Genomic DNA, 143,852 nt, shown 5'->3' with positions numbered 1-143,852 from the left:
TTTTAAAACGCTTGGCTGCAAGTTATCTGGATCTGCGGATTTAAAAATGTCCAATTTAGTAGCTTCTTATTAACATCCTCCAGAGATGCAAGTGGAATGGAAAATATGTTTTCACTATATGATGAGACTGCATCATCTGTTTTTCCCCCAGATACAGAACAGAAATGTTTATTGAATCGCTGCCTTTTCTGAGTTATTACTGATAATGCTATCCTTCTTGTAATGGACCAACACTATTGTTGTGTATTTGGTTGTCATGGTTTTGTTGCTATGGCAACTGAGTTAGGTTATTATGGGTTAGCTCAACCGGTTTCAACCGGCTGAGGGGCTCTCTGTATATATGTAAATAAAATGGAGGTTTTGGTTAGCTGCCTGCTCTCTGGCCTCAAGTGATTGCTTCCTACACCGGCTGCCCCAAGGATATAACAACTATTGTCAGGATTCTTTTTGTCCTAATATAGTTAAACAACTCTTACTTATTGTTCTTCACTCTGCTGGCAATAGAGTTTTCCTTGTGTCTCTAGGCTTCCCTTATAAATTTCCTACAGTTTTTAACTTCTGATTTAGATGCATTACTATCAGCTTCCCATTTGTTTAAACACACACTTTTTTTTTAAACAGATGCCTTCACTCCCCTTCTAAATCAGGTTTTTGTTTTTTTAAAAAAGCATGACCTTCTTCCTCTATTGTGGGTGTGATGGGATCCCCAAGGTGCAACCTAGGATTGTGAGACATTGTGTCCCCTTATCTCTCCAGCCTGGGCTGTCTCTCACAATGCTTTTCTAGTGACAAGCAGCGAACCCCTCCAGGTGTTGTGATCACTCAGCACAACAGCATGTGGAGCCCCATACCCAGCTAGATTGCATGAATGCTCCCAGAGCCACTCATTAATCTAGGGTGACCAGACAGCAAATGTGAAAAATCGGGACAGGGGGTGGGGGGTAATAGGAGCCTATGTAAGAAAAGACCCCAAAATCGGGACTGTCCCTATAAAATCGGGACATCTGGTCACCCTACATGAATCACACATAGAAAAACACCAGCCAAGTCTTGCCAGCTCCCAGCCTTGTATCCTAGGGAATATACTATCTTGCTCTGCTCAAGACCCTTTCTTGGGCAATGCAGGTTTATTAATTGTCTCACCACTTCATCCATGGAAAGTGAGCATACACCAGCCTTTGTGTCCTGAGCTGATTTACCAAACACTTCTGTCAAACTCACTGGTAAAGATAAACAGTAAAACAAGTTTATTGATTACAAAAGATAGTTACCAATCACTCAATCTCTGACTTTATGCCTAAGAAAACAAAATAAGTGCACAATCTAAATCCTAAACCTGTAAATCCTAAACCTAGGCAGTATTTAGATTAAGCAGTTCTCTCACTCCACTGGATGTTACAGTTCATAATACACAGATTTCACCCTTGAAACCTGGGCTAGTTGGCCTCTTCTGAGCATCCTTGCTGCTTGCAGTGTAGGTGGGGGGAGGAGAAAAGGCAGAGCTTGGGCCACTATGTTCTGTTTTATACCCTTAGTCCATGTACTTGGAGAACATAAATGCCTGGTAGGCACTGCTGAGTCACCAGGCAAGTTTGAGCAATTCCCCAGTGTGGCCTTGTGCAAGTGAGTCACTGAATTGTAGCTCCCTTGCTGGACAATGGCTGTTGATGGTTGTTCAACGCCTACCCAGGCATTTGTTAGCTCCCTTGTCCTTGTCTCTGGGGATCTAATATCTGGGCAAATCCCCAACTCACAGCATATTTTAATGACCACCCTACAACACAATCTCATAACTTTACATACACTAATGATATACATATTTAGATAGAGCAGTACCTTTCAGCAAATCATAACCTTTCCCCTGATACCTCATATGACATGCTTTATGTGCACTATCATAATTATATATAAATGATGAATATGGGGGTATAGCAAGGCAACAACTCACCAGCATGATGCCTCCTGCTGGTCATCCTGGGAATTAGCTCTCCAGCATATGGAGCACCCTCTGCAGGCCAGTGTCTCACCTGCTACTGGCCCTGTGTCCCTCCCAGACCCCAGTGCCCTTTACCTCAGGGTTCTGCCCCAGCAGTACACCCACACTCTGGGTCTCCCCTCCTAGGGGAACCCCCCAATCCTCTAAACCCACCTTGCCTCAGTGGCTACTGCCAGTCATCATCTAGCCCCCACTCACTGGGGCAGACTGCAGTCTGTAAAGGCCACTTATCATTGGCAAGGGAGTCAGACCAAGTGCCTCTTCCTAAGCCCAGGCTGCACCTCTGGAACCCCTGTACCAGCTTTGGCCTTTAGCCAGGCCTGCAGCCTAGGGATTTGCCAGGCTGGAGCTCCCCAGTTCCTCTTGCCTTTCCCCAGCACTGCTCTACTCCCAGTACCCTAGGCTCCCAGGCAGCCAGGTCCTTCCCTCTCCTGAGCAAGAAAGAGACTCCTGCAGCCTGGCCCTAGAGCTTTCTTATAAGGGTTAGCTGGGCCCTGACTGACCTGGCTACACCTGTGGTGAGCTACTCACTCAGTTGCTCTCACTCTCCAAACCTGCTTTTAACCCTTGTTTTCCAGGAGTTGAGCAGCTGCCCCACTACAGGGGGTTACAGGCCCGCCCACTTCCTGGAACCCAATAGGTAAAGGGGGTTACAGGCCCGCCCACTTCCCGGAACCCAGTAGGTAGGGGTTTACAGGGCACTCCCCTGAGGTAGAGAATGTGACAGTGGATTTGTGGCTTTTGGGGCAACTAGTAAGGTGTTTTTACCACAATTATCATTCACATGTTTCTGATTGAATTCTTCCCCACTGCTGATTTGGCTCATAATTGTTTTCAACTTTGAGAAATTGGCCCTATTAAAGCACCAGGTATAGATATTACTGCTCTGGACTTTATTCTGCTTGCACATTATAAATGTGATCAAGTGACAATCACTTGTACCTAAGGCACAATTAATTTTTCGTTCTGTCATCAGCTCCTCTGTATTTGTTAGGACAAGTGCTAATATAGAATTCCCCTGTGTTGGCTGCAACACTATTTGAGTTAGGAAATTGTTAACTATAGTGTTTAGAAATCCCAAGGATGTTTTAGCACTGGCAGCATGGCACCTCCAGCACCTGTCGCTCAAACTGAAGTCCCCATGAACACATATTTTTTCCTACACATTATAGATAAGTGCATAGGAGGCAGTCATCCTGTTCCCTAGTTCCACACTATTTTTCCCCGTGTGTGCTCCAGCCCCGGAGCACCCATGGAGTCAGGACCTATGGTTCTTTCAATTCTTCTGAGTATTGAATCCTCAGTAAGGACTGTCTGTCTTACTAGAATGGTTGGAGAACTCTTTGTGGGTAAGCTTGATTTTTTTACTAGTTGGGCAAAGCTGCCATCCACACAGGTGTCCCTTGGACCCATTGGATCTTGAGAGGTATCTTCCATAGTTTCCACATTGAAGACCTGGTATCATTTGGAAACTTCTAGTTGTATGGAATTCCTCCTCATGGTTATAGGCTGCCCATCTTCATCTGTCTTCAACCATGTAGAATGCTGTCCTGCCTGTAGTGGTTATGAACTGCCAGGCCTCCTGTCTGACTTTCTCTCACACCGATTCCTGTCTGGCCAGCTCCTTTCTTTCTTGAACCTGGGATACTGATATTTCCTGAACCTGGCTGGCTAGAAGCTCCTCAGCATCTCTCTGATTCTCAGTAGCATCTTAACTTGTCCCTGCAATCCAAGAATCTTCTCCTCCAGCACGACCACCAACATGCACTTCCTGCACAGGAAATCCCTTCTGGCTAAAGGCAGGAAAGAGAACATGACCCATCCATCGCAGGTCACCACCCTGTTCCATCGCTGGCCATCTTGATATCACACGTTGAACTGAGCCTCTCACACTCCCTTTCCAAACTTCCCCTGAAACTTCCTGGTTAGCTGCCACTGTCAGCAGCTCAGCTAACAGATCAACAGGCAGGTTCTCAGCAGCAGGGAGTGCTTTCACAGCAGGGAGAGCTGCTCCAGGAGCAAAGCAACTGCAGAAACAAAGAGAATTCAAACCACAGAGAAAAGCTTGCATAAAAGGGATTCCTAGAATTAGGGCTGGGAAGCAGAGGTGGGTGGCCTGCAGTGTCTATGAAAGGGTTAATATCTGATGAGAGAGCTCTGAATCCTGGCTTTGCAGTAAAACCTTAGGGACTTTATCTACACTGGAGTGGGAAGATGTGATTTCCAGCTTGAGGTGACATATGTAACCTGAGGTAGCTTTGATCAAGCTAGCACACTAAAAACAGTGGTGTAGCCATGGTGCTGGGAATGGTGGGAGGGGCTAGCCACCCAAGTACATAGTCAGATGGGATCATTCTCAGGTGGCTAGACCCTTTCCTCAATCAGAGACAATGCAGGGACATCTGCCTGAGCTGGAGACGACACCTCCAGCTCTAGTGTAGACATACCCACCAACACATGGCTGATTCTGGTGGGGCGGATGAGTCCAATCTTGCAAGGTGCTCAGGCCCGAATCCTCAAAGCCTTTTAGGCACCTACTTTTGATGGGAGTCAGGTGCCTAAATACCTTTGGAGGATCTGGGCCTCAATGCGCCACGCTTCAGCTCTCAGCCAGCACTCAGCGTCATGCAGATTCGGGCCCCATCCCTCCAAGTGCTGGCCTGTAAATGGTCAAATTATCCACTACAGAGAAATCATCTGGTGAGTTCAGCCCTGGTTTTCTGTTTGTGAATCATCTGGAACTCAGTCCCAATTTCTGCAGCTATATTTGTATCTTGTAATTCATCAAATTCTGCTGATTGACAAAGTTTGGCTAGTGGGTTACTTGCCGGTTGTTATTCGTAATGCATGATTGGCCAGCCAAATCACATGATATTGTTTCTATTTACTGATTGGATGGCCTGGTGGTATAATCTACACAGTGAATAATGAAGAGCGCATATACTCTTGGCTGCGCACAATACTCTGTGCACAGGCAAATATGAATTGGACCAAGAACAGTAATGTGAACAAAATCCTATTTGAATGTATGTTTGGAACCAAAATTGGGCACGAACGCAAGAGTTCAAATGAGGAAGCACTGGGAGGTGTTTTGCTCCTTAATCTGAGTCCACTTGGTAGTATTACCAAACCTAGCATGACTATATCCTGCTCACAGCACAAAGATGCAAGCTGAACTCTCAATATTGTGATTAGGTTACATGCTGGGAGTGCTGATGGTTACGCATCATGGGGTTTAATATCTTTTTACCATAATTTCACTCAAACAAATTTACAGGTGCAAATAAAAGAAGGGCAACAAAGAAAAACCATTATTAAATACCCAAAAAGGAAAATATCTGAACATTATGTATAGAGATAAGGTACAGCACATCTTGCTATTTCCATAATCTCCTTTCTGAGACGTGGACTGCCTTCTCCTACGTGTACTGGTTTTCATTCTCTGCACTAAAAGTATCTTCCGTACAATCCCCGTTCTCAGGGAGGGCAAGTCAGTATAAGAATTTAAACAGATGAAGTGATCTCCTAGCATTAGCGATAGATCATAGCCTGATAGTATGTTAATTAACAAAGATATTGCTCCCAGTTCCAACAGCCTTCTCTGAAAGGCACTCGGCTTAATTCATCTTACGGCCAGGTACCATTTGGAAGCCACTCAGGTAGAGGGACCTTTAACTTTTATCATCACATTAATGAAGAAGGAATGAAAATGGGTCTGACTAGCTAGGTGCCTAAGATTTTATACCACTCACCTCTTACTGGTATCCGAGCACCACATTTGGGTATCTATCTGAGCACCTCCTCCCAGTTCTGTCTTAGCACCAGGCATACATACGGGGTGACCAGATCTCAGTCCCAACAGAATTGATACACTGAATTGCACGCAATTTACTCTGTCTGTCTGAGTGCGTGCCTTTCAGAGGAAACCTAAAAACCTGACGGCCTGTCTGCTTTCCATGACAATTTAATATCCCCAAAAGCTCTTAGTACAAGGCGAACTTTGCTCTGCCCCAATTTTTCCTCCCTGTTCTGCAGTCTCATGAGGTGGCTGGGACCGCCAGCGACACCAGCCTGGAGCAGTTCGTCACTGGACCCTGACTCAAAAGGCAGGGGGGACTCCAGGGACCAGACACAATTTATCCACAGTCTGTAATGCACTTTGGGATGCTATGGGCTGCAGGCTGGAATTCTGCACTTGGCTAATGAGAGGTGCAGTACAGGAAGTCACAGCTGGGGGAGAGGATGCTAAAATGGATTATAGCCAACTTTGTGCCTCTGGGATGCCGGGCTGTCTCAGGGGCCAGTGCAGCTCCCAGTTGCTCTAATTGCTAGTAGGGTCCCATGGGCAGCCTATGGGCTGTTGCCAGCTCAAAGCAGTCCAGTTTCCCCCTTGTGTGCTGGGGGATCTCCCCTTGTGCCTTCTACCTACTGTCCCCCAGCCCCAGCCCTGAGTCAGGGCTTGCAAGGGGAACTTTGAGTGCATGCATCGGAGGAATTCCAGCCTCCGTGCACTGCTGCAGTGGTGCAGGTTCCTTCTCTAGTGCATTATTGTTATTCTTTATCGATTTTTTTTGGTTCTGTCTCCAGTCCTAGCGATGCCTGGGTGGGAAGGGCCTTGGGAGTCAGTAGCTTCACTCACTAACAAGTGCCCACCCCAGGAAGAGCCTCTGTCTCTGTAACAGACCAAGGGGTGCATTTCAGAGTAGTCTTCTGCTGTTCTGAGACCGGTCATATGCTATAACCAATAATATGGGCTCTTCCATCCAGCTTCTCTTCAAGGGTTGTGTTGTGGTCTTCAGAACGAGGAGATTGCCTGGAGCACCACCTGTATGGCTCCATCATGTGAGCAGGCAAAGAAAACACACTAGACAGCATATCTCTGGTGCTGGGTGAAGCATATGAGAACACGTCTCATGAGGTCTTCCTTGGGAAATGACTGCAAATCAGCTTGGAAAGGAGCATGGTCACGTACAGGAGATAGTGTAGACTGAACTGGGCTTGGGAGCTGTCTCTCTGCTTTGATCAAAGAGGCAATTCTCCTCTCCCGAGGCCATGCGGACAAAAAGGCCGATGAATAACAGCAATGATAAACAGCTATGTCTGAGGTGTGGGGGGGCGGTACAGAGATTGCTTTTAGGTCTGGCATTGTCATTAAGGATTCGTACATTCTAAGGCCAGAAGGAACCACTGTGATCATCCAGTCTGACCTCCTGGATTGCACAGGCCAGAGACTGCCCTCCAATAATCCATGGAGCAGATCTCTTAGAAACACATCCAGTCTTGATTGAAAAATAGTGAATGATGGAGAATCCACCGTGACCCTTGGTAAATTGTTCCTGTTAAAAATGTACGTGTTATTTCCAGTCTGAATTTGTCTAGCTTCAACTTCCAGCCATGGGATTGTGTTAGACCTTCCTCTGCTAGACTGAAGAACCCGTTATTAAATATTTGTTCCCAATGTAGGTACTTAGAGCCTGGGATCAAGTCCCTTCTAAACCTTCTCTTTGTTAAAATAAATGGATCGAGCTCCTTGAGTCTATCACGCGGGGGGTGGGGGGGGGAAAGGGGGGAGATAAACAGAATGGTAATTTCAGTTGCAGCTGACACTAAGGGCCCAGCTAAGTAGCCCTATTGCTCTCTGGAATTCTGGGGAACAGAAGCAGCTGAGCAGAGGGGCTCCAAGGCACTCTGCCTACATAGGGCCAATGACAACATAGTCCCCTGGGGGCACAGCATGCTTTATGTCTCCTCCCAGATGTGAATAGGAGAGAACCGGGGGGATGAGAAGAACCTGCCTGCAGCACCACTGGCTAGACCCCTATGTGACCATGGAGCCAAGCCAACAGCTCAAGGGTTTATTAGATATGTATGGGCCTGTCACTCACACGGCTGCCCAGCAGTCAGGAGAGGAGCATCCATGGAGCATGCAGAACATTGCCCCAAACAGGAAGGCATGGAAAGTATCAGCAAAGACAGGCTGGACATTCAAAGGGATGTGGAGGTGTTAGAAACAGGGTCAGCAAAAAAGAACCGAGAGTCAGCCAGGAGAAATGCACATGGATACATCTCAGGGAAAAGCACTCAGAAAGGAAAGGGTGCAGGTGGGGGTATAACCCGAGCCCAGGAGTACTTAGGGGGAAGGGGTAATATGAGACACAGGTCCCCAGGGCTCGGAAGGGATAATCTGAGATGCAACTGAGGAGCAATAATCCACAGTGCAGTTACTCAGTGGTGTGGGACAATGCACAGGGAAGTAGGAATAGAGAACTGGGTAGAAATGAATAAACTGGGCACAAATCTTCTTCCAACCCCCTATCCCCACCCCAGAAAGATCCTTGTGGAAGCAGGGCGCTCTCTCATTTCCCTACACACAAGGGCTAAGCACTGGTCTATACAGTTTTTGTAGCACTATCTCAGTTTAGGAACCAGCCTAGTTCAAGCAATGCAGCCCCCGTGTGGACAAGCTATATGGTGTAACAGAGCCCCTAGAGCTACAGCATATTCCCCTAAACATAGGGTCTAATGCACATGTCAAGGCTGAATCCCCACTCTGGCACTTCGAATGCAGAAAGTGGGGGCCCACAAAGATTTTAAAAATTAATACTTGCCACTCCAGGCTTGTATTAAACTCTCAAGGTTACAGTTTCTCTATGACCTTGGCTTGGTAAATGTTTCCACCACCCAAATGCAAAAAACCTCCTTGGACCCAGGAAGGAACACTTGGGAATTCCTCCCTGTGGGGTACCCTCAAAGGCCTTTCACCCCCGCACTCCCACCCCCTGGGGAAGAGATGAGAAAGAAAACAAAGGAAATTACCTGTTGCTACCAGCTAATCAAACATGCAGAAACCTTTTAGGACACCAAAAATCCAATCCTGTTCTTAAAAAAGATACATTTTATTAAAAACAAATAGGAAGAAAATACATCTGGAATTTAGGCTTTTGCTAGATTTTAAAAGAGCAATTCCAAAAATTAAGCATCCAAAATAGCTTTCTTGGGGGTTCAGTTTAAAGGTTACAAGCAAACAAAAGCATCTGGGGTTAGCACAGAGGAATCCACAAGCCTTAAAAAATAAACAGAAATGAACCTAATCACGTCTTCCTAAACATTCCTAATTTACTTACACATTTGGGGGGTTTCAAATAAGTAATTCTAGATACAATCTGATGATTTCTCCTACCTGGCTTAAAGTTGTTTATAGCATAGTCTTAGCCCTGACTTTGCTCTGTTCCCCCCCTCTCTGGAGAATAGGGTGACCAGATGTTCCAATTTTATAGGGACAGTCCCGATATTTGGGGCTTTTTTAATATGGGCTCCTATTAGCCCCCACCCCCTGTCCCGATTTTTCACACTTGCTATCTGGTCACCCTACCGAAGAACAACCACAGACACAAAGGGAAAGCTTCCTTCCCAATTTTAAAAATTTCTAGCCTTCCCACTGGCTCTTTTGGTCAGGTGCCCCTTTTCTTTACCTGGGGGAATTTTTTAACCCTTTGCAGGTAAAGCAAACAGAGAACAGCTACCAAGAGGGATTTTACAGCTAACTGGCTGGCTGGCTGTCCATCAAAGGGAGCTACCCACCCCCCTTCATTTATCACAGCACATTAGACATGTGGGCTTGGCTGAGCCTTCCAAGCACAGCCCTGCATTGGGGCAGGCTGGCTCCAAGGAGCACAACACCAGCTCTCTCCCACCCCTGGCCAGCTCAGAGCCAGGGACACAGGGACCCCTCACTCCTAGGGTCACTGAGGGTGCTATTCTCACTCAGATCTCATGCCGGAGTGGAGGCACTGGCCATGGGAAGTGTCCTTGCTCCTCCCTCATTCTGTGCATCCACCCTGGGCTGGGAACCTGGTGGCTGAGGAAGAGGAATGTTAAACATGGGCCTGGAAACAGCTGCAATGTGGATGCTGGGAAATGCACAAGGATGGGGCTGTCGGAGTGATACAGTCTGACAGGGTATGGATGTTCCTGGGAGTGAAAAGACAGTAGGGGGGCAGGGAAGGGGGGACAGCAGCCAAGGAGGGATGACGAAGGATGAAGATGCTTGGGTGTAAACTAGACTTAGAACCTCAGTGGGTGTGACACCTATTTATGCCAGCTAAGAATCTGGCCCTATATGGGCTGGAGAATATGGTCACTATTGTGGAATACAGACTGCTCCCCAGTAAACCATTTTAAGGGAGATCACCCAGACAGCTCACTTGTGGGCCTTTGGGCCTTGCTCGGGGTGTCCCCAGGCCCTGCCGTCTCTGAATTCCTTCCCTGCAGTTAAACAAAAATCAAGTCTCTTGTGCCAGGGGAAAGGAAGTTTTTGGATCCCCACCCCCGTGGCTGAAATGAGGCCTAACAATCTCTGGTGCGCCAGTGCTACTGCTGGGCCCTATGGCTGCGCATTGTGATGTGGGGAGTGTTATTTGGTGTACTGCACATCTGAGCTCCTTTGTTCAGGGAGGCTGCAGCGTGCCGCTCTTACAATGGGTAATTAAGTAACTGTCAACATGGAAATTGTCTCTCCCTGAAGAAATATATGTAAGCAGAGTCAGGATGAGCTCTACCCTGACATCCGGTGGTGAATTATGGCGAGTGTGGAAAAGAACTTAGGGGGCTGATCTTGTTTGCATAGGCACACCCACTCCACCTAGCATGAGCCCATGGCAGCCCAAAATGGTCACTTTGACAGCTGTGTGATCCCCAATTTCTCGGTTATTGGGGTAGGAGGAATAAAGTGTTACCCTGATTATGTGAATGAAGGACTATGAGACTGTTTTAAGACAGAGGGTCTCACCATCAACTAAGTAGCACTTGCTAGACAAGGGACATGGGTTCCAAAACCCAGTGAATTGAGAGAGGTTGGGGATAGGTGTGTATACCTGATGGCATGGGCCCCCTTTTTGAGGGCTTAGCATGCTAGTTGTATCCCTTTCTCCCTCCCTGTTGAATAGTAGAGCTAATTTTGGTTTGATTAAGAATCTAACTGGAGACTGCTGAGCTGAATTCACTTTAGATCAGTGGTGCACCAGCCCTGGGGCTCCCCTACTACAAGCTGAAATCACTAAGAACTGAGATCACTAAGTGCTGTGTTAACTAGTGGGTGAGCCTGAAGATATATTGTTAAGTGGCTGGCAGAGCAGTTTGCAGGACAGTTGGAGCGGTGAGCACAGTGAAGTGGAGCTGAGCAGTTTGCGGGGACAGCTGAAGTGGTTCATGGGATGGCTGGTGGAATGGAGCAGTTTGTGGGACGGTTGGAGCGGCCCACGGAACAGTGAGTGGAGCAGAGCAGAGTGGAGCAGTTTGCGGGGATGGCTGGAGGAGAGGAGCGGAGTGGATGGTGGAGCAGAGCCATTCGTGGTGAAGGCTGCAGCAGACCTCCACGGAGAGGTGGGGCAGTCAGTCTCAGCCCACATAAGGTGCCCCTTAACACCCTATGTGCCCCCCCACATTCCACCCAGGCTGGGGGGGTTTTAAAACTCTGCAGGTGAACGTTTGGGCTCTGGGGCGGCACTGACCAGGGACAGAGACTTTGTGGTTTTTGGACTTTGGGGTGATTTGGACTTAAGACCCTGAGGGGAAAAGGACATTGCCAAACTTACTTGGAGGTGGGTCTTTTGCTCATGGTTTATGTTATGAATCTTGTTTGTGGTGTTTCCCCAATGTAATGCTGCATTGTTTCACTTCTTTATTAAAAGGATTTTGCTACACTCGGACTCTATGCTTGTGAGAGGGGAAGTATTGCCTCCTAGAGGCGCCAGGGGAGTGGTGGTATGTAATTGTCCCAGGTCACTGGCTGGGGGCTTGAGCCGGTTTTGCATTGCGCTATTGAAACGGAACCCCTGGATACTGAACCCGGCCCTTGTTGCTGCCAACTCAGAGGGGCAGAAGGGTTACATATACAAATAAAATAATTTGCAGCTAACACCACAGAGTGATTAAATGCCTGAATGGCAAAGGGACAGGAGGGAAGAGAAGGCTGCAAACACACCAGGGCAGAGACAGCCAGGAGCTCCCACACAACTGAGCTTCTTTTACAGCTGCACACTCTGCTTTCAGGACAGGAAGGAGCACAGCCGCTGCCCCTGGAAAGCCCTGGACTGTAATGACCGCTAGCTCCCTTGGCTCAGTGATGCACCCCCATGCTGGGCAACAGTGCGCACCCCACCTCTAGCTGCCTCCTGCTTGGCTATGAGCTGTCTAATGTGCAATGGTGCTTGGTCTGCTCCCAACTCCGGTCTCTCCTGCCCCCTCCCCCCAGCTGAATGACAGACAGTTTCTCCCTACAGTGACTCTTAACGGAGAATGTTTTCTGGCACTTCCTAACCAGGTACCTCTCTAGGACAGCCTACCCACCAGTATTTCAGCTAGGAACAGGCCTGAGTTGAGGGAGATGGGGTTTTTTAGAGTCTCTCCAAGTGCATCACTCCCCGTCCTGCTCCCAGCTGGCAGTCCTCTTGCAAACGCAGTGACTAAAACTGTGCCAAGGTTCAGGGGAAAGAGTCTAACCTAGGGGTGGCCAACCTGTGGCTCTGGAGCCACATGTGGCTCTTCAGAAGTTAATATGTGGTTCCTTGCATAGTCACTGACTCCGGGGCTGGAGCTACAGGCGCCAACTTCCCAATGTGCCAGGGGGGTGCTCACTGCTCAATCCCTGGCTCTTCCACAGGCCACTGGCCCTGCCGCCACTCCACCCCTTTCCACCCCCTCCCCTGAGCCTGCTATGCTCTCGCTCCTCCCCCCTCTCCCTCAGGGCCTCCTGCACACTACGAGGCAGGTGCAGGGAGGGAGGGGGAGGTACTGATCGGTGGGGCTGCCCCTGTGTGGGAGGTGCTAGAATCAGGCTCAGGTTGGCCACTCCTGGTCTAACCTGAGCCCAGTCTCACTGCCCATCCCTAGTGTGGCATTTGGGTGCTGGTGGGTTTGGTTTCCCAGGTTCACTTTGGCCTAGAGATGTGAATATGCCAAGGAAACTGGTCTCCAAATACTACAGTGATGGGAGCATGAGAAATTGGTCAACAGCCAGCCAGCCAGACAAGATGATAGCTCTGTAGACAGACCGAATGGTGTCTCCTCACTTGGGCTAATCCAGCACAATCACCTCCTGCAAACAGGTACCAGAACAGTGGCTGTTCCATGAACCACACCAATTAGGTGTGTGCTCCAATAAAGCTAGGCGACAGGGACTGAATTGTTTAACTGCCAATCTGGAAATGGAAAGACAATTCAATATGCATGAATTATTTTTATAAAGGCAGCTTTACTCGCTTCTCCCCTATTCCAGAACAGACTTGCAGTCCTTCTCTGATTCAGTCTCAGAATGAATTTGACAATATATTTTATTCATTTGAATAATGTTATATTTTATGGGCCCACAAAGTCCAAGCCATGTTTAATTTTCTGTCAGCCTTCACAGTTCCAGCAGGAAGGAGGCTGCTGGAGCAGAGGTGTTGAATGCAATTGGGATCAACACTTTTCTGCTCAGAACTGACTGACGAACATTACGTGAATTTGGACAGGTTGATCCCTAAAGGCTCGAGGTGTTCAGACTGCTTTGGCCACATGAGCGGAGCACTAGTTGCTCTCACAGTTTAAGACCAAGAGACAACCCAGAGAAACTAATATTTCAAGGGACATAGAGAGACAAGGTTGGGGACAGGATATCTTTTATTGGACCAACTTCTGTGGGTGAGAAAGACAAGCTTTCAAGCCACCCAGAGCTCTTCTTCAGGGCTGGGAAAGGAACTCCCAGCAAAATGCAAGGTGGAAGTGATGTCACTTCCAGGACCATCTGTGCTGCGGGTGGGTAGGAGAGGCTGGGGGAGTCGTGCCTCCCCAAAGAGCCATGCATGACCCTGCCCACACTCCACTGCCCCAGGGCCCCGTTTCGGTGGTGCCGCTGGGCTCCGGGGGGCTGAGGCCATGCCGCCTGCCTTCCTGGGGCTGGGGAGGCTGCAGTGGCACTATATGCTCTCCCTCCCGGTGCTCTGGGGCTGGGGAGGCTGCAGCAGCGGTGCCGCGCACTCAGGGGCGTGCGCGCTCCCTTGGTTGGAAAGGGTGGGGCTGGAGGTAGCCTACCCCAGCCAGCGGTGCACGTGCTGCCCATGCAGTGCTGGCCAATTGCGTTGGCCCACGGGGCTTCCAAAGCACCAGGCCTGGAGTGGTCACTCCAATTCGGCATCTCCTAGGGGCGGTTCTGAGCACAGTGGTTCTCAACCCATGGCCTGCATGCAGCCCAATTAGCTCCCAGCTGAGGCGTAGCTGAGTGCTAAAAAAAATTCCAAATTTGCCATGCCCATCTTCCCTCCACGGGTGTCTGAAAGGCTCCTGTAGGAACCTTCCTGTTCTCTGCAGCCCTCAGCCTCTGCAGAAGTATCTAATCTGTCTACAAACCCACCCATCTTCCTTCCCACCCTCTCGCCTCACATCCACCCGTCTAACACCCAGATGCCTGAATGAGTCACATGACCTTTTTCCCTTTCCTCACCTGGGAAGGAGAGTTGCTGTGTCACAGGTGGGGCTGAGACCCGTCTCCCTTTTCCTCCCTCTCTGTTAGGTCAATTAGTCTGCTATGGTGCAAGAGGAAGCGGGACAGCAGACTGTGACCTAGGCACTCCTGTATTCACACTCCACACTCTGCTGCCTTGTGAGCTATCATATGGAAGCTAATACCAGGCTGGTTAGTAATAGCATTCTAACATGCAGGTGTTAACGCTTTACGTGAAGTTCTGAATTCCCCCTGTATGATGTTACTAGAACAGGAGTAGGCAACCTATGGCACGTGTGCTGAAGGCGGCACTCGAGCTGATTTTCAGTGGCACTCACGCTGCCCAGATCCTGGCCACCGGTCTGGGGGACTCTGCATTTTAATTTAATTTTAAATGAAGATTCTTAAACATTTTTAAAACCTTATTTACTTTACATACAACAATAGTTTAGTTGTATATTATAGACATAGAAAGAGACCTTCTAAAAACGTTAAAATGTATTACCGGCACGCGAAACCTTAAATTAGAGTGAATAAAAGAAGACTCGGCACACCACTTCTGAAAGGTTGCTGACCCCTGTACTAGAACATGTTGAAGACCCAACAACTTAGCCTAGATAAAGGTAATAAACAGGTCTGGCCTAGATGAAGGAATATGGGTTACCTCAATTTACATATTAGCAGTAAACAAAGCCATGAAGCTGAACCAGCAGGGGTTATTCTGGGAATATATGGGACAGACAGAGACTCCATCTTTATCCATCATCTTAAGGGACAAAGGAACCAAGGAATTTGATCTTTGTGATGAGTCCAAGCCAGGCCAGCCAGTAAAAGGCTGGAAAGGAGATGTAGCAGAGACAAGCCATGCTGAACAAAGACCATAGCTTGCTAGATTATGTTTTCGATTGTTAGATGGATGTTTTCACTTGCACTTGCTTGTAACCATCTCTGTCTTTATCCTTTCTTCCTGGTGTCACTTAATCCCTGCTCTTTTGTTAATAAGCTTGTTTCACTTTCATTAGAAATCAACAGTGCTGAGTAAGGTCAGTGAAGCATGGGCTTCTAGCAAGCTGGCAGCCTGGGTGTTGGCTTGTCTCTGCAGAGGCTGTGAACCTGACACTTTCTCTAGGACAGAGGGGTCAGTGAGAGGGACTGATCCCTGCAGGAGGATGATCTGGGGGCTAGAAGGGCGCTAAGGTCAGCCTGCCAGGCATAACCAGGTTGGGCAAAACCATGGTGAGGCTTGTGGGCTGCTGGCATCAGAGCTCTGACCCAAAACTTCACAACCACTAGGGCTGCAAGGCAGATGCTGACTGAACCCCTTCCTGGCCTGGGTGAATCCCCAAACGTCACACAGAGCACCCAAAAGCAGAAGCTGGTGCAGCTACAATTGGGTGAGTCCTTTACTGAATGCTCTGCAGCAGTGACTGTCCTGCCAGCCTGGCAGTGCAGGGAAAACCTCTCTCCAGCAGACTAGACACTTGGCCAGCTGTCTGCATTCCCTACCTGTCCCAGGGCTGGAAGTCCGGAGCACATCTGCCCTTTCTCAGGACTTCATCTCCCTGCTGCAGTGGGGAAAGCACAGTCAAGCCCCCTGTCTGGCTTTGAAACTGCCTTCGACACTCCATGGATTTCCTGCCACAAGAGGGATATGAGGTGAGCAGGCACCGGAGCTGTGCAGAAATTAAACTCATTAGTCAGATACCCTTAATGAAGCACCTGGGAAAATTGCTGTTAGCTGCAGATAGCTGCAGCAAAGAGGCAGCTCCTGGGGGACTGAGAGGATAAACGCAGGATCAGGAAAGTATATTAGGAGCAATCCCAGGAATCCTACTAGCATCCCCCAGGCCGAAGTGATGGGTCCTCCCCTCCCCAGCACATGGGAGACCCCCATGAGAGGGGAACAAGACAGACACAGAGCAGGGCTGCGCTGCCAGAAAACCATGGCACTGGCAGGCAAGTCGAGAGGAAGCTGCCTGTTTATGGTAGCAGCGCTGCCTGTGAAGGGGTGGCAGCTGAGGAGTGGAGCCAGCTGGCCTGGCACGGTGGGCGTATGGTCCCGCACCAGGAACAAATTCAGCCCCATCTCTGGTGCTTCCCTTTCTCCGGCCAGGCATTAGAATGTGAATAGCTGATGAAGGGGAAGGGGGACGCACAAAGACTGTGCTCAGAAAAGCAGCACCTATTCTAACACCGCACTTAGTCTGGCCAGGGCACGTACACAGTGCAGATCAGACTCCCCAGTGAGGGTCCAGCAGCCCCACTCAACACAGGGCGCAGATTGCCAGTTGGCTGGCAACAGCTTCAAGTGACTGAAGACTAATGAGCAGGAAGGTATTTCAACATGTATCTCACTGGATACGTGTCTGTTGGCTACAGCTAGCACATGTGGGGCACAGTCATGGGGTTGGAGGAGGCCCAAAAGATAATCCCAGTTGGCATGGGAATCACAAGAGTTACCAGTGGGACAGATCTGCGGCACCACCCCATCCATCTTCTGCCAGATGGACTAACACATGGGCTTCCGGGGGGGTTCCAGCATAGTTCTCAACATGCCCCTAGGCCTTACTTCAAAAGACGTGTCTCACTGAGGCTAAAGATGGAGAGAACAACATGGCAATGTTGACTTGCTTCATTTCATGAACACTCAGAGGCCCTTCTCCTCACTCACAATACTTTCCACCCAAATGCAATTGTTCCAGCACACCCATTTCTGGGCTAAGCTGTTCAAACACAGATTGCGACTTAACATTCTGAATAATAACAGGGATGCCAATTCTCAGTTTTATCAAAGGTCGCATGATATTTGGTGTTTTTCCTATAACCCCAGCTCCTGGAGTCATGTGAGCATGGGAGAAGCTCAGCTTGCATTTGAAAATGTGACCTGAATTAGAGCTCCTGGAACAATGGGGATGAGGAGGCCATGGCCGACAGGGGCGGCTCTAGGCACCAGCAAAACAAGCTGGTGCCTAGGGCGGCAAAATGTAGGGGGCGTCCCCTGCTGCCGGGGAGGGCGGGAGGCTGGGCTGGCGGACCTGCCGCAGTCATGCCTGCGGCAGGTCCACCGGAACCCGGGACGAGCGGACCAGCCGCAGGCATGACTGCGGAGGGGGCGCTCGTCCCGCAGCTCGGCTGGACCTCCCGCAGGCATGCCTGCGGCAGGTCAACCGGAGCCGCGGGACCACGGCACCCGCCGCAGTCATGCCTGCGGCAGGTCCGCTCGTCCCAGGCTCCGGTTGACCTGCCGCAGTCATGCCTGCGGGAGCTTAACCGGAGCCGCGGGAAGAGGGGACCCGCCGCAGGACCGGGGAAGGGCGGCGCAGCGCACCGCGCTGCTTGGGGCAGCCTGATTTCTAGAGCCGCCCCTGATGGCCGATCACTTTTTACTGGCCAGAAGGGTGTGCAACTTGGGGGAGGGGGCAGAGAGGAGCGAGCAAGGGTGGGGTCTTGGGGGAAAGAGGCAGGGCGGAGCCTTGGAGAGAAGGGGCAGTGTGGGGGTGGTACCATGGTTCAGGCACCGATAGCCTCCCCCCTCCCACCTCCCCCACTTTTAGGCAGCTTCCACCACTCCTTAGTCCTGACCTGAATGTGACATAACAGCTAAGAAAAAGGAAGACAAATGCAAAGACAATCCAAACATATCCTTTTCTTTAAAATCTCTTGATTTTGGAAAGCTTGGAGGGGTAATACTGCAGAAAGGCAGGTGTATTCCCTCGCTCCTCCACCCATTATCCTTGTGCTCAAAGGCAGCTGCATTGTTATTGCTTAAACATTCCCAAAACTGAGCAACGAAAAAGCCCAGAAAATGATGACCACCGTGTCAGAAATTTACACACAACTGAAAACAGGGCATGAAAATGGAAACCGTAGCAAAGCTAGCTATGTGGGGAGCTGGGATCTGCCCATGTAATGAGCTCAAGGGTGAACAGCTGAGATTGGAGAGGGGCCAGGCAGATCCAGCAGAGCAAGGTAGTGGGGAAAAGCCAAGGCAGCAGGACATGAGAGTGATGATGGCTTTCCCTATGCACCCCTCCCACCAATCCTGGGGCAGGACCCCCCCCGACCCTCATTCATCTGCAAAGGGGGGGGGTGGTGAAAAAGTAACATTTCCAGATTTACTAGTTGTTGTGTCAGCCCATTCTCTGTCCCTCAGCATTCACCTGAGACACCCAAAGAGAAACACATCCATGATTGCAGCCACACAAGCCATCCGAGGAGGAGACAGTGATGAAGTGCGAAAGGGGAGGAGCTAAGGCAGAGCAGCTCTCCCACCCTGAGAGAGAGAGAGCGAGAGCAGCTGCAGTATCTCAAGAGAGAATGAGCCACATGTTTATGCAACAGACAATATGTTTGCAGTAGAGAATGTTCCCAAGAGGCAGTTTCTAAATGAAGCGTGTATATATATATAAAGTGGGAGCAGCTACTTTACCAGATACTCATCCCACCGCTGCCCCTACTGACAGGCAGATGCCTTACAAACTTAAGGTGCAGAATAGTAAAAAGCAAAGTCCTTGTATCCGTTTCTCTTGTAGCTACACACTGTTCATTGCAGGTGCAGGCACAAATGACCTTATGTCCTAGCGAGCTGTCCCTCTATTTTCCACCAGCAAAGGTAAGAGAGGCCATGTTAGATTCACTGTTTTCCTGATACAGCTTGACTCTGGACAACGTGTTTCATGCCAATTGTGGGCTTTATCAGGGAAGGGATGGGTCGGGAGTGACGTCACACCAGCAGCTGTGGCCAGAGGCCTTCTGCTTCTATAGGAGAGAGGCAAGCACTGACTGTAAGGAGCACATGGGGAAGGGGCTCCTACAGCTGCCTTCTGGGGATGCGGCATGCGCTCCCCATCAGTGCTTTCCTATCACGCAAAGGAGCAAGAGATGATGTATTAATTTTGATGGAACAAGTGGCCTCAGAGGTGTTACGATGACTATGTCACTGTCCATCATTAACATAGTTAGGAGAAAGGCATGGCATTTTGGAGTATAGAGACCTTGGGCTGCTTAACACAGGGGCAGACAAACAGCCATTAAAAATCCTTTTCACCTCCTATTAGGGATAAAGAAAAATAAAAAATAGTTAGAGTATTTGAAGTGTAAAGTATAAATAAGGCTTCCATTTAACAATATTCTTTGGTTCCTTTAGCCAGAGAGAGGGTTTTTAGATGGACAAACCTCCTGTCTGCATCACAGCCAGCCAGAGGTACTAGCCAGAGCCAGAGTTCATAGTCATGAGACAGGAACCAAGAAGCAGCTGGGTCAGGACACCAGGAAGTCAGGGGCAGGAGACAAAGTGGAGATCAGATCCATGTATTGGGAACCAGAGTCAGGTCAGGCCAGGATGCCAGGGGCTCAGAGGCAGGAGACAAGCTGGAGGTCAGGACCTACAAGTCAGATGCCAGGAAATCAAGCCAGGCAGTGCAAGACACATAGTCCAGAGCAAGAGACTTCTAGTTATTCAGACAGCTTCTTGCTCCTGCTTCTGGCTTAAGTGGTGTCAGTGGGCCAATCAGCTACATGAGACTCTGCCAGTTGGACCTCAGGGGTAGACCTTCACAGTGGGGGCTGGGCTTCATGGGTCCCAGGTAAACTAGCCCTAGCTTGCTGGCAGGTGGAGGGTTGGAGCATGGCTGCTCCCATGAATTTTAAGGGACCAGGTTTGAGACCTGTAGGGCATGGCAATTTGCCAGCTCTTTCAATTGGAAATGAGAAAAAGTTTGAGATGGGCTGGAGCTGTTGTTGTGGCTGTTGTTAAAGTCCGACTCCTAGAAGACCAAACAAGACAAACACACATAAAACAGGAGAGGAAAGAGCAGCAAAGAGAGAAAATGCAGCTTCTGTCTCTGGTGTTGATTGCAACCTCACTGCTGGAGAAACACAGGCCTCAGCTGCTCTGAGACCTGGCAAAGTCTCACATCTTGGGTTGTGTTTGGGATCTAGCCAAAGCTGGTGGAGGTGATGATGTCATCTGGGGCCCTGTGATGGGATAGACTAGGTCCAGGGGCCCCCTGTTGGAGGCCTTATGGCCCTGCCACACCCTGCCCCAGAAAAGGGCAGTAGAGAGGTCCTCCAAGCTGCCTAGAGCGGCAGTATGGGAAGCAGCCAATCAGGGCACAGCAGGCTAGTATAAAAAGAGCTGCAGGGCAAGTGAACTCAGGTCTTTGCTGCATCTGGAGGACTGTGGATGGTGCTCCTGGCTGGCTGAGGAAGCTACAGGATCCTGGACAGAGCAGTCCTGGGACTTGGCCAGGACAAGGCCCCAAGATAAGAATGAACTTGGGCCACAGGGAAGTGGCTCAAGGAATTGTAGCAGTGATGCAGTTTATTTAAAGGGACATGGCAGATGGCTGCTATCTATAGGGTCCCTGCCTGGGCTAGGACCTGGAGTAGAGGGAGGGCCCAGGTTCCCCTCCTCCCCCAGTCACTAGGAAAGAGGCTTGAACTTTGATACACCCCAGAAGGGGAACTGAACTCTTTTAGTGGCCCAGCTGAAGAGTTGGGGCCAGAAAAGACTCAGAAAGGTGAAAGGTCTCCAGGGAGGGAGCCTTGGGGATGTGGCTCCATATGAGGGCCAGGACTGCTTGAAGAGCAGGGACAATTTGAAAGAGTCCAGAAGGGGCTGAGAGACAGTTCAAACCAGGGTACTGTGATAGGCCCTGCTGGACTGATTAAGGATTGACCCAAAAATATGGCTGCAGATTGAAGGACCTTATAGCGGGTGCTGAGATAGGCCCCCTGTTGGACATATATCCCAGAAGGAGTTTAGATCTTTATCTCACATACAGACTGTGTGACTCGGCCGGGGGCCTGAGTCACCAAAAATCCATCACAAACACAGAGAGAGAGAGAGCAGGTGCATAGACTGAGACAAGGGGTGCTCCTGAGAGGCTCTCTTTGGCCTGGTCTGCTCAGGATGTCTCTCAGCATGAGGATGACAAAGGCCCACCTGTGTCATAGGGGATGCTTGGGTCCCAGGAGACCATGAGATAGCAGCCTTGATGGTGAAGCTTGTTTTTTCAGCCTGACTGTCCCCCCAAAACCTTTTTTAAGGATCCTGAAAGGGAATGATGGGCAGAATAGCTCCCCTCCTTATTTGGTTCACCAGTTGGGCCTAATTTCCGGCACACCTATTTTGGTCCATTGATTTCTGATTCCGCACTTCTCTTGTTTACCAGGCATGATCTTAAACACAGTCCTTGGGTTATCTCAGTAGCCATTTTGTGTGGACTAATTCAGCCTTTCTAACTCCCTTTTGCATCTTTTTCCAGCACCATTTATTGTTCTCAGTTATTCCCTCACCCATCTTGTCTCTTTAATACCCTGGGACGGACATGGCATATTGGTTATTGTGACATTTTTATGACCTTCCACTCACTTCTCACAGCTGAGCCCACAATTGGGGTAGATTTGTGGATCCAATTATCACAACATGTTTCCTGTGCCCTCTCCTGCTGCCTGCACATCCACACCTGAGCACAGAATCTGGCCCTGTAACTCAAAGCACTTCACAGAGGCAAATAATGCAGTTTCCTAGACACGTTCACTTCACTGCGAAAAGTTCACATTCTACATCAGGCTTTTCTAAATGGTCCAATTTTGAGAAGACGCTTATGAATGGCACTCAAAGCCACAGACTGATTTTTAAACTTGTTTTCACTGAAATCAGAAATAAAAAGTCCGTTGTAAGTGTTAGCCCTTGTGGCTGCAGAGACAAGCTGGCAAGGGAACCAAGTGCAGTCTGAAGGCCCCAACACTGCCAAAATGGACATTAAAAGAACCCAAGATTTATGATTTTTAAGCCAATCTCATGATTTTTAAAGCCTGGGGTTGGCGGTTGAGCATCCTCCTGTGTGCAGGAACCCAGTTCTGCATTTGTGCTTTTGTGGAAAGAGAAACTGATCATTCAGAGTGCGAAATGAATGAGGCACAAAGGAATAAACAGTATCACTGGTGAAGAGGAAATTAGATTTTAGAATCTTCCTTCTCTTAATCTCAGTTGTTAGTAGTAACTCAGGGATCTGAAAATAAATTAGATTTTAATTGGTGAGTATTCCACTAGCAGAGACATGGGGCAGGAATAATCAATCTCCTTGTGAGAAGGGTATCTGGTCTCGGTGATTATCTTCCCAGCAAGGTGCTGTTATAATCCAGCCTGTGTTTCTGGGCATTTATATACCAGAGCTTGTGAGTTGGAGCTTGACATGGTAGCTTTGCATCTGATGGAGTACCACATCTCACCATCTCTGTGCCAGGCACCAATTTAACAGAGAGGGGAAAAGTCAGTGCACAGACAGAGCCAGGAATGTTGCAGTCAAACTTTGATTTATGTTTATTTTCAACAAATCTGGATTCAAATAAAAATCCCAGGCAGAGGAAACAATCTTGTTAATTGCACTGGGTATTCTCCTGTCTGGTGTCCTGAGCTTAGGAGAGATTTGAGCTTGGTACACAGCCTGCCTGCTAGGCTTACATCCCTTGCTGTTTAAGTCAGTAAATTTGCAGGTTTAGGAGCCAGGCTAATTAAGGCAAAGGTAAAAGAGAAAAGAAATCGGCCAAAAAGGAATAGTAACAAGACAGCATTCCAAAGCAGCTACCTTGCAGTAGGGCCTGTCATGCTCTGTGCATTTGAGTGACCTGGGGGAGGGGGAAGTAAAATATTTTATTGGACCAATGAATGCCAAGAGAGTGCAATTCTTCCTCCATGTGTACTGTCCTCTCCCACCAAGTGTGTCCTGAAAGTAGAGGTCTCTACATTTCTAGACATAATTGTACTACAGTGCTGCCTATTGTAACATCCCTTTTGTCACATTTATCTCAGGTAACAAAATTAAACATGAATCGCACAGCCTATTCACATACTTACCAGTTGGTTACACCCCTATAAATTCTAGATCATTGTCGCAGACTGGCTGGCCCTTCAGATGACAGGAGACCCCTTTGCACTTGGCTCTTTTATGGGGGTCGTGTTTTGAGGGTCTGTTCCAATATCTGTCCGTTTTTTGTTGGCTTGTGTTCCTGCCGTGTCCTGCTGATCAAGTCCCAGCAGAGGGGGTATTTCACTGTCTTCCTGATCCATCGTTTTGTCTTGTGTTCACAATGGGTGAAAGTTGTGACATTCTATACCTTGGAGTGCCCTGTAACCCACAGATTCCATATATATATATATATATATATATATATATATATATATATATGAATGATATTTCACACAAAGCATGCCATGTGAGTTATTGGGAAAGGTTATGATCTGCTGAAAATAATTTTTCTATCTAAATATGTATATCATTAATGCATATGAAGTTATGAGAATGTGTTTTATGGTTATCACTAAAATATGCTGTGGATTTGGGACACAGGAGACACACCTGGGTATTGCTTCACCTTGGGACTCAGCAATGCCCACCAGACATTCCTGGACTTTGTGTTCTCCAAGCATGTGGACTAAGAGTATAAAACAGAACACTGTGGCCACATGCTTGGCCTTTCTGCTTCATCCACCTGTGCTGCAAGCAACAAGGACACTCAGAAGACTGAAGATTCCAACAGAGGAGACTGGCCCAGGGTTAAGGGACAAACCAGTATATTAAGGACTGCAATGCCCAGTGGGGTGAGAAACAGCTTAATCTAGATGTTGCCCAGTCTAAGGCCTGGTCTACACTAGGACTTTAATTCGAATTTAGCAGTGTTAATTCGAATTAACCGTGCACCCATCCACACCACGAAGCTATTTAATTCGACATAGAGGGCTCTTTAGTTTGACTTCTGTACTCCTCCCCGACGAGGGGAGTAGTGCTAAATTCGACATGGCTATGTCGAATTAGGCTAGGTGTGGATGCAAATTGACCTTAGTAGCTCCGGGAGCTATCCCACAGTGCACCACTCTGTTGACGCTCTGGACAGCACTCCGAGCTTGGATGCTCTGACCAGCCACACAGGAAATGCCCCGGGAAAATTTGAATTCCTTTTCCTGTCTGGCCAGTTTGAATCTCATTTCCTGTGTGGACGTCGTGGCGAGCTCAGCAGCACTGGCAACGATGCAGAGCTCTCCAGCAGAGGAGTCCAGGGAATCTCAGAGTAGAAAGAGGGCCCCAGCATGGACTGACCAGGAAGTCTTGGATCTCATTGCTGTGTGGGGTGATGAGTCTGTGCTTTCGGAGCTGCGCTCCAACAAACGGAATGCAAAGACCTACAAGAAGGTCTCCAAAGCCATGGCACTCAGAGGATACAGCCGGGATACAACGCAGTGCCGCGTGAAAGTCAAGGAGCTGAGACAAGGCTACCAAAAAATCAAAGCGGCAAACGGACGCTCCGAAGCCCAGCCCCAGACATGCCGCTTCTACGAGGCACTGCATGCCATTCTTGGTGGGTCTGCCACCACTGCCCCACCAGTGTCCGTGGACTCTGAGGATGGGATAGTGTCGACGGCCAGTTCCTCGGCGATGTTCGCAGATGGGGAAGATGAGGAAGGAGCTGGGGGGGGGGCAGTCGACAGCACTTACAACGCTGATTTTCCAGACAGCCAGGATCTCTTCATCACCCTCACTGAGATCCCCTACCAACCCTCCCCAGCCGTTACCCCAGACCCTGAATCAGGGGAAGGATCAGTCTGTAAGTGCTTTAAACATGTTAACATTTATTTTTAATGGAGCAGGAATAGTTACTAGTTGAAAAGAAGGTCAATATATATGGGGATAGAACAGAAATCCTCTTGGGAGATCTCCGAGAAGCTCTCCTGGAGGTAATCGAAAAGCCTCTGCATGAGGTTCCTGGGGAGAGCTGCCTTATTTGGTGCTCCGAAGTAGAACACTTTTCCACGCCAGGCTTTCATCTGGTACTCCGGGACCATTGCCTCAACGAGCATGGCAGCATAGGCCCCTGGTTTGTGCTCGCTTTCACGCAGCATGCGCTCTCTATCTCTTTCTGTGACCCTCCTCAGGGTGATCTCGCTCGGAGACTCCTGCATTTAATTAGAGTAATTTGTTTACTATTAGTATTGGGAGTGCTTCACTGTTCCTTTGCATAACAAGAAGCGTCACTTTACAGCCACGTGGTGGAGGCTGCAGAGTGGCAGCATACAGGGATCTTTCCCAGGGAACAGACGCGAGGGGGTGGAACAGGGGCAGAGTTTATGCTTTCAGGATTTCCTGCAGCAAGAGGACAGTGGTATACATTCACTTTTAAGCAACCAAAAGTCTTTGGCTTACCATGCCTGGCTGCTCCACGGATTCTGCTGTCCTGCCCTGCTTGTCTGATCTGCAGTGCAATCCCGCAGGCAATGAAAGCGAATTCCGAAAATTCGAACTTTCCCTGCGTGAGTGCGCATGAGATAGGTGCTGTGCATTGTCTTGTTCACAGAGACTGACTAGACTATGTTTCTTCTTTGCAAAAATGTATCTTTGTAAGGAATTCACTCCCTTTTTCCCATCACACAGCTGCAATTGTATCCCGACCTGCTCCAGCATGCCCCTCACAGAGGCTGGCGCAGATTAGGCGGCGCAAGAAAAAGACACGGGACGAGATGTTTGCTGGACTTATGGGCTGCTCCCGAGCCGAGGCGGCCCAGCAGAGCCAGTGGAGGGAGAACCTGTCTCAGCAGCAGCGCTCACAGAGTGAATGGGAGGACAGATGGCGTCTGGAGGACCAGCAGGCGACTCAAACGCTGCTTGGGCTAATGAGGGAGCAAACGGACACACTCAGGCGCCTTGTGGATGTTCTGCAGGACCGCAGGCAGGAGGACAGAGCCCCCCTGCACTGTATCTGCAACCGCCCTCCCCCGCCACAAAGTCCAATACCCCCAGATCCTTCTCAGCCGTGCTACCACCTCGCCCATTATTTATTAGTTATTCCTCATTCTGTAGCTGTGCTTTTTTTTACCTTGCTCAGTGTAGGGCTTTACAGTTGTCTTTCTTGAATTTCATCTTGATGAGACTAATCTCTGTCTCTGGTGGGGTGTTTGCATGATGGTGGGGTGGGGTGGGGTGGTATTAAACAGCAGCAGGAATGTTGAGCTGTCAATTAATAGCTACAGGCAGAAGCAATGTGGGGGGCATGAAGGGTCATGTCCCACTCCCCCCAGGATTTGCTGCTTGGCTTGCACTGAGCATGCTCAGAAACACTGCTGAAGCCGACTGCCCTCCCTCTGCCCCTCCGCTGCCGGCAGGCACAGATCATCTCTGGCCATAGGAGGGAGGTTTAATGTCTCATATCAGTGGTTCTTGCTTCTGTTCCTTCTCGGGCTCCTAGAGGTATGCATGGGCTCCACCTCCATGTGTAACAGTTTAAAGCTGCTTCCTACTTTGAATTTCAACAGTGGGAATAGATTGCACTGGGCCTGGTTCTGCTCTCCTTCCCCTGGGTAAATCAGGAATGCCACATTGCTGTAAAACCCAGTGAGAGGGCAGACAGGCCCCTTGTAGTTACTTACTAAGTATTGACTCTGTGACAACCCCCTTTCCTACATACATGTGTCCTGCCCAGTCCATATGGGCACAGCAGCTGGTGCCTGACCATGCCTTGGCTTCACCTCCTCAGCTCTCACTGCTTACACATGGGGCTGTGATTACCAGAGCACCAAGCAAATGTCAGATACAACCAGATGCCGTGAGTGGTACTTCACAAGGATCTTCTTATTCAGAGCAGGTTGCTCAATATTGAAAGACAGTCTTGGCTTGCATTTTCTCCTCTACTTTCAGTACAGAGATAGCTATTGATACTATTGCATGTGTGGTGGCCTGAACGCTGCTCTTGGGCTTCAGCAGCGATTTGTGCAACCCCATTGGTGCCTTTGCCATTTCTAACCTGGTTAAGGAAGTATCTGGATAGAGGGACTACGGGACCCTGGGTTAGACAAGAGATATGAAAAGTCCCTCTTCCCAAGCTGCACTTAGATGTGCAATGTGCCATTTTCAACTGTACCCCTCTTGCCAGGGACAATCTACTGAGAGTGCCCAGTACAGATGTGACACATGGCTAGAAAGCCAACTGCTGCAGAGGAGCATGTGGATCGGACACAGACTTCTCTTAGTCTGATGATAGAGAATCTCCAGGTTATAGTCAGGAGCAGAGGACTGAAGAGTATAATTGAAGGGCCGGATCAGATGATAAACAGTCACATAAAAAAGAATCTGGCACATCAGAAAAAGGCAGTCTAATAAACAGGGATAAGTTTTTAAAGTGCTTGTACACAAATGCCAGAAGTCTAAATAATAAGATGGGTGAACTAGAGTGCCTTGTGATAAAGGAGGATATTGATATAATAGGCATCACAGAAACCTGGTGGACTGAGAGCAATCAATGGGACACAATCATTCCGGGGTACAAAATATATCAGAAGGACAGAACAGGTCGTGCAGGGGGAGGAGTGGCACTATATGTGAAAGAAAGTGTAGATTCAAATGAAGTAAAAATGTTAAGCGAATCCACATGTTCCATAGAATCTCTATGGATAGAAATTTCATGCTCTAGTAAAAATATAACACTAGGGATCTATTATCGACCACCTGACCAGGACAGTAATAGTGATGATGAAATGCTAAGGGAAATTAGAGAGGCTATCAAAATTAAGAACCCAATAATAGTGGGGGATTTCAATTATCCCCATATTGACTGGGAACATTTCACTTCAGGACGAAATGCAGAGATAAAATTTCTCGATACTTTAAATGACTGCTTCATGGAGCAGATGGTACGGGAACCCACAAGGGGAGAGGCAACTCTAGATTTAATCCTGAGTGGAGCGCAGGAGCTGGTCCAAGAGGTAACTATAGCAGGACCGCTTGGAAATAGTGACCATAATACAATAGCATTCAACATCCCTGTGGTGGGAAGAACACCTCAACAGCCCAACACTGTGGCATTTAATTTCAAAAGGGGGAACTATACAAAAATGAGGGGGTTAGTTAAACAAAAGTTAAAAGGTACAGTGACTAAAGTGAAATCCCTGCAAGCTGCATGGGCCCTTTTTAAAGACACCATAATAGAGGCCCAACTTCAATGTATACCCCAAATTAAGAAACACAGTAAAAGAACTAAAAAAGAGCTACCGTGGCTTAACAACCATGTAAAAGAAGCAGTGAGAGATAAAAAGACTTCCTTTAAAAAGTGGAAGTCAAATCCTAGTGAGGCAAATAGAAAGGAGCACAAACACTGCCAACTTAAGTGCAAGAGTAATAAGAAAAGCCAAAGAGGAGTTTGAAGAACGGCTAGCCAAAAACTCCAAAGGTAATAACAAAAAGGTTTTTAAGTACATCAGAAGCAGGAAGCCTGCTAAACAACCAGTGGGGCCCATTGACGATTGAAATACAAAAGGAGCGCTTAAAAACGATAAAGTCATTGCGGAGAAACTAAATGGATTCTTTGCTTCAGTCTTCACGGCTGAGGATGTTAGGGAGATTCCCAAACCTGAGCTGGCTTTTGTAGGTGACAAATCTGAGGAACTGTCACAGATTGAAGTGTCACTAGAGGAGGTTTTGGAATTAATTGATAAACTCAACATTAACAAGTCACCGGGACCAGATGGCATTCACCCAAGAGTTCTGAAAGAACTCAAATGTGAAGTTGCGGAACTATTAACTAAGGTTTGCAACCTGTCCTTTAAATCGGCATCGGTACCCAATGACTGGAAATTAGCTAATGTAACGCCAATATTTAAAAAGGGCTCTAGAAGTGATCCTGGCAATTACAAACTGGTAAGTCTAACGTCGGTACCGGGCAAATTAGTCGAAACAATAGTTAAGAATAAAATTGTCAGACACATAGAAAAACATAAACTGTTGAGCAATAGTCAACATGGTTTCTGTAAAAGGAAATCGTGTCTTACTAATCTATTAGAGGTCTTTGAAGGGGTCAACAAACATGTGGACAAGGGGGATCCGGTGGACATAGTGTACTTAGATTTCCAGAAAGCCTTTGACAAGGTCCCTCACCAAAGGCTCTTACGTAAATTAAGCTGTCATGGGATAAAAGGGAAGGTCCTTTCTTGGATTGAGAACTGGTTAAAAGACAGGGAACAAAGGGTAGGAATTAATGGTAAATTCTCAGAATGGAGAGGGGTAACTAGTGGTGTTCCCCAAGGGTCAGTCCTAGGACCAATCCTATTCGATTTATTCATAAATGATCTGGAGAAAGGGGTAAACAGTGAGGTGGCAAAGTTTGCAGATGATACTAAACTGCTCAAGATAGTTAAGACCAAAGCAGATTGTGAAGAACTTCAAAAAGATCTCACAAAACTAAGTGATTGGGCAACAAAATGGCAAATGAAATTTAATGTGGATAAATGTAAAGTAATGCAAATTGGAAAAAATAACCCCAACTATACATACAACATGATGGGGGCTAATTTAGCAACAACGAGTCAGGAAAAAGATCTTGGAGTCATCGTGGATAGTTCTCTAAAGATGTCCACAGAGTGTGCAGAGGCGGTCAAAAAAGCAAACAGGATGTTAGGAATCGTTAAAAAGGGGATAGAAAATCAGACTGATTTTATTGCCCTTATATAAATCCATGGTACGCCCACATCTCGAATACTGTGTACAGATGTGGTCTCCTCACCTCAAAAAAGATATTCTAGCACTAGAAAAGGTTCAGATAAGAGCAACTAAAATGATTAGGGATTTAGAGAGGGTCCCATACGAGGAAAGATTAAAGAGGCTAGGACTCTTCAGCTTGGAAAAGAGAAGACTAAGGGGGGAGATGATAGAGGTATATAAAATCATGAGTGATGTTGAGAAAGTGGATAAGGAAAAGTTATTTACTTATTCCCATAATACAAGAACCAGGGGTCACCAAATGAAATTAATAGGCAGCAGGTTTAAAACAAATAAAAGGAAGTTCTTCTTCATGCAGCGCACAGTCAACTTGTGGAACTCCTTACCTGAGGAGGTTGTGAAGGCTAGGACTACAACAATGTTTAAAAGGGAACTGGATAAATTCATGGTGGCTAAGTCCATAAATGGCTATTAGCTAGGATGGGTAAGAATGGTGTCCTAGCCTCTGTTCGTCAGAGGATGGAGATGGATGGCAGGAGAGAGATCACTTGATCATTGCCTGTTAGGTTCACTCCCTCTGGGGCACCTGGCATTGGCCACTGTCGGTAGACAGATACTGGGCTAGATGGACCTTTGGTCTGACCCGGTATGGCCGTTCTTATGTTCTTAAAGGGTTAAACATCCTGCAGAATAAATAACCCTCAAAAGACATGTGGGAAGATAATGTTTGTGGTTTTGTGTATTTACATATGTATGAGTAGGGTCCACAATATAATCAACAGTCCTGGTCTATGCTGTATTCTGATAATTAAAAGAACATCCTAGCATTTAAATGAATTGTAAACATTGGATATCTCGGTATTTATCTCTTTAAAATGTACTGTGAATGGTGGAGGAACAAGCCTTATATTAATTTGTATAGCTAGGTACCGGTGGTGTCATCCTTCAAAGTCAACCTAATTACCTTTTGTTCCCTGAGGAAATCCCAACTTGTCAAAGAGGACATGAAATTGTATAAAAGATCCTTGGGTCCTGATTCTGTCATCTCAGATCTGCTTAGACTTCATCAGGGGAAGTTTGAGTCACAAGACTAAGGTCCCAGTTATGCTGGTACGCCCTGAATATGAGATTTGGACATTGGACTATAACCTATGAACTTGTTCTGAAAAAACTCTTTGCAACTACGAATCTCATGACCTCTGCTATGAATCTGCACCTCAATGAATTGAACTCATGTCTCTATGTCTTTTATTTTTTTAATACATTTTAGTTTAGTTAAAAAAACTTGACTGTAGTGTGTATTTGGGTAAGATCTGAAACATTAATTAATGTGGGAGGTAATATGTCTGATCCTTTGGGATTGATAAAACCTTTTCTCTTATATGAGATTTACAGAAATTTTCATCATATTTGACATGGGTACCTGGATGGAGGCTTGAGGCTGGATCACTTTAAGGGAACTATATATTGTTTGGACTTCTGAGTAACCAGTAAGGTAATAAAGAAGCTGTTTTTATGCTGTCTTGGTAAATCTAAGTATTGGAATATCCACCATCTTTATGGGGATTATCTGCCCCATTCTTTTCACTTCACCCTAATTGAGTGACCACAACTGGCCCGCACTGGGACCCAGGTCACAACAGAATTCACAAATTCCAAGGCCAGAAGGGACCATTGAGATCATCTGACCTCCTGTACAGCACAGACCAGAGAACTTCTCCCAAAATTCCTAGAGCAGAGCTTTTGGAAAAACAACCAGTCTTGATTTAAAAATTCAGTGATGGAGAATCTACCACAACACTTGGTAAATTGTTCCAATGATTAATTATTTTCATGATTAAAAATGTGCACCTTATTTCCAGTCTGAATTTGTCTAGCTTCAACTTCCAGCCATTGGATCATGTTATACCTTCCTCTGCTAGATTGAAGAGCCTGTTATTAAATATTTGTTCCCCATGTAGATACTTATAGCCTGTAATCAAGTCATCTCTTCAGCTACACCTTCTAAATAGATTGAGCTCTTGGAGTTTCTCTAGGAGGCAGGTTTTCTGATCCTTCAATCATTCTTCTTCTCTGACTCCTCTCCAGTTTATCAACATCCTTCTTGGATGTTCAAATGCTTCTAACTTTAATAATCAGACACCCTCTGTGCCGGAATGTACCCCTGTAGTCACACCCTACAACTGTTGTAGTAATCTTTGTACAACATATGCCTTGTATGGTATCATTTGAAAGCTAATAACTTGCTGGTCAATAATATCATGGTAAAATGTATGTAACAACATTGTAAGTTGGGTTAGTCAAAAGGCACACTGCGGGCCAAATCCAAACCACCAGATGCTTTTGGACAGGCCCCAAAATCTTTTTTACTTATTGTATTTTTATTACTTTCTGTGACATCTGGACCTTGACTACACCTTGACTAAGAAATTTAGACCTTGACAAAAAACAGACTACTCTTATTATAATTGTAATTATGAACATAAGCTTGAAGTATGTTTACCAGACAAGGCAGGGGAGTAGGTAAACCTGTTTTTCAAAGACAATGGACAAGTTTACTCCCCAGCCAGGTGTCATCCAAGCTGATGGGCCATCACCTATCAAGTGACCATTCTTTGGCAAGAACCAGGAGCAGGAACAAACAAATCTGCATCTCTGGGCTTGGCTACACTTGCAAGTTAGCATGCATTAAAACAGCCCCAGGCGCTCTAACTCACGACCTGTCCACACTGGGAAGGCACTTAGAGCGCCTGGACTCTGCAGCTGGAATACTCCTGGTAATCCACCTCCACGAGAAGCATAATGCTTGCTGTGCCTTGGCTGAAATGCCGCAGCATCGGTGTGAATGAGGTGTTGCATTAATGCGCTTTGATCGGCCTCCAGAAATGTCCCATAATCCCCTTAAGTCAAGTGGCCACTCTTGTCATTGTTTTGGAATCGGCTATAGGAATGCGGCTATGCCCTTTCAAAGCTCTGTTTCTGACAGCCAGCATGCTTATCTGCTCTGGGACAAAGCAAGCCATTAGTGTGGAATGTTGCTTGCTGTGAGTGTGTGAGAGAGGCGGAGGGGAGGGGGGACTGAACTTACAGGACAGCATGCTGACACACTCTCAGCACCCCGAAAACCAACTCTCTTTCCCCCCACATACACACAACACACTCCACCCAACCCCCTGCAATTTGAAAAGCACGTTGCAGCCACTTGAACACTGGGTTAGCTACCACAATGCAGTGCTCTTTGTGGTGTTGCAAGAGCTGCTAATGGGGCCTTGCCAGTGCACTTCCAGCTGAGTGTGTAAACACTCAGCAGCATTTTCCCTGCTGCAGTCTCCGAAGGCTGGTTAACTCCCAGTGCTCTACATCTGCAAGTGTAGCCATGCCCTTAGCAAACAACTTAGCAAACCTCCCCCCATCCCACCCCCTTGCTCTGAGCTGGAAAGAACTTTATGTAGGGGTCATTCTCAGCAAGATGCATTTCAAAGGGTGAGTGAACTATAAAAGTAAGGGGCAAAGCACCCTAAATTCTCTCTCCATCTCTCTTGAACCTAAGAAGACAAAAGAATCCAGCTCTTTGACTTTGGAAGGGATCCTAACCTGAAGCCTGGTCAGTAATGCTGTTGGGAGCATGTGTTAAGAATTTTACCTTGAACCAAGCCTAGGTTAAGTTTAGTACTAGGAAGTGTTTGATCTTTATTTTTTTCTTGTAATCATTTCTGACTTGAATGCCTTAATACTTGTATTCATTGAAAATCACTCTCTTTGTAGTTAAACTTTTCTTTTGTTCTTGGATCATAATTAACCTAGTGTTGTGAACTCTGGGGGAAACTCCATTTAAGGTGACAAATTGTTGTATATTGTTCCCATATAGGGACAAATGACCATTGTTATCTGAACCGTCCAGGAGAGGGCTGGACAGTGCAGTACAGAACACACATTTTTTTGGGGAGGAAATCTGGGAGTGTGTTGGGGTCATCCTGCAGGTGGAAGCCAGAGAGTGGCTGGTGTTTGCTGACAGGCTGCTGGGGTGTGAGCTGCTGGACCAGGGCTGTGGCTATACAGACACTCAGGGTGTGACGTGCATGCTGTTAGGCTGTTTGTGAGGAGCCCAGGTTGGGAGCCACAACAGTGAAGCATTGGGAGGCACCCAAAGCTGCAGGGCAGGTGTGACACAGCTCCCCACTGGTCTGGGTTGCACCCTAAAATGTCATCCCCAAAGCAATCAGAGGCACTAGTCCTTAATGAGTACTCCATCCAAGCCAAATTTCAAGTTGCATGGTTCAGCCATGTTTGACATAGCCCTATTCAAAATGTCTAGAAAGTTTTAACATGGGAAAAGTATATTTGTTGCCTAAATTAAAAAATAGCCTAATGGACTTTGCTCAGACTTGCTAAACTAATTCACCCCAGGCAGAGACTGAGCCTACAAAATATTCAATGCAAATAGTGAATGTTTTAGAGTTAACATCGGGGGAAGCTGGGTGGAGGGTTGGAACGGAAAATGCTTTGCAACCTGAACAGCAGAAAAAGCAGAGTATCAAACTGGTCAGAGGTGTTAGCAATTTCAGGCTTTTTTTTTTTAAATGCCTTGACTCCAAAGTCTTAAAATGAAAAATGTCAAGCTATTGGTTTACAGTGCAAAGTGGAGCTTTTGGGAAATGTGGAGCAGGAAGAATGGAAAGTGTTATTTTGCATGCACGTTATCTTTGTTTCAACCCAGATCTCCCAAGCCTTTCAGTGTCTGACTTTGTCCACATGTGTGGCAGGTACATTGACCTGCTCTGTCATGTCAATAGTCCATGTCACGGGGTTCTTAAGAGCTCAGTGACCCAAGAGAATGCAATAGTTCACTCCAAGTCCCATGGACATTGTGCATCTACAGATGGGGCAGGCATGCTGGGAAACAGGGGCGGCTCTACCTTTTTGGCCGCCCCAAGCAGTCAGGCGCGGGAGGCGCCCAGGAGCCCCGGGAGCAGCGGACCTCCCACGGGCTTGACTGGTGAGGGTCCGCTAGTCGCGCGGCTCAGCTAGACCTCCCGCAGCTGCGGGCGGTTCGCTGGTCCGGCGGCTGCAGTTGAGCTGCCGCAGGCGTGCCTGCGGGAGGTCCAGCCGAGCTGCGGGACCAGCGAACCGTCCGCAGTCATGCCTGCGGGAGGTCCACTGGAGCCGCGGGATGAGCGCCCCCTCCGCAGTCATGCCTGCGGCAGGTCCGGTCGTCCCGGGGCTCCAGTGGACCTCCCGCAGGCATGACTGCGGCAGGTCCACCGGTCCAGCCTGCCACCCCCCCCCCCGGGAAAGGGCCGCCCCACGTGCGTGCTTGCCACGCTGGGGTCTGGAGCCGGCCCTGCTGGGAAAGAGATTGAATACACATGGGTGGAATGGCAGGGGCTGCCAATAGGGCTGGGCAGGAAATGGTTTTCCCGTTTTGTGAGAGTGTCTGAGATTTGACATTTTTTCCTACACTACACCGCCCTGCCCTCCACTGCACGATCCTGCCCCACTCTGCCCCAGTGCCTCGCATCCCTGTCCCACACTGCTCCATACCAGACCACTCTGCTCATAGCCTCATTTAGGGCATGGTGGTTTCTTCACAACTTCACCAATGTATCTATTCCTCCTAGATTTTGGAAAACTCTATTTTTTTTTCTTCCCTACTAAACCTGGGGCCTGACGCTAGCTGACCCCAGGGCTGGCTCCAGACCCCAGCGTGCAAAGCGCGCACTTGGGGCAGCATTTTGCTAGCAGGGCGGCAGGCGGGTCCGGCGGACCTTCCGCCGTCATGCCTGCGGGAGGTGCACCTGAGCCGCGGGACCAGCGAACCCTCCGCAGCTGCGGGAGATCCACTGGACCAGGGAACCGTGCGCAGTAATGCCTGCGGGAGGGCCGCTGGTCCCGTGGCTCCGGTGCACCTCCCGCAGGCATGACTGCTTGGGGCGGCCAAATTCCTAGAGCCGCCCCTGGCTGACCCAAACGCTTTACCTCATCCCCTCTACAAGGGATCAGTCACTCCCTGCACCCCATAGCCAGGGCATTAACTCAAAAGTGAAATTTCCTCTGACTGAAAAAAACAAAACGAATGCTCTTCTTGCAATAATTACCCCAACCATTGCTCAGCTCAGCAGGCAGGCTCCTGCTAACAGCACAGCAAACTCCTTGGGCATGGAGCTCTCAGTGACAGACAGGGAAGGGCCAGAAATAGCAACCAGGAAGGGGAGCTTGCCTTTGTTTTGCTTTGCACATGGAGTTCCCACCAGCCGGATGCCTCTGCAGCTTGGCAGCCTCTTCCTGGAGCAGTGCAACAGTCTTACGGTTTTTGCTGGAGCAGGGCAGGATGAAATCAAAACAATACGCAAAACTTCTCCATAGAAAGACGCCCCAGTGCCAGCAGGAGCTGGCAAGCCTCCCACTTGATATGCTGCATGCTGTTTGTTAGGGCATGTGCTGGAATCTCCTGGTGGAGGAAGCAGGTATTTGGGAAGCAGGAAAAGTCCTAAAAATAGATGGCGGTGCTGGGCTGGAGGGAGCAGCTTGCTTAGGAGCGATGGAGGGACACATTGCTAGAGCTGTGCAACAAGTACATGTGGGCATAGAGGTGACAAAGAAGAGCCCCAGCACCCAGCCAACATGTCCTGATGCTAGGTGACTTGGTGGCAGCCATGAACTGCACAGGACTCCAGCAGGACACGACCGCCTATCCAAACTAGTGTGCAACGCAGGAATCACATTCTCCTCCAGCTGTAGCTGTCGAATATGAATAATGGATCAGGGGCAGAGCTCCGTCTGGTGAGTTAGAAGAAGACACCTCTGCACAGCCAGAGGCTACATTGCACCTGGCTAAGAACAAAACCTCCAGTGCCCTCCTCTCTAAGGTGGAGGCGAGTGGGGTATGTGCAGCTGACAAGTCCCAGCCCCCAGTGCTCCACTTCGATCCCAGTAGCCAGCTGCCCCATCTGTCCACACGGCTTTTGCCTGCTCATACTAGGGCTGAATCTGGCCCTGGGTGTGAAAACGTGTAAGGAAAAACCTGCAAGCCAGCTAGTCTGTTGGAGGAGCTCTTAAATGGTATCTCCCAGCCTACTGCCTTGGGGTGCCTTGATGATGGTGTGGTATAACCCCCTCCCCACACAGAACCACCACCACCCCCCGTTTGTACACTGGGCTGGGAAAAAGCTTCCCTTGTTCTATTTAATATATGCTCCACAAGAAATGACGCTCCCAATCCATGCTGTAGGTCCCAGTTCGGCTTCCATTCAGTCAGGGGGCATAGTTACAAAATAACTCTACCGGAGCCCTGTGCATTTTAGACAATTCTCTGCTTCCAGTGGATAAACAAAGGCCAGGGTCTGCTCCCAGGGCTTTCCTTAAGGCTCTCACCTCTGTAGTGTCCGTGCAGCTCACAAGTATTCCTGAACTTGTCACCCCTAGTATCCCAGCAGGCAGGGAGATATTCCTGTCCCCTTATTACCGAGAGGCTCTGTGGACGGGTGCTGGTGCCCCTCAGCCATCTCCAGTTGTGCACCCCAAAGTCAAATCACATGCAGCGAACTTCTGCAAACTTACCTACGGTCACACAGTGAGTCTGCTGCAGAGCTGCGACAGCGCCCCCTCGCCAGAGTCCCTGTGCAGCGGCTTTGCCACAAGCCCAACCAGAAGCAGCACGGTGGGGTTGAAGGAACATTTTTAATGAAGGACGAAACGGCAAAGAAGACAGCCCCTCCCTAGCGCATGGCTTGGGGACATCAGACGTGTGGGGGGGCACCTCACATGTGCAACCCCGTGCATTCCCTGCTGAATGTGTCCCCCACAATCACTCAGAGGCCACTTGCTGTTGCACTGAGTGGGCCTGTCTCCTCTGCTATCAGCAAGGCAGAGGCAATTCCCCACCAATCCCTCATGCTGCCTCTGTGGCACTGTCCCTGTGGGGAGGGGGCAAAGGGAGGATATGCCTTGCGGAGCTTGCAGCACACATCGGTCCTGGAAGGGGTTCTCCTAGAGAGGCAATGGCTCTGATGGAGCTGCTCTCAAAGAGCTGGGAGGGGAGGGACCCAGGACCCAGCACGGGGGCATCAAGGTGGAGGTGGATGGTCCTTCCCTGGGATCTGTACAGTGCTGAGGCTAGACGGGCTGCCTGTTGCACAAGGGAGGGAGTGGGTGATCCGTCTCCCGAAACACCAGTCTGCCGATGGCCTGCTGTGATCACAAACACATTGTGTGCCAAGAACTCACCTGATGCTAATAATACAGCAAAAGGCCCAGTGAAGATCAAAGCCCCTGCCTGTCTCCATAGCCCGGCCACCCAGCACACATGGCATGGGGCATAGGCTGCCTACACCTTCCATTCCCCATCTGTCAAATGGGTGTAAGGGAAGGGGAGAACGGCCAAGGGTGAGTGCGCACAATGGCTGATGTTGTAGAGCTGCCTCCATCTTGCTCAGTCAGCGTGAGGTTGTAGCAGCATGGGGTTACAGGGAGCTGGCAACAACCTCCTAAGCAGGATGGGGAGGAGGGATAGCTCAATGATTTGCACATTGGCCTGTTAAACCCATGGTTGTGAGCTCAATCCTTGAGGGGGCCATTTAGGGATCTGGGGAAAAAATCTGTCTGGGGATTGGCCCTGCTTTGAGCAGGAGGTTGGACTAGAAGACTTCCTGAGGTCCTTCCAACCTTGATGTTCTATGTTTCTATAATACCAGCCCTGCATGACTGTTACCAGGACCATTAGAGCTGGGCAGATAATGGATCTTTTGGTTCACTGGCCAAAAAAACAAATGGTTTCAGGTAGACCTGAAAACTAAATTGTTTGGAATCTTCAACAAATTGAAAACAAAATTAGTTGGGATTTACCTAAACTTTTTGTTTCACCTGTAACAGAAGGTTCAGTCTCCATTTTCACCATTTCAAAAGATTTTTTTTATTTTAAATAAAATTAAGAGAAATTTCAAACTAAAATGTTATTTTTAACACCCCAAAAAATCCAGACATTTAATTTCAAAATTGTCAAATCAAAGCATTTAAACTTTTTCAGCATATTTTTCTGGCAAACAAGTCAGTGAGACATTTCAGTGTTGCTGAATCTGCATTTTTCACTGAAAAGAAAAGTGTTGGACAAACCATTGTGCAGTTCGCTAGCTGGCATACTTTCTGACTTGCCCAGCCTCAGGGATTCTATCTGACCAGCTCTTGGAACAGCCTGGCAGCAGCACAGTAATTAGGATGATGTGGAGAAGGCTTCAGAAGTGACTGCTCCATCTAATTGGCAGCAATTTCCATAGCAATTAGCTATTAAACCTAATGGTGGCCTAATAAGTGTTGCTTGTTAAATAGCAAACCCCTGCGCAGGGTGCCTTAGTGGATCCACCGCAGCAGAATGAGCAGAGGATCAGAGTAAACAGGTTCCCAAAATTAGGGGGGACTCACTGTTCGTGGCCCGAATCTTCAGTCCATCCTCCCCTGAGGATGGGCACACACAGTGTTGCTATCTTTTGAACAGATTTATGTTCATGACTGCAGTTACTTCCAAGCAGAACCCTGTCCTCTAACAACCAGAGCTACCTGTCCCAAATCCCTTCCCCACTCAGTTTGGAATGAGTCTGACACAGGCTTACTCTGTGACCTCAGGCAAATCACCTCTCTGTGCCTCAGTTTCTCCATTGGTAATTGGGTGTTAGGGCTGTGAGATCCCAGCAGGGAGGTGCATAGTACTTCTGGACTGTTTTCTGACAGGCTTCAACTGAAAAGATGAAATGTCCCAACAGAGGCAGAAATATTAACTGAGAATCATTGGGAGTTAACTCACTGCACTGGAATCCATACAGATGAGCTGGTCTAGCAAACCCTGACCAGGAATTTGTCAGCTGTTCCTTGATGTTCCAAATTAAAGTCACACCCTTCTTCTTTCTCCTTCAATATTTATGTTTTGGTAGCAGCTAGGAGCCCCATCCTGGACAGACCTCACTGTGCGATCTCTAATGTGCCACACCCCACTGTTCTCCAAACTGGCCCCACTCCTACTTTCTGTCCCCCAGGGCAGGTGCAATCATTTAGGCGACCTAGGTGGTCGCCTACGGTGCTGGGATCTAGGGGGAGGCATTTTTTTCGGCAGCGACCAGGGCAGCTGGATCTTCAGCTGCCCCAGTCGCAGCCGGCATTTAGGCAGAGGGAGCTGGGGTAGGGGAGCGTGGGGAGGGCCGCCTACAGCAAGTAAGGGGAGGGGGGCGGCACGCAGGGGCATTCCCCACCCCAGCTCACCCCTGCCCCGCCTCCTCCCCGAGCATGCCGTGGCTGCTTCACTTCTCCCGCCTCCCAGGCTTGCGGCGCCTACGCTGATTGGTGCCTGTAAGCTGTTGGTCGGGGCTCAACTCTCCGGCTGGCGGGAGGGGAGCCACACCGACTCGCTTCTTTTCTTCTGCTGGTCTTTTAAGAGTCACAGGGAACAACGTTAGACCGCCAGGCACCCTGGTACAGGGGCTGGCCAACAGCAGTTCAAATAGGCCCAGGCCCTCTGGAGCAGGGGCTGGGCAACGGTAGCACAGATAAGCCCTGTCCCCCTGGAGCAGGGCAGGGCAACAGCCGGTCGAGTAAGCCCTGGCCCTCTGGAGCAGGGCGGGGCAACAGCAGTTCAAATAGGCCCAGGCCCTCTGGAGCAGGGACTGGGCAACGGTAGCACAGATAAGCCCTGTCCCCCTGGAGCAGGGCAGGGCAACAGCCGGTTGAGTAAGCCCTGGCCCTCTGGAGCAGGGCAGGGCAACAGCAGTCCAGATAAGCCCTGGCCCTCTGGAGCAGGGCAGGGCAACAGCAGTTCAGATAAGCCCTGGCCCTCTGGCGCAGAGCAGGGCAACAACAGTTCAGATAAGCCCTGGCCCTCTGGCGCAGAGCAGGGCAACAACAGTTCAGATAAGCCCTGGCCCTCTGGCGCAGAGCAGGGCAACAACAGTTCAGATAAGCCCTGGCCCTCTGGGGCAGAGCAGGGGCTTGGGTAACAGCAATCAGTCCCAACAAACCCAGGCCCTCTGGAACAGGGGCTTGGGTAACAGCAATCAGTCCCAACAAACCCAGGCCCTCTGGAACAGGGGCTTGGGTAACAGCAATCAGTCCCAATTAGAAGGTTCACAGGTTCAGACCCTCGGGCAGGGGCTGAACACAAGGCACCCAGTCAGTTAGTGGAAGCCCAGGCCCTCAGTCAGGGCGGGGCAACAGCAGTTCAAGTCTATGAGCCCAAGCCCTAGCTCAGGGCGGGCAGCAACACACAGAGGGCTCAGACCCTTATACAGGGCTGAGCAGTAGTTCAGTTTATAAGCCCAGGCCCTAGCTCAGGGCGGGCAACAACACACAGAGGGCTCAGACCCTTAGGCAGGGCTGAGCAGCAGTTCAGGTAAGCCTAAGCCTGAGCGCTGGGGAGAGGGGGAGACTGCCACCCGTGAGTGGGGTGGCAGGGGGGACACAGGCCCACCCACTCCACTGTGTCCCAGCCCGGGGCCCTATTAGCGGCTAGCACGGCCGCTGGTCAGTGGGGTCCTGACCGAAACACACCGACATGGGCACCTCGGTGCCTATAGCCTGACAGGGGTCGGCTATCCCCGGGCTACAGTCCATCTCCCCCTCCGTGGGTACCTGCTCCTCGGTCGCCGGGAGGTCGGGCCAGTCCATCTGCATGGGCTCCTCGGGACCAGGGCTTGGGGGCAGGTCCGGCAACTCCTGCTGGAAGTCCGGTCCGGCGGCCTCTGATGGCTCCTCCGGGTAACAGCAGGGCAGAAGCGGCGGCGGCGGCTCCTCCTCGTACCGGGAGGGAGGAAGTCCTGGCGGCTGCTCCGGGTCCCGATCCCGGGGAAGTTCTGCAGGTTCTTCTTCGTACCGGGCACGGGGCAGTGGGGGCCAGTCCGGATCGCCGCCTCGGGTCCTGGAGGGTTCCCAGTCGGGAGCTCCCACCGGCACGTCTGCTCGCGGCGGTGGCTGGCTCCTGACTGAGCTCTGGCGTTCTCCTTTTCTACTTCCTGTCCCGCCCCTTGACTTCCGGGGGGCGGGGACAGGAAGTGGTGGCTCAGCCCAGCTGGGCTTCTGGGAGGGGGCGCCCTCTGCTGGGCAGGAGGGGAGCCACACCGACTCGCTACACCCCCCCCCCTTAAGTCTGGCGCCCGGCGGTCGGGGCCAGGCTCTTCCATTCCCCCAATACGGGACATGAAGTCCGCGTTAGTATGGTCCTTGCCAGCTCGATGCAAGATAGTAAAAGCATACGGCTGCAGGGCCAAGTACCACCGCATGATGCGGGCATTCTTGTCCTTCATCCGCGTCAGCCAGGTGAGGGGGGCATGGTCCGTAACCAGGATGAAGGGCGCCCCCAAAAGGTAGAACCGGAGGGCTTCGCAGGCCCATTTTATGGCCAGCGCCTCCTTCTCTACCACCGCATAGTTTCTCTCACGGGGGAACAGCTTGCGGCTCAGGTACAGTACGGGGTGGTCCTGCCCATCTATTTCCTGGGACAGGACGGCCCCCAGACCTACCTCGGAGGCGTCGGTCTGCAGGACGAATCCTCTATTGAAGTCCGGGCTGTATAGTACGGGTTCTCGGCAGAGGCATCCCTGGAGGCGCCGGAAAGCTGTCTCGCACTCCTGGGTCCATCTTACCTGCCGAGGGCTGTCCTTCGTAAGTAGGCCGGTGAGGGGTGCCGCTATGGAGGCGAACTGTGGGATAAACCTTCTGTAATATCCAACCAGGCCTAGGAACTGCCGGACATGTCGTTTGGTGGTTGGGGTCGGGCAGTCCATTAGGGCTTGGACTTTTCCCACCAGGGGTTTTACTTGCCCCCTGCCAACGGTGTAACCTAGGTAGGTAGTCTCTTGCCATGCGATTCGGCACTTCTTGGGGTTAGCCGTCAACCCTGCCTGCCTTAGGGACCTCAGGACGGCCGCGACCCAGAGCAGATGGTCTTCCCACCGACGACTATAGATGACTACGTCATCCAGGTACGCGGCAGCATAGTCGTGGTGGGTTTGGAGTAGGCGGTCCATCAGCCTCTGGAAGGTCGCGGGGGCCCCATGAAGACCGAAGGGCATCCTGGTAAACTGATACAGCCCCGTTGGGGTGGCAAAAGCGGTCTTCTCCTTCGAGGTCTCCTCCAGGGGGATCTGCCAGTACCCCTTGCTGAGGTCCAAGGTGGTGATAAACCGGGCCTCTCCCAACCGGTCCAACAGCTCGTCCACTCGGGGCATCGGGTACGCGTCAAAGCGCGAGACGGCGTTTACCCGCCGGAAATCGATGCAGAACCGGCGGGTGCCGTCAGGCTTGGGCACCAGGACCACGGGGCTACGCCATTCACTTCGGGAGGGCTCGATAACGCCTAGGGCCAGCATCGCTTGTACCTCTTCTTCAACGGCCTCCCGCATTCTGTAGGGCAGCGGCTGAGTTGTTTCCCGGATCACCTTTCCGGGCTCCGTCTGAATGGAGTGGCAGACCAGTGAGGTGTACCCCGGGACGGCGGTGAAAGTCTTCCGGAAGGCCCTCAGGAGACAATTCGCTTGCTTGCGCTGGTCTTCGGAGAGCGACTCCCCAAGCATGGGGGCCGGGGGGTCCTCTGCCTGGGGTACTTGGGGGCCCAGTTCCGGCTCGGGCGGGTATGGGTTGATCAGGAGGCCCTCTCGGTCCCGCCAGGGTTTTAACAGATTTATGTGGTAACGCTGCGTTTCTTTACGTCTACCAGGTTGGCACACCTCATAGTTAACGGCTCCCACCTTTCGGACGACCTCATACGGTCCCTGCCAGCGAGCCAACAATTTGGACTCGCTGGAGGGTAAAAGGAGTAGGACCTGGTCCCCTGGCTTAAACTCCCGAACCTGGGCCCCTCGGTTATAGGTCTGTTCCTGTCGCTCCTGGGCCTTCTTCAAATTTTCCCGTGCTAGGGTCCCCGCCTGAGATAGGTACCCCTGCAGCTGTAGGACATACTCCAGGAGGCCCTGGGCTGGGGAGGCCGCCTGTTCCCAGGTCTCCCGCACGAGGTCGAGGAGCCCACGCGGCCGGCGTCCGTATAGCAGCTCGAAGGGGGAGAACCTTGTCGAGGATTGAGGGACTTCCCGGACCGCCAGCAGCAAGGCAGGTAGAAACTGGTCCCAGCGGCGGAGCTCCCCTGGTGGGAACTTCCGCATCATCCCCTTGAGGGTTTGATTAAAACGCTCCACCAGCCCGTCAGTCTGGGGATGGTACACGGAGGTGCGGAGTTGTTTTATCCCCAGAAGAGTACATACTTGTTTCAATAGCCGGGACGTAAAATTGGTTCCCTGGTCCGTTAAAATCTCCCGCGGGAGTCCGACTCTTGCGAAGATTTTTACTAGTTCCCCGGCAATCGTCCGGGCGGTCGTGCTACGTAGCGGGACGGCCTCCGGAAACCGGGTGGCATAATCGACGAGGACCAGAACATACTGGAATCCCGTTGTACTCTTCGGGAGGGGCCCCACCAGGTCCAGGGCAACCCTCTCGAAGGGTATCTCCATTAACGGCATAGGGATCAGTGGTGCTCGAGGGACCCCCGGGGGTGCGGCGAGTTGGCACGCCGGGCACGAGGCACAATACTTCTGGACGTCCTGGTGGATCCCTGGCCAGAAGAATCGTCCCAGGATCCGGGCCAGCGTCTTTTCCTGCCCCAGATGGCCGGCGGCCGGTACATCATGTGCCAACTTTAGGACGGCCCGCCTATGACACTGCGGAACTACCAGCTGGGTTTGCGGCTCGCGGGTGCGGGGATCCCGGTCGATCCGATACAGACGGTCCTGTCGTAGCTCGAAGTGCGGCCATTGGGCGGCTTGTTGGGGGTCCTGGACTACCCCATCTACCGCCGCGAGCTGCTCATAATAGCGGCCGAGCGTGGGGTCCGCTCGTTGGTCCCTGCAGAAATCGGTGTAGAGGCGGGGGTCCCGGGGGGGTTCCGTAGGCTTTTCTGTGTCGGTTGTGACTTCGGGTTCCGCCTCAGTGGCGCCGCCAGTGGGCTTGGGTAGGGGCTCCCGGGGTTCCGCTTCGAGGGTCGGCGTAGCGCGTAGCACCTCTTCGAAGGCAGGCCAGTCCCGCCCCAGGACAACGGGATACGCTAAATGAGGAGCTAGGCCGACGATCAAACGCCGGGTGACCCCTGCGACCGTCAGGGAGACGCGAGCACTGGGATAAGGCCGGATATCCCCATGAATACATTGCAGGCGTATGGGCCGCAACCCGGGGTCCGGCGAGGGTCCCAAACTCTGGCGGATTAGTGTCTGGCCACAGCCGGAGTCGATCAGGGCCTCGACATCCTGGCCCCCGACGACGGCAGCGACGGTGAGTTTGGGACTCAGGGCGGGCCGAGCTCGGTTGTGTCCTGCCCAGACCTGCCCATAACTGCAGTCCATATCTGGACAGTCCCTCTGGAGGTGTCCTAGCTTCCCGCAACCAAAGCAGGGGCCGAGCTCCGGCCGTTTACTTTGGGTGGCCCCTCGGGTTGGACTTCGGGGTGGACTCCGTCGGACCCCCGGGGTTCCGGGACCGGGACCGGCAGGTCCGGTTCGGGTGGCGGCGTCCCGCCAACGGGCTTGCGGTTCCGGCTGGGAAGTAAGTCCGCGGCCGGGAGTTCACACCGCCTTCGCGGGGCTCCCCTTTTTCTCCAGGCGAGCAGTCTCAGGCCTGGGGCTGGGTCGCGGGAGCGTCGGCCCCATCGCCGTCTCGGCGGCGAGGAAATCCTCCATAAGTGTCACTGCTGCCGCGAGCGTCACCGGTCGATGGCGGAGCACCCAAGCTCGTCCACGTGAGGGCAGGATGCTAATAAACTGCTCTAAGACGACCTGCTCTGTCACCTGCTCTGCAGTCCGGAGATCGGGGAGGAGCCAGCGTCGGCCAGCCTCCTTTAGCATCTGGGCCACCGCCCGCGGCCGGGCGCCCTGCGGGTACATCTGGCTCCGAAACCTCTGCCTGAACGTCTCAGGGCTGACGTCCAGCGCGTCTAGTATAGCGGCTTTGACCCGGTCATAATCGCGTGCGTCCTCAGTCGCGAGGTCGCGATAAGCCGTCTGGGCCGCCCCGGTCAAGTACGGGGCTAACAGCGTAGCCCAATGTTCTCGGGCCCACCCAGCAACTAGGGCTACGCGCTCGAAAGTAACTAGGAAAGCTTCAGGGTCATCACTCGGGCCCATCTTGGTCAAGCGGAGGGGAGCCGCCATCCGGGGGGCTCCGGCCCCCTCACCCCCCGGTCCTTCTGCGGGGTGAGTGCAGGTAACCAGGAGCTGCTGAAGCTGGGTCCCCAGCTGCTGTAACAGTTGCTGCTGCTGCTCCAGCTGGGCCGCGTGTAGCTCCTGGGTGAGCCGGAGGTGGGCAGCATCCCGTTGCTGCTGCTGCTCGTGCTGAACAGCCTGCAGCTGTTGTTGCTGTTGCATTTGAGCAGCCTGCTGCCGCTCTTGGCTCTCCACGAGGCGTTGGACTAAGCGCTCCATATCCATGGTGGTCCAGGGAGGGGTAGATAAACCCCGCCCCTCTCGTTACCCTTTCTCACAGGGTAGAGGTTCGGCAGGTCCTCAGAGAAGGCACCAGTGTAAGCTGTTGGTCGGGGCTCAACTCTCCGGCTGGCGGGAGGGGAGCCACACCGACTCGCTTCTTTTCTTCTGCTGGTCTTTTAAGAGTCACAGGGAACAACGTTAGACCGCCAGGCCCCCTGGTACAGGGGCTGGCCAACAGCAGTTCAAATAGGCCCAGGCCCTCTGGAGCAGGGGCTGGGCAACGGTAGCACAGATAAGCCCTGTCCCCCTGGAGCAGGGCAGGGCAACAGCCGGTCGAGTAAGCCCTGGCCCTCTGGAGCAGGGCGGGGCAACAGCAGTTCAAATAAGCCCTGGCCCTCGGGAGCAGGGCAGGGCAACAGCAGTCCAGATAAGCCCTGGCCCTCTGGCGCAGGGCAGGGCAACAGCAGTTCAGATAAGCCCTGGCCCTCTGGCGCAGGGCAGGGCAACAGCAGTTCAGATAAGCCCTGGCCCTCTGGCGCAGGGCAGGGCAACAACAGTTCAGATAAGCCCTGGCCCTCTGGAGCAGAGCAGGGCAACAACAGTTCAGATAAGCCCTGGCCCTCTGGCGCAGGGCAGGGCAACAACAGTTCAGATAAGCCCTGGCCCTCTGGAGCAGAGCAGGGCAACAACAGTTCAGATAAGCCCTGGCCCTCTGGAGCAGAGCAGGGCAACAACAGTTCAGATAAGCCCTGGCCCTCTGGGGCAGAGCAGGGGCTTGGGTAACAGCAATCAGTCCCAATAAACCCAGGCCCTCTGGAACAGGGGCTTGGGTAACAGCAATCAGTCCCAATAAACCCAGGCCCTCTGGAACAGGGGCTTGGGTAACAGCAATCAGTCCCAACAAACCCAGGCCCTCTGGAACAGGGGCTTGGGTAACAGCAATCAGTCCCAACAAACCCAGGCCCTCTGGAACAGGGGCTTGGGTAACAGCAATCAGTCCCAACAAACCCAGGCCCTCTGGAACAGGGGCTTGGGTAACAGCAATCAGTCCCAATAAACCCAGGCCCTCTGGAACAGGGGCTTGGGTAACAGCAATCAGTCCCAATTAGAAGGTTCACAGGTTCAGACCCTCGGGCAGGGGCTGAACACAAGGCACCCAGTCAGTTAGTGGAAGCCCAGGCCCTCAGTCAGGGCGGGGCAACAGCAGTTCAAGTCTATGAGCCCAAGCCCTAGCTCAGGGCGGGCAGCAACCCACAGAGGGCTCAGACCCTTATACAGGGCTGAGCAGCAGTTCAGTTTATAGGCCCAGGCCCTAGCTCAGGGCGGGCAACAACACACAGAGGGCTCAGACCCTTAGGCAGGGCTGAGCAGCAGTTCAGGTAAGCCTAAGCCTGAGCGCTGGGGAGAGGGGGAGACTGCCACCCGTGAGTGGGGTGGCAGGGGGGACACAGGCCCACCCACTCCACTGTGTCCCAGCCCGGGGCCCTATTAGCGGCTAGCACGGCCGCTGGTCAGTGGGGTCCTGACCGAAACACACCGACATGGGCACCTCGGTGCCTATAGCCGGACAGGGGTCAGCTATCCCCGGGCTACAGTCCATCTCCCCCTCCGTGGGTACCTGCTCCTCGGTCGCCGGGAGGTCGGGCCAGTCCATCTGCATGGGCTCCTCGGGACCAGGGCTTGGGGGCAGGTCCGGCAACTCCTGCTGGAAGTCCGGTCCGGCGGCCTCTGATGGCTCCTCCGGGTAACAGCAGGGCGGAAGCGGCGGCGGCGGCTCCTCCTCGTACCGGGAGGGAGGAAGTCCTGGCGGCTGCTCCGGGTCCCGATCCCGGGGAAGTTCTGCAGGTTCCTCTTCGTACCGGGCACGGGGCAGTGGGGGCCAGTCCGGATCGCCGCCTCGGGTCCTGGAGGGTTCCCAGTCGGGAGCTCCCGCCGGCACGTCTGCTCGCGGCGGTGGCTGGCTCCTGACTGAGCTCTGGCGTTCTCCTTTTCTACTTCCTGTCCCGCCCCTTGACTTCCGGGGGGCAGGGACAGGAAGTGGTGGCTCAGCCCAGCTGGGCTTCTGGGAGGGGGCGCCCTCTGCTGGGCAGGAGGGGAGCCACACCGACTCGCTACAGTGCCGCAAGCCTGGGAGGCGGGAGAAGTGAAGCAGCGACTGCGTGCTCGGGGAGGAGGCGGAGCAGGGGTGAGCTGGGGCGGGGGGGTGCCTCAGGGTGGGGGGTGGGGAGCTGCTGCAGGGGGGGAGCCTCAGGGCGGAGGGGGGGAGCTGCCGTGGGGGGGGACCTCAGGGTGGGGGCTCGGGGATGGCACAAGGTGGAAGTTTCGCTTAGGGCGCGAAACATCCTTGCACCAGCCCTGCTGTCCCCCACTCCCACTGCCTCCCCTGCCCCAGAGCTCTCTCCTAGTGAGTTGTGGGGCCCGGATCCTAGACAGCATGAAGGATGAGAGACACTGAATGTAACTGGAACATACAGTCTGAGACACCAGTATGTTGTAACCGGAACACACAATCAGCGTTACCAGAACACTGTAACCACAATGCACAGACAGAGATATCAGAATGCTCTGACATGAGAACACTGTGACATGATTTTAAATCAAAGTAGGAACTATTCCAAAGACTCAAAGCACTAGCTGGTTCTTTAAGTAATGTTAATTTTATTCAAAAGAAGCTCCTGATTTAATGAGATTGCTATGAACATTTCCAGTATCAGAATATTACTGTTCCAGCATTGCCTGAGTCATTAACACTAGAGCCCGAATTTCTTACAGCCTTACAAGATTTCCTTCCACATTTTCAGCTCAGCTGGCCAAAGCAATATGCTCAGCATTTATGTAACTTGAAAACCTGGAAATTCCAAGGCTGCTTTAAAGCCTCATAAGATATCACTTCCTAAACTGACATACTCCTGTATGGCTGTCTCCTTATGGTGAAATAAATCAGGTTAAATGCAGCGCAATTGCCACTTTATCTTAGAAGAGCCGAGATGGTAAAAGACATCTGATTTTTTAGGGAAATGTCAGACTTTAAATTAGTCTAAGTGGCAGCATCCTCTAGACAATGAAAAGTCTGGCAAGGAAAGAAGGCTTTTCAGGGAGCAATCTTCAGAGCAAAGAAGAGCCGGCATGCTCAGCTGTACAAAGGCCATGTTTAGCTTACAGGTGGAAGTGCGAGATTGGGAAATGCATGTGTGTGTGCAGTGGAAAGTTACCCTGTTAAATGGGAGCCATGCTACAGCTTTATTATTTGAAAGGAGAAAGGGAAAGCTGCTTTAACCTGCTTTTGATTCTGGTTCACTAAGAGGATTAAAGCTGAGAGAGGCATTCTTGGCCACTGATTCATTTGATGAATTCAGCCAATTATTCTGTTTTGCAAACTATCAGCAAGAGAGGCATGGGTTTTTGTGAATGTGTTCATTATTCTACATTGCTCAAAAAATGCTTTCCCGGTACAAACATTGCAGTTGATGGACAGCCGGCAAACTGCTTTGACTGTCTGCTCTGTGTTATTCGTGGTACATATCTCCGGGCTTCTAAGTCACATGGTTTATACTCCATGATTGAATTACTAAAATGTTGTCACTGGCAGAAGGGGTGTCACAGCCCCACCTGTGACAAGGTCAGCTCACCTCCCCAGATGGGAAAATGCTTTTGGTCACATGACAGGAAGGTCATATGACTAACTCAGGCCAGGCCTAGGGTTATAAGAGGGAAGCCTGAGGGAACAGGAGGAGCAAAGTGGGAGGTAGTGACACTCTAGCTAAGCAGGGCTGGGGAGTGCTAGCCAGGCACGACAGAAGCCTGTGGAACTGCAGTAGACTTGAAGAAGCAGCTGCACATGAGTGCTGCAGGGAGCAATACTGGCTCCTGTAGGGAGAGAAGGGACTGTTTAGTTCACAATCCAGTTTGGGGAAGAAGGACTGGGGGCTCCTGGCTCAAACAGGGAGAACGAGAACTATCTGAACCATGGAACTGGTGGTTGAAGGGGCCAGCTGGGTGAAGCCAGAGTGAAGTAGTACATGGTTGTGGGCTGGAGGGCTAGTATGCATATGGATTAAATAAATGGATCCCCACTGGAGAGAAATGTTTTAAAATTATATGGACTAGATGGAGTTTATTGAGGATCCTGAGAAAGGAAACAGAGCTGCAGAGCCTGCTGAGGTGCTGCAGAGCCACCCCAGGCCACCAGGGTCTGTTCTGGAGATGGCAACCCAGAAACAAGGAGAGACAAAGAGGTTTCGTTGTGACTGCTGAACTTTCCCTAAGGATTCCTCTCAACTGTCAAACACATCAACATATGACCCCAGCAATATATGGAACACCTGGGTTCTGTTGCAAGTTAGAATGGGGGCTAATTATAAAACCTGGTTTTAAGGATGTTTTCTCCCCGTGTTAATCAAATGAACCTGCTTTTAAAACAAGAAAACTGGGAAAAGAAATTCCATCATGTGCAACCATAAGGCTCCTCCCAACTGAGCCAGCACCTGCAATCTCCTGCCCCAGACTGCTACCGCAGGAGCTCGGGGGGGTTGCTATGCCCTTGGCCAGTGGGTTACATAGCTATTTGCTAGACAGCAGTAAAGTATTGGAGATCAGGAAAGGGAAGTGTGGCTTAGCAATGAGAGCAGTGTTTGAAGACCTATCGATAGCTCATTCCATCTGAAAGACGATGTGGCTGAGCGGCTGTACTAGACACCTGGGATCTAGTTCTGACTCTGCCTGCCATGACTTCATGCAGCCTCTCTGTTAATTTATATATGTAACAGGGTGGGAAATACTTGACTGATTGCTAAGGTTGGGTATGAGACCTTGGTTAGTAATAGGGGCTATGAAGTGCACAAATTTATAAACAGCCATCATTAGAATTGTGACCAGAGCTCATGATTTCCAGCCTTTCAGCTCAGTGCACTGTCCCCTTGGCTAAAACAGCATTTTGCATGGGAGGAGACCTTTCTTACTGGAGCTGATGGTGTAGCAGAACATGCAGCCTCATTCAGCTGCAATGGAAATATTTCACAAAATCCACAGCACTGACAAGCTTATGAGACCTTTAATGTCAGGTCAAAGTCCTTATGAACAAAGACATGCAGTATACGAGAAAAATGGATTTCAAAGGGGGAGGAATCCCGCCATGAGCAGTGTGTGGGTTTGGATCTGCCCAGTTCTGAGCAGGGGGCACCATGTGTGCAGAGTTCCCTGTGCTCTCATGGTGTAGTATACAGATGGGGGCTCACTACACTGTGTATAGTCCCACTGCTGAGCTGGTTAGGTATTGGGGCTAAGCTCAGACCTTTTACAGCAAATTGGTGACTAGCAGCCCCTTTGCCTTTACCAGCCAGCCAGAAGAGTGGGTCTTTTGGATTGCGGTCACAAGACCATCTTTGTGTCGTCTCTGGTGGTGGGAGCCATAGAGGGAAGCAAAGAGCAGGTTGGGTTCACCTGCATGTCTCCTGCCTGTAGTGAGCAGCAGAGAGAGGGACCTTTCCCATTGTCCATGTGCTGTTTGTGGCTGCAGTAGATGAGGGGGGATGCCATGTGTATGGGGGACGGGTAGATAGCTAGATAGGTGCGTATAGAGGATGGAGAGATATTTCTGAAGGCATTATCTTTCTCCTGGTTAATGGTGGCTGTGGGCAGTGACCCTTAACCCTTCCCTGGCTCTGGATTCTCATGGCAGGCAACCCCAGTCCCACAGAGATCAGAGGCAACCGCTTCCTGGGAGCCTCTCGGGGTGGTGAGTTACCACAGCTGTCCAGCCCTCCGCCAGCATGCAGGACAGCACATCGCTTTGCCTCTGCTGTGGGGGTATTGTATCAGGCCCAACCCCAACCTCTTGTGTGAAAGAGAACATGGCCCAGAAAGGCCTCCCTGGCCACACAGCTCTCTGCTCACCCCAGCCCCCCGCACAGGTAAAGGCCAGCAGCTCCTACAGAAAGCAGACAGGGATGGGGACAGGTTGAGCCCAAATCTCCATCGCTCGGTCAGCCAGCACCTCATGCGTGTGAGATATGACAGGCAATGGGGGATGGATAGGAAGCAACTGGAATATGCTTTATGCAAAAGGTCTCTTGTAAGGTATCATTACAAAGGTTTATCATTTTACCCTGTATAAGTTTTATACAAAGTAAAACAGATTTATTTCAGGTTTGGATCCCATTGGGGACTGGGTGTCTGGGTGCTGGAAATAGGTAACCTACTGAATGGTTTTCAGTTAAAGCCTGAAGATTTTGGGGCATGGTTCAGAAATCGGGGCTGTGTTGCAGCAGGCTAGCGTGTCTGGCTCAACAAAGCAGGGTTCTGGAGTCCCAAGCTGGCAGGGAAAACAGGCTCAAAGGTAATTCCAGCACATCAGGTGACAGTCCCAAGGAGATCTCTGTGACCAAACCCATCACAGTGGTGTAGTCCAGGGCCGGTACAAGGATATTTTGTGCCCTAGGCGAAACTTCCACCTTGCGGCCCCCTCCCTCTCCCCCTCCTCTCCCCCTGAGCATTGTTTATTATAAACTTTAAAAAATAAATACTGCATAATGTGGCATTGTTCATTAGAATTAATACAGAGAGGGAGGATTTGGCCCATGAAACAATAATTGTATTAAGATGCGGTCTGTGAAAATGTTTGAGAAACCTTGACTTAAATTTCTTTGGTGACATGATGTAATATTCAGTATTGCTAACCTCAAACATTCAGAACTCATGAGTTGGACCCCCACAAAATCACTCGATATCTGACCTATCAGTCCTCATCCTCAAAGGAAACCTGCAAAACAATTTTCAAAAGATGAGCCTGGGAGCTTAAATTCAAAACGTTGCTAGACATTAAAAATCATGATCTTCATAAAGATACTGGATTTATGGTTAATTACAACAATTTGCAACCCACTAATCTCCCCTTTTTGTCCTGGGATTACAAGGGAGTTAATGGGCTACTTCACCTTGAATGGTCTCCTTGAATATGTGCTAACTACTTGTGCTAAACTATCTGTTAGATCTAGTGTTTAGCTGTGACACTGTTAGTACTTTTTCAGACTTGAAGAAGAAATCTGTGTAGCTCAAAAACTTGCCCCTCTCGCTAACAGAAGTTGGTCCTATAAAAGATATCACCTCATCTACTTTGTCTCTTTTAAATAATGTGACAGCACAAGGGATTGTATAAAATCATGTGTCCCTGTAGCTAAACCCCATCACCCTGGTCCTTTTCAAGTGTTCATAGTAATAAGTTCAATAACAGATTTGCAGACCTTTGATATCTCTACTTAAAAATGACCTGACAACTTTCCAACAAGTGATGAAAAGTGCTTTTTTGAAATGTTCTTTATAAAACAGGCCCCTCCCCTATGATTTCATATTGTAAAGTTTGTCTTTAAGTTTAAACTAATATTTACTGAAACTTCTGTTTCTATTTGACATTGACTTTGCTTCTGCATAATATGTGTTTCTTACTTTACTGATCACTTCCTTATGTGGGAAGTGTGAAACCAACTGTCTTGGCATGATTTTCCTAGTTTTGTGGCTGTGTTTTATAATCAGTTGAATTACTTTTTTAAATGTTAGCTACATTAATTTCTTTGTATGCTGTGGCTTTCTGAACAGTTTAAAGAGCAGGATACATCACTGCAACTGGAATTGTTTTCTTGATTTAAACACTGCAAATAAAAAGAGTTGGGCATATTTTTGAAAGTTAGGTTAATGCAAATATCAAGTATTTAATCATGTAACTTTTTTAATAGATTGTTTTCTCATAGCAATCCCAGATTAATCCATACAGGGAAATACAACTAGAAAGTCCAGGGTTTTTTTTGAGCTGTGGAGGCTTGGCCTGTGCAAGGTGGGGAAGGGGACCCGGAGTAGCTGCAACTTACAACTCCCAGGTTCAGGTCGGCGCTGCAAAGGTTTCCCGCCAAGCCAGCTTGACAGTGATGGTCAGGAACATTTCCCAGGAACCCCACTCTGCCTGGTGGCCATGGTCCACAGCAGCATCCCTCCTAGTCCTGCGCCGCCTCCCGCTGCTGCTCCCAGGGCAGGAGCCAACGCCAGGCTCCGGTGATCTGCAGGGGACAGAGGCAGTGGGCGGCATCTGAGCATGCAGCCGCCTCCTCCCCGGGCTCCAACTTTTCCAGTTCCCTGAACCATGGGGCCCGAAGCAACTCCCCTCCACCCCCACCAGCTTTGGCTGCTGCTGCGAAGAGGAAGCACCCGGCCGGGCTGGAGAGTGGCGGGAGCCAGGAAAGTTGGAGCCCGCGGAGGAGGTGGCTGTGCGCTTGGATGCCGCCCGCTACCACTGCCCCTCTCGGAGGGCTCCGGCGATCTGTGGGGGACCAGGGCCGGCGCTAGCTTTTCTGCCGCCCCAGGCAGAAAAGAAGAGCGCCGCCCCCCCCCTCAGCGGCGCCGACCGCAGCCCGAGCCCCCGCCCCCCGAGCAGCGCAGCGCCGCCCTAGGCCCCCCCCCAGGGAGGCGGCCCGCAGCTAGCTACCGGTTTGTCTGGAGGGTGGGGGGTGGCCGCTGCCCGCAGGAGAGCAGCGCGAACAAGCTGAGGAGCGGCCCCTCCTCTGCAGCCGGGGCAGGGCCGCGCTACCAGCTCCGCCTGGGGGGGGAGGGGGGTTGCTTACCTTGGAAAGGCAGGAGCCGGTAGCGCAGCCCTGCCCGGGCTGCAGAGGAGGGGCTGCTTCTCGGAGTGCACCGGCGGGGACAAGCGGAGGAGAAGCGGCCCCTCCTCTGCAGCCCGGGCAGGGCTGCGCTACCGGCTCCTGCCTTTCCAAGGTAAGCAACCCCCTCTCCTCTCCTCCCCTCCCCTCCCCAGGCGGAGCTGGTAGCGCGGCCCTTCCCCAGCTGCAGAGGAGGGGCCGCTTCTTGGTGTGCACCCGCGGGGACAAGCGGAGGAGCGGCTTGTCCTCTGCAGCCGGGGAAGAGCTCCCGTCGCTCTTCCGGTAAGCGGGCACATACAGCCCGTCATTTCGCCGCCCCCTAAATTTCGCCGCCCTAGGCACCTGCTTGTTTAGCTGGTGCCTAGAGCCGCTCCTGGGGGGACAGAGGTGATGGGCGGCATCTGAGCGCGCAGCCGCCTCCTCCCCGGGCTCCATCTTTCCCGGCTCCCTGAACCACGGGCCCGAAGCAACTTCCCGCCCCCCCCCCCACCAGTTCCAGCTGCTGCTGTGCTGGGGAAGCACCTGGCCGGGAGTGCCCGGGCTGGAGAGCGGCAGGAGTCAGGAAAATTGGAGCCCGGGGAGGAGGCAGCTGCGCATTCAGATGCTGACCGCTGCCTCTGTCCCCCGCAGATTGCCAGAGCCCTCCAGGAGGGGCAATGGCGGCAGCGGCAGCTGACATGCCGGGGAGCCGCAGAACCCGAGCACGGTGAGGGGAACCGGGGGGTGCGCCTTCCTGGGCTGCAGGCCGGCGCCCCTCCGGGGACTCCTGCAGCGGATGCATGCGGTCAGCAGCCCCCGTGCGCCCCCCCCACCGCACGGGCTCGGCTCCCGGAGCAGGCTCAGGGCCCCTTGCCCAGGTGGCAGCAGTGGCTCACATGCCCGGGAGCCGCAGAGCCCGAGTGTGGCGAGGGGGGAGCTGGGGGTTGCACAGGGGCTGCTGCCCGCATGCATCTGCTGCAGCCTGCAGGAGTGTGGAGGGGCGCCGGGCCGCAGCCTGGGCAGGAGGGGCAGGGTGCGTGGCTGCTGGTGGCACCACCTCCTTTGCAGGGCTGCTGCCAACCCTGCTGGCTCCTCCATGGCTGGGTCTTGCCGCTTTTTGGTGCCCCCAACCACTTGGTGCCCTAGGCGACCGCATAGTTTGCCTAGTGGTTGCACTGGCCCTGGCGTAGTCGACTAGGATCTGCACACAACTGATTGCTTTGAGACACTGGTAGTGATTTTCAGTGAGTTTTAAGTGTAGTGGCCAGAGAACAGACAAAGTGGTTACTGGTTTATTATTTTCTGTTTGTTTATTTCAGGTGAGCAGGAAAGCAGGAAAATGACTACCAGTGAGGCAGCTACAAAACAAGAGCTGGCCAGACTGGAAGCAGAAGAGAAGGCAAAGGACCACGAGTTTCAAATATGGCAGGCAGCAATGAAGCTCAAAGAAGCAGCTGCGGCCAGGTAAACCATGGAGGCCCAGAAGGAGGCTCAAATTAAAGCACAGAAGGCGGCTCACAAAAGAGCCATGGAGCTAAAAGACAAAGAGCTTGAAGCCCAGAGGCTAGAACAGCAAGATGCTCAGGAGGAGAAGGAAAGAGAGAGGCAGCTAGCTCTGGAGTTAAAAGACTGGGGGGGATAGCTCAGTGGTTTGAGCATTGGCCTGCTAAACCCAGGATTGTGAGTTTAATCCTTGAGGGGGCCATTTAGGGATTTGGGGATTGGTCCTGCTTTAAGCAGGGGGTTGGACTAGATGATCTCCTGAGGTCCCTTCCAACCCTAATAATCTATGATTCTATGACAAAAAAATTGAGGCCCAGATTGTGATGCAAAAGCATGAACTGGCTGTAATGGAGTGGAAGACCACAGTATGATGAATCCAGTGATATTGCTGAATATTTCATCACCTTTGAGAGACTGTACACTCTCCATGCAATTCCTGAAGATCAAAAGATGACCACTTTGGTTGCAAAATTGACTGGAAGAGCTCTGGACATATTCAGTAAGATGCCTATTGATGATGCTTCAAACTATGGTAAATTTAAGGAACTGCTTTTGAAACAGTTCCAGATTACACCTGAAACCTACAGAGTAAAATTCAGGAGTCTTAAGAGGGGATCTGAATTGAGTAATGTGGCTTATGTGAATGAAATGAGGGATTTGTTAGACAAGTCGGTGAGGGGAAAAGACATCATAAGCTTGGAAGAAATGTGTGATTTGGTTACTCAGGAACAGTTCCTGAATATGTGCAGTGATGATGTAAAACAGTGTTTGTGGGACAAAAAGGTGGATTCAGTGGGTGAATTAGCTGGGGTTTCAGACTCTTTTGAGCAATCACAAGCTGCAATTAAACATAAACCACTGGCAGAGGGGTACAGAGTTGGTGGAAAACACAATCACTGTTTTACCCCTGGGAAAAAGGAGTCTGGGTGTTCACCTCCCCATTCCCCTATTACTCGTCCAAAGTCTCCTGTACAAGCAGAGGAGCCCAAAAGGTGCGATCATTGTAAGTCCACTGAGCACCTGAGGAATAAATGTCCTTGGCTGAGTGGGAACAGGCACCAGGTAACACATGAAGCTGCTGCTTCTCAGAGCACAGGGATATCCCAGGCTACAGCCTCTTACCACACAGGATTTGTAAAGGTTGCTTCTATACAACCAAGCAGTGAGCATACGCATACTGCTAAGCTCAATGACAAAGTGCTACAAGGTTGGAGGGATACTGGTGCAGAGATCTGTGTGATCAAGAGGGACCTGATCCAAGAGAAGGATTTGTTACCAGGAAAAACGGCAGAATTAGAATTGGTGGAAGGTTACAAAGTCCTTGCACCTTTAGCTCAGGTATACATGGAAACTGGTGATTTGGAGGCTGAACTGACTGTTGCAGCAGTGGCACACAATTTTGCACCGTTTCTAATGGGGAATGATTTTTTTAATGTGGCAGAATCTATCCCAGGGTTTGTTAGCAGCAAGAAGGAATCCTGTGCTGAAATCCCCAGAGGGGAGGGTGAAGTCACATGTGCTGCTGAGGAAATAGGGGAGTGTCTCTTTAATTCCTTGGTAGCAGTGGAAAATGGGCTGTGTAGCCCCGGGGCTCAAGGCAGGTCCCTGCAGGAAAGGCTGGATAGAGTCAGCTCCTGCCCTATGATCATCTCCCTGGGTGAGGGGGATGTTCCACCTTGTAACAGGGAGGCCTTCCCAGCTGCTGAATGCCAGGAAGTTGCAGGTCAGCAGGGGACAGTTCCTGCTCTGGGGTGCACAGAAACATGTATCCCAGAGATAGAAGTTGGGGTCCTGATGACCGCTGCAGTGGGAGCAGACCCCAAGGGCTCTGTAGCTGGAAGCAAGCCCAACATGAGTGAAAGGGTGGGGGGTGGGGGTTTGCTGGCCAGTGAAGGGTCTGTCATAGCTGGTAGCTATGAGCCCCACAGCTGGATCAGGGTCACCTTCCCTTTTGGAGGACACAGGGGTATCTGCCTCAGGGGGGAGCCAGAGAGAGAAGTCCAGATGGAAGGGGAGGGTCTGCCCACCTTTTGTAGGAAGGGTTTTCCCCAGGAGGAGGGTGAAGGATCTGCATCTGAAATGCCAGACCCCTCACCTGTGGGTCAGGCTTTAAGGGAAAACTGGGAGTCAAATCTCCTGGAGGGGAGAGTCCTCCCAGCTGACCTTTTGGAAACAGAGAGTGGGGTGACTGAGGGGATCTTACCAATCCAAAGCACTCCACTGAAAGATGTTGTTCCTGCTATTCTTGTAAGAGACAAAACTGTCTCTTCAAGGCAGGAGAATGAAAAACTTTGCATTTGGTAAGCTTCACAAGTGGGTGGGGCCCAACACAAAGAGATTCCATAGGAAGGAGCCGAGTGCAGGCATGGTTGCAGTACACCCTTTCCTTGCCAGGACCCCAAACACATACCTGAATTAAGAGCCTTCTCCAAAGAGATAGGAGTATCTGTATCTGAACACCTACCATGGCACACAGAGGGATTGGGAAATGGAATAGACGCTGAACAAGCCAAACTGTGTGAACAAAGTCTGTTTGTCATAAACTGGCTGTTTATCTTGCGTCTTTTGCTACTTCATCTATGGGTCAAGACAATGGAACTGATGCTATGGACAAACCCTGTGAAAATGTGTAACATACTGTAACAGGGTCAGGCCAGATGGCTACAAGAGAGTGGTCGAAGGTAGATACATTAGCTCCAGGTTAAGCAGGTCCCTTTTCTCTGGGTAAGATAACAGGGACTATTCCAGAACACTCAGGAACTTTCTAGAACTAATTAGGGTAGGCAGGCTAATTAGGACACATGTAGCCAATTGGGAAGTTACTAGAATTAATTTAAGGATAATCAGGACACCTGGTATAAAAACAGCAAAGAGTCCTGTGGTATAAAAAGGCTTTCACTCCAATTAGTGAGGGGTGCATAAGGGGCTGGGAGTGAGAGGATGTGCTGCTGGAGGACTGAGGAGTACAAGTGTTAACAGACATCAGGAGGAAGGTCCTGTGGTGAGGAAAAAGAAGGTGTTGGGAGGAGGCCATGGAAGTAGCCCAGGGAATAGTAGCTGTTCCAGAAGGCACCCTAGACAGCTGCAGTCCACAGGGCCCTGGGCTGGAACCCAGAGTAGAGGGTGGGCCCGGGTTCCCCCCAAAACCTCTCAACTCCTGATTCAACACAGGAATATCTCTGAGGCTAGCAAAATCCACCAATAAGCACAGGACCCGCTAAGGTAGAGGAGGAACTTTATCACAATACCTAATTTTGGGGAAAAACTTTTGTACATGCTAGGAATGGTAACAAGACAGTACCACAAACATGATGCCTCTCAACTAATACCAGTAAACAGGCTTAGAGCTTGTCACAGCTGCAAAAGCATAACAGGCCTACACTGCTGTGTGGAAGAGGAAACTGAGGCACGCTGCCTCATGGCATTGATGGCTAAATGCCAAGACAACTACACTTTAACAGATATTGCTATCTGCATTCTGTTAGCAATACTACACCCCAACATATTTTCAGGCACCCAGAGACCAAGAACCCAAAACTTTGATAGAACACCTATGAATGACATTGGAGGGTTTAAATGTACTGGGAAGGTGTGTAACCAAAGATAGACAGGGATTTTAAATGAAGTACCTCTGCAATGGACAGTGTCCAAGACTCCAGCAGTAAGTTCAGGAGGAGGGTGTGATGTTGCCATCCATATGCTTTATGAATGTGAATATGATGTAACTGGAATATGCTTTATGCAAAAGATCTCTTGTAAGGTATCATTACAAAGGTTGTCAAGTATCAGAGGGGTAGCCGTGTTAGTCTGGTTCTGTAGAAGCAGCAAAGAATCCTGTGGCACCTTATAGACTAACAGACGTTTTGCAGCATGAGCTTTCGTGGGTGAATACCCACTTCTTCGGATGCATCCGAAGTCTTGCATCCGAAGAAGTGGGTATTCACCCACGAAAGCTCATGCTGCAAAACGTCTGTTAGTCTATAAGGTGCCACAGGATTCTTTGCTGCTATTACAAAGGTTATAATCTACTGAATATATTCATCCTATTTGTATGTGTAACCCTTCTGCTTGTCTGAGTTGGCAGCAATAAGGGCTGGGTTCCGTATCTAAAGGTTCCATTTCAATAATGCAATGCAAAACCGGCTCGAGCCCCCACCCAGTGACCTGGGACAAATACATACCACTCCCTGGGTGCCTCTAGGAGGCAATACTTCCCCTCTCGCAAGAATGGAGTCTGAGTGTAGCAAAATCCTTTTAATAAAGGAGGGAAACACTGCAGCATTATGTTGGGGAAACACCACAGACAGGATTCATAACACAAACCATGAGCAAAAGACCCACCCCCAAGCTAGTTTGGCAGACCTTCAGGGTCTTAAGTCCAACCACCCAAAAGATCACCCCAAAAGTCCAAACTCTAACACCCCAAGAGTCCCTTGAGTCCAGCAACCCAAAAATCCCCCCAAACGTCCAACAACCCAAAAGTCTCTGTTCCTGGTCAGTGCAGCCCCAGAGTTCAAAAGTTTATCTGCAGAGTTCTACACCCCCAGCTGGGTGGAAATGGTGGTGGGGGGAACGGGCAGTGTTAAGGGGCACCTTACATGGTCCAAGGCTGACTGCCTCACCTCTCTGACGGGTTCTGCTGCAGCCTTCACCACGAGCCGCTCCACTCCACCAGCCATCCTGTGAGCCGCTCCCGCTGTCCCACAAACTGCTCCGCTCACAGTCCATGGGCCACTCCAACCGGCCCGCAAACTGCTCAGCTGAGCTCCGCTCTGCTCGCTGTCCCATGGGCCGTCTGCTCCGCTCCGCTCTACTCACCATCCCACAGGCCACTCCAACCAGCCCACAAACTGCTCCGCTCGCTGTCCCATGGGCCGCTCCAACCATCCCACAAACTGCTTGGCTCTGCCAGCTGCTTAGCAATATATCTTCAGGCTCCCCCACTAGTCAACACAGCACTCAGTGAGCTCAGCACCCAGCAATCTTAGTACTTTAGTGATTTCAGCTTATAGTAGAGGAGCCTCAGTGCTAGTGCACAATTGGTCTAAAGTGAATTCAGCACAGCAGCCTGTAATGAGACCCTTAATGGAATCAAAATTAGCTCTGTTACTCAACAGTAGAGAGAGGAGACAGTGCACTTGGTGTTTCAAGCCCAGAATACCATCAAATACAAATACCTGTTCCCCCAACCTCTCTCAATTCACTAAGTTTTGGAACCCATGTCCCTTGTCTAGCAAGTGCAACTTAGTTGATGGTGAATCCCTCTGTCATAAAACAGTTCCACTGGCCTTGATTCACATAATCAGGGTAACAAAACTTTATTCTTCCTGCCCCAATAACAGAGAAACTGGAGATCCCACAGCAGCCAAAGTGACCATTTGGGCAGCTGAGAGCTCATACTAGGTAGGGTGGGTGTGCCTATGCAAACAAGACCAGCCCCTGAAGTTCTTTTCCACACTTGCCACCATTCACCACCAGATGTCAGGGTAGAGCTCATCCTGACTCTGCTTACATATGAATGTACCATTCTTGTATCTGAAACTAGAAATATGAAGTATTACTCTGAGGTCCTATTGTAATTATGTAAAGTGTAGGCCATTAATGGTGGCTTAGGATCTTGATGGCTCCCATTGACTAGGACAATTGATTGTGAATGGGTTTATTTACCTGCAAGCCGTCCTGTGTACATGACCTGACATGGGTAATGAAGAATGAGGTCTTACAGTGACATGTGACCATGTCACATGATCCTGGAATCCATCTTAAACCTGGTGCTTTTCCATTGAGAATGAGGGGTGGGGACCCAGAGAGACAAAAGATTCCTGCCTTGGGCCAAGGCTATAAAAGTGGGTGGAACAGAACAAAGGGGGCACCCAGTCATGAGAAATCCCCTAGTTACCACCTGAGCTGGAACTAACAAGGGGGAAAGGATTGGTCCCAGACTAGGAAGGAGTCTTGTCTATGAAAGAAGCTTATTGGAACATCTCTGAGGGTGAGATTTACCCGTAAACAGTTTCTTATTGTATTAGGCTTAGACATGTGAGTTTTTGCTTTATTTTGCTTAATGACTTATTTGTCCTGTCTGTTATTACTTGAAACCACTTAAATTCTACTTTTTATTCTTAATAAAATCACTTTTGTTTATTAATGAACCCAGAGTAAATGATTAATACCGGGGAGAGCAAACAGGTGTGCATAGCTCTCTATCATTGTTACAGAGGCTGAACAATTTATGAGTTTACCCTGTATAAGCTTTATACAGAGTAAAATGGATTTATTTGGGGTTTGGATCCCATTGGGAACTGGGTGTCTGGGTACTGCAGATAGGTAACCTGATGAGTAGTTTTCAGTTAAAGCCTGCAGATTTGGGGGCGTGGTTCAGGCCCTGGGGCTGTGTTGAAGCAGACTAGCATGTCTGGCTCAATAAGGCAGGGTTCTGGAGTCCCAAGCCGTCAGGGAAAATGGGCTCAGAGGTAATTTCAGCACATCAGGTGACAGTCCCAAGGGAGTCTCTGTGTTGGATCCTGCCAACTATGCCACTGTGACGATGCGGTTCTGGCAGGACCCAACTGAGAGTGCCAATTCAGGACCAATTGCTTAAACAGGGCAGTTACAGCCCAAGGCTGGGGTTTTTCCACCTCTAAGGCAAACCAAACCAGCCAGACAAAAAGGACTTTGGTTTCACCCCACTGGCTTACCACAAGTCACACAAGCAACTTCCTTAGACACTCCAGCTTCCCAGTATCACCACCAATGCCACTCGTCCTGCGGATGAATGGTTATGAAAACCAACACCCCAATAAAAGAAAATGGTTCCCTTGATCCCAAAGAATCAAGCCCCAGACCCAGATCAATATACAAATCAGATCTTACCCACAAATCACACTGTTGCCAATCCTTTAGAATCTAAAATCTAAAGGTTTATTCATAAAGGGAAAAAGACAGAGATGAGAGCTGGAATTGGTTACATAGAATCAATTACATACAGTAATGGCAAAGTTCTTAGTTCAGGCTTGTAGCAGTGATGGAGTAAACTGCAGGTTCAAATCAAGTCTCTGGAGTGCATCCCCTGCTGGGATGGGTCATCAGTCCTTTGTGCAGAGCTTCAGTTTGTAGCAAAGTCCTTCCAGAGGTAAGAAGCAGGATTGAATCATAGAATATCAAGGTTGGGAAGGGACCTCACAGGAGGTCATCTAGTCCAACCTGCTGCTCAAAGCAGGACCAATCCCCAGAGAGATTTTTACCCCAGTTCCCTAAATGGCCCCCTCAAAGATTGAACTCACAACCCTGGGTTTAGCAGGCTAATGCTCAAACCACTGAGCTATCCTCCCTCCTCCCCCCCCAAGGCAAGATGGAGATGAGGCATCAGCCTTTTATAGTCTCTTTTCCAGGTGTAAGAACCTCTTTGTTCTTACTGTGGAAAATTACAGCAAAATGGAGTATGGAGTCACATGAGCAAGTCCCTGCATACTTTGCTGAGTACAAGACGTATCTGCCTTCTCTCAGTGGGTCAATTGTGTAGCTGATGGTCCTTAATGGGCCATCAAGCAGGCTAGGCAGAGCTAACACCAACTTGTCTGGGGTGTCACCCAGAAGCATAGCACAAGTTTGAAATACAGACAGGATCGAGCCAATGTTCATAACTTCAACTACAAAATGGCACATGCATACAGACAGCATAATCATAACCAGCAACCCATAACCTGGTCTAAGACACCTTGTATGACTGCCTTTACATAAGATTTGGTGCCACTACAGTACCTTGGTTGCAACCATGTTCTATATGGTCCCAGATTATATCAATAACGTCACAGGAAGACACACTGTGTTGTGGTTAGTCTGGGTCCTGCGAGGCATTGGGCAGAGGGATCTGTGTTAGCAACAGGTGTGCGTGCTCTATGCCTTGGTCTCTGATTAGTGTCAATCCTTGAGAAAGCATTGCTGCCTGGGAGCTGGGCACTGGTACTGGGCTGAAATTCCTGGGAGAAGGGTATGTCCTGCAAGCTGGGTGACCATCTCACTCCTGGATTGCTGGGGGGGGAGAGGATGCGTGGGGGAGGGGTGTGTAAATAAAGCAAGTTACATGTAGAGTATGCCCAGATTCCACATCACTGGTTTCTCCTCTTCTCCATCCTTTGTTCTTTAGCCTGGAATTCAGGGGCAATTCCTTGCTGTGCCACAGACTCGCTTGTGTGACCTTAGGGAAGTCTCTTAGCCTCTTTGTGCTGTGTCCCAGTGCCAATATGTAAATGGAGGAAATGGTTCTGCCCTGCCCCACCCCCCTCAGACCTCGTGGCATGAGGGTATATGCACCAAAGATGGTGAGGGGCTCAGATACTACTGGGGCTGGAAGTGCTGGCCAGGTCATGCAAGTCAAAGGGGAGCAGTGCATGCTGGGATCTGTAGTCTCCAAGGCTCCAATGTATGGATGGGCTTGTCTGCAGGACTCCATGTCCCATGTGGTGGCTGGTTTAGGTGATGAGGTATTGCAGGAGTGGGTAGGTGAGATTCTGTGGCTTGCACCGTGAAGGAGGTCAGACTAGATCAGTGGTCCCCAAACTTTTGAGCGTCGTGCTCCCCCTTACCCAGGTGTGAGGCCGGGAGCTGGGGACACAGCTGGGGATGGGATGTGAGCAGAGCTGGGGGCAGGGAAGGTCTGGGTGGCACTCCCTCCCCACACCTCATGGAGGCTGGCCCAGGTCCTGCTGTGCTCACTTGTACTTTCCTCCATGCCCCACAAAGAGGGCACAGCCCATAGTTTGGGGACCTCTGCACTAGATTATCATGATGGTATCTTCTGACCTTAAAGTCTATTAGAACTGCCTCCCAGGGCTGCAGCTGGAATCACCCAGCACTTTACCCTTAGGCTCTATGGTCTCTAAGGAAGTGAAATAAGGCAGCTCCAGGAGGCGCCCTCTTTCCAATGCCCCAGCACAGCCACCATCTTAGCACAGGGCCCGTGCGTGCCTTGCAGGGAGCAGACCCAGGACTAGAAAAACACAAAAAGGCCACCCTGGGCAGTTTGAGCTGCTCCTGTTCCCGTGACTTCCTCTGGGGGGTGGTTGTTATGTGTTATTTGTACTACCATAGCACCTCACAGTCCCAGTCATGGAGCAGGACCCAGGGTGCTGGGGGCTGTACAACCACAGAACAAAACAACCATCCCAATCCCAATGAGCTGACAATCCAAGTATAAGAAAATAAATATCAGGCGGACACAGACAGATGGGGGGAGGGGTACAAGGAAACAACAAGGCAATATTGGCAGGGTGCTGCCAGGCTGTGGTCTCAGCACACTAGCTGCCTCGCCATTGCCATGTTTTCTGTAGGTGCCATGGCAGAGGACAGTTTGAAGGTGGGATCTGAAGGAGGATGGGTTACTAATGGATCAGTTTTGCAGATGTTTACAGTGTAAGCAGAGTCAGGATGAGCTCTACCCTGACATCTGGTGGTGAAGTATGGGGAGTGTGGAAAGGAATTTCAGGTATTTGCATTGGCACACCCACTCCACCTAGTATAGTTCCCGGCAGCCTGGGATGGTTATTTTGACAGCTCTGGGATCCCCAATTTCTTTGTTATTGGGGCAGGAGGAATAAAGTGTTGTCACCCTGAGTATGTGAATGAGGAGCTATGAGACTGCGTTAGGACAGAGATGTCTCACTATCCATTAGGTAGCACTTGCTAGACAAGGGACATGGGTGCCAAAACCCACTGAATGGAGAGAGGTTGGGGACTGGTGTGTATGTACCTGATGGTGAGGGCTGGAACACCAATTGTACTTCCTCCTCTCTCTACTGTTGAAGAGCAGAGCTAATTTTGAATCCTTTAGGAGTCCATCTAGAGGCTACTGACCTGAATTCACATTAGGCCAATCAGGGCCGGCTCTAGGTTTTTTGCTGCCCCAAGCAAAAAAATTTTTGGCTGCCCCTGTCCCAGCCCTGGGCTCCCCCCCACAACCCCCCTGCTGCCCCAGCCCTGGGCTCCCCTCTTCCCCCTCCACCAGTGCCCCACACACACACCTCCTGGTCCTGCCGCCCCAGCCCAGGGCTCTCTCCCCCCGCACCTGCACCCTCTTTCCGCCGCAGCCCTGGGTCACCGGTAACTCGCTCCCAGGCCGGTCATTCAGCAGGAATTTTGGATGTGAACAAAACACAGACAGGATTGGTTCCCATATGGTTACAGAGCTGCAGTTAAGTGGAACAATTTTCAGCTTGTGTGATTGGAGGGTATCTGGATGCATATTATAAGACTGACCTCCATAAATAAGGAAAAGTTGAGGTGCCTTTATTATTCTTTTGTTCCACTCTTTCTTTCTATGGGAAATTTGCCAATGCAATACCACTGTCTTCCTTTTAAACAAACAAACAAACAAAAAGGCAATGGCTGTTGAAAATAGCAATTCCAGTCCTAATAACCACTGGGAAGCATTTCTTGCTCAATTTTATCCTACTTTTCTACAGCAAGTTACAGTGGATCAGTGTATTTGATTTGGGAGAAATGAACTAACAGCTGCCCAAACTGAGCTTGAGCACTCCTGAATTTTGAGGTGTTCAAATCTAGAAGGCAGGTGCTGGGTGTGTGTGTGGGGGGGCTGTGGGCTCCGCGGGGGAGCACGGCAAAATGTATGCAGCAGCATGTCTGGCACTGCGCGGAGCCAGACACGCTGGTCTGAGTGGCATGGTAAGGGGGCTGGGGGCTGGAGAAGGGGTAGGGGGTTCTGGAGAGGCAGTCAAGGGACAGGGAGCGGGGGGGTTGGATGGGGTGGAGGTTCAGGGGGAGCAGTCAGGGGCAGGGAGAAGGGGGGGTTAGATGGGTCAGAGGTTCGGGGGGCAGTCAGGGGACAGGCAGTGGTTGGATAGGCATGGGAGTCCCAGGGGTTTGTTAGGGGACAGGAAGGGGGTGGGGTCTCAGGAGGGGGCAGTTGGGGACAAGGAGAAGGGAGGGGGCAATCAGGGGACAAGGACCAGCGACGCTTAGATAGGGGGTGGGGTCCTGGGGGGGCAGTTAGGGGCAGGGGTCCCGGGAGGGGGTGATCAGGGAGCAGGGGGGGGGGGTTGGATGGGTTGGGGTTTCTGTGGGGGGGCAATTGGAGGGAGTGGATGGTGGCAGGGTGGGGCTTCCCTCCCCTGGAGTGTCCTGTTTTTTGAATGTTAAAATATGGTCTCCCTACCATTCACAGCACGCTGCCGCATGAGGTCCCCCTCCTTCCTTTCCAATTGGTAGTGGCCAAGGGAATGCTGGGAAATGTAGTTCTTTCCCTGCTCCAGGGCTGGCTCTATAGGCAGGGAGCTAACCAAGAAACTACAGCTCCCAGAGCCCCCTCTTGGTTCTCAGCTCCTATGCCGCCCCTGCAAATGGGCTACCCCAAGCAGGTGCTTGCTTTGCTGGTGCCTAGAGCCGCCCCTGAGGCCAATGGTGCACCAGCACTGGGGCTCCCCTACTACAAGCTGAAATCACTAAAAGAGCTAAGCTTACTGAGCTGAGATCACTGAGTGCTGTGTTAACTAGTGGGGGAGCCTGAAGATCTATTGCTAAGCGGCTGGCAGAGTGGAGCAGTTTGCAGCATGTTGGAGCAACCCATGGAACAGTGAGTGGAGCGGTTTGCGGGGATGGCTGAAGCGGTTCACGGGTTGGCTGGAGGAGCGGCACAGCTGGAGGAGTTGAGCCAGTTGTGGTGAAGGCTGTAGCAGAACTCCACGGAGAGGTGGAGCAGTTGGCCCTGGCCCACGTAAGGTGCCCCTTAACACCCTGTGTGTGCCCCACCCATTTCCACCCAGGCTGGGCGGGTAAAACTCTGCAGCTAAACTGTTGAACTCTGGGGTGGCACTGACCAGAGACAGAGACTTTTGGGTGGTTGGACTTTGGGGTGATTGGACTTAAGACCTTAAGGGGGAAAGGACATTGCCAAATGTACTTGGAGGAGGATTGTTTGGTTTTTTTGCTTATGGTTTGTGTTATAATCTGGTTTGTGGTGTTTCTCCAATGGTGATGCCACATTGTCTCCCTCCTTTATTAAAAGGATTTTGCTACACTCGGACTCCGTGCTTGTGAGTGGGGAAGTATTGCCTCCTAGAGGCACCCGGGGGGGGTGGTATGTAATTGTCCCAGGTCACTGGGTGGGGGCTCGAGCAGGTTTTGCATTGTGTTATTGAAACGGAACCCCTGGATACTGAACCCGCCCTTGTTGCTGCCAACTCAGAGGGGCAGAAGGGTTACAACAGCGAGCTCCTCCCAAGCAGAAGGAGCAGCAGGGGAGAAAGTGCAAAGGCGATTGTTTGAAAATGTAGCAAGTGACCAACAGAGGTAGGTGTCTGAGGCTAAATGCAGGTGGGAGTCAACCTCAGGATAGTGAATGAGAGATGTAGTGTCCTCACCGCAAAAAAGATATACTGGCACTAGAAAAGGTTCAGAAAAGGGCAACTAAAATGATTAGGGGTTTGGAGAGGGTCCCATATGAGGAAAGATTAAAGAGGCTAGGACTCTTCAGCTTGGAAAAGAGGAGACTCAGGGGGATATGATAGAGGTATATAAAATCATGAGTGATGTTGAGAAAGTGGATAAGGAAAAGTTATTTACTTATTCCCATAATACAAGAACTAGGGGTCACCAAATGAAATTAATAGGCAGCAGGTTTAAAACAAATAAAAGGACGTTCTTCTTCACACAGCGCACAGTCAACTTGTGGAACTCCTTACCTGAGGAGGTTGTGAAGGCTAGGACAATAACAGCGTTTAAAAGAGAACTGGATAAATTCATGGTGGTTAAGTCCATAAATGGCTATTTGCCAGGATGGGTAAGATATGGTGTCCCTAGCCTCTGTTTGTCAGAGAATGGAGATGGATGGCAGGAGAGAGATCACTTGATCATTGCCTGTTAGATCCACTTCCTCTGGGGCACCTGGCATTGGCCACTGTCGGTAGACAGATACTGGGCTAGATGGACCTTTGGTCTGACCCAGTACGGCCGTTCTTATGTTCTTATGACAGGACAGGGAGAATTGGCTGGGAAGGGCCTTAAAAGTGAAGACACACAACTTGTGTCTGATGCAATAGAGAAGGGGGAACCAGTGGAGGGATACAGAGAGAGGATGATTTGGTCAAAGCTGCAGGTGAGGAGAAGGATCCTTGCACCAGCATTCTGAATGGGCATGAGTGGGATGAGTGGGCATCATTGGTCAAGGCAAGAGAGAAGGATGCTGCAGTGGGTGAGATGCAGATGAGAGCCTGGGTGAGGGTTTTAGCTGTGTAGATGGCTACGAAAGGCGTAGCTTAGACATAGTGTGGATATGAGGACCTAGTGAGAGCGCCTAGCAAATATGATGCCCAGGGTACAGGCCTGAGCACCAGGCAAGGTTGTTGTGTAGCCTACGGTGATCCTGCAAGGAGGTAGCAGAGAGGGCATGGTGGCGGCGGGGGGGGGGAGATTAGGCATTCTGTTTCAGCAGTGTTGAGCTGATGGCCAGACATCTGTGATGTCGGAGAGACAGGCTAAGATTTTAGTCAGGACAGAAGGAGACAGGTCTGGAGTAGAGAGGCAGATCTGTGAACCAGCCACAAGAGCTCATTAGAGGTTTGAGTGAGATCAGTGTTAGTCAGGTGCAAGGGACTGCACTGGAGACGGTCTAGGATGGAATTGGAGCAGAGGAACTCTAGTCAGGGTTTGTAAACGGCATGTTCAATGAGCTTAGCGATGAAAGGGAGATGGGAGATGGGGTGGTAGTTGGAGAGGCAAATGGAGTCAACGGTGGGTTTCTTTAAGATGGGAGAGACTAGAACATGATTGTATTGAGAGGAGGGAGAGCTGGTGGAGACATTAAGGAGAAGAGTAAAGCTTGGGGTATAAGAGTACGCACAAGGGAGATCAGGAGGTGGGATGTGGTCACTGGGGCAAGTGGAGGGGTTAGAGAAGCAGAGCAGACAAGAAACTCCTGTGCCTGTGATGAGGAGAAGGTGGAGAGCACTGGGGGTGGGGTGGGGTGGTGGAAGGGAAGGCAATCCCATTGCATTAACTCTGGGAGGAAATAGGTGAGATCCTGTTCAGAGAGAGAAATGGAGGCAGGAGGAGGTGGGGGTTTTGAGGAGGGAGTCCAAGATGGTAAAAAGGTGGCTGAGATTGCCGATGTGGAAGCCAATTAATGCAGAGAAGTCGGGACGGGGGGCGGTGTTGGCCAGGGTCATGGCAGAACTGAAGGAGGAGAGAATGGATGGGTAGGGGAGGAAGTCAGGATTTCCACCAGATACTCTCTGCATCTTAAGAGGAGCAGTGGAGGAAGTGGATATTGGGAGTGAGCCAGGGCTGTGGGCTGGCAGGGTGGACTTGCGATGGGAGAAAAGAGCAAAGGAGTCCGGGGTGGAGGAGAGTGAAGCATGAAGAAAATCAACAAATCAATGGAAGGAGTATCAGAGGGGTAGCCGTGTTAGTCTGGTTCTGTAGAAGCAGCAAAGAATCCTGTAGCACCTTATAGACTAACAGACATTTTGCAGCATGAGCTTTCGTGGGTGAATACCCACTTCTTCGGATGCAAGATTCTTCTTCTCTTGCATCCGAAGAAGTGGGTATTCACCCACGAAAGCTCATGCTGCAAAACGTCTGTTAGTCTATAAGGTGCCACAGGATTCTTTGCTGCTAAATCAATGGAAGAAAGGGAAGAGGGGGCTGGGAACAGATGAGAAGTCATCAGTGCTGAGGGACTGAAAGTCATTGAAAGGCTGAGTGAGGGGGCGTGAAGGGGCCAATGAGCAATATGGAAAGAGACCAGGGGATGGGCAGGGGGGGAACTTGGCAACAACCAGTTCAGAGGGAGCGGTGCTTGGTGACAATCAAGTCAAGTGAACAATCTTTTGGTGAGTGGGGGAGTTGAATCAGGGCTGCAGCTCAAATCAAGAGGGGAGGGGAGGAAACATGTAGCTGAGGGTCTGATGGCTCATGCGTGTGGAAGGTGAAGTGAGCACGGGTGCGTGTGGAGGCACTGTGGGCTGGCAGGGTGGACTTGCGATGGGAGAAAGGAGCAAAGGAGGTGAGGGCTGAGGGCTGAGGGCTCAGCCAGGGCTGAGCTCAGAGAGGAATGCTGCCAGGGAGGAGTTGGGCAGACAGCTGGGGACAGCAATGTGGAATGGGAGAGGAGAGAAGAGTTGGATGGTAGGCTGGTCAAAAGAAGAGAAGGAGTAGGAAGGGAGTGGAAGTGGCAGGAACAGGAGAGAAGAAGTTCTACACTCCCACCACAGTATCTCTGTAAGAGATGGTGGCTGCAGAGGCAGTGACAGACCAAGGGGCCAGGTCTCTGTGAGAGCTGGGAGCTGGAGGGAAGGAGCTATGAAGAGGTCATGAATGACTGTGAACTTTTCAGAGATGGAGTGAGCATTCCAGAGCCAGCAAGAGAAGGGCGGGAAGGGCGGGTGGGTGCCAGGTGAAGAATGGCAGCACCAGAAGCACGGAGGTGGTGTCAGGGGTGAGTGTGGGAGATGGAGAGGATGGTGATGGAGGGAGGGCCAGGGTTGGGGCAGATGTCACTAGAGGGGAGGAGAAGGAAGAGGAGGGTGTTGCCCCACAGAGGGGGAAAGAAGTGGCTGGGCTGCACCACTGGGAGGATCTGGCCTGGGAGACCCCTGGGAGATCAGCTGTGTGCTCTGCTGTGCATCCCTTCCCAAGCTGGCTGGGCGCGCATGCAGGAGCAGGAGTGCAGACATTTGATATAGATGAGCTCTGAGCTCTTCCATCCCACCAGACCCTTTCCTGTCCCAGGGGTATGGACTCTGAACCCAAACCAAAAGATTAGTAAAATGACTCTAAATCTGAATAAATGGAGTGATTCCCCCAGGACGAAACATATTGAGCCCTGCTAATATCTAATAGGCTTTGAAAGGCTGCAGCAAGGGAAAGAAACGGAACTGGCAGGAGCCATTCATGCAAACATTTGCCCATTTGAGCATATGGAGCAGGCCTCTGTACAATCTCTACACTTCCCCCACCCCCTTTCTTCTCTCAGTCTCACTGCTCTTTGCATTGAGGTAATCACAGAATTGTAGGTCTAGAAGGGACCTCGAGAGATCATCTAGTCCAGTCCTCTGCACTCGTGGCAGGACTAAGTATTATCTAGACCATTCCTGACAGGTGTTAATCATAGAATCATAGACTTTAAGGTCAGAAGGGACAATTATGATAATCTAGTCTGACCTCCTGCACAACGCAGGCCACCCACTCCTGTATCAAACCCCTAACCTATGTTTGAGCTATTGAAGTCCTCAAATAGTGGTTTAAAGACTTCAAAGTGCAGAGAATCCTCCAGCAAGTGACCCTTGCCCTATGCTGCAGAGGAAGGAAAAAACCCTCCAGGGCCTCAGCCAATCTGCCCTGGAGGAAAATTCCTTCCCGACCCCAAATATGGCAATCAGCTAAACACTGAACATGTGGGCAAGACTCACCAGCCAGACACCCGGGAAAGAATTCTCTGTAGTAACTCAGATCCCACCCCGTCTAACATCCCATCACAGGCCATTGGGCATATTTAGCTTGTGATCCACTATGATCCACAGATCCCTTTCTGCAATACTCCTTCCTAGGCAGTCATTTCCCCTTTTGTATGTGTGCTTCCTTTCTAAGTGGAGTACATTGCATTATCCTTTCTGAATTTCATCCTACCTAATTCAGACCATTTCTCCAGTTTGTCCAGATCATTTTGAATTTTAATCCTATCCTCCAAAGCACCTGCAACCCCTCCTAGCTTGGTATCATCCATAAACTTTATAAACGTACTTTCTATGCCATTATCTAAATCATTGATGAAGATATTGAATTGAACTGGACCCAGAACTGATCCCTGTGGGACCCCACTTGTTATGCCCTTCCAGCATGACTGTGAACCACTGGTAACTACTCTCTGGGCATGGCTTTCCAAACAGTTATGTATCCACCTTATAGTAGCTCCATCTAGGTTGTATTGCTCTAGTTTGTTTATGAGGCAGTCATGTGAGACAGTATCAAAAGCCTTATCAAAAATCCAGATATACCACATCTACCGCTTTCCGCCCCTGCCCCCATCCACAAGGCTTGTTCCCTGTCAAAGAAAGTGGTTTGACATGATTTGTTCTTGACAAATCCATGTTGACTGTTATTTATCACCTTCTTATCTTCTAGGTGTTTGCAAATTGGTTACTTGGTTATTTGCTCCATTATCTTTCCGAGTACTGAAGTTAAGTTGACTGGTCTGTAATTCACTGGGTTGTCTTTATTTCCCTTTTTATAGATAGGCACTATATTTGCCCTCTTCCAGTCCTCTGGAATCTCTCCGATCTTCCATGACTTTTTGAAGATAATCACTAATGGCTCAGATATCTCCTCAGTCAGCTCCTTGAATATTCTAGGATATATTTCATCAGGCCCTGGTGACTTGAAGACATCTAACTTGTCTAAGTACTTTTAAAACGTGTTCTTTCCCTATTTTAGCCTCTGATCTTACCTCATTTTCACTGATGTTCATTATGTTAGAGGTCCAATTGCTACTAACCTTTTTGGTGAAAACTAAAACCAAAAAGTCATTTCACACTTCTGCCGTTTCCACGTTTTCTGTTATTGTTTCCTACTCCCAGCTCCTCATTGAGTAATGGGCCTACTTTGTCCTTGGTCTTCCTCTTGCTTCTAATGTATTTGTAGAAGGTTTTCTTGTTGTCTCTAGCTGGTTTAATCTCGTTTTGTGCCTTGGCCTTTCTAATTTTGTCGCTACATACTTGTATTATTTATTTATATTAATCCTTTGTCATTTGACCTCTTTCCACTTTTTGTAGGACTGTTTTATGAGTTTCAGATCATTGAAGATCTCCTGGTTAAGCCAGGGTGGTCTCTTGCCATACTTTCTATCTTTCTTACGGAGTGGGATAATTTACTCTTGTGCCCTTAATTGAAAAACTGCCATCTCTCTTGAACAGTTTTTCCATTTAGATTTGCTTCCTTGAGTTTTCTAAAGTCTGCCTTCTTGAAATCCATTTTCTTTATTCCACTGTTTTCCCTCCTATCATTCCTTAGAATCAAGAACTGTACCATTTCATGATCACTTTCACCTAAGCTGCCTTCTACTTTCAAATTCTCAACCAGCTCCTCCCAGTTCATCAAAATCAAATCTAGAATAGCCTTCCCCTTAATAGCTTTCTTCACCTTTTGAAATAAAAATTTGTCTCCAATGTATTCCAAGAACTTGTTTATTACTCTCTGCCCTGCTGTGTTATTTTCCCAACAGAAGTCTGGGTAGCTGGAATCCCCCATGACCACCAAGTCCTCTGCTTTGGATGATTTTGTTACTTGTTTCAAAAAAGTCTCATCCACTTCTTCTTCCTGGTTAGGTGGTCTGTGGTAGACCCCTATCATGACATCACCCTTGTTCTTTTTACCCCTTTTATCATTACTTGGAGACTTTCAACAAGTCTGCCTCCCACTTCTATCTTTATCTCAGTGCAAGCGTACACATCTTTGATATACCAGGCAACACCTCCTCTCTTTTTTATCCCGGCCTCTGCTGCTTTTACAGATCCAGACTAACACGGCTACTCCTCTGATACTTGACACCATGCAAGGCACTGCATTTAGCCGTATGGAGTGGAAATCCATCAACCTCAAGAAGAAACTTGATATATATACCTGCCCCTGGAAATTTCCACTACTTGCATCCGATGAAGTGGGTATTCACCCACGAAAGCTCATGCTGCAAAACGTCTGTTAGTCTATAGGGTGCCACAGGATTCTTTGTTGCTTGTGCTAACCTTGTGATTTTACTATTACTTTCATCCAGAAGAAAACTGCCCCAAAACAGAGAACTTTCTGACTAAAGAACAAGGCAAGTTTAGCCCCAAAAGATATAAATTGGGGCAAATATTCAGTCTGCCTTTTTTAGGCAAGAAACTCCTGGGTGGTCCATGTCTTTGTGATTTTGCGAAAGCATTTGACAGCATATGGCACAAATCTCTTTCGTCAATCCTGCAGCTGGCTGGAATTGGTGAAAATTGAATAAGGCTGACACACAATCTCTACAGAAGTGTGATGGCTTCAGTGTTTGTGGGGTTGTCGGTAGTTGGTTTTGTTTGAGGGTGTCAGACAGGACTGCATTCTATCACCAGCTCTCTTCAACTGCTACCTTGAAGAAATCTTAAGAAAAGCCACTGATGCAAATGCACAGAAGGGCTTACCCGTTGGTGCAGGAAAATTAGTCATCTGTGCTTTGCCAGTGATATTGACTGATTGGATCCTTGTAAAAAGAGGTACAAAAATTGCTAGAAAGGGTAGCGGCGGAAGCAGAGTAGTTAGGTCTCAAGATATCACATGAAAAGACAAAGACAGTGGTGACACCTGAGTCAGTCGAGGAGGTGAAAATATTCCTACCCAAATCGACAGAGGCACTGGAATGCATTGACTACTTCAAATACCTTGATGGCAGGACTCCAAGGGTCCAGATGCTAAGCATCACGCTGAGATCCAACAAAAAACAGGACTCACAAATGCTGCTCTAGCAACACTCCGCCACGTTCGGAGACGCAAAGGTGTTACTGTGATGAGTAAAATGAAATTGTGGCTGGAATCTTTTGTCTTCAACATCTTGCTATATGCATATCAGACTAAGGAAAAAACACTAAGGAAACAGGATGTTAAGACGCCTCCTGCCTTTGAACAGAAATGCTACAGGTGAGTGCTGCATGATGGTTATCCTTGCATACAACGAATGAAGAGGTAACTGCCTGAATTTACAGCATAGCTGGAGTGATACCTGACACCATGAAGACGATCAGATGAAGACTTGAGTTTGTGAGCAGCGGGTTGGCTGAGGGGAGGAAGGTCGTCCAAGCAGTCTTTAGGGACAGGCGCCAGGGATAGGGGGTGCCTGCAGCCAGCGTGGTAGCTGCCTGGACTGGACACGGTATGGCATGGTTCTCAAGGCAGTGAAGACTGAGAAACAGGGAGGAAGATTGTTGGACATTGACTCCCCAGTGTTCATTCTGGTTAGAAGTTGATAGATGTTTGGCTACGTGTGTGTGTTTCGTCTGTGTGCCGCCCCAGCTCTGCACAGACAGCTGACTCGGCAGACCTCAAGCGAACCGCCGAATGACCACAAGTTCCATTAAGGGGCAAAGGCACCCAGCCAGGTTTATTATCAACGAAACACAGTACTAGTATCCCACAGACTCTACCTGACCACTAATACATGTATGCCCGTAACAATGGACCAGCTCAGTGAATGGCGAGACTTTCCGTTCCTTCCTAGGCTAGACAAAAATACACCCTCTGAGATATATCTTTATACCCCTGATACAAACAAGTTAGTACTGCCCCTCTGACATAGGTACTGTAGTTACTGCCCCCTGATGTGGGTAGTTATTACTCATTCTTGTACCTATTGATTTGATTAAAACATTTCTATTACGTACTGTTATCCTGAGCTTATCTTTTAAGAGAGGTCAGTGTGTTCCTGTTATCCTTGGGGAATGTTTTTTATACCATCCAAGATATCGGAATGTTCTGGTACCACTTGATATTGGGATGTGTTCACGTGAGTACTCTGTGAATAGCACTTCTTAGGAATGTGTATTTCTGCAATATCAGCTCTGTTCTTGCCAGATTCTGTGAACCAGTCATACCAAGCCTTTGATACAAGGGATTATATCTCAAGCTCTCTTCCTACTACATTCACTAGTCAATGTGAGGAGACTGTGGTGCTTGGCACAATGATGGTAATAACGGTATGATCTGTGTTTGGTCTCTCTGTGGCTCCACTGAGGCAAGGGCAGAGAGCCTGGGGGTTGGATTTGTGACAGGGCAGCTGCCCCCACACAAGCTGAGTGAAATGTCCACCAGGCCCCACTTTGGGACCCCTCTGAACAGGGCTGAAATTGAGCCTGTGACATGCAGGTGAAATGCTCTGGTCCAAAGCCTTCCAACCATCCTGCCCCTCCATTTGCTAAGCCTGGGGAGTTTCCAAAGAAGCCATAATGCCCAACGCGAACAGAATCCTCCCTTTCTTTCCACCAAATCCATATCCTCCGGAAGGCCCAGGTGCAGGACAGTGCTGCAGCTGCCACACAGGATGAACAAAGGCTTGACCTAGATACACCAACCAATAAACCCCTCCCACAGCACTGCAGCAGGAGGGAAAATTTCACATGCAGTTAACCCCCAACTCGCTCGACTTCTGCAGATTAGACCCTGGTATTAGGTGTGCGAACGGCTCAAATGGATTTCAGCACTAGATCGATCGCGATTGAGAAGTGCTGCAACTGCAAAACCAGCCACAGAATCACTGTCCACACTGGTGCTCCCATCGCCACGGGGCAGCCATGTGTTCCTGCAGCGTGCCAGGTGAGCCATGGGGCTGGTTATGGAGACGTGCTCGTTGAGTCCCTCCCACACAAAGACGGACTCCACCAACTGTCTGGATGTTGATCTCCAAAATAGGACGGTCTTGGGAAAACCTGGCCCCATGGCGGAGCAGCCCCCACCCAAAGCACTGGGATGGAGAGCGCAGGGCAGCTCTGCAGCCCGAATGCAGTGGGGGTGAGTGGGGGCAGCACAGCTCCAGGCAGCCACCACTACACAGTCCTATATTATCAGAAGGGAGGAAGCCAGCCCTGCCCTCCCTTCTCCCACCCCTTGTGGGGATCTGCTCCCCACCCCATGCTGAAGAAGAGCAGGGTGTCGAGGGGGTGTTACACCTTTGGCTGGAAAGCAGGGGGTTGTACTATTCCCCTGTGATTTCTGGGCCGGTAGGGCCTGGGGACTGACTCCAGGCAGCTGCAATCACAAAGGTGCTGCTGTCCCATCAGCATCTGGTGGCCACGTCTAGTCAGGCCTTGCACTGCAGTGTGCTCCTTGGGGCTCTGCATGGCGAGTGCTCAGACACATCCACCAGGTGGAGTGACACCCACCTCCCTGACATGGAGCTGCCAAGGGTGCGCCACCCTTCAGCGAGCTCCTGGGTGCTGCCTTCACCCTCCAGCCCTAACTGGGTCAGGGCCTGCCTTCCTGGGAATCTCTAACCCTGCTCATGCTCCTGTTGGTAGCACAAAAGACCTAACTGGTCGGACGTGTACAGCTGGGGCTGGGCGTTCCCACACTGCAACCCCCCTGGTCTGACAAAGCCCGAGTTTGCTGCCTGGGCATGTGTCGGTCTGGGGAGTGAGTGCTTACCTGCACTGCAGGGGGAAGGTTTGTTCGCTGAGTCAATTATTTGAATGATTTGTGGTTTATAGGGGTGCTGATGGGCACCGTGAATGCGCGGACAACTAACTCGCTCATCACACTGCCATAGTGCAGGGGTGAGGGCAGAGGCTCCTTCCTGACATATGCAGGCTCCCTGTCGCTGCAGCATGAGGTTACATTGCTTCCCCGCTTAGCATGCATTTCTGAGCCAGTCCCCTGCAGTTGTTCCAGGCAGTATCCCATCCCATGAATCCTCTGGCTCAGCCCACGTGCTCCCTGTCAAGGGGACACAGCGTGGCAGCAGTCACCTTTGCTGTGTCAGCATCAGAGAGGCTTTGTCCCCTGTGAAGCTGTCTGGTTTTGGTTCCCAGGAGGTCACGTCTCTCCCTTCAGTGACAGTCCCAGGCACGTGGCTTCACATCAGCCAGACAATGTACCAATGGTGTTTTGGTTGCTCTCAAGGAGGAGCCTGAAGCAAAGACCCCATGTCAGTGTCTGGGTTCCTCCCCCTCCCCCCATTTTCCCAGCTTGGGCTCAGACTGTATCAGCTGGCTTTGGCCCCAGGAGGAGGCAATGAGGCACGTGTTAAGATTGGCTTTTAGAGGCTGAGGATTTTTTTTCCTGCAGTTAATTGCAAAATGGCTCTGTGCAGCTGGAGATGAGTCTGGGTTTGTTGGTCATGCCCTAGTGCAGATGCCCGGTGGGATGAGTTGGTGGTCTCTGATCGGAGAATGCTAGCACACAGTATGACACAGCTGGCAATCTATGCTCTTGAGCCAACCGGGTGCATTAGAATGTGTGGGCAACCCAAGGCTGCATGGAGTGTTGGGAGGAAGGAGGGGGAAAATTGAGGGGTATGGGCGGAGCTGCATGGTGGGAGCCCATGGTTGGAACAGCAGGGAGCTGTGGGTTGGGATGGAGGGGCATCAGCAGAGCTGGAGTGGGAGGAGCCCAGGGCTGGAATAGCAGGGGGCTGCAGCTCAGCATTAGAGCTAGTTCAAGCTTTTCTTCTGGGCTTTTTTTCAATATAAAATGCCCCTTTTGTTATACTGGAAACTTTCACAAAAAGGAGTTTTTTCAAATGTCCCAGGTTTTGGTGGCATGGGCAGTGTGAGAAGTGGCGGTTGGAGACCATCAGGGTTTGGGTGGGGCACTTTCCCCTTTGTCCTGCTTAACGCTTTGGACTGCTGGTGTAGTAGGATGGTCAAGGTCAGTGGGGAGGAAGTGTGGTAAGTAGTTCATTTTTCTTTCTTCAGTCTTCCATTCAAAGAGGTTTGAAAAGTTACAGAGTGGGCAGAAGGGCAAACACAGAGAGATCCGCCCCGGGCAGGGGCAGCTGCAGCCCTCGGGCACCTGCTGTTATGTCAATGCAGCATGTCGGGGGCAGTATTCAGGCCCCCGATCTGCCCCTGCTGTTTGTCTCACACACCCAGGCTGGGCTGATCGGCAATCGCCCTTCGTAAACACAGCATGAGTCCCGTGTAGGGTGACATATGTCCCATTTTAGCTGGGACGGTCCCTTTTTTTTAGCTCTGTCCTAGCCTTCCAACTGGGCATATGTCCCATTTGCTCTTGCGAACAGATCATCAGTTGGCCAGAGTAAACTGGACAAATGCATGGTTTTGCCAAAAAAGTGGGATACGAGCCCTAGCAGGGCATGCAGGAATGTGCGGGGGCGGGGGAATGGCAATGCAAGCCCTGCATGGGAGGGAGGGCTTGGAATAGTGGCTTGGGCCATGCCAGCCCTGTGTGGGCGGGCGGCCGAGGGTCTTGGGCTGGCCCCATGTGCGAGGGAGAGAAGGGCTGGCCCTGTGCAGTGTCCTGTTTTCCCTTTGGGAAAATATGGTAACCCTAGTCCCACATGTTCATCGCCCCAAACTCTGTGCTGCTGCAATGCCAGCGTCATCTCCACTCAACCACTGAAGCCAGGCGGACAGCTGGGGGGAGCAGTTCTCTGACCCAACAGTGCCCTATGTTGGACACATGTGCTTGTTGCTTTAAGTCCTGGCTTCATGGCAAGAGCAGCTTGTTACATTGATGGTGTAAGAGAATGACAGGTGTGGAGGCCAAGAATTAATTAATAAAGGTTTGAAGGGATCTTAATGTATGTTAGCTAATTAGCAGAAGTTAAGATGTGACCTGTATTCTATAAGATATCTGGTACAGAGTGAATTGTGTGAAGAGTCGTTACGACCTTGTGAATTGCAGTCTTGTTTTCTGTTCTAGTATTGCAGACAAATAAGATAACGAATAGGCTTATGTATAAACAAATGCAAATGTTTACTTCTACTGTCTCCAGGTTTGCTAGCCACTGTCTGTTAAGAAGGTATAAAAATTGTTATGATTGTTTACTAATTGAGAGAGATCCGTCCAGGACAAGGGGCAACCCAGTTCCTGACACTCTCTCCCTCTTGTGTTCACTAGAGTATTTAATAAAGTATTTTGATTTTGCTGCACCCAAACAAAAAGCGAGAACTGAGTTTTTCTTCGACAATTTGGGGGCTCGTCCGGGATGGCAACGCCCACGGACACACAGACGGCTGCTACGGATCGTTCCCCTTCGAACCCCATGGCGCCACAATAGAGGTAAGAGACCTTTTGAAATCTCTATTGGGGTATCGGAGGAGGACTGTCTGTGGGGGACGTCTGTTTCTGCTGGGCTCACGCCATCTGAACTTATTGACTGTGCAGCAGGATCAAATGCAGAGTGGTATTGGGGAGAGGCCCCAATAAGGTTAGTTTATAGCAGTACTGGGAACTGCTGAGTTGGCCAACAGGTAATGCATAAGGTAATGCATTAGAATGCACCGGTGCTGAGGGGTTTTTACCGCCTCAAGAGGGGTTGTCATACCGCCTCATAGTATTGGTCCGGACCAGGTAACGATGCATCTTGGATTAAAAAAAAAAAAAAAAAAGATAAAAAGAGAAATTTTTTTTTAAAAAAAAAAGAGATAAAAAGGTTAAAAAAGGGTTAAATAGAGGAAAAGAGGCCTTGGTGTGTGTGTGTGTGTATACCTGTGTGAGTGTTCGTTACTGGAAGACGCCCAGATTGCCCTGTGAAGCGATTGCTAATGATCAGGAGTAGTCTAACGCAAGCCCGGTAACTAGTGGATCTTTAGGAGATCCGACCCACGGTGGGCTGACTCAGCTTGGCATAGTCCGGCGAGGAAGCTGCCTGGGTCTAGGAGTGTGTGAACCCATCTTCCCTCCCCTTTCCCTTCTGTGTGGGCTACTGACAATCTGATCGTCTCCCTGGAAGCAATTAGAGTACGCGGCTTTATCTCCCAGAGACTAGCCGACGCTCTTTGCTGAAAGGAGGTGTACGAGGGTCGTAGTCTTTCTTGTGAGTCTCTCCTGTACGTGAGTGCCCTGTAGGGAGGGATCCTTAGATTCTGGTCCGCTAGCGCGGACAGGGACCCCCTCAGTTGGTGTGACTGGAAAATGGGGGGGGGAACAGTCTAAACTTTCCACTTTACCCCCTAAGGGTACCCCAGCATATTACATGTACGTACATTATGGTCCTAAAACCTGCAGGTATTTAAATGATTGGAATCTGTACACGCGTGAAAATTCATTTAAACAATGCCCATTAGAAGGTACCTTTGAATTAGATAAACTTACATACCTCAGAGAAACCCTTAAATCACACGCCTCTGCTGCACAGTGCGAGCAGTTTCTGTCTTGGTGGGAGGAAGCAACAAAGAGACTCCATGAGTCTCGGGTGCGGAGTCTGAAGGACTCCCAGGAGAAATTAAAAACTGAAGTACAGGATTTAAAACTTAAATGTAAGACATCCAAATGTCTTCCTGCTCCAGTGCAGCCCTCTGCTTCTCTTTATCCTCAATTAGTTAAGCCTGAAAGTGAGGAGGAGACTGCAGAAGACATAGTGGATTTTTTTAGCAGCATTCCACAGCCGCAGCCCGTTCCCCCCACGGCTCCCCCTTTTCGGACTGTGCAGGCAGTGGTTGTCTCGCCGCCGCAAATATCAACTGCACACGTTGTTCATTCTCCTTCTTCGGAAGAATTATCTTCTTCCCTACTGACTGACACTAGTAGTCCGGTTAACCCTGCCTCTGCTGATAATAATGCCGGCTACTTTCTTAGAAGCACGACACAGGCACTCCAGGCTCCTTTAAGAGACTTGCCTGGAGCTGGAGCTATAGGGGGGTTAGTTAAGGTACATGCCCCTTGGACACCTGGAGATCTTAGAAACTTAGTGAAAGAATTTCCTAAAATCAGGGAGGAGCCCGTAGAGTTTAGAGAAGAGCCCCAGACAGTGATTCAGTGCTATAATCCATCTTGGGCAGATATTAATCAACTTTTACGAGCTGTACTGCCAGCTGAAGTTCAGCAACGGCTTAATAGACAGGCAGCTTGGCCTGATACCGACCCTGGTATTGGGGATGCTTTGACAGAGGCTAGGAATCGTCTCTTGACCTCTATTTCAGAAGTTTGTCCTAAGAAAACAGATTGGACCAAGATTGCAAATTGTAAACAAAATAAGGGAGAATCCCCTGCTGATTATCTTGATCGACTGACAAAGGTCTTTGAACAGCATTCGGGAATTACTGATCCAGCTGATAATGCCAGGGAAGCGGTAGGAGCTGCTTTTGTTCAGGGACTCTTGCCAAAGGTTCAGCAACCATTGAGAACTATTTGTATTGGCTGGCAAACTAAACCCCTTTCAGAATTGGTGACAGTTGCAAATCATTGTACGGCTTGCATAGACCAGAAGAAAGAAACTAGTGAAACGAAACTTATGGCTTTACAGTTACAAACTTATCAGCTCAGGGGTCGTGGGGGAATGAGAAGAGGACGGGGACGAGGTCGTGGGAGAGGTATGGGAAGGGGTTCCTCATATCCTGCCCAGAATCCTGCCCCGACTGGGAGCACTGCATGCCACTTGTGTGGTCAGGAGGGACACTGGAGGAATGAGTGTCCAAATCGGTTAGCTCAAAATCCTACTCAGTTCCCAAATCCTGCAGCTCCTGTTTTCTCCCCACAAGGAACCCCTTACTAGGACAGCCTGAGGGAACGTAACTGCATCATGAATCCTTTAATTCCTATTAATCAAGAAGGCCCATTTGTTGATTGTAATATTGCTGGTAAATCTGTTACTTGTCTTGTGGACACTGGGGCTAGTAGGTCTGCTCTGAGATCCTCAGAGTTTCCCTCTGTTCCTTTGTCCACTTTGTCTGTTAATGCTGTGGGCATTTCAAACTGTCCTGTTTCGCATCCTGTCACAGTACCCCTCGAAGTTTGTCTTGGCCCTTTAGAAGATAAGCATTCCTTTCTACTCAGTTCTTCTTCTCCTGTGAATCTGCTGGGAAGAGATCTGTTGTGTAAATTAGGTTGTACCATTTACTGTACACCAGATGGCGTATTCTTACAGGTTCCTGATGAGAATACAAACCTGGTGTTGGCCACACTCCATATATCCGAGCCAGCTGCGTCGAAGTCTCCACTCAGCCCTGACCTTGTACATTTGTTGTCACAAGTGCCCCCCCATCTCTGGTCTCGTCATGCAAATGAAGTGGGACAGATTAGAACAGCCGAGCTGGTTAAAATTCTTGTGGACCCTGCTAAGCTTTTGCCAAGGATTCCACAGTACCCACTGCGTCCTGAAGCAGTGGCAGGCATAGCTCCGGTTATAGAATCTTTATTACAACAGGGTATTATTGTTCCCACGATTAGTTCTTGTAATACTCCTATCTTTCCTGTAAAGAAGCCAGGAAGGAACACCTATCGGTTTGTTCAAGACCTTCGCGCTATTAATGCTGTGGTTTTGCCTTCTTTTCCTGTGGTTCCAAATCCAGCTACAATTCTTTCTTGTATTCCACCGTCAGCCACTTATTTTACTGTTGTAGATTTGTGTTCAGCTTTTTTTTCTATTCCAATTCACCCAGATAGTCAGTATTTGTTTGCCTTTACTTATAAAGGATGTCAGTATACCTGGACCAGGTTACCCCAAGGGTATACTGAGTCTCCATCCCTGTTTTCTCAGATCCTGAAGAAGGATCTGGATGATGTGGTTTTCCCTGGAAAATCAGTTCTTATACAGTATGTGGATGACCTTTTACTGGCGTCTTTCTCTTTTGAATCTTGTAAAACTGATACTCTGACACTTTTAACTGCTTTAGCTGCCAAAGGTCACAAAGCATCCCAGGACAAACTCCAACTGTGTCAACCCAAGGTTCATTATCTTGGTCATGATATTTCTCATGGCAAGCGTCATTTGTCAGACTCTCGTGTTTCAGCTATTTTAAATATGCCTAGGCCTGGTACTATTTCTCAAATGCGTACTTTTCTGGGCATGACTGGATACTGCAGACAGTGGATTTTAGGTTATGCAACAGTGATTAAACCCTTACAGGATCTGACTAAGTCTGGTACCCCTGAGCCTCTTCCTTGGCCCCCAGAGGCTGAGAGCGCTTTTGTTGCTATTAAACAGAGACTATCTACTGCTCCGGCCCTGGGACTTCCTGATTATACTAAACCATTTACTCTTTTCTGTCATGAGCGTAATGGGTTTGCTTTGGCTGTACTAACGCAAAAGCACGGAGACAAACACCGTCCAATTGCTTACTACAGTACTGCCCTGGACGCTGTGGCAGTTGGATTTTCCCCTTGTTTAAGGGCTGTGGCGGCCGCGGCCCTTTCTGTTCAGTTATCTGAATCTATTGTATTGGGCTCTCCTTTGATTGTGTGTGTTCCACATACTGTAGCTGTGTTGTTGTTGAAATCTAAGACACAGCATTTATCCGCTTCTCGTCTTATCAAATATGAGTTGATTTTACTTTCTTCCTCTCATATTACTTTGGCTCGTTGCCCTGTTCTTAATCCAGCCTCTTTGTTGCCTGGGCCTGAAGATGGAGACCCGCATGATTGTGTATTTGTAACATCTGTTCTTACTCGTCCTAGGGATGATTTACTGGATGTGCCTTTGCAAAATCCTGATCTCCTTTACTTTGTGGATGGCTCGTGTTTGCGAGATTCTAATGGTAAATTAGTTGCTGGTTATGCTGTCTGCACTACCTGTGCTGTTGTTGAAAGTGCTTTCCTTTCTTCAGTGTTTTCCTCTCAAGTAGCTGAACTTGTGGCTTTGACTCGAGCTTGTGTTCTGGCTCGAGTTCAAACGGTCACTATCTATACGGATTCTCGTTATGCTTTTGGAGTGGTTCATGATTTTGGATTGCTTTGGAAATATAGAGGCTTCCTTACATCCACTGGTTCTCCTATTAAGAATGGTTTTTATGTATCTGCTCTTTTGGATGCTCTTTTGTTGCCTAAAGCTATAGCTGTTGTTAAATGTACTGCTCACAAGACCCCTCATGATGAAGTTACCCGTGGAAATGCTTTAGCTGACTCTGCAGCTAAAGCAGCGGCTCTTTCTGCACCTCAGGCTGCACATTCCTGTGTACTGATAGAGCAGCCTTCACTGGCCTCCCTTGACGATCTGGCTAAGATCCAGGAGGCAGCATCAAGAACTGAGAAGCACTCTTGGAGTGCTGCTGGCTGCATTTTACGTTCTGATAATCTTTGGCGTGCCCCGGATGGTCGCCTGGTGGCACCAAAGATGTTATTGCCCTATCTTGCTCGCTTATACCATGGAATGGCACACGTGAGCAAAGGGGGGTTGGTTGCTGCAGTTGCCCAAGATTGGTTTGCACCCATTTTCCCTTCTGTTGCCCATTCCTACTGTCAACACTGTGTGATTTGTCAACAACACAACATTGGTAAAGCTGTTAAAGCTAAGCAGGCAGCCCACCCTCCTCCTTGGGGACCTTTTGTAAATATTCAGATTGATTTTATTCAAATGTCTAAATGTTGTGGTTATGAATATGTATTAGTTTTAGTTGATGTATTTACCAATTGGGTTGAAGCTTTTCCCTGCAGGAAGGCAGATGCCAGGACTGTTGTGAAACTTCTGCTTAAGGATTTTGTACCACGTTTTGGCATCCCTGTGAGTATCAACAGTGATCGTGGGACTCACTTTACTGGACAGATTGTAAAGGAGTTATGTACAGCTTTGCAGATCCAACACAACCTTCACTGCCCTCATCACCCACAATCTGCTGGGACAGTGGAACGCCAGAACGGGATTTTAAAAAATAAACTGGCCAAGATTTGTGCTGAAACAAACTTAAAGTGGCCAGATGCCCTTCCATTGGCACTGATGAGTATGAGAGCCATTCCCAATCGAAAGACTGGACTCAGCCCTCATGAGATTTTGACAGGACGCCCAATGCGACTACCAACTGCACCCCCACTGACCTTAGCTCAGATGGACATTCATTTGATGGATGATATAATGCTTAAGTATTGTCAGGCACTAATGAAATGTGTTAAGTCTTTTTATACACAGGTGAAGGAAGCCTTACCGAAGGATCCTGTGCAACCTTGCCACTGGTTGGAACCGGGAGACTGGGTCTACATAAAGGTCCATCAAAGAAAGACTGCCCTGGCTCCACGCTGGAAAGGCCCTTTCCAAGTCCTGTTGACTACCAACACTGCTGTGAAGTGTCAAGGACTACCTGCCTGGACCCATGCATCGCACTGTCCACCTCAGGAGGACACTCCTACTGATGATCAACGTACTCCTTCTTCTAGCCCTGCTGTGCCTGTTGGACAGCGGAAGAAGAGGACAAGGTGACGTGCTAGAAACCTCTCCCTTATCCTCTGACAGATCTCCTGTGCCTTTGGATTTTTCTAACAGTATTCCAACATTACAACCCTCTTCCCCTTATCGTGCTAGACCACAATTGCTTTTGGGGGAGAAAAGGAGATACATTCGTTCTGCAAACACCTCCAGAGTCCAGGGATTTCTGACTAAAAGAGACATTATGAACTGGCCCTGGTGGAAGAAACGCAGCATCATTTATTGGCAAGGAGGGAACTGTGGGGAGCGTGCTTGGGCATGTGGGGTTGAATGGTGGCTTGGATTTCTTCCAGGGGCAGGGCTCTGTGCTTATGGACAAGTACCCTGGGGATGTACTGCCCTCCCTAATTGGCTTTCAGATGATGACTACCATAAGCACCTTGCTACCACGAAGGTTACCCCCACTAGCCCCTCAACCCTGGCCATCACTTCTGTAATTTATCCAGATGTAAACGAAATTGTATATTCTAATGAGATTCATTGGCCCAGACCTTCCCATCTTAGTGATTTATTAGAATATTGCTCAGAAAGCCTATTTTTTAAAGTTCAACAGAATTCATATTCTTCGACACAGGATGGATCAAAATAACAAATCACTGTCCTCACATTTAAAAATATGTGCACAATTTCCTGCACAGTTCACTGCCCAGGCCAGGCAGGGTGCTGGCAGGTGACTGTCCTGGCATAGTGGGTGTCCTGTGCCAGTGAGAACACAAACAGAGCACCCAGCATCAAGACAGATAAACAAGCCTATGAGTCAGCCCATCTTTGGCACTGGAGACTGGAGCATCCCAAGCCAAATTTGCTTTCAGCTTTGTCTATGGCACCCCACTGCTTTCCCAGGGGGCACAGAGCAGTACCCACTCACTTATTATTCCAGAATTTTAATTTCTGATGCTGTGCCTTCCCTCTGCCCTGCCACTCCGTTCAATCCTGGCTTTGCATTTTCAATCTCTTTTCTCCTGTCCTGCGCTTTTTTTCATTAATCTTCCCCCTCCTTGCAGACACAGAGATTCCTTTGTGGGTTAGCTGTGGAGCCTGCACTGCTGTGATTGTGTGGGATTATTCTCTGCAAGTGGCCTGGCATGCTGCTGAATAGCCAGAGATGCACTAGCTTCTGTTGGAGACAATTTTCTCTTTCTCAGGCTGCTGAAAAGGTGATGGAGAAGGGGATCCAGCTGGAGCACCATGTTGATAAATATTGCTTTGAAAAGAGTAAATCCCCTTCGAATAGCAAGGACCTGACTCTAGCTGTCTGCACGAGGCATTACACAGGAGCAGAGCTGGCAGGCAGTTCCTCTCCTGGCAGAGGTTTTTTGGGATTAGCATCCAGCACTGCATGGCAAAGTCGTTCACGGGGATGGAATCTTGACCACATCGGGTTTGTGATGTTCTCCCTGCCACCTCTGGCTAGGGTGCTCTCCCTTGGCCAGGGCAGGAGTGAGAGACCACAGGGGGACATCAGCACAGATCCCAAGGCCCAGAGTGTGGAGGTTGTATTGTTGCACTCCATATGATTTTATGAAAATATGCTAATGAGTATGAATATAATGTAACTGGAATATGCTTCATGCAAAAGGTCTCTTGTAAGGTATCATTACAAAGCTTATAATCTACTGAGTGTGGTCATCCTATTTGTATAAAGGTAACTCTTGTATCTGAAACTAGAAATATGAAATATAACTGAGGTCCTACTGTAGTTATGCAAAGTGTGGGCCATTAATGGTGGTTTGGAATCTTGATGGCTTCCATCAAACTAGGATAATTGGTTGTAAATGGCTCTGTTTATTTGCAAGCTTTCCTGTGAGTCAGGCCAGGAAGAATGAAGGCTCGGGGTCTCACAGGACATGTGACCACATCACCTGGTATTGGAATCCATCTTAAACCTGGTGCATTTCCATTTAGAAGGAGGGGTAGGGCCCAGAGAGACAAAACATTCCTGTCTTGGGCCAAAGCTATATAAGGGGGTGGAACAGATCAAAGGAGGTTCCAGTCATGAGAAATCCCCTGGTTACCATCTGAGCTGGAGCTAACAAGGACTGTACCAGGGGAAAGGATCGGGCCCAGACTAGGAAGGAGCCCAGTCTGTGAGAGATGCTTAATGGAACAGGGTGAGATTTTATCTGTATTCAGTTTCTTAATGTATTAGGCTTAGACTTGTGTGTTTTGTTTTATTTTGCTTGGTAACTTACTTTGTTCTGTCTGTTATTACTTGGAACCACTTAAATCTTACTTTTTATACTTAATAAAATCACCTTTTGCTTATTAATTAACCCAGAGTAAGTAATTAATACCTGGGGGAGAAAACAGCTATGCATATCTCTCTATCAGTGTTATAGAGGGTGAACAATTTATGAGTTTACCCTGTGTAAGCTTTATACAGAGTAAAACAGATTCATTTGGGGTTGGATCCCATTGGGAACTGGGTGTCTGGGTGCTGGAGACAGGAGCACTTCTTAAGTTGTTTCAGTTAAGTCTGCAGCTTTGGGGTGTGTGGCTCAGACCCTGGGGCTGTGTTAGAGCAGACTAGCGTGTCTGGCTCAATAAGGCAGGATTCTGGAGGCCCAAACTGGCAGAGAAAACAGGTTCAGAGGTAGTCTCAGCACATCAGGTGACAGTCCCAAGGGGGTTTCTGTGATTGAACCCATCACAGGGGTAATACAGTCAGAGTTGTTCTCCAACAGACAGTCTATTTTGGTCAATTTCACTGCCAGAGGGTTTTAAAATTGGTCAATGTCACCTGAAAGTCCCCCCTCCCCAACAGTCCACACAGCTGCTTGGAGGGGGTATAGTGAACTCTCGTGATGGTAGTTGCGGGTTCTGGCAAGCCAGCGTAAAGGATTTTTTGGATAAATGGATAAGGAAGAACCAGGGCCCATACTAGGTGCAGGAGTCAGCCTGGGATGAGATTAAAAATGAAATGGAGGAAGTGTTAGGGGACCCAGAGGGATGGGGGGTGGCTGAGGAGCCCACCCTCCTTTGGTATATGGGTAGTTGAAGAAGGTCCCTGCCCACTGGGACTGGATGCCTTCCAGGGAAAGAAGGCACTTCAGTCCACTTGTGAGAGGTTTGAAGTAAGGGTAGCATTAGGGGAAGCTGCCAGTAATCTTTCAAGTTTGGTGCTGTTTCAGCAAGGGCTGCTGAAGCGTTGTAAATTAGTTAGGGTGGTTAAAGATGATTTGGCACAACAGGGTTTAAAGTTAGAAGCAGAGTTAACAGACCACCTTTAGAACCAGGAGCTGGGACTTGGTCCTGAGGGAGTGGAGGGGAAAGAAAAAAGAAAAGGTTTCAAAGTGAAAAATGCCAGGGTTTGCAGGAGCAGGTAACAACCCCTACTCTTCGCCCAGAGCCAGGATGAGAACCTGGGGGTAAGGGTTCCCAACTGTTTCAAGCTGGGGAGCCTACTCTTGGTTCAGAGCTAACTATATCCATTTCTTCCTTTCCTTCTTCTTTCCCTCAGTTTACTTAATTTGCTGCTGGTAGCCTGTTCTTTAAACTGACCTAACAGGCTTAATTGGTTTCTTTCCACCTCTTCCCCCTCCTCTCCCCCTGCCTTTCCACACTTTTGTTTTTCTGAAGTTTTAATGAAGGGTACTTTGGATACTTATGTTTGTTTTGTTTTGTTTGGGACAAAGGATGATGAAGGTCTGCTGTATTTCACTGGAATATTTAGAATATTTGGAGTAAAAGATCCATGGGCAACCATGGAGACAAATGTTTTACTGCCTTTTGAAAAGTCTCAGGGTAAAGTCTGCAGCAGTGATTTCCCTACACCCCCCCTTGAATTTCCCCAACACCCCCCCCCCAGTTTTTTGAACTAGTTACATGCCAAACCTGGTGACTGAAAGAAAGGATAAAGAAACGTTTGTTTGTTGGACTATATTTTAGTGACTTTGCTCCAGAATGCTAGATTTGTGACTGGGAATGGAAACTTACCTAAATATGTTTCCTAGTAGGCCAAGATTTTTAAACTGCATTATTTGCCAAGGTTGTTATCTCACATTGTTGCTATCTTGAGAGGTCATTATGTTGGAGAGTTTCTGTACTAAACATTTTTATTATTATAATTAATTTTTACATAAGAATGGTCATACTGGGTCAGACCAATGGTGCATATAGCCCAGTATCCTGTCTTCCGACAGTGGTCAAGGCCAGGTGCTTCAGAGGGAATGAACAGAACAGGTAATCATCAAGTGATCCATCCCTGTTGCTCATTCCCAGCTTCTGGCAAACAGGCTAGGGACACTCAGAGCATGGTGTTGCATCTCTCCCCACCCTGGCTAATAGCCACTGTTGGACCTATTATCCAGGAATTTATCTAGTTCTTTTTAAAATCCTGTTATAGTTTTGGTCTTCACAGCATCCCCTGGCAAAGAGTTCCACAGGTTGACTTTATGTTGTGAGAAGATGTACTTCCTTTTTAAAAAAAACAAAACCCTGCTGCCAATTAATTTCATTGGGTAACTGCTAGTTCTTGTGTTATGTGAAGGATTAAATAACATTTCCTTATTCACTTTCTTCACATCAGTCAAGATTTTATAGACCACTATCATATCCCCCCTTAGTCGTCTCTTTTCTAAGCTGAAAATTCCCAATCATTTTAATTTCTCCTCCTGTTTCATACCCCTTATGATTTTACTTGCCCATCTCTGTATCTTTTCCATTTCCAATATCATAGAATCACCTTCTGGGGGTGCCTATTGGCATGTGCCCCCTTCACCCCAGTGTCTTTGGGGGGCAGGGTGGCTGGCCCCCTCCACTCAGGAGGGACAGATTTCCATGACAATGAATGTGTTTTATATCCCAGCTCACCTCTCACAAAGAGGCAGTAGCTGCAGCAGCCCCAGAGCCTCTGCAGAATGAGTGGAGTGGGGAAGGCACTGGTCTGAAATCTCCAGGAGCTGGGGCAGAGCAGGCTACCTGAGTCTGCCCCAGGAGAGCCATGGTGACCGCTGCCCCCGCGGCCCTGGGAGGAATTTGGGAGGTGTTGGGGGGGTGCAGGTTCTGTGTCATGCCCCTGAAGCCAGCAGAAGACAAGGGAAGGGGCTGGTGCCCTGCAGAGATGGGGTCCTGTGGGTATCACAGAGCTCGGGCTGAGGCACTTGCCACATGCAAGGGGAGGCTGTCTGTTCAGGTACTTGCACGGCCCTCATCTGTGCACTATCTGAGCACCCCAGCCAGTAAGGGATTTCCCTTCACACATTCCAGGGGGTCAGGGCAGGGCTCGTTTCCCCTTTGTACAGATGGGGAACTGAGGCCCAAGGTAGATCAAGTGACTCACCCAAGGTCCTACAGGAGGCTGTGGGAGGAATTGAGCCCAGCTCTCCAGAGTGCTAGTCCAGGCCCTATCCACTGACCACCATTCCTCCCTGCCATCTGGACAGGCACAGAGGTGGAAAAGGCCTGTTCTCATGCCTGGTCCCACTCTATTCCCCACCCCACAGTCACTGCAGCACTTGTCCCTACTCTACACCATCGAGTGCTTTCTCCATCTGAAATGTCTCAGCAATGGGGACAGTGGAATTGTGCTGCTTGAGATGCCTTAGGAGGCCCATCCCCACCACAGTAGTATGGCACTGAGAAGAGTGGGCAGAATTGCTGTGTAGGTAGGAACTCTACCCCATGGTGCAGGCTGTGTTCTGAGTGTGTAGCCAGGGAGAAGACCCCCCTCTGTCTGGCATGCAATTACACTGTACAAGCATGGGCTTCCCAGCTGCCATGAAACATCAGGAGAACAGCCCTGAGAATGTATCACCATCATAAGGCTGCTAAGGGAGCCCCTACTGGAATAATCATTGTAAATTGCAGGATTAACGGCTGTTTATATAGCATGTTACAGCACTAATTTGACTGCTTCCTGTGAAGCCACTTCCCCTACCTCCCTCCCATTCCCTCTGCTGGGCAGGGGCTGGGGGCTGCTCACAGAGTCACCAGCTATTGATGAACTCACTCTCAGGAAAGTGGTTTCCTCCATAAGTAAGACCCACAAGAACTCTTTCCTATGATGTGCCTTGTGAAGCACTGACTGATGGACAATGGGTGAGCTCTTAACAGATAGTGGGGACCCCTTGGTGGGTGGTGTCCCTACTTGTGGGGTGAATGGGAAACCCCTCCAGAGCTCTCCAGTCCTGGTTCTCCTCCAGTTTGTCCATAAGGGGCTGGTCGGAGGGAGTGGTGGGCAGAGGATTTGATGGGGGATTGGCAGAGGTCGTTCATGGTGGGTGCATAACTGGGATAACCGTACTCAGAGAGTAGTTATTAATGGTTCTCAATCCTGCTGGAAAGGTGGGGTTCCACAGGGGGTCTGTTTTGGGACCGTTTCTGTTCAATATTTCCATCAATGACTTAGATGTTGGCATAGAAAGTACACTTATTAACTTTGCAGATGATACCAAACTGGGAGGGATTGCGACTGCTTTGGAGGACAGGGTCATAATTCAAAATTATCTGGACAAATTGGAGAAATGGTCTGAGGTAAACCGGATGAAGTTTAATAAAGACAAATGCAAAGTGCTCCACTTAGGAAGGAAAAATCAGTTTCACACATACAGAATGGGAAGAGACTGTCTAGGAAGGAGTACGGCAGAAAGGGATCTAGGGGTTATAGTGGACCACAAGCTAAATATAAGTCAACAGTGTGATGCTCTTGCAAAAAAAGCAAACATGATTCTGGGATGCATTAACAGGTGTGTTGTGAGAAAGACACGAGAAGTCATTCTTCCGCTCTACTCTGCACTCGTTAGGCCTCAACTGGAGTATTGTGTCCAGTTCTGGGCACTGCATTTCAAGAAAGATGTGGAGAAATTGGAGCGGGTCCAGAGAAGAGCAACAAGAATGATTAAAGGTCTTGAGAACATGACCTACGAAGGAAGGCTAAAAGAATTGGGTTTGTTTAGTTTGGAAAAGAAAAGACTGAGAGGGGACATGATAGCAGTTTTCAGGTATCTAAAAGGGTGTCATCAGGAGAAGGGAGTTCACTTTAGCCTCTAAGGATTGAACAAGAAGCAATAGGCTTAAACTGCAGCAAGGGAGGTTTAGGTTGGACATTAGGAAAAAGTTCGTAACTGTCAGGGTGGTTAAACACTGGAATAAATTGCCTAGGGAGGTTGTGGAATCTCCATCTCTGGAGATATTTAAGAGTAGGTTAGATAAATGTCTATCAGGGATGGTCTAGACAGTATTTGGTCCTGCCATGAGGGCAGGGGACTGGACTCGATGACCTCTCGAGTCCTAGAGTCTATGAATCTATGAATCATGGGGCAGGCCCCAAAAATCATGAGTCTGACAAAAAAATGGGGATATTTTACAAATCATCCTTGCTAGGTTCTTTGTCTTCACTTTATGGCAATGGAGCCGTTTGGAGTCTCGATCTCAGGCTTTCTCTGCAGCCCAGCAGTTGAGACACTGACTTCTTTTCAAATGACAGTTGAGAACGTGTAGGTGCTGCTTGTGGGGAACATGCAGTAATGCAGGTAGGGTAGTACCCTCCAGTACGCAGTACCGGAAAGAGATTTTTAGCAGGTATGGGGTACCAGAAAGACTTGGGACTAGCCCCCCCTCTCTGTGCGGGGGTGGCTGTGCTCTGCTCCTTAAAGGAGAAGAACGCAGCTAGGGAGGGCATTCATTCTTTATATGGCTTTAACAGCACAATACATCTGTTAACAAACTTAAACAAAGCCTTTGTTGTTAAGTTGGTCAGGAGTCCTCAAGACGGGAGCTGGGCCGGGCCAGGGGGATGGGGGCGCGGATGGAAGGTTTTTAAACAGTGTTTTTATTCTGTTTCTCCCCATTGGTCTGAATTATCCATGACATTCATACTGCATCACATCAAGTCCTAATCATTAGAGGAATGCTTCTGCTTGCACTGACCAGAGGATGGTTTGGATTCTGATATCAGCCCAGTTCTGCAGCCTGACAGGAATCAGGTGTTGTCCCCAGCGTACATAGAATTCTTCTTTGCAGCCAAACTAGTCAAACATGCATTGTGTTAACTAGAACTGGAGCAGCAAAAAAAAAAAAGAAAGAAAGAAAACAAATGCCTCACGAATCTGCCAAGAACTTTGCTGAAAATATGTTCCTCATCTTAGCAATGGAGCCAAGACTTATCATGCATCTGCCCACCTTTATTCGAAAGAAGCTCCTTCTGATCTGACAGCTCAGACATTGTCAGTTTCATCCAGAACAATATACAAACTTGGAACCTAATCCTGTAAACCCTTAATCATTTCATCAATCCCATTGAAGACAATGGACCACTTTTGTGGTAAGAGTTTCAGGAGTCTGTTCTGTTCCTATAAAGGAAGCTGAATCTCCCATTGAAAGGTAATGTTTGGGTACAATACCATAAAGCAGTTTAGGATACAGTTCTACTTAAAAATTGTCTTTTAATAAGTCATACATATGCTTAAATGGTTCCTCACCCAACTCCCATATTCCATATAAACAGACTGAAATACTACATATTTGGGGGGAAAGTGAGTAGTTAAGCATGTTGATGTTTGTATATATACACCCATTTCATCACTATACTGGAAAATATAGTTGAACTTAATTTTCTATGGAATTTGAAGAAAGTTTAACAGTCCCAATTGTTTTCTGTGTTAATCAATTTGTACCTGAAAAACTTACATGCCTTCTAAGAGAAAAGAATCAGTTCACACTTACTGAAAAAAAAAATCCTTCCAACTGGTGTTCAGAAGAATGCTACAAGACACATACATAACCTAATGAGCAGAGGGTGGAAAGGATATCCTCCCACATTATGACCAGCAAAAAATAAAAATAAAATTAATAATAATAATAATAAAATCTCAAAGAGGCAGAGGTTTGCAAACCTATAACCCTGAGTTATGCTTCAAACCACCTCAGCACATACCAGGTTTATGAAAATTAAAAAGTTAACTGCAAAGGAACACTGAAGCCCATTAACCTGAATGTGTGCCAGCCAGTATGCCCTCACTGACTAAAGGTACAGTCATATCTGAACAGCTAAAAATTAACCTTGCTCTTTTAGGCTAAACAAAGGCATGTCACTGGCACCATCTCTGTTGTTACATAACAGATAACAAAACTCCAGTGGGGCATGGTGCTGGCACATAAGGTCTCAAGTATGTGTTGTGATTTTTCAGAACCTCTTTTGGGAATAGTCATGTATGTGGTGGAATAGCTGGTATTTATGACGATGCTATTTCTATGCATGTATCATCTTGCTATCTGAAGTTATGAATATTAGCTATGTTTACTACATGGTTGCTCCTGTGGTAATGCCCACAAGGTATTTAGCCAGCACATGAAGGGACAAGTCAAGTTGAATGGCCCATTAAGGAACACTTAGCTCACAATAGACCCTGGAAAATGCATCTACACTGAATGGACTTTTCCTGTGAATGTTCTAATTAGAATATAGTTGGGGGTGGTGGACATGTAACTTGCCCATGTGACTCCAAACACCATCTTTCACAGTGAGAACAGATTTCCCTTCACTTAGCAGAAGGCGGGGTCCCGAGCTGGGGACGAGGCAGGGAGGAGTCACATGGAGGGTCACTTGGGGAGGTCATGTGCCCCCCACCACCTTGTGTCCCTCTCATGAGTGCAGTACCAGCAAGAAACGATTTCTACTTGCACCACTGGAAGCATGTACATCAGAAAGGGCCTTGCCTTCTGGAGCCTGGGTCTGTGCAGGGGCGGCTCTAGACATTTTGCCGCCCCAAGCATGGCGTCATGCCGCGGGGGGCACTCTGCCGCTCGCCGGTCCCGTGGCTCCGGTGGACCTCCCGCAGGCCTGCCTGCGGAGGGTCCGCACCCTGCCTGCCACCCTCTCGGCGACCAGCAGAGCACCCCCTGTGGCATGCCGCCCCAAGCACACGCTTGGCGTGCTGGGGCCTGGAGCCGCCCCTGGGTCTGTGGGAGCTGCACTGGTGAGGATAGTCACAAGGAATGACGCCTGGGCTCCATTTACCCCTATTTGCCCCTGCACTTGGGCCCCCCCTTGTGGGAAACGATGCAAAGCTGCAATTAAAAGGGGCTTTCTGGATTTAATTGTGAACAGGCTGAACTCAGCACTTGTCTCTCGTGGCCATCAGCACTATAATGAGAAGTGAAAAGGTTGAGGATGGAGTGGGTTTGGCATTTGCTGGTTTGACTAGTCCATTTTTCACCCTGTCCCTCTCGTGGCCATGCAGGAACTGTATGAAGAACATATTTCTGTACGTTTGCTGGGAGACAGAGGAGCTGCCAGCGTTCCCAGCGTGCAGTTCTGTGCCGCACCAGCGTGAAATATTAAACACGGGACTTCCCCCAATAAGCAAGAGTAGCTTTGATCAGCAGGCCACATGCTGGGTTCAAAGGAGGGCTCATGCTTCGCATGGTGTGCTGCTATGTTCATATAGAATTAAGCCCCTTTACACACTGTGCCTATACACCGCCCTCAGAGATGGTCAGCCACTCTCAGCAGGCTGAGGAACAGCTGATCACCCAAGAACCCAGCTTTTGTCACATTTTAACGCCTGCTCTGCCCTCTGCTTTCAATGGCTGCCTGGCTTTGGTGGAGGGTTTTCTAGGCATCACACAAGAGGTGGCTGATTATGACCTGCAAGCCGTGGTGTGTATGAACACCTTCCCCCGATCAGAGACATGCCCGCTGTGGCAACAATAGGTGTAAGCACACAGCCTGGCTGCTCTGGTAGATAGACCGTTGCATCCAGGGACCTCTAGTCTCTGCTTACAGGGTGAGGGTGGCTGCAATCTCCTGTGTAAATCATGTGTGTGCATCAGTGCATGTGCATGGGGGTGTGTGTGCCTGCGGGTGCATATGCGTTTAGAGAGCAGGTTTGTTGGGGTTGCATAGCACAGCAGTGGGTTTGCGGGTTACAGACAGGGGACTCGAGTGCGTAATTACATTTATCAGGTAATTACACGGGTTTGCCCATAATTTCCTGTCTGGGGAGCACACTAATGGCTGTGCCCTGTGCTCTGTCATTACCATGTAATCAGCACAGTGTGATATTGCAAAGGCGCACCTGTTTGCGAGGCAGCAGTGACCATCCCCTAATCCCATCCAGGGGCGGCTCTACGTTTTTGGCCGCCCCAAGCAGTCATGCGCGGGAGGCGCCCCGGAGCCGTGGGAGCAGCGGACCTCCCGCGGGCATGACTGCAGAGGGACCGCTGGTCCCGCGTGGCTCGGCTGGACCTCCCGCGGCTGCGGACGGTTCGCGGGTCCGGCGGCTCTGCTTGAGCTGCCGCAGGCATGCCTGCGGGAGGTCCAGCCGAGCCGCGGGACGAGCGCACCCTCCGCAGTCATGCCTGCGGCAGGTCCGGTCCTCCCGGGGCTCCGGTGGACCTCCCGCAGGCATGACTGCGGCAGGTCCGCCAGCCCAGCCTGCCGCCCCCCCCGGCGGCAGGGAACGCCCCCTACATTTTGCCGCCCTAGGCACCAGCTTGTTTTGCTGGTGCCTAGAGCCGCCCCTGATCCCATCATCAGAGCCATGGAGGCATGTGCATTCAGACGGGCAAGTGCTGGTTGTTTGCCCAAGGTCCTTTGACTGGAAACAAAATCTTGTATGTCAGCTCTCTGAAATGAGCACGTCAGGGGGAGAGAGATCCAGGACTCGGCTGCCCCCATCACAGGTCTCCCTTGCACCAGCCCACCCTGCTAGATGCCCAGGCTGGTCTGAAGAAATGACTAAGAGGAATGGTAGGTCATGCCTTCCTGGCTGACCCCAGTCCCTCTCCAGCTGGGCTGTGGGGGACTAGGGGTGCTCAATGTGCAGACGGAAGAGCCAGGATGGGTTCCATGAATGTGAGCGACTGAAGAGTGAAGGGCAGTGATGGATTTGAGGGCTGAGAGGTTCCCCAGGAGCGCTGGGGCTGGATGGGGAGGCGGGTGGGAGGAGGGGTGTAAAGAGAGTGATTCATGCTGAGAAGCAGGAAGTGATGAAGGAATGAAATGGAAAGATGCATCAACTGGTGGGATTGCCATGTACCTGCAACATGCACTGTTGACATCACACACCCGTGAGTGACAGAGCTCACAGCCAGTGCGCCAGGCTGAGCCTTGAAATTTATCTGCCTAATACCTGGCCTATGCCCTTTGTACAGCTGCACAAGCTCATTGGTTCAATGGGGGCTATAATATTTCTGTGGCCCACCACACCCATGGCACCTGAGCACCCCAGAATGGTTACTGTATTTACCCTCCCACACCTATGTGTGCAGCACAGGTGTGTTATCCCCATTGGGCAGATGGGGGGCTGCAGCACATAGACTGAGTGATTGGGCCAGGGTCACAGAGGCTCTGTGACAGAGCACAGCACAGAAATGAACAGCACTCTCCCAAGGGGCAAGCCTCCCACCCCCCGGAGGGCCAGCTGAACGGGCTCATGGATAGTAGAAATGGGGAGGTCTAATCCCAGCACTGCCACTGGCCTGCTGGGTGAACTTGGCAAGTCTCATCAACTTTATGATCATCTAGTTTGACCTCCTGCACATTGCAGGCCACAAAACTTCACACCCACTCAACCTTTGGCTGAGTTACTGAAGTCCTCAAACCTTGATTTAAAGACTTCAAGTTACAGAGAATCCACCATTTACTCTAGTTTAAACCAGCAAGTGACCCATGCCCCATGCTGCAGAGGAAGATGAGAACCCCCTCAGGTCTCTGCCAATCTGACCTGGGGGAAAATTCATTCCCGATCCCAAATATGGTGATCAGTTAGACCCTGAACATGTGGGCAAGACCCACCAGCCAGCCAGATACCTGAAAAAGAATTCTCTGTAGAAACTCAGAGCCCTCCCCATCTGTGTCCCATCTCCAAAGCATTGGAGCAGGGACCTGAAATTTGGCAAGGGAGGGGTCACCCTGGTGTCAGGGGTGTGTTGTTTGCTGTTGCTCTGAAAAACTACCCAAATCTGGCCAAGTTATGAATCTTTGAAAAAAATCTCAGTGTGCACATGCTCAGTAGAGACTTGTTAAAGTTTGGCTGCTAAATTCTCCAAAGATTCCATCTGCACTGAGCATGCTCCAGCTGCTCACAGCTCCTCCATGTGACTGGATTGGGGATGCTGCAGTGTACCATCCCTCCCAGAGTGGCTGAGCAAGCTTCATCCTGGGGCTGCAGGGGCAGAGCAGGACCTTTCCTGGAATTGCTGTTCTCATCTGCCAGGGGCTGCTGTGGTGCAGAAAGTGGAATGGAGATTGGGGAGATCATTTGTCCTGCATTGTCAGTGCTACCTCTGATTGCACCCTGGGAGTGCAGAGGGAAAGGAGGAAGCACCTCTCTGGAATGAAGAGGGGTGAGAGTAGGGTGTGGGAGCTGCAGGAGCCAGAGGTTGGGAAGATCAGATGGGGTGCACAATGGGGGCCAGTGAGGGGATGGAGAAGAGCAGAGGGCTGGAGGTATATAGATGTAGAGGGCAGGAGCTTGGGTGTGGGGGTAGGTAGGAGCGCAGGTTGAGGGGCACAGGAGCTGGAACTTCGGGGTGCAGAGAAGGGGACAGGGACAGCACCTACATGGGGAAGGACAGGAGCAGAGGAGGACAGAGACAGGCTTGCAGAGACATAAGAAAGACGTGTCTGTAACCATTAGAGAACTCTACCCTCCAGAACTTGGACTAGAAACCAGAAGTCCTGAGTCTCACCAGTCTTCTACTGTGAAACCCACAGGTAAAGTGTCTGTCTCAGCCCAATCTATTCTTAACAGCTGTAGCAAAGTGGCCATGACAGGGCTAGCTGGGCTACCCAGAGAGTTATGCAATGGAGCCAAGCTCCAGTCCTGCCTGACTTCCCATTCAGTCAGTGGGAGTTCTTCCCCTCCTGGTGTGAGGCAGTTACACAAAACAGCCAGTTCTCTGCCTGCAGTCCTGAGAACAGACTTATTTCTGTTGGACCAAGCAGTTCCTGCACAAAACCAGCCTGCTGGTGCTGTCGGTTACTCTGTTAGCTCAAGGGGCAGAAGTCTGTGCCATGGATCCAAAAGTCCAGCCCTGCTTGACTCAGTTGAGGATCAGTTTGGTTCCATGCAGTGGAATTTCAGGGGGGTTCAGGTTTATTTTTTTAACTGAAGAAATTATATTAAAAAATTACACTAAGTCTGCAAATAACAGCTCTCAGAAGTTGGGACCTGCCAGCGTTAAAGATGGCTGGTGCTCAGGGAATGGAGCAGGGCTGTGCAGTGTTGTCTCTAGGGCCCTTTAATTCTGCAGGATGGCTAGCCTTAGCGCTGGCATTCTCTAACTATGGTGCACTGAGCATTGCAACCCTAGTATTGGTTACTCTAGTTTTTATCTGATGTGATCATTGTTATTCCTACTGAGGTAGCACCCTGCTGAGAGCAGCCCCCCCACTCATTGTTCTGTGCATGGGAAAAGAACCCATGCACAGAACAGCAGTTAAGCTGAATATGAGTCAACAGTGTGCCCTTGTTGCCAAGAAGGCTAATGGCATTTTGGGTTGTATAAGTAGGGGCATTTCCAGCAGATCAAGGGATGTGATCATTCCCCTGTACTCAGCACTGGTGAGGCCTCATTTGGAGTACTGTGTCCAGTTTTGGGCCCCACACTACAAGAAGGATGTGGATAAATTGGAGAGAGTCCAGCGGAGGGCAACAAAAATGATTAGGGGGCTGGAGCACATGACTTATGAGGAGAGGCTGAGGAAACTGGGATTGTTTAGTCTGCAGAAGAGAAGAATGAGGGGGGATTTGATAGCTGCTTTCAACTACCTGAAAGGGGGTTCCAAAGAGGATGGATCTAGACTGTTCTCAGTGGTAGCAGATGACAGAACAAGGAGTAATGGTCTCAAGTTGCAGAGGGGGAGGTTTAGGTTGGTGTAGGCATCCGCTGTTGGGGTCGCCCCTCTCTGGGGCGGTTGGGAGTCAGGCCGCCTCACTACACGAGTCCAGTGAGTTGGCGGATTAGCCTGGTGATGTAGGAAACAGGGGACGGCTGAGCAAATAGTTCAGTATTTTAAGCCCAGGTCCTAGGTCAGGGCGGGGCAGCAAACAACAGTTCAGGGCTCAGACCCTTCAGGCAGGGGCTGAGCAAACAGTTCAGGATTTAACAAGCCCAGGCTCCTGGTCCTGAGTGTCGAGGCAAGGGGGAGACTGCCACCCGGGAGTGGGGTGGCAGGGGGGGCGCAGGCCCGCCCACTCCTCTGCCTCCCAGCCCGGGGTCCTAACAGCGGCAGGCAGCCTGCTGCTGTGTCAGTGGGGATCCTGGCCGCAACACACTGACATTGGCTCTGGGTGTGCTGCAGCCAGACTCAGCGGCGTCTTCCAGGGCGTCCAACTCCATGGGCTCCTCGGGATACTGAGCGAGGGGTAAACTGGGCAGCTCCTCTGGGTCTCTTTGTACCGGTCGGCTTACTGGCTCTCCCGGCCATGCTAATGCCGAATTTCTGTCCCATGGAAGGGTCCAGCCCCGCTGAACGGGAGCCCCTGAGATTGTGCCCCCCAAGCACGTGCTTGGTTTGTGGTGCCTAGGGCCAGCTCTTAGCAGAGGAGAAAGGCCCAACGGACCTCCCTACAAGGTGACCCCCCCCAGGAGAAGAGGCCCAAGCCCCACTTGCCAGGTTTGAGGAACCTGAGGCCCTGGGTGTCCAGGGGGAAGTAGGGTCCAATCCTGAACCCTTGCAGAAAGGAAATGGGGGAAAAGGAGGGGGGACACACCTAGGGGTGTGAATGGTGTGAGGACCTGTGGGGTGCGGTGGACCTATGGGGGCATCCACCCACCCACACAGTGTAATTTCTGAAGGTGGGGGATACAGGAACCCCACAAGGAGGACCCCAGGGGTCACCCAAAAGAGGAAGGAGAACGCCCCTGTAATGCCCCATCCAATAGAGGGAAGAGGGGATGGGCAAGGATGAACCTGGTGGTTCGGTAAGAGGAGGTGTGTGACAAGGTGCTGGGCTGGGACTCCTGAGCTTGTCACGCTAACTCCAGTTAAGGGAGGTAAGGTAAATTGGAGCTGGCTAGAGACACCTGTACCTGACTGACAAAGGGGAAACAGCTGACAGCCCAATTAGCCTGGGGCTATAGACAGGCCCAGAGGAAGGAAGCATGGGGGGAAGTTCTTCCCTTCTGGGTGCAGAGGCTATGGAGTCCTCAAGGCTGAGAACTCCAAGCTGCATAGGGTGAGAAGGTGGTGGGATTGCACCCTGTAAATAAACTGCACCAGTGATTGCTGAACCTGAGGGTCTTTGAATGTTTTTTGGAGCAGAGCAGAGGCAGGAGTGAAGGGGGCCCTGCTATGCCTTGTTACATACCTGAACAATACATCATAAGGCCATGTTGTGTTCTGACTGCACTTCAGGCCAGCACAAACCCATGGGCTGGAATTGGCTAGGGGCCAGGGTCAGGCTCCCAGAATGCAGCTTGTCCTCCCTCACACCCCCTTCTTTCAGCACCGCACACCCTTTCCAACTTGCATGCCCAGTGGTCCCTTCACCTCCTGCCTAACTGCAGTGGTGCCTGGGCAGAGATGCAGCTACTGTGCTGCATCAGCAGCATGGGACAACCAACCAGCCAGCCAGCCAGACTTCTTAAGGGAATCCATGGGTTGGCATGGTGGAGGAATGTGAGGGGGTCTGAACATGGCCTCTGGGACTTGATGTGACAATGGAGCCAGTTGCTGGGATTATTCCTAGGCATAGAAATGCTTGAGCAGGGCTGATCCTGGGGACTGTGAAGGGGGCAGTTCTGCCTGGTATCACCTGCCTCATAAGCCAAGAGTGACAGCAAGGCAGCCCTGGCCTCTCTTCTTGTAAATAGGAAGATGGAAGGTGTGAAATCGGCAGGGGCCTCATCCGGAGGGGAGCGGGGGGAGGGATCAGGCTGGACAGGTCCCAAGAGGCTGGTTCAGGCAGCAGGTGCTGCGGAGGAGAAGGCTTTTGTGTCGGGCATGGTGAGATTGCAAGAGGGTGGCGAGTGCAGTTGGAGAAGCAGAGAGAGATGAGGCCCAGGAGGTCCAGAGCAGCACATTGCTGCAGAGGGAATTTGCATCAGGTCCTACAGTGCACGGGTGACCAGTGGAGTTGGGTGACAGATTCTTATCTGTGCTGGAGTCTGGAGAGCAGGGGGATGGGGGGAGGAGGGGGCAGGGTGAGGCATTTGCAAGAGTTGAGGGCTCAGAGGTGCAGGGGATCAGGCTACAGACCCTAGTGGAGAGGATTGTTCGGTCACCTGTCCTCAGGCTGAGTGTCACTCAGTGCAGCAGATGGAAGGTGCTGGTGCCTCCCTGTCACGCTTGGTTTGTTAGTTCTGTGGGTATTCAGAGACCAGCTGGGGGCAGTGAGCTTAGCTGGCATCCAGACCCAGCCACGGGGGGAGCCTGATGGGCTGGAGCTCCTGCCAGAGGCTGGCTCTGGGACTCCAAGGTCTAGACGCTGGCCCCTGGATGCCTGTACCTCTCATTGGAGGTGTGGTCCACAGAGCCCAGCATGAGCTGCTGCACCGTGACCCCTGTAACTCTCACAGCCAGGCTGCCCCCTCTAGGACAGGCGACGGAGGCAGCAGTCTGCTCCATTCATCAGGCAGCAGGGCCCCTGCCCCCTCCTTGGAAATGCTGCTGCCCCTCCCTGAGAGTCCATCTGGAGCAGAACTGGCAGCATTTCCAGACTGCACACAGTTTGCATCACCTTCCCTCTGTGTGACGGGCACATGGGGCTGGCTGATGATGTTCTGGGCGAGGGTTTGGTCTCCAGAGAGATGCTAACACCTCCGAGCCAAAGCAGGCTGCTCTGCCTGTGGGCCAGTCTACACCGAAAACTTAGGTAGACCCAGCTCTTCGGGCCGTGAAAAATCCACACCCTTAAGCGACATAGTTAGGCTGACATAACCCTGGCATAGATAGTGCTAAGTTGACAGAAGAATTCTTCCATCGACCTAGATACTGCCTTTCAGGGAGGTGGATTGCCTACAGTGATGAGAGAAACCCTCCTATCGCTGTAGTGAGTATCTACACTGATCCACTGTACCTGTGCTGCTATAGTGTTTTAAGTGTAGCCCTGAACCTGTCTGAATAGACCCTGCTTTAACCCTGGCTCGGGAAGGTGTTTCCCAGCCTGCTCCAGTCCTAGGGGAAGGCTGTTGTTAATCACGAAGCAAATGATCACCTCTAACTGCCCATTTTGGCAGCCTCTCCTGCCTCCCGAGGCACGTAGGCAGACTCAGCAGGTTAAACATGGAGGCGATCAAGTCCAGCACGCTGTTCCTCACCCGCCCTCCCCAAGTAGCCACTTCCTTAGCACTGCATCTCCTTTGGCTGTGGGAGCGCTGGCTTCCAGCCTTTGCATCACCTCCCTGTCTCTCTCCTTTGCTAAGTCAAGCTTCCTGGCCTGCCCCTTGCGCCCCAAATCCCAGTTGGAGCAGAGAGGGCGAGGTGCAGTCACGTGGCCTTCCAGCCTCATGCTGGGCTCTCTGAGCTGAGCTGCACCAAACGAATCTCAAGTGAGTAGAGGAGGCTGGGAAGCCTTTGGGGGTTCCACATCAAACACTTGCTTGAGTAGAGAGAAAAAAAGCAAGGCAATCAAAGCAGAGAGAGAGAGAGGGAGGTAGGGAGGTGATTATGGTAGCAGAGAAACTGGGGCAAGAGTGACTTTATGCAGAGAAAAACTAGAGCATCTCCTGGCTTCCAGCCTCTTGTCCGCCCCAAAAAGGCTGAAAGATTGTGCTGCTTTCATGTGATGAATTGATTTGCAGGAAGAGGCAAGGATCTGAAGATCTAGGCTGGGGAACGGGCCAGGGCTAGTAAACACTTGAGAAGCACTAGTGCGGGCTGGGGCCCAGATGAAAGAGCAAATGCTTTTTATTTGTAATGATCTCACAGGACTTTGAAATGAAGCCCAGACGGTAGGATGATTTCAAAAGACAGCTGGGAGCTGACATGTGTTTCTCTGCTGTGGACCCCACCCAGACAGAGAGGTTCAGGGCATGGAAAGATGAAATCCTGCTGCAGTCTGAAGTGAACAGGCCAATGAGAGATGGGCAACATGGCCTTCTGGACATGAAATCTATTGTCAGCTGCATGCAGACATTCTGTGGTGTCATCCCCGTGGGACTGGCAATTATCACGTGACATCCTTCTACAGAGACACCATCCTGCCTGCTCCGATCCCAACACAGCGCCTATGGCTATACAATGCCTTTATTTAAGTTTGGTCACCGTACAGCATCTGTTTCTGCAAACCGTATCAGCTCCCACAATGAAGAACAGATGCTTGTGTCTCTCTGTGCTTTGCTTAATTCCTTTTTTCAGCTTCTCCCTCTGCCCTTTGTAGTTACAGATTGACCTTGGGCACATGCTGGAGAGGAGAGGAATGAAGAAGGCTTCTGATTTCTGGGGTTTATTTTTAGCACTTTTTCGGTTTCACGTAGATGTCCAAATCTGGTGTGTTTTGGGGGCTTTCTCTTGTATATACTGTAATCAGGAATCTTATCATCATGTCCCATGTGCAGCCCCACACCGGCAGCTCCTCCAGCACAGCTGTACCACCCCAGCCCGGCCGTGCCCCCAGCCCTGTCCTGCAGTGGGGCTGCTACACAGACGCCAGACAAGGCTCAGGAGACACAGCTGTGTGGAAGGGCTGGGGGTGGGGCGGAGCTGGGGGCGGTACAGTTATGCTGGAGAAGCTGCTGGTGTGGGGTCGCTCAGTGGCCCCACGTTCTGCTCCTCCTGTGTCTTTCTGGTATGTCATACCGGCTATAAATAGCTTACTGATATGGCTTCAGTGTCTGTAACAAGGTGTGAAGTCCAACCCCTGTCCACCTGTCGTGAGTGGCAGCAGAGAAGTGGGGAAAGTAACCACCCCATTGCTGAAAGCCAGCTCACTGAGCCCTTCCAGATGCTGCCTGCATTGCATCGGCAGAGGGCATGTTGCTCTCGTTAGCATAGCTGGTCCCTGGACACTAACACTTGCTCGCACAGTGCAGATTCCCAAGGACCAAGGCACCCTGGAGCGGGACCTGGCACATGGACACTCCCGCTGCCCAGCTAGGCCACCCCACATCCCTGAGTCAGGAGTAGCCAGAACTGCTCTGCAGGGGGCAAGAGGGGGTTGATCAGTGTCCCTCCTCTCTTCCCCCTGCCTGTGCCCAGGCCAGGTGGTTGTGGACTCCAGGCATGGATTTATCAAATCTTCCCCTTCCTTTGACTGGCTCCATAGCATCTGTGAGTCTCTGCAGCTTCCGAGCCAGGCACAGGGGGTCAGCCCCTAGTCAGCTAGTCCTACATGGGCACATCTAGCAGACAAGGTAAAGAGCAGGTGTATAGTGCCAACTGTTTGAGCTGGCAGGCAGAGGCTGGCTCAGGCCCAGGATGGTATCTCAGAGTCCCACTGTGTTCATAAAAATGTCCCAAGAACCAGTGCCCCTTTCTCATTGCTCAGCTCAGCATCCTGCCTGCACTGATGCTGGCAAGTCAGTCACATGGAGCCGACTCAGCACCGGGAGAGTGAGTCAGGGGCTCTCCTGCCTCATGCAGAGCCAGATTAAAGAATTCCGGAGCCATGTGCACTATGGAAATTGCCCCCTTCATTCAAATTTGGCCTGGCCATCCCTCTAGCCCTGTCGTGAGGGAGGGGCAGCTAGGCCAAACCTGAGCAACGCTGCAACTCTGCTCTAGCTGTGCTTCAGATGTACCAGCCCTGCCTGGCCTGAACAGGGTGTGACGTTCCCCTGGTGTTATCTGGACTGGTGATCTGCTAGGTCACTCCAATCCTTGACTCTGGGAGCCAACCTTACCTTGCTCTGCTGTGAGAAGCCCCACTCCCGGGTTGTTCACGCACAGCTTCTGGCATGTAAGCTGCTCCCAGCTACGTGAGTGAGCACTTTTGGCCAGCCACTGCTTGAACTATGCAACTGAATGACACTAGCCAGTATCTCTGGTCCCAGACACAACCCTAGGAACCTCCATCTTGCAGTGTCCAGTTAAGCCCGCTGGACCCTGCAAGCTTGTATGAGTTCGTCAATTTAACAAAGAAATTATATGTACCAGTCTTGTTATCCCAAGGGGAGTCTCTGACATGCTTCAAACCAAACACACTGCTTCAGGTAGAATAAACAAACACATTTATTAACTACAAAAGATAGATTTTAAGTGATTATAAGTCAAAACACAAGAAGTCAGATTCGGTCAATTGAAATAAAACCAAAACACATTCTAAGCTGATCTTAACACTTTCAGTGCCCTTACAAACTTAGATGCTTCTCACCACAGGCTGGCTGGTTATCCTTCAGTCAGGCTCTCCCCTTTGATCAGTGCCTCAGTTGCTTGATGGTGGTGTTTGTAGATGGAGGTGGAAAAGAGAGCGAGCATGGCAAATGTCTCTCCCTTTTATCATGTCCTTTCTTCCCTCTTGGTTTGCCCTCCCACCCCGAGTCAGGTGAGCATTACCTCATCGTAGTCCCAAACTGACCAAGGGAAGGGGGGTGACTCACTTGAGAGTCCAACAGATTCTTTGTTGGTGCCTAGGCCAGTGTCCTTTGTTCCTGTGAGGCTGGGATGGATTTGTCCCATACCCCTGATGAGGTATGAACTGCCCCTCTGCTCCTGGATAGTTTTTGCCTGGGCTTGTTTTAAGTCATGAGGACACATTTTCAGCCTCATAACTATATACAGGAAATTACAACCTATAACATTACTATAACAAAAATGCTCCGTGCATCATGAGCCTTCCGAAGACACCCAACATGACAAACTTTGCATTGGATACCACACAATCATATAAGGATGCACATGGGGGTGCAGGGTGTTCTCCCGAGGTACAGAGCATCACACAGGGGCTGCCAGCAAAGCTCCCCCCACAGATCCCCGAGTGCCCCTCCCGCCATATGGCTCCAAAACCCTCTACAAGCCTTCTCTTGCCCTCACAGCCCCCTTCCCTGCACAAGTGTCCCAGCAGCCCTGACATATATCCCACTTTCTGCAGTCCCCAACACCTCAGCCCCACCTGCCACAGCCTCCAATGTCCCACACTCACTCCAACATCCTGGCCCCCAAACCCACTTCCCTCAATATCCCCCCCCAAAATTCCCCTCATCTACAGTCCCCCAAAGCTCTCCATACTCACCAACAAGTCACTCCCTACCCCAAGGACCTTCCTGGCCACTTCACTTCCTTCCTGGGCAAGGGGGCTCCTCCCAATCTTAGCCATCCAGCTGCTTTGCTCACTTCTATTGCCTGCCTTGTGCTCACCTGGTGAAGGCCAAATTTCAGTGAGGTGGCATGTGACCTGGTGCACAGGGTGGCCTGTTGCAGTGCCACCCACCTGAATCCAGTGGTCAGCCCTCCCGAATGGCGTGTGTGCCCCACATTGAACTAGAAAAGGTTAACCTCAGCAAGGAGCAATGGAGGTGAGACCTCCAAGCAGCCCAGAGAGGGTGCATGAGTTGCAGCCAATCAAGGGGGAATTACAGGAAGCAACCAATCCCAGCCCGGCAGGCTCTGATAAGAGGAGCTTCAGGGCAGAACAGGGTCAGTTGCTGCTGTGAGATCAAGGAGTGAGGACTGTGTCTCTAGCAGGCTGACAGACCTGCAGCACCTTGGACAGAGCAGTTGTTGTCAGGGACCTGGGGAGCAAGAGGGAGCTCCTGGCTGGCTGCTGGGACTGGAGAGTTGTATGCCCTGAGGCTAGCATGAAGAAGGTGCTGGGGCTGTGGGGAAGTGGCCCAAGGAGACCTTGCAAGAAGCTAAAGAGTTGCAGCAGGAGGCTGCTATCTATAGGGTTCCTGGGTCAGGACCTGGAGTAGTGGGCAGGCCGGGTCTCCCCACCCCACTGGGGAAGTGGCTGGAATATCGGACTGCGATACTAATCCCCTTGCCCCCCCATGGAAGGGAGAAACATGGATGGTGACATGGCCAGAAGGCTGAGCCTCAAAGAGGACACTGCCGTTCTGAGGCTGAGAGAGGGGCTGCAGTTGGAGTGACAGTGTGCAGATCACGGATTCTTAATCCTAAGAGTGACCAGGAGGAGGCATCAGCCCAGCAGTGAGTAATGCACCCGTGACCTGAGGGCACTGCAAATGCATTGAGTGCACATTGGTTAATCCAAATCTCATTTCACACATCATCAACACAGGAGTCAGGCCAGGTCTCGTAGCCTATTAATGTGCCAACCTGAAGTAGGAGACGACGCTGGAGTGATGGGCATCTCAATGTGGCAGCTCCAGCCCTGGGCATGGCACTTTGGAGCAGAAGGGGTTTTAGAGCCAGGAGGGGACTGAGCTACAAACCCAAAGGTGCCACAGAGTCCCAAGACAGTAGTGGAAGCAACCAGAAGGGCAAAGACCCTGGAGCTGATCCTCCCTGCCAGGCATTGTGTGTTGCCATTTACAGCTATCAAATGTCTCCTGATCCAGCAGTATTTCACCATCACTCTGCAAAGCTGCCAGCAACAACAGGTGCCAGGCTGGGGCCAAGCAGGCCTGCTTCTAGCCAAGCCTCATTCAGGGCACCATCAGCAGGGCATATTCAGTGAAACCCACATCAGCAGCACAAGAGCAAAGGGATGGGGGTGAGGTGTTGGGGAGAGACAACTGTTGGGCTATGTATGCACCATGTACAAAGGGAATGTCAGTGCGGAGAGGAAGGGGAAGAGCCTCTTTAGGGGCAGTCTGGGTTTAATTTGCATTAGCTCTTCCCAAATCAAGTCGGATCTGATCCATATTATCTTGTTTCTAAAGTGCCTCTAACCTCATTATCTAAGTGCCCAGTGTAAGGCAGCGGCAATATGTGCCTTTGCCCCACCTGGTCCATTCCATGCAGGATGGTGGGCAGAGAGGCTGGTCCGAAGCATGCAAAAAGTCAAGCAAGCCTGGTATCAACAAATCCACTCACACTGTCTGAAATTGGTCTATTCTTCTCCCTTCCATGTGCATCTTAACAAGTTCCAGTGAGACTATATCATCCAGGGGCCTGATCCATCCAGGATGCTCTGTTAGTGAGGCTGCTCAGCACCTCCCAGCAAGGGATCCTGAATCTGCAGGATCAGTTCCATTGTATCTGAATGGCCTATTCCGAGCATAAACTCACCCCTAAGATCAGGCAGGACATAACAAGGATTTATTCATTTTGATATAACCAATCCCACTTCCAAGCTACAGACAGCAATGATTACTCTGAATTAGCCAGAAGCCCTGTGTGCATACGTCCCTTCTACATTAATAAGTATTTATGAATATAACAAATGAGTTGAAGAGCTTTGGAAAGCGATATTTGTGAGTAGAGATTTGCTGATCTTCCTGAAACTGACATATGCTTGTGAGCTGTGAAATGCGGTAGGATTACTTAATGTAGTTGACAAACAAGATTGTAATATATCATGGCTTCATTGGCTGTTCTGCACCTTGGGGCTGTGTACTGTCTTGTAGCAGATGTTGCAAATTTTATGTTAATATGTACTCAAGCAGTAAGAGAAATGTGCTGTCACAGAGCACTTAAGTGTTCTGGCGAGCTGCTCTCTCCTATGCATCTGAGCAGGGGCTGCAGATCAAGATAAGACCATAGGGCTTAAGAGAGGGAGCTTTCATATCTGTATCTATTGGGTTTCCGGGAAACCCGCCCCATGCTAACGGATCCCCCCCAGCCTAACGGGAGGTTCCACAGAGCCTCAGAAACCCACTAATTGCGGGGGACAACTAATAAAAGAACAGGGACAGGAGTGCAGTCAAAGGGTCATAAGAAGGGAGCCTGACGGGGACACCGAGCAGAGAACCCTGGACAGCGCCCACTGCTCCTCGAAGGCATCAAGGGAGCCAGCGGACGCCGCCCAGAGGAACTCCACTTGGAGATGTGAACGGACTAAGGATCGGAAACAAGCCCCACAGTCGCAGGATTCTCCATTGGCCAACGGCCTCTCCCTGGTCACATAGATGGCCATCTTAGCCAGGGCGAGGAGGAGGTTGACCAGGAGGTCCCGCGACTTTGTGGGGCCACGGATAGGGAGTGCATGGAGAAGGAGGTGGGGGGAAAAGTGCAGAAAGTTACATGGGAAATATTGTCTCCCTCACTGCAGGCAGAGAGTGCAATTGACAAGAGCAATCCAGGCAGGTAGCCTGGGAGCTGTCATTTCAATTTTCCCAACAGAAAATCCAAAAAATTCCTGTACAACATTTCAATTTTGTGAAAAGGGCAATTTCAGTCAGAAAATAATCCTGATGAATTTCTGACCAGCTATAATAATGATACTTCCCTACCTGGTGGGGGCACTGTGATTATAAATTAATTAATATTTGTGATGGGCTCAGTTTCTGCAGAGGTGGGGCACTTAGGAGCACCTAGGAGGCTAGAACAGCACAGTGATCACACCAAAGGCTCAGCTCACTTGCAAAACTGAGAAGAGATTCATTCAGAGGTTCCAAGGCCAGGGGGACCAGCGGTGGGCAAAATATGGCCCACAGGCTGGATCTGGCCCATCTAACACTTCTGTCTGGCCCGCCAGGCTCTTTGGCTGCTCCCTTGCAATCTCCAGGCCGCTAAAAGTCCCGCAGCGCAGCGGGGCGCTGCCATGGCCCCATGCCACTCCCAGAAGCAGCCAGCTGCTGCTGGCATGTGTCTGCATGCCCCTGGCTTTGGGGAGGGGAGCAGGGGGAGGGAAGGCAGCTCCACATGATGCTCCCATCCCCAGCTCTGTCCTCACAGCTCCCCTTGGCCGGTTTCCAGCCAATGGGAGCTGCGGGGGCAGTGCTTGCGGCTGTGGGCAGCGCACAGAGACGCACTGCCCCCCTCCCCCCAAGGGGCGCACAGAGATGTGCCACGGTGCCAGCAGCTGACCTCTTCCAGGAGCAGCGTGGGGACACAGCATGCAGGCAGCCTACCTGAGTGCCCTGCTGCGCTGCCAGCCGGTAGCCGCCTGTGGTAAGTGCATCCCGGCCAGAGCCTGCATCTTGCACCCCGTCCTGCACCCCAACCCCCTGCCCCAGGTCAGAACCCCCTCCAGCACTCAAATTCCCTCCCAGCCCCTGAACCCCCTTCCTACACTCCAATCCCCAGCCCAGAGCCCCATCCTGCACCAAGCTCTCTCCCAGAGCCTGCACTCCCTCCATTAATATAGTAGAAATGTGTGGCCCGTGACAACTTACCAAAATTTGTGGAGTGGCACCCCCCTGCAAAAATTATTGCCAACCCCAATCTAGTCTGACCTCCCTATAACAGGCCAGAGAACTGCCTCCCAATAATCCCTAGAGCCGCTCTTCTAGACAAACATCCAATATTGATTGTAAAATTGTCAGTGACAGAGAATCAACCATGACCCTTGGTCAGTTGTTCCAATGGTTGACTATTCTCACTGTGATAAATTTAATGAAGGGGTGGTTATAGCAGTGCCTATGTGCTAAATAATGTTGAGCGACTAAAAGATTTTTTTTCAATTTGGGGGCCAAACCAAAAAAAATCTGGTTTGTTTCAAACTGAAATTTACTATTTCAAAACTTTTTGCCAAATCAAAACAGTTCTTTTAATTCAAATCAATCAGTGCAGGTCAACTCAATTTTTTTTTTCAGTTTTGTGATTAATTTCAAGTTGACCCAAAGATTGTGTTTTACTCAATGATTTTTTTTAAAGTTGTTCGTTTTCAATGTGACGGGCTGTTTTTCACTCTTTTTTGTGTGGTTTATGTAAAAATTGGCCAAATTTGAAAACAGAATGCTGTTTTTGAAATAAAAAATTCAAAATGAAACATTTCAAAATAATCAAAAGAAAACACTTTGACTTTTTTGGGGGGAAAAATCAGTTGTTTTTTTTCCTAAAACTATTAATCAAATTCTACCCAAAATCACACAGAGTGGCAGAGCCCTGAAAAATGTAGCTTTGTGGCAAAATTTCTATTTGCCAAAAGAAAAGTCACCAGCTCTAGTACTGCCACAGAGTCACCAGGGCAATGCTCTGGAACTACTCCGTATGGATCCAGCCAGGACTCTGGGGGAGCCTCCTCTCTCTGAGCAGACTGTCACCAGGGCAAGAAGCTTACACAGCTTTGACCTTTCTGGGTCTGACTTGGAGCATTCAGCATCCCCTTCCGCACTGTGCGCTTCCCGCGGCAAGTCCGCCGGAAGCCAGAGGGCCCTGCACTCCAACTCCGCAGACAGACGTGACTCTCAGCCAACGCAAAACAGAAGGTTTATTAGTCAACCGGAACACTGCATAGAACAGAGCTTGTTAGCACAGAAATCAGTGACTTTCAGCCAAGTCCATCTTGGGGAGTCTTGGGCCAGGTGCATAGGCACCCACTCTGTGGGTTCTGTGAGGCTGGAGCACCCCCAGGGAAAAATTAGGGAGTGGTCCGCACCCACCGGCAGCCAAGCTCCCTCCTACTTGCCTCCTTCTTCCCCCCCCGAATGTGCCACATCCCTGCTCCTCTCCATCCCTCCTAGCGCTTCCCGTCCCCCTGCTGCCTAAGAGCTGCTTGGCGGTGCTTAGGACTTTCCGGGAGGGACGGAGAGGAGGGGGGAATGTAGCGTGCTCAGGGGAGGAGGTGGAGAAGAGGCAGGGCAGGGGCGGGGACTTGGGTGGAATGGGGGCAGGAAGGCAGGGGCTGGGGTGGGAAAGGGTGGGGTGGGGATTTTGGGGAAGGGAGGGAATGGGGGTGAGGCCAGAGTTGGTGCAGGGGTGTAGCCAAGGGCCAGGAGAGGTCGAGCATCCACCAGGCAGAGGGGAAGTCAGCACCTATGGCCACGTGGCCTGGGCTCCCCCTCTTCCAGTCCCCCCAAGCAGACTGCCAGCTTCCACGACCCGACCTCAGACACCCCAGATGGTCCTCCTCCTTCTCTTTGTCTCGCTTCTCTGGCAGTCACCTGGTCATCACCTGGTTGCAGCCCCGTCCTGGGTCTGAGGTTATGACGGGCACCAGTCATAGAATACATGTATACAGCTGGAACAGCCTCACCTGCCCCAAAGGTCTAAGCCAAAGTCACAAACCCTATTCCCACCACTGAGGTATTGGTGCAGCACACAGGGAAACTGAGACACACATTATTCATGCAAAACAGTAAAACTCACATGGGTTCAACATTAAGACTCACATACAACATAACAAGGGGAAGTCCCCACTTCATCACAAGTACCAAATAATGTGACAATGGGGCAGCTAAAATGTGGCTTGCACCCAGTTTGATATTGACTATGAAGGTGGGGCTTACAGAGACCTCAGGTCCCATCATGAAATGTGCCAGCTGGGGCTGAGCAGAAGAACCTCTAGTCCCCAAAGGCAGCATCTTGGTGTTAAAGATGAGAGGTGACTCTGCCTGCTCCATTTTGCCTTCAGCTGTGAAGGATCCTGACTATTTTCAGGCTACTAGCCTTTTGTGACCAGCGTAAACAGAGTCTGAATGAGCTCTCCCTTGATATCTAATGATGCACCAGGAGGAAAAGACTTCAGGGAAAGAACTTGTTTGCATAGACATACCTATTCTGATTAAGTGCGTAGCATGATGGGGCTGCTTTGCCTAAATGATCAATTTTGGCTGGTTTGGGTTACAAATCACTCTAGTATTCAAATGCAGGGATAATGAACTGTTATCCTTATGGTGCGAGTAAAAGGCAGCAGAACTGGCATGCGTGGGTGGCGGGTATAATAGGCCAGGGGAGTCTCAACCTGCCGCTGCCACCAGACCCCAGTTGTGGGGTTTGAGGGGAGAGTTTCTGCTTTCTTATGCCCCATGCAGGTTTTAGGTGGCTGAGGATGTGGTATGTGCTATTCAGCTTCCTGGACTCACCAGTAATCTCCCTGGACTCCAGAGAGATTACTGAGGAACCCAGGAAGCTGCGTAGCAAATATCACCTTCTCAGCTGCCCCAGAACCTACATGGAGCATATGAAAAGCTTCTTCTGAGGAGAGTGAAATGCTTTTCTCCAGGGCGGCTTGAGGTCTGGGGAGGGGAGGCGTGGTGCGGCTGGCCCAGGGCACTTCTGGGCAGGTGGAGGAGGTGGCTCAGGGCACTTCTGGGCAGGTGGAGGGGAGAGCTCAGGCCTCTGGCCATTCCAGGGCTCCTATGGCTAAGAGGAGGGGGCGATTGGGCCTCTGGCCAGCTCGTGGTTCCTCCAGCCAAAGGGCAGGGAGGGAGGTTATGGCTCCAGCAGGGGTTCTCAGGGCTATGGCTGCGGAGGGTCTTAGGGCTCTGGGCAGGGGTGTGGGTGGAAGGGGCAGAACTGGGGGCTAGCCTCCCCAAAGGCTCTACCCAGCACCCATACTGGCATGCCCTGATCAAGGAAGTCTCCCTAAACTGAAGCTCACTTGCTCAGCAAGGGGTAGGGATGCCAGATCCTAGTGAAAATGGGGGATAGATGTTTCTATGCGGTGATGTGGGTTTTGCCTAAAGAGTCTTAGACACTGCTTCATCTGTACCTCTCCCACTTTTAAAGACAAAATTGATAAGACCCAATTAAGAGTCCTTGTTTCCGGTTGGTGATTTCTAGATCTGTCCTTACTATTGAGCAAGTTTAGTGGCTAAGCCCTAGCCCTTGTGTGGAAACAATGAAAGGCAGCACAAACTACCCTGGCAGTGAGGTTCCCTGTTACCTGCGGAAGTCACTGAGAACTGCGTTACATGGTGAAACCTCACAATGAGATATTGTGGCAGCAGTGAAACAGTGGCTGCTGTGAGCCAGTTGCAGAGGCTGTGGCTCAACACCATCTCCCCGTGAACACAGCCTCTTGGGTCTTTGCTAGCCAAGGACTGTGAGTGGGGTGCTGTGGAGTCAGAGGGAAGTGGTGTGTTAAGGAACATTCGTTTGGTGGAATTTCACATCACAAGGTGAGAAGCTGAGGCAAAGGACACAGTCCAATGCACTGTGCAGTGGGTGTTTGCCTATGGTCACATGCTTTTGAATTGTGATTGTGGTCTTTTCCCTAATTAATGTTGGGTCCCCTTTTCCTTCTTGTATTGTCAGACACAGACTCGGTGCTTGTGAGAGGGGAAGGGTGTGACGGGTTGGATCACAGAAACCCCCCCGGGACCTGCCAACTGATGTGCCAAGACTACCTCTTCTCCTGTTTTTCCTGCCAGCTCAGGACTCCAGCACCCTGTCTTGCTGAGCCAGACACTCCCATCTGCTCCAACAAAGACCCAGGGTCTGAAAAGCTGCAGGTTTACCTGAAAGCAGCTAACAGAAGTGTTCCTGTCTTTAACACCCAGATGTCCAACTCCCAATGGGGTCTAAACCCAAATAAATCTGTTTTACCCTGTATAAAGCTTATGCAGGGTAAACTGATAAATTGTTCGCCCTCTAAAACACTGATAGAAAGTTATGCACAGTTGTTTTCTCCCCCAGGTATTAATACATACTCTGAGTTAATTAATAAATAAAAAGTGATTTTATTAAATACAGAAAGTAGGATTTAAGTGGTTCTAAGTAGTAACAGACAGAACAAAGTAAGTCACTAAGCACAATAAAATAAAATGCGCAAATCTATGTCTAATCAAACTGAATACAGATAATCTCACCCTCAGAGATGCTTTAGTAAGTTTTTTCCTCAGACTGGACACCTTCCAGGCCTGGGCACAATTCTTTCCCCTGGTACAGCTCTTGTTCCAGCTCAGGTGGTAGATAGGGGATTCTTCATGATGGCTCCTCTCTCTCCTTTGTTCTGTTCCACTCCTTTATATATCTTTTACATAAGGCAGGAATCCTTTTGTCTCTCTCTGGGTTCCCACCCACTCCTTCTCAATGGAAAGATACCAGGTTAAAGATAGATTCCAGTTCAGGTGACATGATCACATGTCACTGCAAGACTTCATTGCCCACTTGCCAGTACACATGTATACAGGAAGACTTGCAGGTAAAACACACCCATCTGCAGACAATTGTCCTGGTTAATGGGAGTCATCAAGATTCCAAACCACCATTAATGGTCCACACTTTGCACAATTACAATAGGCCCTCAGAGTTATATTTCATATTTCTAATTTCAGATACAAGAATGATACATTTATACAAATAGGATGACCACACTCAGCAGATTATAAAATTTGTAATGATACCTTACAAGAGACCTTTTGCATGAAGCATATGCCAGTTACATTATATTCACTTATTAGCATATTTTATAAAACCATATAGACTCCAACAAAGCGTTGCCTCCTACAAGTGCCATGGGATGGTGTTTAGTTTTTCCAGACTACTAGGAGGGGCTCAATCCAGTTCTATTTTCTGTTAAGAAAAACTCCAAGATATTGAACCCAGCCCTTGCTGCTGCTGACTCCGCTTGGCAGAAGGGTTACAATAGAACAGAAGAGCTCCTTAAGAACAGGTTTGCAGGAGAGTAGTCATTTTACAGGCTCCATGCAGGGAGCTGCAAAGCTCCACTGATATTGTAGTCTGTAACTGTGACTTTCCCACCAAGAATACACATGCTAGGGGGGTTGCAACCCATGTGTGGGGTATGCATACAGCTATTAGCGAGGGAGGTAATGTCTTTTATGGGACGACTTCTGTTGGTGAGAGAAACAAGCTTTCAAGCTACAGGGAGCTCATCTTCAGTCTGTTATGACATGGGCATCACAGCAGCAGTCAGGAGTTGTAACATAGGGTATGGCTACACTTGCAGCTGTACAGCGCTGGGAGTTAAACCTATCTTCGTACAGCTGAGTAAGGAAAGTGCTGCAGTCTGTCCACGCTGCCAGTGCACTGTCGTGGCCACATTTGCAGTGCATTGGGAGTGGTGCATTATGGGCAGCTATCCCAGTGTTCAAGTGGTTGCAATGTGCTTTTCAAAGGGGGGGGGGTGGAGTGTGACAGGGAGCGTGTGGGGGAGAGAGAGTGGATTTTTGGAGTGCCGACACTGGATCAGCACCCTGCCTTGCAAGTTCCGACCCCCCTCCCTCCTCTACCCCTCTCTCACTCACTGAAAGCAAACAGCAGCTGTTTGTTTTTTTCTCACAGACCAGATAAGCAGCCGAGGGGAAACGAACCCCCCCCCCCACTTGGGCCGCCTCTCTCTTCAAGCAAACATTAGCTGTGGGCCTTCCAAAGGGAGCCCTCCTCGCCTGCCTCTATTCATTCACAGCAAACAGTAGCTGTGTTTTGTTTTTTTGATAAGCAGCTCCAGATCCCAGAGTTCACAACAAAACAAAGAGAGGCATCACAACAAAACAAGGAGAGGAACCTTCACTTAAAAGGATTATGGGGAGTTTCCGGAGGTCAATCACTGTGTAATAAGGTTACTCCCCGTTTACACTGGAGCATCAGCGTCTCAGCCACTCCGCAGCAGCTGTTATTCCTCTTCACCCTATCACCCCTGCACTTGCCCTTATGGCTGGTAAAATGTGGGAGGGCATAGTCCTCCCACATCTTTTAAAAGTGATACAGCCAGAGCCCTCTGGCCTGCGCTGTTCCAGCCCCCCTGCTCCAACCCAAGTCTGAATGTCTACACTGCTATCTTTAATCCTGCAGTGCAAGCCTGAGTCAGTTGACCTGGGCTCTAAGACTTGCTGCTGTGGGTCATTTTTTGCTGTGAACATAACATAAGAATGGCCATACTGGGTCAGACCAAAGGTCCATCTAACCCAGTATCCTGTCTTCCGACAGTGGCCATAGGTGCCGACTCCTTGGATGCTCTGCGGCTGGAGCACCCATGGGGAAAAATTAGTGGGTGCTCCGCACCCACCGGCATCCCTTTCCCGTCCCCTCGCCTCACCTCCTCCTCAGCCTCTGCCTCCTCCCTGAGCGCGCTGCATCCGCTCCTCCCTCCCAGCGCTTGCCACCACCAAACAGCTGTAGCAAGCACTGGGAGGGATGGAGGAGGAGTGGGAATGTGGTGCGCTCAGGGACGAGGCAGGGAAGAGGAGGGACCGGGGCAGGGATTTGGGGAAGGAGTCGAATAGGGGAAGGGAGGGGGCAGAGTTGGGTTGGGAATTTGGGGAAGGGATTGGAATGGGGTTGGGGCAGGGGTGGAGTCGGGGCAGGACCGGAGGCAGATTGGGGAGTGGGGTCGAGCACATACTGGCACCAGAGGAAGTCTGTGCCTAAGACAGTGGCCAATGCCAGGTGCCCCAAAAGTGATGAACAGAACAAGGAATCACTAAATCATCCATCCCCCATTGCCCATTCCCAACTTCTGGCAAACAGAGGCTAGGAACACCATCCCTGCCTATCCTGGCTAATAGCCATTGAGGGACCTATCCTCCATGAACTTATCTAGTTTGCTTTTTTTTTAAATCTTGTTATAGTCTTGCCCTTCACAACTCTAGCAAGGAGTTCCACAGGTTGACTGGGCATTGTGTGAAGAAATATTTCCTTTTTTTAAACCTGCTGCCTATTAATTTCAATTGGTGACCTAGTTCTTGTGTTATGAGATGGAGTAAATAACACTTCCTTATTTACATTCTCCACACCTGTCATTATTTTATAGACCTCTATCATATCTCCCCTTAGTCATCTCTTTTCCAAGCTGAAAAATCCCAGTCTTTTTAATCTGTCCTCATATCATAGAATCATAGAATCATAGACTGGAAAAAAGCTAATGTAGTGCCCATCTTTAAAAAAGGGAAGAAGGAAGATCCAGGGAACTATAGGCCCGTCAGTCTCACCTCAGTCCCTGGAAAAATCATGGAACGGGTCCTCAAGGAATCAATCCTGAACCACTTAAAGGAGGGGAAAGTGATCAGGAACAGTCAGCATGGATTCACCAAGGGTAAGTCATGCCTGACTAACCTAATTGCCTTCTATGACGAGATAACCGGCTCTGTGGATGAGGGGAAAGCAGTGGATGTGCTATTTCTGGACTTTAGCAAAGCTTTTGATACAGTCTCCCACAGTATTCTTGCCAGCAAGTTAAAGAAGTATGGGCTGGATGAATGGACGGTAAGGTGGATAGAAAACTGGCTAGATGGTCGGGCTCAATGGGTAGTGATCAATGGTTCCATGTCTAGTTGGCAGCCGGTATCAAGTGGAGTGCCCCAAGGGTCGGTGCTGGGGCCGGTTTTATTCAATATCTTCATTAACGATCTGGAGGATGGTGTGGACTGCACCCTTAGCAAGTTTGCAGATACTAAACTGGGAGGAATGGTTGAAACGCTGGAGGGTAGGGCTAGGATACAGAGGGACCTAGACAAATTAGAGGATTGGGCCAAAAGAAATATGATGAGGTTCAACAAGGAGAAGTGCAGAGTCCTGCACTTAGGATGGAAGAATCCCATGCACTGCTACAGACTAGGGACCGAATGGCTGGGCAGCAGTTCTGCAGAAAAGGACCTAGGGGTTACGGTGGACGAAAAGCTGAATATGAGTCAACAGTGTGCCCTTGTTGCCAAGAAGGCTAATGGCATTTTGGGTTGTATAAGTAGGGGCATTTCCAGCAGATCGAGGGATGTGATCATTCCCTTCTACTCAGCACTGGTGAGGCCTCATTTGGAGTACTGTGTCCAGTTTTGGGCCCCACACTACAAGAAGGATGTGGATAAATTGGAGAGAGTCCAGCGGAGGGCAACAAAAATGATTAGGGGGCTGGAGCACATGACTTATGAGGAGAGGCTGAGGGAACTGGGATTGTTTAGTCTGCAGAAGAGAAGAATGAGGGGGGATTTGATAGCTGCTTTCAACTACCTGAAAGGGGGTTCCAAAGAGGATGGATCTAGACTGTTCTCAGTGGTAGAAGATGACAGAACAAGGAGTAATGGTCTCAAGTTGCAGAGGGGGAGGTTTAGGTTGGATATTAGGAAAAACTTTTTCACTAGTAGGGTGGTGAAGAACTGGAATGGGTTACCTAGGGATGTAGTGGAATCTCCTTCCTTAGAGGTTTTTAAGGTCATGCTTGACAAAGCCCTGGCTGGGATGATTTAGTTGGGTTTGTTCCTGCTTTGAGCCGGGGGTTGGACTAGATGACCTCCTGAGGTCCCTTCCAACCCTGAGATTCTATGATTCTAACCTGTGGAGCATACACGAGATTAAAGGAAAGTGATTCGATAAAGCATGGTATCTGCAGTTACAGTAGCTGGGATCAAATTAAAGGGCCTAGCAATCTTCATGCTCCCGGCCACTGCACCAGCTGGTGTCAGGAAGCAATTTTTACTAGGGGTGAGGGTTGCATAATTGAGTAGATTACAGGATGTGTTAACCATGCAGTAAAGCAGCCAGCATCAGCCACGGTTGGAATAAACTGGATTAGATGGACCATTGAGCTGTTCCACAATGGCAGTTCCTGTGGATGTTACATAGGAAACTATTGCCAAATGGCATGCAGTGGGTAGCCACTAGGTTAACCTCCCAGGTCCATCGTTATTATGGTTATCCCCCAACCCCACAGGTGACAAGTGATTTTCCAGCAGGCTCAAGTAAAACTTCCCAAGGAGCTGACAGACATTTCATGCCCATTTCCCTAGGTTCCTTTAGAAATCACAGTTTACATTTCATTCTTTTGAATGACTGCTACCTCCCTCTGATGTGCCTTTTGGAGTTCTGCTCTCCCACTGGTGCCCAGTTTAGCCAGACAGCAGACAGATGAATTGTCCTGGAAAAAGGATCTGTCCTGCTAGCGGTGGAAGGGGAGACTCTGCCCCAGGCCACTTCATTGTTTCTTATCGGCGTAACAGAGGAACTCCCCGTACACTTTCTTGCAATGAAAATGAACCATTTGAGGACTGGCGTTTGGCAAAATAAGAAGTGAAAATGAATGTGCTTCAAGCTTTAGCCAGTTTGGGATTTTGGAGGAGGAGGAGATATGTGGTAAAATGTGTAAATCTGAGCCAGAGGCATTTGAGTAATTACTGCCTGAAAACCATGGGTCATGGAATCAGTGACAGAACCTGAACTACAGAAGTGTGCGCAGAGCTGTTAACACAATTAAATTAGCTGTGCAGTTAAATCCCATGGCCACAGCTGAGGCTTCATTACTTTTGATCAGTGTAGAAATCACCATTTAAAATATACAAAACCCTGCCACTGTTTTTCTTGCCAGTTCATTACTGCAAAGGTCCTCAGTTCAGCCCTCCACAGTCTATTGTCTAATACAGGGGTTCTCAAACTTTTTTGGGGGCTCCCCTTTGAAAATATTTCAGGCTGTGATGACGTCTCCCAAAACATGCCACTCTTACTTCTGCACTGCTGCTGATGGCACTGCCTTTGGGGCTGGGCACCCAGCCAGCAGCGACCCCCTGCCAACCACCAGCTCTGAAGGCAGTGCTGTCGCCAGCCGCGCAAAAGTAAGGGTGCAATATTGCAACACCCCTACAATAGGCTTATGAGCCCCCCCCTTTTGGTTCAGAATCCCTGGTTTGAGAAATGCTAGTCTAATACATTCCTTAGCACACTCCCACCATCTCCAACTGAACATTGGCTGACAAGATATCCTCTTGGGGTTTACACACCATTTGGTGTCATCTTTCTAGCAGTTTGGCCCACCAGAAAGTGAGCATTATTAGGATGACAGTAGTTTGTCTCCTTGAGAGCTGAGGACAAATGACCCGAAAAACCATTTGATATTGGCAGTTAGAGAGAGTGATTTCTAGCGTCACCCAAAGGAAAGGGAATGAAAAGGTGCTTCCCGATGTGTTGCACATTCCTGTTAGTAGTGTCCAGTGGCTACTGTGTCTTTGTACACTGTATCATCCATGCATCACAGAGGCTTGGCAAGGTTTTAGTTCTGGTATTGTGTGGGCTTTAAAAAACCCAGTCTAGGCACGAAGCATGAAAAACGCCTGGCCTTCCTGAATGTGCAGGCAGCCGATCACTCAGGATTGGCTAGTTCTTCCATCAGAGGGTGCGTAGCAAGCTTAGCAAACAAAAGGCTTCTCAAAATAACTTTTAAAATAGAAAATACTGTATTTTGCAGTTTTTTTAAAAAGTTAATCTGTTCACCTATATATACACCCAATTCAAAAGGATCTAGCTACAGGGAAGAGATGCCTTGAGTGACTGTTAAAAGGGATTTAAATGAAGGTTTTGCTGGAGGCATGCATGTTTAATGAATTAGCCCCTCCATAACCACCCCAGGGATACCAGATTTCCTTGATTTTGAATCTATTTTTTCTTCTCTGAAATGAATCTCTCCCTAATTAGGATAAATATAAATATGGTTCTAAAAATAATAGGCTAGACTCTGTGTATAATATGGGGGGAATTTGCACTGACAGAAAAAATATAAAGCAAAGGGGATGCAATCTTTGCAGTGTTTCAAGCCCCAGAAATGTTACAGATATTTCCAAGAGAGAAGAATACCAAGACAGAAGGGAAGAATAAAAGGCACATGTCCCTCAAAGCTGCTAATGGAGGATTCCCTGAGGCAACTCGTAGAGCTGGCAATTCTTCTCAATTTATTTCTCGACAGGCTGGCATCTTTGAGTGAGCCGTGTCACCAGCCAGCTCTGTATTTCAACACAAAAATCTGCCATCCACCAGCAGGAGGGGCCAATAAGGAACAGACAGAAATCAACTGAGATGCAGCATGTGCCAAAACCAGAGACTGGATAATCCTTCCTCAATCTTCCATTTTTTTCTTCTCTTGAGCTGCTTGCTGAGATTGGTAAACGTTTTCCTTTTTAATGACATTAACACTGACTTGTGTAATCCTGTATTTATAGCAGTGGACTAAATTGGACAAGGATTTGACTAGAGATTAGAAAAGCAAGCACTCAAACCCAAACTAACCTATAATCCTGCTTGCTAACTAAAATGTTTAAACTGATGAATTGTACAGAGTTCTAAAATGCACTCAGATCCTGTAAGAGTTGGAATAAAAATGACATGTTGGCCCTTTGTATGTCATTCCCCATGCCAATGGCCTTTTGAAGACAGACCATTACCAATCAGTGTGCGGACAATGGTAAGCAGCGGCCAAAGCTGCATGACTGAGAACCTCAACATTTCAACCAAAATTAATTCTGTAACTTTGGCTAAGAAAACTTGTTTGGCCTAAAAATTGCCAGATTTATTCTAAAGGGAATGGTGAACTTTTCAGAAAAGTTTGAAGACAATTGGTCAAACTGTTTTTGAGTTACAGGTAATTAAAATATTACACTAATTTGACATTTTTGATAAAGTCTAGCAGTTTTTTGTACCTCTCTAGCAGAAATATGGCTTGTTACTATCCCATCAAATCTTTCATATATTAAAACTGCCTTGACAACTAGTGCCTACGCTATATATGAAGAAAATAGATCATATATAAGTGATTGTTTTCTATAAGTTAATGGCTTTAGTGCATGTGTAATCATGTTGCCCTCTAGTGCAATGGAATGGCTTCCGTGTGAGGAGAAGTTAATAAGACTGGGACTTTACAGCTTGGAAAAGAGATAGCTAAGGGGAGATATGATTGAGGTCTATAAAATCATGACTGGTGTAGAGAAAATAGATAAGGAAGTGTTGTTTACTACTTCTCATAACACAAGAACTAGGGGTCACCAAATGAAATTAGTAGGCAGCAGGTTTAAATCAAACAAAAGGAAGTATTTATTCACACAACGCACAGTCAACTTGTGGAACTCCATGCCAGAGGATGTTGTGAAGGCCAAGACCATAACAGGCTTCAAAAAAGAACTAGATACATTCATGGAGTATAGGTCCATCAATGGCTATTAGCCAGAATGGGCAGGAATGGTGTCCCTAGCCTCTGTTTGCCAGAAGCTGGGAATGAGCGACAGGGGATGGATCACTTGATGATTACCTGTTCTGTTCTTTCCCTCTGAAGCACCTGACACTGGCCACTGTTGGAAGACAGGATACTGGGCTAGATGCAGTAGGGCCATTCTTATGGTTTTATGTAGTGGCTGGTTATAGCTTAAAAGTTGCATACCAGTCTTTCTACAGATTTCAGCTAAGGAAGAGTTTTCCTGTGCTTTTTTGAGGTACAAGATTTAGGTTCTAGTCTCAGGCCACAAGGGCCTGGTTGGGAAATATCTAGTTGTGACGGATTGGATCACAGAAACCCCCTTGGGAAATGCCACCTGATGTGCCTAGACTACTTCTGACCCTGTTTTCCCTGTCAGCTTGGGACTTCAGTGCCCTGCCTGGTTTGAGCCAGACACGCTTTCCTGCTACAAACCCAGCCCCAGGTCTGAACCATGTCCCCTAAAAGCTGCAGGCTTAACTGAAAATGGCTGAAGAAGTGCTCCTGTCTCCAACACCCAGCTCCCAATTGGGTCCAATCTCCAAATAAATCCATTTTACCTTGTATAAAGCTTATACAGGATTAACTCATAAATTGTTCGCCCTCTATAACACTGATAGAGAGAGATGCACAGCTGTTTTCCCCCCCCAGGTATTAATACATACTCTGGGTTAATTAACAAGTAAAAAGTGATTTTATTAAATACAAAAAGTAGGATTTAAGTGGTTCCAAGTAATAACAGACAGAACAAAGTGAATTACCAAGCAAAATAAAATAAAATACGCAAGTCTTAACCTAATACAGTAAGAAAGTGATTACAGATGAAATCTCACCCTCAGAGATGTTCCAGTAAGCTTCTATCACAGACTTGTATGCCTTCCCAGTCTGGCCCAATCTTTTCCCCTGGTACAGTCCTTGTTTCAGCTCAGGTGGTAGCTAGGGGATTTCTCATGACTGACCGCCCCCTTTGTTCTGTTCCATCCTCTTATATCTTTTGCATAAGGCGGGAATCCTTTGTCCCTCTCTGGGTTCCCATCCCCTCCTTCTCAATGGAAAAGCACCAGGTTAAAGATGGATTCCAGTTCAGGTGACATGATCACATGTCACTGTAAGACTTCAAGCCCTCATTCCTCCCAGCCTGACTCACAGGAAGGCCTGCAAGCAAACAGAGCCATCCACAGTCAGTTGTCCTGGTTGATGGGAGCCATAAAGATTCCAAACCACCATTAATGGCCCACACTTTGCATAACTACACTAGGACCTCAGAGTTATATTTCATATTTCTAGTTTCAGATACAAGAGTGATACATTTATACAAATAGGATGACCACACTCAGTAGATTATAAGCTTTGTTATACCTTACAAGAGAGCTTTTGCATGAAGCATATTCCAGTTACATTATATTCACACTCATTAGCATATTTTCATAAAATGATTTAAAGTGCACCATCACACTAGTGTTTTGAAGATTTTAATGACTGTAAGCTCTTTGGGGGCAGAGACAGACCTTTACTGTCTCATAACACACCAACTTGGGTGCGGCCTGTAGGTGCTATCTCGAGGAGATGTATAAGAGCAACTCCTGGCCCAAATCTGTGGGGAGGCAAGAGGATATGTTACATTAATAATCAAAGGTGCAGAGCTTGGCTTTCACAATCAGTCATTTCTTCAGTGAATTTCTCCTTTTGCTGTTCACAAATTGTCCACAAAGAGATTATGAGTCCTTTCCCATTTAGTTACCCTTTGAGTTAATTTTTTTCTTTGAAATTATTCAAATATGTTCTGCAAATAACACCCAGTTCACAGCTTGCTCATTAGCAGTTGGTTGAAATTATTCCATATTCAAAATTAGATCTCGTTTGACTAGCCACATAGATCACATGGTATTGCTTCTGTGCCCTGGTTGGATGAGTATAATGCTTTAGAATCAGGTTTCCCATGTGAATGTTCATAATTACATATTTGAAATTAATTTCTCAGGAATAAGCTGCAATATGTGTGTTAACACTGCAGTTTTGGCAGCAGTTTGCGGTTTGCAAAGCAAGCAGAAAGAAAGTGAATTTGATTGAAAATGTTTTCCATATTTGCAGAGTTCCAGCTAAAGAAACACAGACAGGGACGTGTGTTTTTTTAGAATACACACAATATTTAAGGTGACAGGGTCCCGTGAAAATTCTGCCGTGCAATTGGTCTGTTTTCCTTTAAACGGCACTTGGCTTCTCAGCTTGGTATATTTGGTATAAATAGCTGTGACGAGACTTGTCAAATCTGCTCTTCTGTAAAGTTACCGCTGACCCTATGGCTACAGGGTCCATATTCTCTCATATTTCTTTGTTTCTTTTTTAAGCAATTGGCTTCATTGTGTTGTGGATTGGAACCTGGAGTCCTGCAGGATGAGTGCCTCAATAGGACTACAGAAAGTGTTTGCGCTGGCAGAGATGACCTGTAACTGCCATGGAGGGGCCCCAGTCCAGGGGTAAAAGTAACTTAAAGGACTTGCCGGTACTCCAGAGTCCTGCAGAGGGGGAGGGGCCTCAACCGGAAGAGGCGTGGCCTCTGTCAGAAGAGGTGGGGCCTTTAAATCCTGAATTAAAATTTCCTGGGATTTAAAGGGCTCAGGGATTCAGCTGAAGCTAGGAGCCGGGCTCTTTAAATCACCCCCGGAGCTCCCAGCTGCAGAGGCAGCTGGGTGCCCTGGGGTTTGGGCAGGGGTGAAAGTAATTTACATTTCTTACCCATATGGTCCAATCGCAAGCAACCCACCTCTCCTACGTACTTCATGGATCCCTCCCACTGCATGACATAGATAGAGAAAATAAAGCTACTATTACTGCTACCAGTATTGTCTGTAATAAAACTTTACTATTGGAATAAGCCTGAAAAAGTGAAAACTTGCTGTCATATTTTTCTCCGTGTCTTCCCTCCTCCTCCAGCCAGGCTGTGGACACGAGGCTCCCTGCTTTCTCCCTGCCTGGCACTGAGCAGCAGCTGCAGGGGCTTCCCTCTAGCTTGCAGCAGGGATACTGGCTGAGGGAGGGAGAAGCCTGCCTCCTGCATAAGAACAGTTTAAACTCAGCTATTCCCTGTGTGGTTCAGTAACATTTCAAAGAGGATCTGCAAGCAGTTTGAACATCACAACCATGATCCTCTGCTGGGGAGGGAATGGGATAGATTTGAACTTGGAAATGATTCCTGATTTTGATTGTGTTTTTTGTGTATAGGAGATCCCCTCATCCTGGGAGCAGAAAAGAACTGCCCCTGCCATGGTCACACACACCCTCCCCCCCCAACAACAACTGGGAGTGAAATTAACAAGGATGCCAGAAATGGCTTCTAACCCTGGGGGCTGAACTGCGCAGGGAACAGCTGAGTTTAAACTGTTCTTATGCAGGCAGCAGCAGCAGGCATCTCAGCCAGTGTCCCTACTGCAAGCTAGAGCCTAGAGGAGAACCCCTGCTGGTGGGGGAGGAGGAATGCAGAGCCTTGTCTGCAGCCTGGCTGGAGGAGGGGGAGGGAGAAGAAGAGAAACCAATGTGACAGTGAGTTTTCCCCTTCCACCTGCTTTTATTAGCTCTGGATTTAAGCTGTGCAGCCAAATGCTTGTATTTGTTGTGTATATTAGTATTGGAGACAAGATCCCCTCATCCCGGGGGCAGACAAGGACTGCCCCTGCCATGGTCAAACACACCATCCCGCCCCCCCCCCCCAACAACAACTGGGAGTGAAATTAACAAGGATGCCAGAAACCATTCCTAACCCCAAGAGCTGAACCACTCAGGGAACAGCTGAGTTTAAACTATTCTTATGCAGGGGGCAGGCTTCTCCCTCCCTCAGGCAGTCTCCTTTTCTTACCGGTCCTCCGTACCAGCCCATACCCGCTTACTTTCACCTCTGGGCCCCACACACAATTTAAAGGTTCGGTTGCTCCCACAACATCCCCACCCTCAGGCTCAATTTTGGATACATTTACCTTAGCCTGTAGGGGATTGATAGTACCTTAATCCCCCTGGTGTCCAAGGTACGTTACCCTTTTAGGCCTATTTGACACTTTTTGGCCTTAATGGTTAATCCTGCCTCCCTTATGCGCTGGAAGACAGCTTTGAGGTATTCCGGGTGTTCTGCCCATGAATCTGAGAATATAGCCACATCATCGAGGTAGGTGACTGCAAATTCCCCAAATCCAGCCAGAAGGTTGTCAACCAGCCTCTGGAAGGTGGCCGGCACATTTCACAGTCCGAAAGGGAGCACATGAAATTCATACAGCCCTACATGGGTGAAGAAGGCTGACCTTTCCTTGGCTGGGTCATCTAGCAGCACTTGCCAGTAGTCTAAGGTGGAGATGAACTGGGCACGTCCCAGTTTCTCTAATAACTCATCTGTGCATGGTATTGGATAGTTTTCTGGCTGAGTTACAGCATTTAGCTTACGATAGTCCACACAAAAGCGGATTTCTCAGTCTGGTTTGGGAACCAGAACCACTGGAGAGGCCCATGCACTTCAGAGGGACGGATTACACCCATCTATAACATGACCTTGATCTCCCTTTCTATTGCGGTTTTGGCGTGAGGAGCCATCCAGTAGGGTTGGGCTCTAATTGGACGAGCATTACCTGTGTCAATGGAGTGGTACATTCGTTCTGTCCGTCCTGGGGTGGCTGAAAACATTGGTGCGATGCTGGTGCACAGCTCCTGGATTTGCTGTCTCTGCTTATGCCCAAGGGTTATGGAAAGGCACACCTCTTTCACGCCACTGTTGCTTTTTCCTTCATAGTATACGCCTTCAGGCCACTTAGTGTTGTCTTTCTCCTGGACTGTAACTTGGAGAACCTTGGTTTCTCAGGAATAAAAGGGCTTTAGAGAACTAACATTGTATATTTTAGGGCCTGGGAACGCTATGAGGTAATTAACAGCTCCCAAGTGTTCTCGGACCATAAATGGCCCCTCCCATGACGCTTCCATCTTATTGGCCTGGAGTGCTTTCAGGAACATGACTTGGTCACCTACTCCGAAGCAACGCTCTCTGGCAGGAATAGCATCCCCCATACTATCACGGCAAACCTGGTGGCTGAACTTTGTGACTTTGTCCTCACCCACAACTATTTCACATTTGGGGACAATTTATACATTCAAGTCAGTGGGACTGCTATGGGTACCCGCATGGCCCCACAGTATGCTAATATTTTTATGGCTGACTTAGAACAACACTTCCTCAGCTCTCATCCCCTAATGCCCCTACTCTACATCTGGACCCATGGAAAAGAAGCCCTTGAGGAATTCCACCATGATTTCAACAATTTCCACCCCCCCATCAACCTCAGCCTGGGCCAGTCCACACAAGAGGTCCACTTCCTAGACACTACAGTGCTAATAAGCAATGGTCACACAAACACCACCCTATACCAGAAAGCTACTGACCCCTATACTTACCTACATGCCTCCAGCTTTCATCCAGACCACATCACACGATCCATTGTCTACAGCCAAGCTCTAAGATACAACCGCATTTGCTCCAATCCCTCAGACAGAGACAAACACCTACAGGATCTCTATCAAGTGTTCTTAAAACTACAATACCCACCTGCTGAAGTGAAGAAACAGATTGACAGAGCCAGAAGGGTACCCAAAAGTCACCTACTACAAGACAGGCCCAACAAAGAAAGTAACAGAACGCCACCTGCCGTCACCTACAGCCCCCAACTAAAACCTCTCCAGCGCATCATCAAGGATCTACAATCTATCCTGAGGGACAATCCTTCACTCTCACAGATCTTGGGAGACAGGCCAGTCCTCGCTTAGGCCTGGTCCACACTAGGACTTTAATTCGAATTTAGCAGCGTTAATTCGAATTAACCATGCACCCGTCCACACCAGGAAGCCATTTAATTCGACCTAGAGGGCTCTTTAGTTCGAATTCGGTACTCCACCCCGACGAGGGGAGTAGCGCTAAATTCAACATGGCTATGTCGAATTAGGCTAGGTGTGGATGCAAATCAAACTTACTAGCTCCGGGAGCTATCCCACACTGCACCACTCTGTTGACGCTCTGGACAGCAGTCCAAGCTTGGATGCTCTGACCAGCCACACAGGAAAAGTCCCGGGACAGTTAGAATCTCATTTTGTGGTTGGACATCGGGGCGAGCTCAGCAGCACCGGCAGCGATGCAGAGCTCTCCAGCAGAGGAGTTCATGTAATCTCTGAATAGAAAGAGGGACCCAGCATAGACTGACCGGGAACTCCAAAAAACGGAATGCAAAGACCTACGAGAAGGTCTCCAAAGCCATGAGAGACAGAGGATACAGCCGGGATGCCACGCAGCGCCGTGTGAAAATCAAGGACCCCAGACAAGACTACCAAAAAATCAAAGCGGCAAACGGACGCTACGGAGCCTGCCACCACTGCCCCACCAGTGACCATGGACTCTGACGATGGGACAGTGTCAACGGCCAGTTCCTCGGCGATGTTCGCGGACGGGGAAGATGAGGAAGGGTTTGTGGAGGATGAGGCAGGCGACAGCGCTTACAACACTGGTTTCCCCGACAGCCAGGATCTCTTCATCACCGTCACGGAGATCCCCTACCAACCCTCCCCGGCCATTAACCCGGACCCTGAATCAGGGGAAGGATCACTCGGTAAGTGCTTTAACCATGTAAACTTTTATTCTTAATATAACAGGAATCTGAAGTATGTGAAAAGGAGGTCTCTCTATATATGGGGATAGAACAGAAATCCTCCTGGGAGATCTCCACGAAGCTCTCCTGGAGGTAATCGAAAAGCCTCCGCAGGAGGTTCCTGGGGAGAGCTGCCTTATTGGGTACTCCGTGGCAGCACACTTTTCCGCGCGAGGCTTTCATGAGGTACTCAGGGAGCATTGCCTCCCCGAGCACGGCTGCATAGGGCCCTGGTTTGTGCTGGCTTTCACGCAGCATGTGCTCTCTATCTCCTTCAGTGACCGTCCTCAGGGTGATCTCGCTCGGAGAGTCCTGCATCTAATTAGGGGAATTACTGTAATGTTACGCCTGGTCCAAAGTATTTTTCAAAAAACTCCGGACAGACGGCATAGCACAGACTCAGCACGCTGCTGCGTGACGAGCGTAACGGAAAGCCAAAGAATCAAATGGACGCTCATGGAGGGAGGGGGGACTGAGGACGCAAGGTATCCCACAGTTCCTACTGTCTCCGAAAAGCATTTGCATTCTTGGCTGAGCTCCAAATGCTTCTAGGGTCAAACAGTGTCCGCGGTGGGTCAGGGCATAGCTCGGCAATTTACGCACCCCACCCCCACCCCTAGAAGTGAAAGGGAAAACAATCCTCTGTTGACTCTTTTACATGTCACCGTATCTTTACTGAATGCTGAAGATAGATGCGATGCTGCAGCACTGAACACCGACATCCTCACTCCCCCCCAGCCATGGGTGGCTGACGGTACAATATGACTGATATCCATCGTCATCATCAGCCTATTGGCACATGGGGCAGTGCAAAAGGACTGGTAACCATGCGTACTAGCATCAGTGAGATCGATCAAGGGCGCCTGGCCCTAATTTTTCCTGGTAGATGGTGCAGTATGGCTGGTAACCGTCCTCATCATAGCAAAAGGGGGCTGAGCTTCATCAGCCCCCACCCTTCATGTGTAAAGAAAAGATTCAATTGCCCCTGGACTAGCAGCAGGATGCTGGGCTCCTCTCCTCCACACTCCTTAATGTCCTATCTGGACTATCATAGCAACTGGAGGCTGCCTTCCACTCATTTCTCACTAACAAGGCACTGTGTCTTATTCCTGCATTCTTTATTACTTCATCACACAAGTGGGGGGACAATGCTATGGTAGCCCAGGAAGGCTGGGGAAGAATGGAATGAACAGGTGGGGTTGTTGCAGGAGCACCCCCTGTGAATAGCATTCAGCTCATAATCTATGCAGGATCTGACACAGAGCAGCTGTGCTCTCTGGTTCTCTGATACAGTGGTTCTCTAGTACACTTGCCCATATTCTAGGCAGGACTGATTCTATTTTTACATACCAAAAAGGAGGGATTGACTCAGGGAGTCATTCCCAATTTTGGCTTTTGCGCCCCTGGCTAAGAGCAGCCAGGAGCACTTATGACAGCAACAAATGGTGCAGTGCAAAAGGACTGGTAACCATGCCCATCTTATTACCAATTTATGGTATGGTAGATGGTACAGTATGGCTGGTAACCATCTCTGCTATCATGCAAAAGCAAAAGCATGCTGCTGTGTAGTGCTGCTGGACCGCCTCTGTCAGCGGCATCTAGTACACATACGGTGACAGGCACAAAAGGCAAAATAGGCTCCATGGTTTCCACGCTGTGGCGTCTGCCAGGGCAATCCAGGGAAAATGGGCTTGAAATGATTGTCTGCTGTAGCTTTCCCGGAGGAAGGGATGACTGACGACATTTACCCAGAACCACCCGCGAAAATGGTTTTTGCCCCATCAGGCACTGGGATCTCAACCCAGAATTCATAGAGAGAGACTAGACTGTGTTCATTGTTCGCAAAAATTTATCTTTGCAAGGAATTCACTCCCTTTTTCCCATCACACAGCTTCGACTGTCTCCAGACCTGCCACAGCATCCCCCTCACAGAGGCTGGCAAAGATTAGGCGGCGAAAGAAAAAGACAGGGGACGAGATGTTCGCTGAACTTATGGGGTGCTCCCGAGATGAGGCGGACCAGCAGAGCCAGTGAAGGGAGACCCTCTCTCTGTACCAGCGCTCACACAGCGAACGGGAGGAGAGGTGGCGTGAGGAAGACAAGCAGTCGACTCAAACGCTGCTTGGACTAATGAGGGAGCAAACGGACATGCTCCTGCGCCTTGTGCATGTTCTGCAGGACCTCAGGCAGGAGGACAGAGCCCCCCTGCAGTGTATCTGCAACCGCCCTCCCCCGCCACAAAGTCCCATACCCCCCTCACCCAAAATAACCAGAAGGAGGGGCGCCAGAGGCCGTGTAAACTGTCACTGCACCCCAGCAGAGTGCTCAAGTACCGAAAAGCTCTCATAGCCTAAATTTTGAGAAGTCCTTTCCTTCCCGCCTCACCCAAGCCCCCATCCCAGTTTCATCCCCTAACTGTCTAGTTGATAATAAAAAATACTTTTCTGTTAATTACTGTTTCCGTCATGTTCTTTTAGAGGAGACTGTGTTTGAAGGGGGGGAAGGGGGTTGGTAATTTGACAGGACAATCACCTTTACCAGGGTACAGACATGGGGGCAGGATCAGCAGCAGGTCGCACACACACTGCAGTCAGTACGCACCCTGGTCGGTATGGGAGGTGGTTTGAAGGTTCTGTGTGGGTGGGGGGGTACGTGACTTTGTAGCGGGGTTTACAGATCTCATGCAACGGTCCCTGTCCTGGACCACAGAACCATGCAGCAGAGGAATCTGTATCCGTCCTCCCCCGCCAAAAGGCCACATAGCCCCCGCACACAGAGTCCCTAAAAGGAGGGATGGCAGGCTCCGTTGAAACATCCAGTCCGGCACTGCAGACCGCTCTGGGAGCAGGAGCCTGTCATTCCTCGAGTTTACAGGCGGTCTTTACATCACTGCACACCCTACCCAGCACAGTCTGTGTCCCAGTTTCAACCCTGTAACGCAAAGTCATCAATAAAGAAACCTTTGTAAAGTTACAGTGGAACATGTATTTTATTTTTAAACGTGTGTTGGAAGTTGGGGAAGCGGGGTGGGCGGGGTATGTAACTGCAGATGCTAGTCAACAGTAACTTGGTAAAGAAACAGGGGCAGGTTCAGCTTCTCTGTAAAGAAACTGAACAGTCACAGGTCACGCTGCTCACTGCTCGCTGGTACTTGAAGAGTTCCTTGTCGCTGTGCAAGGCGCCTGCACAGAGCTTCACGAGCCAGGGCATTAGCGGGTAGGCTGGGTCCCCGACGATCACTATAGGCATCTGCACATCCCCAAGACTTATTTTGTGGTCCGGGAAGAAACTACCTTCCTGCAGGCGTCTAAACAGACCAGAGTTCCTGAAAACACGCACGTCATGAACTTTGCCTGGCCACCCGACGCTGATGTTGGTAAAACGTCCCCCATGGTCCACCAGTGCTCGCAGCACCATTGAAAAGTAGCCCGATTTCTCAGCAGCTGACTGTGGAAGAGGTGGACGATAAGGTGCGAGGAGTTGACAACGGCCATAACTGCAGCGGGATCCGTGCTCAAAGTGCTGTGGCGCCCGCGCTGTCACTGAGCAGAAAAGTGCACGAACAGATTGCCCGCAGGCGCTTTCAGGGAGGGAGGGAGGGAGGGCGTGATTGACGGTTCAATGATGACAGTTACCCAAAACCACCCTCGACACATTTTTCCCCCCAGCATGCATTGGGGGGAAATCCCAGAATTCAAATGGGCAGCGGGGAGTGCGGGAACTGTGGGATAGCTTCCCACAGTGCACCGCTTCCAAAGTCGACACTGGCCCCGTTACTGTGGACTCACACAGTCGAACTAGTGTATTTAGTGTGGATACACAACTTCGACTTCATAAGGTCGATTCCACAAATTCGAATTAAGTTGATTCGAAATAGTCTTGTAGTGTAGACATACCCTTACAGACAGCCCCCAACCTGAAGCAAATACTCGCCAGCAACTACATACCACACAACAAAAACACCAACCCAGGAACCAAACCCTGCAACAAACCCTGGTGCCAACATATCTATTCAAGGGACACCATCATAGGACCTAACCACATCAGCCGGGGCTCGTTCACCTGCACCTCTACCAATGAATTAATACGTGCCATGCCAGGCTTGTATTAAACACCCAAGGTTATAGCTTTTCTCTGACCTTGGCTTGGTAAACGCTGCCATCACCCAAATGCTAAATAAATAAATAAAACCAACTCTTGGACCCAGGAGGGAACACTTGGGAATTCCTCCCTGTGGGGTACCCTCAAGCCCTTTCACACACACCCTCTCCGGGGAAGAGCTGAGAAAGAAAACAAAGGAAATTAGCTGTTGCTACCAGCTAATCAAACAACATGCACAAACCTCTTAGGACACCAAAAATCCAATCCTGTTCTTAAAAAAAGATAAATTTTATTAAAAACAGAAAGGAAAAAAATACATCTGGAACTTGGGCTTTGCTAGATTTTAAAAGAGCAATTCCAAAAATTAAGAACCCAAACTAGCTTTCTTGGGGGTTCAGCTTAAAGGTTACAAGCAAGCATCCGGGGTTAGCACAGAGGAGATCCACAAGCCAAAATAAAAAATAAACCTGCTTGTGTCTAACTAAACATTCTCTATCCAAATCATTTCTTCTGGGTACGGAAGATACTTTTTCATACCTGGTTCAAACTTACACAGCATTCCTGCTTATAGCATTGCTGCTCTGTATCCCTCCAGCCCAGAGAACAACAGCCACAGGGAAAGTTTCTTTCCCAATTTTAAAAGTTCTAGCCTTCCCACTGGCTCTTTTGGTCAGGTGCCCACTCCTTTTCTTTTACCTGTGGGCTTGTTAACCCTTTACAGGTAAAGCAAGCAGAGAACAGACACCAAGAGGGATTTTACAGCTACCTGGCTGGCTGAGTGTCCATCAAAAGGAGCTACCCACCCCCATTCCCCTTCATTATCACGTGCCCCCCAAATCATAGACAGTGCTGGCCAGCCTGGTTCAGGTCGGGTCCACACCATCTGGGATTTCTTCCTGGAGGTTTAGGAAACAGAGTTAATAAGACACATGCACCTCTAATTTTACTAATAATTACATGAAGAACTAAAAGCTACTTTTTACATTTCAAGGACTACAATGACTTAGAATGCAGGGACATTTTTACCCAGCTGATTCTGGTAAACCTTCCCAGGAGAGTGCATAAGCCACTTTGTTAGAAGCTCCTGAAATGTGTTGTATTTTAAAATCAAAGTCTTGCAGAGCTAAACTTCACCGAAGAAATTTTTTGTTAGTGTCTTTGACTGTATGAAGCCACTTCAGTGCAGCATGGTTAGGCTGCAGGTGGAACCTCTGTCCCCAAATGTATGGGTGTAGCTTCTCCAGAGCATACACAATGGCATAACATTCTTTTTCTGAGACTGACCAGTGACTTTCCCTCTCAGAAAGTTTTTTTGCTGAGAAACACGACAGGATGGAATTGTTGATCTGGGCCTTTCTCCATTAAAACTGCTCCTACACCGTGCTCGGACGCATCTGTGGTTATGACGAAAGGTTGGTTGAAGTCTAGGGCCCTTAGTACAGGGTCAGACATAAGGGCCGCCTTAAGCTGGTTAAAAGCTTTTTGACACTTCTGAGTCCACTGAACTGCATCTGGCTGTTTTTTCCTGGTTAGGTCTGTCAGTTGTTACTCCTGCCTCTCTTGTGCAGCGTGGGAGCCATGTGACCCAGGGGGGCTGGCAAACCCCAGGGGGACATATGACCCCGCATTTCCCGCCCCACATGTTGCCTCTGTTTGCAGCCACATTGTTCCGTTATATTGCCTGCTGTCTCCACTGCTTTCCATCAGATTGCAAGATAATTCATGATATACAGGTAAAAGATCCAATCACCCAGGTACTGGCCACAATACAAAGATTCAGCAAAACCACAACAGAAACGATCACATTTGTCAACACAACCCGCATCTGCTCTGGTGCCATTACAACCTCACAACCCATTTCATCCATCGTTACCAAAACACTTTACAAAGGTATCCTTATCCCCATTTGGCAGAGAAGGAAACTGAGGCACAATTTTCTGAATGGCCTTACACAAGGTCACACGGAGCTGAAATTCTAACCCAGGCCTCCTGGATCCCAGGCTGCTGTTCCAGCCATTAGGTCCCATTACCCTCTACTAGCCTCTCTCCCATCCCTCTGGGGGCATCCACAAATAGCTGCAGCACCCTGGGGCTTTCAAAATCCAACACCCCCCCAGGGAATTACTAAAATGGTGTGTCTGTGTAACACTGACAGACCCCCGTCATCAGCGGGCGGGATTGAATCTGGGCCCTCTGGAACTTAGTGCATGAGCCTCTACCGCATGAGCTAAAAGCCAACTGGCTGTTAGCTAAGGCTGTAGAGCAGACTCATTAATCACTCTCTAAGGCTACGTCTATACTACCCGCCCGGGTCGGCGGGTAGTGTTCGACTTCTCGGAGTTCGATATATCGCGTCTCATCTAGATGCGATAGTTCGAACTCCGAACGCGTTCCCGTCGACTCCGGAACTCCACCACCACGAACGGCAGTGGCGGAGTCGACGGGGGAGCCACGGACTTCGATCCCGCGGCGTCTGGATGAGTGAGTAGTTCGAACTAAGGTAGTTTGAGTTCAGCTACGCTATTCGCGTAGCTGAACTTGCGTACCTTAGTTCGACACCCCCCGCCCCAGTGTAGACCAGGCCTAAGTGTTCTCGGTGCCACTAGATGGGACACACCACCACACCCAGAAGGTGTGTGGGTTACATCTTCATTTTTCCATTGGCCTTTCTGCCTTCTAATGTCAATGGTGCTGGACATGAAGGGGTGTCTTACAGCAAAACCCTGCTCTACTTTGCATACTATTCACTTCTGCGCAATAGCCTTTAAATCGAGGCTAGCCACAATGTGGGCCAAAGGTCACATGCAGACCGCTGGCGTGGACCACCCTCCATCCTCTCATCTTCAGAGGCATGGCCCATGGAGAAGATGGGAACCGGCTACTAACCTGGGATCTAAGAGCAATGCTTTATCTAATTAAGCCACTGCCGTACCAATTATTGGTATTGAGCTGAGTGGAAAACCAGCTGGATCTAGATGGAGCGCAGTGCTGGGCCTGTGGATGTTCTGCAATGGTCCTCCACATCGCTAGCTGCTGTCTGCTCCATGTGACAGAGGTGCAGGCCTTGTGATCCTGGCACGCTGGGTAAAGTGTGGGCTCCATGCCAAGTGGCCCAATATTTCACATTCACAAGCAGGAACCGCCTTGTTTACATTGCCCTGGTTGCCACTGTTCTCAAGGTGATGCTTTATTACACTGAGCAGTTCCTGTGCATGGTGAAGCCGCTGTCTTGGCTGACATTACAGTGCCACAAAGGCCATGGAGGTGAATGGGGAAGCAGGCTGCTAGCCCCTGTGTTGCTGTGATGGTGGTGATGTATTGTTCACACAGGCCTGCTTGCATGCAGAGGGCTTTAGGGTAGGGCTAAAGATTTACCAAACTGATTCACAGGGCTAAATCATGACTCTGTGCTAGCAGGGGCGACTGGCACCACCTTGGAGTGCTGGTTGTGGGACAAGTGAGGCTCACCTGCAGTCCTGCAGCCCAAGGAGACTGGGTTCCCCACAACCAGAACAGCAGAACTGGTGCCACACGGGGCAGGGAAGCGAAGGCTGCCCCTTTGAAGGGAGCTGCAGTGGCTGGGCAGAGGTTACACCTGGGGGCTCCTTCAGGGGAGAGTACCCAGTGCAGGCACAGCCTGTTCTGCTGCACGTGCCCAGCTGTGCTGTACCTTCCCCACTCCTGGGTCTCGACATGCAGGCTTCTGGGCAGGAGTTAACGCTGAGACTTACGTTCTCCTGGAGTTGAGGACCTGAGCTCCACTTCGGCTGCTTTTCTCCCCATGTCATTGGGCTGAATTCTCCCCCTGAAGGCGGCCCATGATCACATCTCAGTATTTTCTGCCTATCTTGAAACTGGGTAACTGCTGCTCAGCACAAACTGAGTCCTTTTGGCGTCTCCCTATAATGCTGATGAGCTTCCTTCCCAGTATGTACAACCTGACCCCCTGCCATATATTAAAGCCAGCCAGAGCTCTGAGAGCTCAGTAGTTCTCAGGATCAGCCCTAGGGCCCTGATCCAGCAAAGCACTTACACGTGCTTACTTGTAAGTATGGGAATAGCCCAGTGAAGGCAGTCAGAGCCAGCGTGCTCAGCAGTTTGCAGGATCAAGCCCTTGTGCAGGACCTTTCCCCACCTTGGGACTTAGTCCTAGGAAGTGCAGAGTTCCCTCCCCCTCCCACTGCAGGATCAGGCCCCAACATACTGCTCCCCATTCAGTGATTGCTTGCTGATGGCAGGACTTGGCCGGGTGACGTGAAAAGGAAACTTCCTACGCCCACCTGCCTGCTGTTAGAGCGAGGTCACTTCTTCTGCCTCTGGATCCATTATTCCAGCCCAGGCCCAGTAGCTCATCTTCTACGTATATGAAGTTGCAATGACCTGCCCAGGTCACTGCATTATCCACTAAAGCTGGCTCCAGCAATTTACACGGTAGCTGCCTGCTATGGGGGATGGTTATGTGTTGTAGTTAAAAACATGTCTGATAAGAAAATAAATTGAAAATAAAGATCCCCCCCGCGCCCGCCTCTATTAGATGGCACATGCCCCAACTGTTAAATCTTGGCTGGCTGACAGGTATTTAAAAACTTTCATTCATCGATAAAAGATGGTTACTCACCTTTGTAACTGTTGTTCTTCGAGATGTGTTGCTCATATCCATTCCAGTTAGGTGTGCGCGCGCCGCGTGCACGTTCGTCGGAAGACTTTTACCCTAGCAACACTCAGTGGGTCGGCTAGGCGCCCCCTGGAGTGGCGCCACTATGGCACCGGATATACCCCAGCCGACCCATCCACGCCTCAGTTCCTTCTTGCCGGCTACTCCGACAGTGGGGAAGGAGGGTGGGTTTGGAATGGATATGAGCAACACATTTCGAAGAACAACAGTTACAAAGGTGAGTAACCGTCTTTTCTTCTTTGAGGGATTGCTCATATCCATTCCAGTTAGGTGATTCCCAAGCCTTACCTAGGCAGTGGGGTCGGAGTGAGATGTGGCAGAGTGCAGAACCTCCGAGCCAAAGGCTGCACCATCTCTAGATTGTTGGACCAGAGCATAGTGCGAAGCAAAGGTGTGAACTGATGACAGGTAGCTGCGCGACATATCTCCTGGATTGGTACATGGGCCAGGAAGGCGGTTGATGAAGCCTGAGCTCTGGTAGAATGGGTGGTGAGATGGCCCGAGGGAACATGAGCCAAGGCATAGCACGTGCGTATGCACGCCGTTACCCAAGAGGAGATCCTCTGTGCGGAGACGGGCAGGACTTTCATCCAGTCAGCCACGGCAACGAAGAGTTGGGGGGATTTTCGGAAGGGCTTTGTCCGATCAATATAAAAAGCGAGCGCCCTACGGACATCTAAGGAGTGTAACTGCTGCTCCCGTGGGGATGAATGAGGCTTCGGGAAGAAGACGGGAAGGAAGATGTCCTGATTGGTATGGAAGGCCGATACCACCTTAGGGAGGAATGCCGGATGTGGTCGCAACTGTACCTTGTCCTTGTGAAAAACAGTATACGGTGGGTCTACCGTAAGTGCTCGAAGTTCGGAGACCCGCCTGGCCGATGTAACGGCTACTAGGAAAACTGTCTTCCAGGACAGGTATAGCAGTGAGCACGTTGCCAACGGCTCAAAGGGCAGACTCATAAGCCTGTTTAGGACTAGGTTGAGGTCCCAGGTAGGGGTAGGGTGGTGTACTTGGGGGTAGAGGCGTTCCAGGCCTTTACGGAATCGAGTAACTAAGGGGTGGGAAAACACGGAGTGGCCACTCTCTCCTGGATGGAATATGGAGATGGCCGCCAAGTGCACCCGCAGAGAAGATATCGCCAGGCCCTGCTGCTTGAGGGACCAGAGGTAGTCCAAGATAGTAGGGATGGGGACCTCTGAGGGAGTAGCATTCTGTGTCTCACACCAGCAGGAGAAGCGCTTCCACTTGGCCAGGTATGTGGACCGGGTGGAAGGTTTTCTGCTACTCAGGAGAATATACTGTACCAGAGCGGAGCAGCGTAACTCTTATTCGTCTAGCCACGCAGGAACCATGCCGGGAGGTGGAGGGCCTGCAGGACCGGGTGGTGGAGATTGCTGTGATCCTGGGTTATAAGGTCCGGGTGGAGTGGCAGGGTAATTGGGCTGGCTATGGAGAGGTTGAGCAGTGTGGTGTACCAGTGCTGTCTGGGCCACGCTGGCGCGATCATGATTAGATGCGCTCTGTCCTGGCGAAGTTTTAACAGGACCCTGTGAACCAGCGGGAACGGTGGGAAGGCATAGAGCAGTCGGTGCTTCCACGACATGAGGAATGCGTCCGAGATCGACCCCGGTGAAAGACCCTGGAAGGAGCAGAACACTTGGCATTTCCTGTTCTTGCAAGACGCGAATAGGTCTATGTGGGGAAAGCCCCACTTCTGGAAGATCGAATGAATAATGTCTGATCTTATTGACCATTCGTGACACAGGAAGGATCTGCTCAGCCGATCCGCCAGAGTGTTCCGAACCCCTGGGACAAAAGACACTACCAAGTCCATCGAGTGGGCTATGCAGAATTTCCAGAGTCGGATGGACTCCTGACAGAGGGGGGAAGATCAAGTCCCTCCCTGCTTGTTTATATAATACATGGCCGTTGTGTTGTCCGTAAACACTGAGACACAATGGCCGTGCAGATGCTTCTGGAATGCCTGGCACTCCAGGCGGACCGCTCTCAGCTCTCGGACATTTATGTGAAGCGCCAGTTCCTCCGGTGACCAAAGGCCCTGGGTGTGAAGGTGTCCGAGGTGAGCCCCACATCCAAGGGATGATGTGTCTGTCGTCAGGGACAGTGAGGGTTGAGGCGGATGGAACAGTAACCCTGCACATACCAGGGAGGGGGTTAGCCACCAGTTGAGGGAGCTTAGGGTGCTCGATGGAATGGTGACTAATGTGTCTATTGGATTCCTGCCCAGGCGATACAGCGAATTCAGCCACGTTTGGAGGGGTCGAAGACGGAGCCTGGCATATTTGGTCACATACGTGCAGGCAGCCATGTGACCTAGGAGGCCGAGACAGGTGCAAGCTGAGGTCGTGGGGAAGTTCTGCAGACCTCGGATGATTGCTGCCATTGCCTGGAATCGTGGCTGAGGCAGGTAGGCCTTGGCTAGAGTGGAGTCCAGGGTAGCTCCTATGAAGTCTAGCCGTTGAGTGGGGACCAGTGTGGATTTCTCCATATTGAGCATCAGGCCTA

General features: G+C 49.9%; 1 protein-coding gene across 1 annotated transcript; it reads left to right on the top strand.

The window, feature by feature from the left end:
• Window positions 1–55,282: 55,282 nt before the first annotated feature.
• LOC123377543 lies at window positions 55,283–143,376 on the top strand. Its single transcript, XM_045030591.1, has 3 exons — window positions 55,283–55,322; window positions 56,339–58,385; window positions 143,296–143,376. The coding sequence occupies exons 2-3, from the start codon at window positions 56,973–56,975 to the stop codon at window positions 143,374–143,376; spliced, it is 1,494 nt and encodes a 497-aa protein (XP_044886526.1). The 5' UTR covers window positions 55,283–55,322; window positions 56,339–56,972.
• Window positions 143,377–143,852: the final 476 nt, after the last annotated feature.

This window comes from Mauremys mutica, chromosome 9 (assembly GCF_020497125.1).
Source record: "Mauremys mutica isolate MM-2020 ecotype Southern chromosome 9, ASM2049712v1, whole genome shotgun sequence".
In the NCBI taxonomy this organism is placed as follows: domain Eukaryota; kingdom Metazoa; phylum Chordata; order Testudines; family Geoemydidae; genus Mauremys; species Mauremys mutica.
The sequence above is the reverse complement of the archived record's forward strand: the minus strand, read 5'-3'. Positions and strand labels throughout refer to the sequence as shown.

Coding starts and splice junctions, on each gene's coding strand:
- LOC123377543 (XM_045030591.1), top strand. CDS start 56,973: ATGACCACTTTGGTTGCAAAATTGACTGGAAGAGCTCTGGACATATTC. Junction 58,386..143,295: donor AGCCCAACATGAGTGAAAGG/GTGGGGGGTGGG, acceptor ATGGCCGTGCAG/ATGCTTCTGGAATGCCTGGC.